Source organism: Equus caballus, chromosome 1, assembly GCF_041296265.1.
Source record: "Equus caballus isolate H_3958 breed thoroughbred chromosome 1, TB-T2T, whole genome shotgun sequence".
Taxonomy (NCBI): Eukaryota; Metazoa; Chordata; class Mammalia; order Perissodactyla; family Equidae; genus Equus; species Equus caballus.
In genome coordinates this window covers 194,184,650-194,328,828 of record NC_091684.1, presented here as the reverse complement: position 1 = coordinate 194,328,828, position 144,179 = coordinate 194,184,650, and the positions used below count along the sequence as shown (strand labels likewise).

The 144,179-nt window shown below is 38.3% G+C and overlaps 1 non-coding gene across 1 annotated transcript; it reads left to right on the top strand.

Annotated features, from left to right (window-relative positions):
* Window positions 1-73,525: 73,525 nt before the first annotated feature.
* Window positions 73,526-73,628, top strand: LOC111769669 (U6 spliceosomal RNA). Its single transcript, XR_002802448.2, has one exon. It is a non-coding gene; the product is annotated as a U6 spliceosomal RNA (small nuclear RNA).
* Window positions 73,629-144,179: the final 70,551 nt, after the last annotated feature.

Below are 144,179 nucleotides of genomic sequence, written 5' to 3'. Positions count from 1 at the left end.
TAGATTTGTGAGTTGTTAGGAAGGTAAATTACAACCTACTAAAGACATTTCAAAGTGAAGGATGTTTTTCCCATTAACCTTCAAAGTAACTTAGGCATGACATGAGATCAATACGTAATGACTAGAGAAGAGATTAGAAGAAAGAAGCGAGCATGAGATAGAAGTCCACAATGTCCAAGCCTCGCCAGATATGTACTGCAACAAGAACACCATTTGAAAAAGAGTGAAGAAATATCATGACTCAAGAGTACAAGTCAGGAGTCTGCAGCATCATGTATAAATCAAATGACAGCCACACCTATACAGAGGATAGGTTGCTTCAGAATATATTGCTTAAAGTATAAATAGCATAAAGACCTGGGAAACAAAGGGTGATCTGCAAGTCCTGCTATTGCCACTGTGCAGAGAGTTAATGTCAGCTTAGAAAGGCCTGCTTGCAAGGTTGGCCCTTGGCTGACATCTGGGAACTTGGATTTAAAGAGGAAATTTTTCCACCGTTCCTAGAACCAGTAAGAGTCACTCACTGTGCCTAAACTCTGAAAAAACAATGTGGTTTATGCTAAATACCTACTTTCCTTCTGGGAGTCTACAAATTTGGTACAATCTAGGCAGAGCGTGCCAAAATGACCAACCCCAATAAAAACTTGGGACGTTGAGTCTTTAATGAGTTTCCCTGGTAAATAACCTTTCACATACGCCATCACAACTTATCACTGGGGAATGAAATGCATCCTCTGTAACTCCACTAGGAGAGGACTCTTTAGAAGTCTATACCTGGTTTCACTGGGACTTTGACCTATGCACTTTCCCCTTTGCTGATTTCGTTTTGAATACTTTTACTGTAACAAAACATAGCTGTGAGTATGACAATATATTGATTTCCGTGAGTCCTCCTAGAGAATCACCAAACCAGGCAAGAGCCTTGGGGACCCTTGACGTGCCATTCACAGTCATAAAGAATAAAATAACTATTGAGAAAAGCCAGGCACTGATTTGGGTTCAGGCAAATATCCGTCAACTTTGCAGCCCAATAGCACAAGTAGCCATCTATGTTTAACACTCTTAGAGTTTCTTGACAGTGTTCACTTTTCTCACTAAAAATCTCTGCCCTATTTTCAAACCCTACACTTCAACTACTGCCTACCTTTTTACCATCTTACATCATGGACCCCATTTTTAATTCACTCAAATCTCATTCCTTAAATCTCACCTAGTTAAGCTCTTTTACTGTCTGTTAGTTCTATCCTCATTGGATACTAACGTACCCAGATTTGTTCTTTCTTTAAATAAATCCTTATTAGAAACACATTACATACTAATAGGATAAAGACTGAAATCTTAACATGATCTAAAAAGTCCTGAATTGCCTAGTCCTTGCCTACTGTTCCAACTCACTCATTTCATTTCCTTCTCTGAGCTCCAGCTATGTTGGCCCTCTTTCCAGTGCTCAGATGCATCTAATTGCTCCTGTCACAAGATCAATGCGTCTTCTCTGTGCCTAAAATGTCTTCTCTCCCTTTTCCTGTTTAAATCTAACTCTCCCTCCATATCTCAGCTCAATAGGAAACCTCACTTTTCACATGTTCTCATAGCACTATGGGTACTCTATGACATGGAGCCGTTAGACTTGTGGTTGGCATTAATTTGTGTTATTGTCAGATAAATACATTTATGGGGGTGACACACTCTACAAAGTCAGGGATTATGTATTTTTTTTCTTGGCATTTATCTCTATGGTGCTTGAATAGCAACTGAAACATATTAAGAGCTCCATAAGTATTAGTGAATGAACAAATGGACAAATAAATGAATGAATGTGTCACGGTTCTAGATAATGTAGCAATAAGAAGATAAATAAAATACAAAGTCTTTCCATAAGGTAATTTTACCTTATGGTAAAATAAGAAAATATACGCCCCTGAAACACAAAGCAGAGAGTATTTGTAAGTGGAGATAGAAGAAAATAGAAAAACAGAAAACTTTTACTAAGATGACCAAGAGAGGGAAATGGTGCAATTTAACTGGTCCCTTGTCCTAGTTCTTTGCCCAGCAACCACTCTATCCAAAGCTACAAGTATTTCTAGCCTGGATTCAAGCATCTTAACTAACCTTCTACCTCCCATTCTTGCCTCCTGCCCCTTCAAAATTTTCCCCAAAGTTCAGTAATAGAGATTTTAATAAAATGTGATTCTAACATTACCTTCCTACTTAAAACAAGTAACAGCTTTGTAGACTCTTAGGTGAATAAGTTTGTCAAGTAAGTACAAATTAAAACAAAGATTAACAGAGTCCCACGCGCTTACATTGTTACATACTCATCTCCACAAATGCTGGCATTCTGTCAATTATAAGGAAAAGAGAAATATGAGCAGAATTTATGACCCCTTTCCAAGTTTCTTATACCTTTAGAGTTCCTGTACTCCAACAAGCTTTACCTAGCTCTTAAGTAAACTAAATGTTGTAGAGGGAAATGCCTACTTTACCCCCATGGAAAAGACAACTCCAACACAAAGTAAATTTTTATGAGGAAGAATATAATGTAATATAGACTAAAGAACAATGCAGTAAACAAAAGCTGAGCTCCCAAGCAGTGAGAAGTGATGTGGACAAAGAATAGATCAATGCCTTGGTGGGTCTAGACCATAGTACCATGCCACATAGTCCCAAAAGGACAGCTGCTACCGTGTCTAAGAAATTGAGTTACCTGCCCCTAAATGGCACATCTGTCTTTACTGCAACGTGCCACCTCCAGGAGTAACTGTTTGAAGAGTTGAAAGAGGGGTTGTCTAACAATCCTAGTGCCTGCTAGCAAGTTGGGTGACAGCTTTGAGGTGAGCCACTGGTTTCTCTTTGCTCTTGGGATAAGATCCAAAAGTGTCATTATAATTGACAGGGCCTGTATCACCTGACTGTATCGTAATTTACCAGTCCCATCACTCACCACTCACTGGTCACTATACTCTAGGCTCACTGGCTGCTTTCATTTCCTCCAGAACTATGTTCCTTCCTTCTTGAAGCTTTCTCTCATGCTGTTCCTTCTGCCTGGAAAGCTGTCCTCCACCTGTATTCCATCCAGCTAACTTCTCCTACTGCTTAAGTACACAAATCTAATTCCCCAGGGAAATGCAGTCTAAAGTCTAGGATAGGGCTAGATGGTAAATACACTTAAGACACAGTGTGCTTCTCTGCTGTAGCTCCTATCCCAACCAAGTTTGGCGTGGGAGCCTGAAGATGAGAAAGGAATCAAAGAAGATTTTAAGGTTTCAAGATTTAATGAATTGAGGGATTTTTGCTTCTGACTTTGATGGAATAACTATTACCAAACAAGCCCTCCTCCTGTAAACTACCATAAAATTTAAAAAATACATACAACAACTCTTTTCACGCACTGGACAATAATCAGTGCAATCCTATGATCCCTGAGAGATGGGAAACTCATTAAGCAAGCCCTGCAATTACCCTTTCCCTGTGTCTGGGGACAAGTTCCCAATCACAACGCAACAAGACTAAGCAGAGTACAACAAACCCGTTAAGCTAAGGAAGCAAAGATCAGAAAAAGCCATCTGGGGAGTGGCTCGAATTTGCAGGACAGGGCACCTGAAAGGAGGGACCTGTGCATAGAATGAGACACAGAATTTCATGTGAAGCTCCTACATAGTCCTTGGCTGAGGACTGGGTTGCACATACACACAGAAAGACCAAAGTTCCTCAGAGGGCATCTACTATCAGTTAAAATTGAAGAGACATATGAGAGATCAAGCAGTGCAAGGGGACATTGGAGTTTAAGCCAGCCATAATAGACAGACCAGGTTAATATTTCACTAACACCTTGAACATGCATATGAGACATCAGAAAGCTTGTGCCTCAAGAGTCAGAACCATGCCATAACAAATCTTAAAACCAAGCCATGAAAGATCTGCAGGAAAAAGAGTTTAGAAGTCAGTTCTGCCAAGATCTAGAGACTTAGGAAACACCTTGGGCTTTTCATAAACCTTAACTATCAAAGTATAAAATAAATCCTACACAAGTTTAAAGTGATTATACAGGAATTAAATTGCATAATAGAAAAAAAAATCAACACTTTTTAGAGGAAGATAAGTGAAGAATCTCCAATGTGTCATTCACAATATCAAGTATAAAACAAAAGTCTCTACACATGTAGGGAAACAGGAAATGTGCCCCAGAGTAAATAGGAAAAAAACAACATTGAATAGAAACCAAACATGTCATGGTCCAGGTGTTGGGTTTAGTACTCAAGGATTTTAAACAGCTATTAAAGTTATGTTCAAAGAACTAAAGGAAAATCAGATCTTAATGAATAAGCAGACAAGGACTCTCAGCAGAGAAGAGGAAATTATTTAAAAACACAAAATAAAAATCATATAACTGAAAATTATAACAAATTAAAAATTCACTGAATGGGCTTGAACAACCAAAAGAAATAAGAGTCAGTAAACTTAAATATAGATCAATATAAATTGTCCAATCTGGAGAACAGAGTGAAAACAGAATGAATGATAAAAACAGCTGAATAAATTTAAATGGGAAGATGGCAAACTTTGGCAAAAACAATGTCAAAAGGAGTGGATAACAGTTTTGAGAGATAACTAAGTTAAATTTACAGACAGGAAAATATAACAGTATGTTGGAAAGATACAGAGGTCAGCATGTTGATGGGAAGTGAGAGGAATATCTAAAGGATTTCTACATTAAGGCAATTCTTTAAACTATACCACTAAATGAGTTCCCAGAAAGAGAAAAGAAAATGATGGGAAGAGAGAACAGGACCTTGGGGAATTCTCTTTATAAAAACATCTAGAGAGAGAGAAGAGATAAAAGAATCAAGCAAAGAAACAGGAGGCAAATCAGATAAAACAAACCACCAAGTAAGCAGTGGAAGGAGAGGGTGTCAAGAAAAAGGAAGTTCTTGACATATCAGGAAAAAAAGAGGGTTACTAATGATAAAAATTAATATTAGTTCTAGAAATAAGGAAGTCATCAATGACATCTCAGTGGGTAGAACAAAGGAGAAAAAGGTAAAAAGTGGGAGTATTTTAAGGGAGTGAAACAGTAAGAGAGTAGAGGCGGCAAGTAGAGTATGAAGTCTCTAGATGAAAACAGGGGAGACATAGATAATTTAAGGTCACAAGGAAGACAGAAAATTTGAGTATTTGTTGGTTATAAGAGTACTGAGCACACTAGTTGGCCATGAAGAAATAATGAGTTTATGAGAATGACTGAAAATTTAAAAGAAAAAGGATTCTTAGTAAAACAATATTTGGTATTAGATGAGAAGTGACTGGATGATTGAAAGCACAAGCAGAGGCAGACAACCGTTTTACAGAGGAAGAGAGCAGCTTCTTTGAAATACAAGTAGAGATTGAGTAAAGAAAGAAAATTTGAGATGTAAAGAATGGAATTTGAGAACTTTTGCATCAAGTGGCATAAATATTCTCAAAAAAAAGTCAAATATAAAGGCCTCTCCTGGATCCCTCTTACTGAGAGTGAAAAGGCTTTGAAACTGTTGATATTATGAGTCAATAGGAGATGAATAAAATGAGGAAAGGAAACAAGTTGACATTAGAAAGCATGACTTGGCAGTAAGCAAAAAGCAGCACAATTACACAGCTTCCTTCAGTAATGTCTATATAACATAGGCGAAAGAGTGGGAATTATCCAGAATAGCATGTTAGCGCAGCACTGAGTAGTGTTGTGAGTACCAATGGAGATACCTACTAGAAATCCAGGTCAGGTAGAAAACAACAACAACAACAAAAAAAACAGGAGGAGGATGATCCACACACAAATACACTGCAACTGAGTGAATAGAGGGGATACAAAAAAGAAAAGTTTCTGTAAGTGGAATCAAGAGTATGAAGACATTGGGAAGTAAGAAGGCTATGATCACAGAGAGCCATGTCAAGTCTAAGATCTCAGAAGGGAAGTTATTCAAGTAATGAAGGCTGAAGACTACAGATGAAGGAAATATCTGACATGATCGATCAACTGTTAGATATTAGATGGGTCCGTGAGTTCAGCAATAAACTTTTTCCCTATTTACTTACTATGCACCAGATTAAAATGTACGAGACACATTTCTTCCCCAATTATCATTAATATTTCAGATATTGAGGGCACATAACAGGAAATTATGTTAAAAGAAATACTATGAGTCATCCCAGTTCCCTAAGACTTATAGTTTCTGGCCCACAATAGAGCCTCAATGAATCTTGAAGGAATTAAATAGTACAAGATATTGTGCTAGGCACAGGAAATGCCAAATAAATTGTCATGGTCTTATGCACAGGAAAGAGACTGTACAAGTCCAAGAAGAGAGCTTTTCAGCACGAGCGAAAAGATCAGCACTCTCATGCTCAATCTCTGTAACATTTCCTACCACTGGCCAATCCTTTTGAAGCTAACTTCATGGATTCCAGGACACTACACTCGTAAGCGTTCCATTCTTCAGTCTCAGACGTGGCTTCTCTGTCATGTTATCTTATTCTGTTACCTTTTCCTTCACTCTGAAAGTATGTGCCCCCCAATGTTTAATCTTAAACTCTATTCCTTAACTTTACAATTTTAAAAATTCTCTCTGGTTGTTATTTCAAGTATCATATGTCTACAGTTATTTCTAGGTGGTTGACACCCAAACCTGCCTGCCTGTCTAGCTATGAGCTCCAGATTAATACCTTCCAATATCTCCAGAGAGACAGCTCATTAACACTTAAGTCTTAACTAAAACCAAAATTTAACTTATCAACAAAACATGTTGTTCTTCTTGTATTCCTTTAATTGATTAATATCAGGTTAATTGGTCCACAGTCAACTTAAGCTGTACGTGAAAATTACAAGGCAGAGGTGAATTTTACATCATTCTTTTGTCCATCATGACTTTGCCAAGGATAAGTAAGACCATCATTTTTCAAGTATTTTAATACTCTATTAGGCTAATCAACTGTTCTCCTTTTAATATAATAATATTGATTTTTATTAAAAGGCTAATCACACCATATGATCCATTTCTATAGCTGTGTTTCTCAAGTTTTAGTGTGTGCAAGAATTTCAATAATAATGATGATTAACATTTGTTGAATGCTTACCATAAGCTAGGCACTATTATAAGAACTTTTTATAGTTATTTCATTTAAGCATCACAAAGATGAAATTATTCTCATGTAAGCATGTTAAAAATGGAGATTTTGATATAGTAAAGTCTGGTTTGAGGCCCAAGAATCTATATTTTTAACAAATACTTAAATGTTTCTGACGCACATAGGCATTAGATTCTCTGTTTTACAGAATCTCTCTTTAAATGCCACTAACTTTTAATTTCTGGGATCACTATGGTAATTCAAGACAGTTTTCTCTCTCTCTCTATATATATATAAATATATATATAAATACATATATATTTCTATTTTTCTTTACAACTGCAATCCTTCCCCACTGTTAAAATCCTGTGCTTTCTAATGAGCAAGGTTTTTCAGCTCCTTCAGCTCACTAGAATAGAATTGCTTTGGTAACACATGGTCATACTACCTCCCATCCAGTGGAGCTCTGTTACGATAGATAATGCAACACTGTCCATATATTCCTACATGTTTAAAAACTCTGGGCTTTTAGCTCAAAATATAGATTGTAAGTGATATTGGTTATATTTTAAACTATAAGATATTCTCAATTCTGAGAAAATCTCTTCTAGTCATTCTGAACATAGAGGCAACCCATTTTAAATAAGCAGTGATTCACTAGGTTAAACAAAACTAAAATAAACGCCAAAATATCAATAGCTTAATATATTAATGGTCTATTTCTCCTCATGCCATAGTCAATACACATAACTCGTCAGATGTCATGTCACATGTCATAGTTACCAGCACGGTGGGGGAGAGGAGCCATGCTGATCTGCTTCACACAGTCATTTAGGGGACCTGGAGCCTTCTATCTAGTAGTTTAACCATCTTCTAGGAGTCTCTTTTCATAAAAGCAGTATATGTATTAAATTTTTTTAAATGATTCCCTGAAGCCTTCAGACTCTCATTCCACACCACATAAAGCATCAAGATTACATTTTTCTAAAAAAGAAAATCACTGAATCTAAATAAACTGGAAAAACTTCAATAGGAAACCTCTTTATAGAGTAATTTCCCAGCATGCAAATATGGTAAACATAGGTGTAAAGGTATAAAACTATAGTCTAAATTTTGATGGTAATGCACCTTAAAGGGTAAAAGACAGAGGGCTACAATCTATAGCTCAAAAACTTGCATACCCTGCAGGAAAGAAATAACGCTTTATTTCCCCATATTATAGAGGCTAAAAATAATTAACTATATAAAATATAATCACAGTTATTAATGCCTCAAATGTCCTAGCTTTGTAAATCCCACAAAGTTAGTAAAGTCAGATACGCTAACATGAATGTCCAGATAGCACAGCAATACTATAACTCACACGGCCCATTTAATGTGAGCTATGATGCTTGGGTACAGAAGGCCAATTAAAGATGAGTTAGGAAGTATTTTTCCAGCCTCATGAATTAGTACAGACCCAGTGCACTCTACAGCCATTTGGTTCCTCAAGCTTATCTAAATCATCTGATCTACTGGAGACCTTATAAAATAAATGCAACTTTTGTGACTCAATTCATGGAAAACTATTCCTATAGGAGAACTCGACATTTCCCACCACTTTCATCTTTTTATAGGAGTTATTTCAAGCAGCTTTGTCCTTGCTCTAGTAAGTAATCCAAAATCTATGAGAAACTGCATTTGACCAGCTAAGCCACAGTTTTCTAATTAAGCAGAAGAGGGTTGGTCGTAATAAAATGGGATGATTCCAAATACTGTATCTGAATTTCTTTCACCTGCCTGTTAGTATCTCTGGCTCTTGAAGGAGAGATTAAGAGGAGATGCTCTAGGCAAATGCACATGTAACAGGATGCTAATACGAGACTTTCTGCTTCAATTCCAACTAAGACAAAAAATATGATACACATCAAACATAGAAATGAGTGCAAGACAGATGACCATATGCAAAATTTACAAAGAAAACGTCAATAGCAACAGTTCTTGGACTCTTCAAGCAAATCAGAAATAATAAACTGGGTCAAGGTATGGAGAAAGTGGATTTCTGAAAAGACTTATTGGTGGAAATCCCCACCCTCTCCAAAGAGGGATGGCATAAGTGTGGGAGGAGCTACTTTACTGTGGGAATTGGGTCAAGCTCCTGGAGGTAAATCTCACGATTTGTGGGCCCCCCGCCATGCTGGGGCCCCCTAGAGTTTTTAACTCAGAGTTGTCCTCCCTGAGCCTCCAGAATTTCTTCACTCACCCTTCAGATTTCCCACTCTGGCACACGCTCCATGGTGGTTTCTGCTCCTGAATCTCTCTACTTCCAGAAGCTCTCTCACTGTATTTCGCCTGACTCTTCAATCTTGGGGGCAGTGGTTTGCCCTGTGTCTCCCCTCTCATACAGATCCAAGAAAAGTTGTTGATTTTTCAGTCTGTTCAGGTGTTTACTTGTTAGGACACAGTGATGACTTCCAAGTTCCTTATACGTGAACCAGAGATCAGAAGCCTTAAAATAGATTTTAATCTCTTCCAGCATTATACCAAAAACGTAACTCCTAATACTGTTAATCAACAGTATCCCTGACTTTGACCCATGAGTACTCCCCTCAAAGGTTACAGTGAGAGTGAAGCATGATGAATGCCCCTAAAATGTATTTAAAAGACGTCTTCTAAACCACAGCTCAGTGGGAGATAAGGGCTTGCAACAAAGCCACATATTGCAGCTTTCTCCGTTTTACTAAACTGATTACACAGCAACAAATTAGGTTTTATTTGCTATAATCAGGTTCAGGGTATGAGTTCAAAAGTGCTCAAAAACTGAAATGAAAATTGAGCATGTTGATCTTTATCACTTATAACTTTCCACCCAAGGCTTCTTTTTTTTTTTTTTTTTTTTTTTAAAGATTTTATTTTTTCCTTTTTCTCCCCAAAGCCCCCCGGTACATAGTTGTGTATTCTTCGTTGTGGGTTCTTCTAGTTGTGGCATGTGGGACGCTGCCTCAGCGTGGTCTGATGAGCAGTGCCATGTCCGCGCCCAGGATTCAAACCAACGAAACACTGGGCCGCCTGCAGCGGAGCGCGCGAACTTAACCACTTGGCCACGGGGCCAGCCCCTCCACCCAAGGCTTCTATCTTCACCATATATGCAAATGTAAATCCTTATTTCAAGAGTACAAGGAGCTGACAATTTTAGTTATTTATTTTCTACTCCGTGGTCCAACATGCAAAAAGCAATCTGCTTAGGAAACTATGGTTTTGAACCCAAAGTCTCCGTTACCACGGTCAACGTCCCAATATTCTTAAATTCTGAGGACATGTACCTAATCATTCTGAAAAGAGAGGCAGCCAGCTCCAGACCAGCAGAGATTCACTAACTAAAGCATGTAAGGAGAACAGATAACTGTACTGTCATTGTGGTGACTGTAGAGGTTTCTTAGAACCAGAAATTCACCGTGACACAATGTCAAATGAGTTTGGAGTTCTCCTCACCCGACAAATTAGGAAGTTAGCATAATGTCCACTAACAAGGGACTATCAGACACAAGGAGAATAATAGTACATTCGATGTGTGGTGGATCATTACAGGTAACCCAGTGCCTGAGACGAAAAATAAATACGGGCCATGGCCACCAAGGAATTTCATAGCAATGTGAAATATCATTGTTAGCTTAGTTGCTGCCACCCTTTAGACTGAAGAGACAGTGTCCTCTCATTAGTTTTGGGCTCATAAATAGCCTATCAGGATTTCTGGTCTACAAATATCTTTATTCACCTGCTAACTCTTTAGAATTAGACCCTTAAGAATCCATGGTTTTTGCCTTAAGACAGGGATACTTAGGGAAGTCTGCACATTAGAGTCACCTGGAGAGCTTTTAAACCTCAATACTCTCAAGCAACATTCTCAGAGTTTCTGATTTAATTGGTTTGGGGTAAGTCCAAACAAGATTTTTTGTGTGTGTGACAAAAAAAGATTTGAAATGGGGCTGATTTGGGTGCACACAGTCCTTATGTAGGCAGGTGAAATTGTACGTTACAGTAAAAAGGCAAAACTCAAGGCACATGGTAGAGGTATGAGGAGGAACAAGGCACAAAAGGACAAGGCAGACCTTTAAACTGTTTGCTGCGATATTTTGACCAGAACCAACTCTGACTCATCATCATGGCTTAATGAGAGTGCCAACGCCTGATGGAGAGACATGGACCTGGAAAGCTCAGCATAAGGTGACTTTCAGAAAACTTGTCTATTTATCACAGTTGACTTCTTTCTGAGAAGCAGCCCAAAAATGTTTGACAAGCATTGTCTTCACCATAGTTCTTAGCTCTGCAGGTATCTCTCTACTTCAGGTGGAGGGAATTTTCATGGAGACAGGAAGTAACCCTACAAAGGTCGCCCAGCACTCTCTGTCACTCCAACTGGGAAAGTAGTAACAAGTTAAACCTAAGGAATGCTTTCTTTCAAAGAGAACTAACATACATTTCCAGGTGGAGGAAGGTGGTAAAAGTCTCCACTGTCTCCTTGGTCAATATTGCCACTCAGACACACAGATTTAACAAAATGCAAAAGAGTTTATGGCGGACCCCGCTTCTACACCACAATTTCAAATGCCATGGCACTAGTAAATAAGATTTTAAACCTTTTCAGAGTGCTATAAATGCTTGTAAAGATTTATTTGAAAAATATGGCAACACCAACTGCTTCCACAAGAACAAAAACATACCGGCTTTCTAAAATATTGTAACCAGTTTTGTTCAAAAATAGGACCACTTTAAGAGACGTTTGAAAATAAAAGGGTTTTTTTTTTAATCCAAAAGCAAAACTTTACTCCTCTGTAACTTATTTTATTGAGATGCCAGTAAAATATAATGTGTTCTCTGTAATTTGCAAGCAGGAATTCTTCACTTACCAGAGCTCGTGTTGTCTGAGTGCCTCAGACAAAGCAGTCAGGTGTTTTACGGCATTACTCCAAAGCCAGGAAATCATGATGGCAACATGTTACAAATTAAATAGCTCTGCTATAAACATTTCATTTTATTTTTATTTTTTAACAGAAATTAGATTTTGGAGTTAGATTATTTAGCAACCAAATGGAAAATAAGCAAAAATATAAGATCAACTTACCCCGTAACCCCTAGATGATGTTGTTAGCAAGCAAAACTAAAGGCTGGGACATAAAATTACTGCCTCGGGGTGAGCTGCCAGTCCAACTGCTCCTCACTGTTTGGTGTCGTGAGGGGATTCTAACTGTTCATGAACCTGAAAACTTGTGCTGTGAACTTTTCACCCGACGTCCTTCTGAAGAGTCCAAGTTCTTAAGGAGCCCTCAGAGCCACGTATATATGACCAATTGCCATTTCAGTGGCAACCTGCTGTCCTGCAGAACAGAACCTCAGACTGTGTGTTCAGTTCTTGGGGAGGAAACTTTCTTCTTTACTTTTTATGGCGAATGCACACAAACACATCTCCTGGACTGTTTTCAGTCATTTGGTTTGCTTCTCCCGTAAACTTTAGGCCACTGGATGATCAGACCCAGTTGGAGGGCAAATCCGACTCCTGCCTGATGTGCAGCCAGTGCTGGGAGTGGTCTATTTTAGCATGCAGAGCCCAGGCTCCAGAGTCAAACTTTCTTGCTGCTGCTTCTGGCTTCACAAATTAGAAAAGTGGCTCCCAGCCTTGGCCGCATGTTGGAATCACCTGGGGGCTTTAAAAACTGCTGCTGTCTGAGCCCCACCCCCAGAGATTTTGATTTAATTAGTCTGGGGTGAAGCTTGGGCACTGGAGGTTTTTAAGCCCCCCCAGCTGATTCTAATGTGCAGCCAAGGCTGAGAAGAGCTGACTAAAAAGGAGGCTCTAATTAGATCTGGTTATGGCTTCCGAAGACACTATTAAGACTAGCTCCTCAGGCCCTGGTTGCCTTCAGAAAACACGAGAAGTCTGACTCTAAGCCCCTCGGAACTGTGATCCCTGTGCTACGTTTCCATACAAACCCTCGTCTATCACACTCTCCCATTCTCTCACCTCCACTTCCTCTTCGGCTTTGCCCTGGGAAACTCAGTCTGTCATCAGCAAAATTACCTGACTCAGTAACTACACCATTCCAGTCTCAGTTTCTAATATCCCATTCTCCACAACGAAGATATTGTTGGATCCTCTTTATCCCAACTCCAACCATCCTTTCCCTCCCTGGGACCTCCAATCTATTGACATCTTTTTTTTTTTTTTTTTTTTTGCTCCATCATCTCCTTCATAATTTTTTTCATCCTTAGCCTATTCCATGATCCATCATGACACTGTCTTCTTTCTCCATCTCTCCTCCAGTATACTAACTTGGCAAAATCCCAATTCTAGTTAACGTCTAGTATCCCCTACTTCCTGCCCTTACCTGAGCACCTGAACATTGCTAAAGAAAATCTCAGAGCCATGCTGGTCTCATTTGAAATATGTGACCACAGACCTCAAGGGCAGAGGTAATGCTGCTTGAAATTCCATGAAAGCGCCATAGTAAAATTATTCTCCCACTCTACTACATGACAGTTTCTCACTTTTCTCTGATAACATTCAAAATCCCATCTTTCCTCCTAACTCTAACCTAATTTCTTTCCTCTTAATTCTACAGGGAAAACAGGAACACCAAATGACCTCCACATTGCAAATCCAGATGTCAATGCTTGGTTTTCTCCAAACCTTCACTTTCAGGGCCAGCCCAGTGGCGCAGCAGTTAAGTTCACACGCTCTGCTTCAGTGACCCAGGGTTCACCAGTTCAGATCCTGCGTGTGGACGTACACACCACTTGTCAAACCATGCTGTGGCAGGCATCTCACATATGAAGTAGAGGAAGATGGACACAGATGATAGTTCAGAGCCAGTCTTCCTCAGCAAAGAGGAGGATTGGTGGCAGATGTTAGCTCAGGGCTAATCTTCCTCAAAAAAACAAAGAAAATTAAAAAATAAAAAAATCTCACTTTCAACAATGGATAGATATTCCAGACATAAAATCAATAAGGAAACATTGCAGTAGAACTATACAGACACTCCTTGACTTACCATGGTTCCACTTATGGCTTTTCAGCTTTACAATGGTGCGAAAGCAAAAGCTAAATGTATTCAGTATAAACTGTACTCCAAATTTTGAATTTTGACCTTTTCCCAGGCTAGCAATATGCAATACAATACTCTCTTGTGATGCCAGGCAACAGCAACAAGCCACAGCCTCAGTCAGCCACACTATCATGAGGGTAAACAACCAATACACTTAGAACCCTTTTGTACCCAGACAGCCATTCTGTTCTTCACTTTCAGTACAGTATTCAACAAATTGCATGACATATTCAACACTTTAATATATAATAGGCTTTGTGTTAGATGATTTTGCCCAACTGTAGGCCAATGTAAGTGTTCTGAGCATGTTTAATGTGGGCTAGGCCAAGCTATGGTATTCAGTAGATTAGGTGTATTAAATGCATTTTTGACTTACCATATTTTCAACTTATAATCAGTTTATTGGGACATAATCCCATCATAAGTCTAGGAAGATCTGTCCTCTAGACTAATTGGACCCAACAGACAGATCTATCTGTAGCAGAACACACATTCTTCTCAAGCACACATGGGAACATTCTCCAGAATAGTCCATATAGGAGGTCACAAAACAAGTCTTAGAAAATTTAAGAAGATTCAAATCATACCAAGTACCTTTTTTGACCACAATGGTATGAAACTAGAAATCAATAGCAGGAAGAAAACTGGATAATTCACAAATATATGGTAATTAAACAACACTCCTGAACAACCAATAGGTCAAGGAAGAAATAAAAAGAGAGATGAAAAAATATCTTGAGTCAAACCAGAGTGGGAAACTCAAAACTTATGAGATGCAACAGAAACAGTTCTAAGAGGAAAGTTTATAGCAATAAACATCTACGTTAAGAAAAAAGAAAGACCTCAAGCAAATAACCCAACCTTATACCTCAAGGAACTAGAAAAGGAAGAACAAGTGAAGCCCAATCTTAGCAGAAGGAAGGAAATAACAAAGATCAGAGGAGAAATAAATTAGACACCGGAAAATTAATAGAAAACATCAATGAAACAAAGAGCTGGTTTTATTTATGAAAAAAAAAATAAACAAAATTGACAAAGCTTTAGTCAGCCTAACTAAGAGAAAAAGAGAAAAGGCTCAAATAAAATCAGAAATGAAAGAGGAGACATTACAAATAATACCACATAAATAAAAAAATCATAAGACTGCTAGGAACAATTATACACCAACAGATAGAATAAAATAGAAAAAATGGATAAATTCCCAGAAACATGGAGCCTATTAAGACTGTGTCATGAGGAAACAGAAAATCTGAACAGATCAATTAATTTTAAGGAGATTGAATTAGTATTCAAAACCTCCCAACAAAGAAAAGCCCACGACCAGATGGTTTCCTTGGTGAATTCTACCAAACATTTAAAGAAGAATTAATACCAATTCTCGTCAAACTCTTCCAAAACTTGAAGAGGAGGAAACACTCACGAAGTCATTTTACAAGGCCAGCATTACCCTAATACCAGAGCCAGATAAAGACACTACAAGAAAAGAAAGTTATAGGCCAATATCCTTGATGAGTATTTACAAAAATTATTCTCAAAAAAATAAAACAAAAACAATTAGCTAACTGAATTTAAGAGTACATTACAAGGATCAAGGGGGATTTATCCCTGAGATACAAGGATGGATCAATTTACATAAATCATGAAATGTAATACAGCATATTAAGCAAATGAAAGATAAAAATCATATAAGAATCTCAATAGGTGCATAAAAAGCATTTGACAAAATTCAACATCTACTCATGATAAGAACTCTCAGCACACTGGGTATGGAAGGAATACTTCATCATAATAAATTCCATATATGGCAAGCCCATGCTAAGATCATTCTATGGTGAAAGGTTGAAAGCTTTTCCTCCTAGATCAGGAACAAAACAGGGTTCCCACTTTCTCCACACCTATTCAACATAGTACTGGAAGTCCTAGCCAGAGCAATCAGACAAGAAAAAGAAATAAACAACATCTAAATCATAAAGGAAGAAGTAAGACAGTTTCTGCTGCAGGTGACATATATAGAAAATCCTAAAGACTTAATCAAAACACTGTTAGGAATTAACAAATGAATTCAGTGAAGTTGTAGGATACAAAATCAATATACAAAAATTAGTTATGTTTCTACATACTAAGATGAAATATCCAAAAAAGAAATAAAGAAAACAATCCCATTTACAATAGCCTCAGAAACAATAAAATATTTAGGAATAAATTTAGCTAAGTAGGTGAAAGACTAAAAGACTGAAAACTATAAGACTTTGATGACAGGAATAAAAGCTGACACAAATAAATGGAAAGATAGCCTGAGTTCATAGAATGGAAGAAGTAATATTGTTTAAAATGTCCATATACCCAAAGCTAGCTGTATATTCAGTGAAGTCTCTATCAAAATTCCAATGGTATCTTTCACAGAAATCGAGAAAACAATCCTAAATGCATATAGAACCACAGAAGACCCCAAATAGCCAAAGCAATCCTGAAAAAATAGAGCTAAACTGGAAGTTTCACATTCCTATAGTAATTACAAAGCTACAGTAATCAAAACAGTATGGTACTGGCATAAAAATAGACATAAACCAATGAAACAGAATCAAGAGCTCACAAATAAACCATTGCATATATGATCAACTAATATTTGAGAAGGGAGCAAGCATACTCAATGGGAGAAGTCTGTCTCTTCAATAAATGGTGTTGGGAAAACTGGATAATCACATGCAAAAGAATGAAATTGCTCCCTATCTTACACTATACACAAAGACTAACTTGAAATGGATTATTAAAGATTTGAACATAAGACCTGAAACTATAAAACTTCTAGAAGAAAACATGGAGACAAACCCTTTGATATTGATCTTGGCAACAATTTATTGGAAACAACACGAAAAGCACAAGCAACAAAATTAGAAATAAACAAGTAGGACTACAACAAACTGAAAAGGGAAAGGAAAAGCAAAGGAAACCATCAACAAAATGAAAGTGCAACCTATGCAGTGGGGGAAAATATTTGCAAATCATACATCCAATAAGGAGTTAATATCTAAAATATGTAAGTAAATCCTATAACTCAATAGCAAAAAACAAACAATCCAATTAAAAATAAGCAGAGAACCTGAATAGCTATTTTTCCAAGAAGACATAGAGATGGCCAACAGGTACCTGAAAAGATATTCAACATCACTAATCAGGGAAACGCAAAGTGAAACTACAGGGAGATATCACCTCACACCTGCTAGAATGGATATCGTCAAAAAGACAAGTGATAACAAGTGTTGGTGACGATGTGGAGATAAGGGAACCCTTGTGCACAGTTGGTGGGAAGGTAAATTGGTGCCGCCACTATGGAAAACAGTATGGAGATTCCTCAAAAAATTAAAGAAAGAACAACCATATGATCCAGCTATCCCACTTGCTGGACCCAAAGGTATGTATCCAAAGGAAATAAAGTCAGGATCGCAAAGAGATATCCACACTCTCTTGTGCACTGCAGTGTTATTCACAATAGCCGAGATACGGAAGGCGAGCCCTGGTGGTCTAGTGGTTAAGATTCAGCACTCTCACCACTGCAGCTCAGGTTGCTTTCCTGGTCAGGGAACCACACTACTCATCTGTTGGTTGTCATACTGTGGTGGTTGCGTGTTACTGTGATGCTGAAAGCTATGCCACCAGGATTTCAAGTACCAGCAGGGTTGCCCATGGTGGACAGGTTTCAGCAGAGCTTCTAGACTAAGACAGACTAGAAAGAAGGACCTGGCCACCAAATTCCAAAAGAGTTGGCCATGAAAACCCTATGAATAGCAGCAGAGAACTGTCTGACATACACCAGAAGGTGAGAGGATGGTAAAAAAAAAAAAAAAAAGACTGGGCAGTGTTCTACTGTGTCATACACAGGGATGCTGGGAGTAAGAATCCACTTGACAGCACTAACAACAAAAGATATGGAAACAACCTAAGTGTTCATCTATGGATGAGTGGATAAAGAAGATGTGATATGTATACATATATACATTGGAATACTATTCAGCCATGAGAAAGAAGGAAATCCTACCATTCGCAACAACATGGATGGACCTTGAGAGCATTACGCTAGGTGAAATAAGTCAGACAGAGAAAGAGAGATATTGCATGATCACACTTATATGTGGAATCTGAAAACATTTAACTCATAGAAACAGAGAGTAGAATGGTGGTTGCCAGGGGCGAGGGGGTGGGAGTGATGGGGAGATATTGATCAAAAGGTACAAACTTCCAGTTAGAAGGAAAGTAAGTCCTGGGGATGTAATGCACACATGGTGAATACAGTTAACAGTACTCTATTGCACACTCGAAAGTTGCTAAGAGTATATCTTAAATTTTCTCCCACACACACACACAAAAGATAACTATGTGAGGTATTGGAGGTGTTGTGGTAACCGTATTGTGGTAATCATTTCACAATATACACACGTATCAAATCATCACATTGTACACCTTAAACTTACACACTGTTCACATCAACTATATATCAGTAAAGCCGGGAAAAAATAGCAAATACTTAGAATATACCTGGGTCTCACAATTATAAGCATAACACAAGAGGCTTTAAATATTACAAATACTTAAATATTATATCTAAAATTCAAAGACCACAATTTAAAGAGTTTAAGAAAATAAAAGCCTTTCCTTTTATATTAACACCAAGCAAGGAAAAATATTTTGTAGACAAATTTTACACTATGCATTTAAAATTTAATGTTGAAGATCCTTATTGTTCTCATAGCCATAAGCAAAGGTCACATTTTGCACAATTTTGTACAAAACAATTAATCAATTCAAAGCTGAGAAAATCTTATGAAAATACATTTTCCTCTTCATATTAAAAAAATTTATCTATGGATTAAATGTTTCATTTTTAAGTTGTTGTCTACAATTAAATCGGTAATCCAGACTGTAAGATAAATTGCTTTTAAATTGAACAGAGTTTACGTGTATGTTTGTAATCAAGGGCTTTAACAGAGAGGTTTTAAATCTGATAAAAGCTGTCTACCCTCTCCAGAAAAAAGCACATACGATATCGTATAGAATTTGGGGAGTTCTGTAAATGGAGAAACTCTATTATCCTCCTGATACCCATGGACCCCAAGCTAAAGAGAAAGAAGACATACAAACATCTGTATAAAATACCATGTACTGAAGCTGCGAAAAATACCAGGTAAGGTCCTAGGCACTTTCTATATTTTTTGAAATCTCACAATAACCCCTGTAAATTATACAGTATCACCACTTTACAGATAACAAAAACAAAGTTGAGAGAGTAAACCACACAGGCAGCATCACATACCCTGAAAAGATAAAATTCAATGTTCTTTCCATCATACTGTTCTGCTACACTTTTTCTAAGATCACGTAAAGCACTATAATCTGAACACAAATCCCCTTGCTTTTTTGACTTTACCTGAATTATGCAATAGCACCAAGTTTTTCTACAAGGCTCCTCCATTCCCATGAAATAGATACATTGGAACTCACAACGGGTCCAATTTTCTATCCCTACTCCCAAGAGAGTATTTAAAGGATATTCACTAGGTTACTGTGTTTTTCAGATGTTTCCCCACTATTCTCAAAATCCTCAGAGAAAATATGAATCATAGAGACATTAAAAATGTATTTGAGGGGCTGGCCCCGTGGCCTAGTGGTTAAGTTTATCATGCTCTACTTACGCAGCCCAGGTTCCCAGGTGCAGACCTGCACCACTCGGCAGCCATACTGTAGCGGGAACCCATATACAAAATAGAGGAAGATTGGCAACAGATGTTAGCTCAGGGCAAATCTTCCTCAGCAGAAAAAAAAAGCATTTGAGGCCATCTTAAGTTCACTGTAAAAATTCAGCAGTTACTCAACAAGGTGTTACTCTGTTTTGTTTTCTATTTTAAACAATGAGCTACTCATTTTCACTCCCAGAGTCTTTAAAAATAAACAACACAGAATTGTTCAGCACTGTGCATAGAGTTCACACCTTTTAAGCTCTTTTTCTGTGAACAACCTCTTACATGTATAAACTCAATACTCAGAACCAGCTAATCTTCAGGCAATAAATATCTAGACCTTCACGAAAAATGAAATTAGCTAGCCAGCCAGCTCCTAGCATTCACCTATTAAAATGTACTATAATCGGGTCTTTAACTTTTTGATAAAGCTAGTAGCAACCTGGATTGCAAACTTTTCCCATCCTCCAGCTGAACACTGATGATTACATGCTGAATGATAACAGCATTTATAGCTTAAGGGAAGCAACACGCACTTCTCTCCAGCCCTAGGACGTGTTGCTGGGTTGGAAGCTCCCTGTTGCCTTGTAATTTTAACTCATTCATCATGTTGTAATTTCAGATATAAATCATAAACCTGAACTAAAACAATCTACATTTTCATTAAGATCAACCATGAATGAAAATTTGTCACCTTGTATATTGCAATCCAAATGAGCACAACAAACTCTTGAACCTGAAAAAGAGTCCTGTTCAGGATGATTTAAAACTATCCCTAACACTATAATGCAAAACTAATTTATGCAACTAACATAACATTCGAGGATTATTTTTCTTGATGTACAGAAAATGCATACCAATCTGTGAGAAAAATACTGAAGCTTCAATAAGAAAACAAGAGCCATGACAGTCAGCAGACCCTGCCCGCACCTACAGGTATAAAAGAGTAAATGTGCAATGTTAAGAACTTGAAACATCCATATGTGTATGCAAAGAAAAAATTACAATAACTTATAACTTAAGAACCCCCCAAAAGCATCGTGATATATTTCCTAAAATTCATTTTTATGTATTTGTTTAGTTAATCTAATTACAGAATGGAAACAATACCGTATTTACATTTTTTTCCATTTTCCATTCACATCATGATCATTTTCTCATGTCATTAAACATTCCGTGAGACATCCTGTAGACAAACAAGTCCTTTAGGGAATATTTGGGAAGCATTATAAAGCAATATTCAAATGACTTTCTATCACGCACAGATTTTAGAGCATAAGGGATTCCCTGGAGGGAGTAGGGACAAAGACTTTGTCCTCTAAAATACTTCCCCAGTCCCCAATCTTGCCAACTGATAACTGTTTTTCTCAACTTTTGTCCCAGATTTATTTTTTTCTGAGTCAATGTCACATTACCTTATGCAGAATTCGGTTATTTATCGTTACTGTCTCCAGAGAGTTCCCTCTTTGTGATTCCAGAAAAATAAGAATTTCATAAACTAAATACAGTCAATTACCAGGGTTTTCTAAAGTTAACCCGAATCTTTAAAGTCCTTTATTGATTATCCAGATCTTGGCTGAAACCTCCAGTTCATTTTTACTTTTCGAGCTCTGGCCACAGTGTGCTTGCTATTGTTTAAATATATATATTCACGTGGACAAGAAGACAAATTCCCATTCTTAATATAGAGGCCATCTCAGGATTATATTTTCTAGCTCTGAATTCAACAATCTTCGATTATTCTGGAAAACTGCATTTTTTAATCCAACTTATAAACAGTCTAAAATTCTAATTTTAGCACATAGGTCTCTAAAAGAGAAAAAAACTATATGACTTAGGTAAAAGCTATACATTACCTAGGAAGTTTTATAAAATGTTAGACTAAGAAGAAAATCCAGTAACATGGTATCCAAACTTGGAATTTCTTGTCCTTCCCTAAATTTTTGTTTGGATCAGGGTAAATACAAATGTGGATTTATTTAAAGTTATTTTCACACATGTTACAGGAAAAAAATCCTCAGGTCTGTAACTGTCCTGAACTCACGAGCCGTAATGACTTCCAACTGCATATGGATAGAGTCCCGACTCCTTTCTGGCAGGTCAGGTGTCCTCAGGCCCCAGGTCATCTGCTGAAGCTTCTGTCCCCTCTGCCTTCTCTCCCGCCTGGCTGACCTCTTCAGTTTCTTCCAGTAACCACACTTGTTCTGTCCTCACAGTTTCTCTTATGCTTTTATGGACTCTTTGCCCTTTTCTACTCTGTCAAGTTCTAGAGAAAAGCCAGGCCTTCAAGATGTGTTCTCAGGTTCACTTCCTCCATTAACACTTCGCTCAATACAGAGCTTTTATTGTCCTTGCCGTATCTGTTGGTGCTGGTTGTATTGAACTGCTCATTCTCCTGGACTATATTCTAATTGTATCACCCCATGTGCAGCACCCTGAGAGGCGGTCTAGTGAGAACTCAATACGTACTTGGTTATTTGAACTTTTCTTCCTAGACTATCAGGGCAGTCTACTATTCCAAATGCTACCACAGCTGTGGAACCTGACACTATCGATGTGACCAGAAATGGAAGTGGAAAGCTTTCAAAATAGTTTCATTGACCGAAACATAAACACAGTCAAAATGCTTGTAAGAAAATTTCATCAAGTTCCTGCATTTCAAGGAAGTTACGTAAATAAAATAACTAACAAGCAAACCATCAGTAAGAGTTTAATAGATCTAACAGCCCAGCCACCCTCACGGTAAACATGGTATAAATATGCTTAAAAATTAAAACACAAAAATATTTATCTAAATCCAAGTCATTTAGGATTTAATATTCACGATGTGAAAAAAAATGGGCCCCAAATAGTAGATTTCGGGTAATGTTATAAAAATGTGCCTAGTCCGTAGGAAATCTCCCAATTTGATCCTGCAATGTTTATGCAGCCTCCTTCTTTCTTTTGAGTCTTGTTTTCAACCAGTCCAGTATTTCCTGGGTATATCTGACAGCACAATTTGTCCAAATTTTGGTATAATTTTCTCTCTCAGTTAACGTAAAATATTCACAAAATAGGCAAGTTGGTATCACTTTAGGAGAGTCAGAGCAACAAAAACACTGGCAGATTCTGAGAGGCTGCCCGACAAACTCACTTAGCTGGGTGATTCTCTTCAGCTGCTAGTGTTACAGGGAAACTGACTCAAATTTCTTTCAGTAAAAATATTAAGAATTTTCCACGTCACTAGCAAACAATTGAAAGCATGAATCTTAAATACGTAAATGTCTAGAATCGACTGTATTTATTATTTTGTTATGCAGAGAAGGCTATCATCGTTATACACACTTCAACTATTTTATAAATGAATCCTTTGCCTAAGATCACGTAAAAATGCTGTCTAAAGCTTTGCCTCCCAAGAAACAGCAAGACAAATGAAAGTATACAGTCATAGGAAGCACTACCCAGCAGTAGATTTTCTCAGCAGCCTGTAGTCCACGTGATGATTTCATGTTGAGTGGCCAGTCTCCAAACATCGCAGGTGTTTATCAGTGTCTTGAATCCCTATTTTGATATGCATATGTGCATGTTTACTTAGATTTTTCCATGGGTAGTCACCCTGCCTTCAATTAGCACCAGTTCTTTAAGAGTACGGTCTTCAATTTCTTTAGTTATTCAAGTAGCCAATTCTGCAAATTCTTTAAAAGCAAGAGATCTTGCAGAATACAAACTGGGGAAAAAAATTGATATATTTACATTCGCCCATGGTAGATTTACAAAGCGGGAAATCTGGTAGAGGTCATTGAAGAAAAGTTTGCTGAAGCCAAACATCACTTGAAATAGTCACTAATAATTTCTACAGGCGGAGAACTCTGTCTGTTTTGTTCCTTCATGCATCTCCAGTGCCTGGCACGTTGTAACTGCACAAATATTTGCTGAGTGAATGAACTAATAGTTTTGTTAGAATTAATAGGGACACCTTAATAATGTGATTTATATTGCAGACACCATGTACAAATGTTTGTTTAATTAAAACTCTGTTGTATGAAAATCTCTTACCTGTTCTTGACCTCATTGAATTTCTCATCCATGGTAACAGGAAATGGGAAGAGTTTTGCTATCTTAAATTTATAAACATCTTCTACATCGTTTAAACTTCTCCCACATTCATTCTTTGGTGCAGAGTGGCTAATTTACAGTAAAAAGCTCAAAAATTGGGCTGAAAGACTCCATTAGTGAAATACTCAACCCTGAAAAGTAAAGAGTTGTATGTATCTTTTATCTGAAATCTAACTGCCAGCCAAATACCAACAGACGACTATTTTTTAAATCCTTTAATCCAAATCTACTGAGGTTATTTAGGAAAAACTTTCCATTGTCTTCCACAGCATCAGTTGTTTGGAGTGTCAGAGAAATGCGTTCTTGCCCTGAAGAATTCACCAAGATGTGTGCACATAAAGCAGTTAGGAAACAAGACACAGCAGCGCAGACATTGTGAAACCGAGGGCTAATGACTGTAAAACTATCGCTTAGTCTTTGGACTTGAAGAGTAAGGAATATTTGGATTGGTAATAATCCATCTTGTTTGTTCATAAGAAGTACAGGACTCGTGATTTTAAAACTCCAAATGCATTTTTGTTTTTAATAGTCGCTAGGTAATAATTAAGGTACAAAATTAGAATTAAAGATTAAAGTTTATAATTGAGGTACAACAAATGGCTGTGACCAAGTATTACCTGAATTTGCTAATTGCTCTCATCTACAACTGCTGTATTCTTTAAAATTCAAAACTTGTATGCATTTAAAGAGAACATGTTGATTCAAGAAACCATCGATAAAGAACTTAATTCCTAATAGTATACTTCCTCTCTAGAAATAGAGTTTGGCAGCACAGGACTTGTTTTCCGTAGAAATAAATGCTTTCAGTCCTTCCAAATGTTTTGAGCATCTCTATGTGTGAGACACTGCTGTAGGGACTGGAGACAATCAGTGAAGCAGAGAGACAAGTCCTTCCTTCACAGGTCCTTTTCTGTAACTCATTCTCTAGGAAGGGATGACCAAGATAAAAAAGTAAACAAAGAATCTAAGTGCTAAGTGACATAATGAGGATACAGAGTGACTGGAACACTACCGAGGGGAATAACAGCCCCATAGGCACGTCTGAGGAAATGCACTGATAGTGGGCATCACTGAAAATGCTCCATGTGCAAATGCACGTGAGCTAGCCACTCACTAACCTCGTTGAAGAGTTTTTGTAGGTAAAAAAGAAAACAAGTGGAGACATCCCTGGAGGGAGGATGCTTAGCATCATTCAGTTACAGCAAGAAGCCCAGGGTGGCTGAGGAGCATGTAATACGGGGAAAGAGTCATGCAAGAGGCACTAAGACAAGTGGAGTCCAGACTCTGTAAGGCATTGCGGGCCCTCGTGAGTGAAAAGGGCCAGCTCTGAGTCTAAGTGCAATGAAGAGCAATTAGAGAGTTCCAAACAGAGGAGTAATGCTAGCCAATTTATTTTTTAAAAAATAATCAACTACTAGTTAATGTGTGTTTACTATGGCTAGGCAATTTGCTAAATGCTTTACAAATGTTATTTAACCACACATCAACCCTCTAAAGGCAATATTGTTATCCCAATTTTACAGAATAGAAAACTGAGGTAAAGGGGGATTATGGGACTTGCTCAAATCACAAAACTGCCAAATGCTAGGAGAGATATTCATTCCCCATTCCAGAGCCTGGGCTCACACCTGTCCTACACTCCTCAGTGGTGCTGCACCAAAGGAGGAAGGGGGAATTCTCACTCAGGTCACAGAAGAAATAGCAGGCGTAGCTAGAATAAAATATTCCTCGAAACTAGAACTGTGAGCTATTTTAGTTCTCATCATGTCATCAATTTTGTTTAATTTTTTGATAAGCTTCCTCAAAGATGTCAGCAATTGTTACTTTCCACTACTGTTTTCTCCTTAAGAGCATAATAACTACCTCAAACATCTTTGAATTCTCTACACTTCCTAGCCCCATGCCATGCAGAAAGTGGGAGCTTTAAAGTACTTGTGGAACAAATGAAATATTACAAAATAACAAAAACGCTTCTTCATACCTGGCACCATGGGAAACCTTAGACCTAACAATCTACTGGTGCTGGTTGATGCTGATGCTCATTCTTAGTGAAACCAGTTTTCAATGAGTTCACATTGAACTTGAAGATGTGCTTTGAGAAATCTTGAAAGTGTCTTTAAAAGTTTTGAAAATCTGGCCCTAGACATTTTTCAATTCACGCCTTTTTAGATGTGTTTCCCTGATATTGGAAACATCAGATACCCAGTAGATATATTAAAGCCCCTGCGTTGGTTTGCATTAACGAGAAAATCTCACAGACCTGTTGTCAATTAGATAAATGTATCTCCTCCTCTGAACATCTCCTAGTCCCTTCTGGAATGCTTAGGAGGATCTGTAACAGTAACCCCTTTCCGTTAAGTTCTGATCCTTCCCGGTAATTTCTTGTTTCTTTCAGGATAAAATGTAATGGCGACAGCTTTGATGTCTTTATCTTGCTTTATCCTTTCTTCTTTAAGAAGCAGTTCCCGTTCATTCCTGGCTCACAGGACGTGCTTTATGTAACATCAGCATGAAGGGAATTGGAATGGAAATGTAGATCCCTCTTTGGAACTGCGTCTATTTACCTAAGATAAAAGATACGGCAGTTTTTCAAAAGTAACGCAGAACAATGCTGTACTCTTCCCAATTTCGCTGTAACATCAGAGCCGTAACCAAACTACTTGACAAGAATGAATATTAAATCAGGACGTGGGGAAGAAAGATAATGTAGACCTTTCTTATTGAAACAACAAATTAATGATAGATGCATTTAAAGATAAAAATTGAGGGGCTGGCCCCGTGGCCGAGTGGTTAAGTTCGCGCGCTCCGCTGCAGGCGGCCCAGTGTTTCGTTGGTTCGAATCCTGGGCGCGGACATGGCACTGCTCATCAAACCACGCTGAGGCAGCGTCCCACGTGCCACAACTAGAAGGACCCACAACGAAGAATATAGAACTGTGCACCGGGGGGCTTTGGGGGGAAAAAATAAAATCTTTAAAAAGAAAAAGACAAAAATTGATAAATAATTAAAATATGGCTTGAAAGAGGAGGCATAAAGTACCAGAAGATAATTCTGAAATGGTTTGATTTTCCAATTTTTATATGAATGACTTCATTTTTCTCAATGGCAATGACACATATATTCATGTTACCCATCCAGTTCTTTTTTTTTTTTTTTTGCTTTGTTCTCTTCCCAATGTGTCAGGAACCATAAACAATCAAGTAATATTTATGGGATATCTCCTATGGGTCCAGAATTATGCTAGGAAAAATTATCAATAACACCAAACCTGCCCTCAAAAGACATCTTGTTGTTGAAACAAGTAACATAACAGATGGAGTAAAAAACATCTTAAGGGATAGATCATATGCTATGATGAAAAGTGTAATAAAATTTCCAAGAGAGGAGATATCCATAGGAACTGGAATAGTCTGGGGTAGAATTTTGGAAGGTGAGGTATCTGGAGCTAAATATTTAAATATAAAGACAATTCACAACTTAACTCCCTCCTTCCCTAGGCTTAGGGGCCATATGTCACCTGGCTCCCTCCCGCCTCTCAATCCTCACACCCTGCTGTGCTCCCTGCTCCAGTGACGGCTGCCTTCTTGCTATTCCTTAATGGACTCACTCACAAGGCTCAGGCCTCTGTACCTGGAAAAGTTCAAAAAACAAGTCTGAATCCCACTTACGAACTATGGCTCTAAATAACCTTTTATTGCTGTCTATAAAAACCCTGGATCGTAGCCTTGGGAATAAATTAAGCATGACAACTCTATGCCAACTTTATAATTAAAACCCAAAATAAGGGCAAAAATGATTTCACAGAAATTGAATGAGATAGTACAGAAAGTAGTCTCTCAGATCACTGTCTTTCCAAAGGATCATATCGGCATATTTTCAAATATCCCTGTCTTATATCAAAATATTCTGATTCAGAAAATCTGCAGCCATGGAACATAACAAATGTAAACCAAATGCTTGTGGAGGTTTGAAGCATAGCCTCCCTCAACAGATTTCTAGACATGTCTATCTTACTGTATCCACTGGCCTAGCACAGTGACCTGTACTTATTAATTATTTAGTAAATATCTGTTAAGTAAATTGATGCATTAATGAAGAAATGAATTACATCATTTGGGTTTTAACCAGGTTGAGCTGTGACATCTTGGGAAAATGACCTAGCCCTGCACATTCACACTACTACGGTTGTAACAGGTGTAACTATTTTTTGCCAAAAGAGGTTCAAAATTCGGGCCTTGTAATATTTCTAATGTTCCTTATAGTTCGATGGCCCTAATATCACACTGAATTTAGGTTTTAGGGAATGTATTATTGTTGCTCACTTCTGATTCTTCACCTGAGGAAATCTCTCTCATTCTTCGAAACCCAGCTCAAAAATGAAGCTCTCTGTCAAATCTTATCTAGATACAGCAATTCCACTTTTTGAACTTATCCCAAGGAAATAATTGGTCAAATGTGTAGAGATGTACAAGGATGTTTATCACAGCATTGTCTATAATAGGAAAAAAAAGATGTTACCTGAGTCAAACAGAATTATAATGTTAAATAAATTATGACTTATTCATTCATGACCACTGTGTAGTCAGTAAAACTAATGATTAATATCTATTGGAAAAATAGTCACAAAATATTGGTAAGAAAAAGATTCTGGGGAATATGATTCCATTTTTAATATGTATGTATATAAACGGACGTTTGGAAAATTAAATGTTTTCCCACAATGAATCATATTGAAATGTTAAAAGTGATTAGTTCTGGGTGGTGGAATTATATATGATTCAAAAAGAATTATCCATTTTTTAATTTTTCTGTAATAATCGTATGTTACTTGTGTTATTTCAGAAAGGGACAAATAAAAATAAAAGAACTGTCATGAATCCTTAGCTTACCATGATTCTCTACTTTGATTTGCCTTCTAAGGAGCACAGAATCAAATTTAAAGCCTGTCACTAGCAATATATCAGATCCTATGGCATATATTTTGTGTACTAACCTTGTATTTGGCTTCATTCTATCATTACATTTTATTTCATCTTTGTCCTGATTCCTTCACTCATTTTTGTGTTCTTATCTTTTCTATGCTTTTATAAGTGCTGTGGTTTTAAATATCACAAGCATTTCACCAACAGTGTAACAGAGGAAAGGCTGGATACCAGCTCCAACAGGGTACCACTAGGTCAGCATTTATCTTGGTGCATCCGACACAGTTTAGTCTGATACTCAGCTTTGCAGGTTCATAAAGCTGATTTTTATCAGTCTCTCTAGGACCAGTTCCCAGAGGCCAATGTAAAGCAGAATGGCAGCAGTTCACAGTGAGAAATAAATCTGTCATTTACACCAAATGTCCATATTGACGTGACCAGCCGACCTCCTTCCTGTGGGAAAATTACAGAGGGAGCCAAGTTATCAGAAGGTTACTTGGTGGTCATGGAATCAGACAAAGGGTACTTTTACTATTAAGGAATGACTCTCAGTTAAGATATCTTTAGGCACTCTGATACTGCAACAAATAGATGGCCTTGCCAATGATCTCACAATTTTCCAGAAATAGCGAGGCAAAGTGAAGTGGTTCAGAGCATGGTGTCCAGAGAATGGCAGAGTGATTTCAGGTCCCAGTTCCACCATGTTCTCTCTATGTGAACTTGAACTCTCTAAGCCTCAGTTTTCTGTAAGTTGAGTATTTAAGTAATAGCTAAGGTGGCTTAAATTTAAACCACTTAAGTCGAGGATTTTCTATACCATGTGTAATTGTTTCAGTAGGGAGTGTTAACTCACTAGGCTGTAAAAATAAAATGGTTTTTCTTTTTAATAACTGCAGCCACCTATGATCTGTCAGATCCCCTCTTTCCCATTGGATATCAGGCTCTCTTAGTGACATCTCAAATAACTTTCAGTCAATTTTAGTTATTTAACCCATTTCATTTTCATATAAAGACTTCATGCTGTTCATTTTGAAGTTTCATATGCATAGTTCTTTGAAGGCTTTCTGCATGCCCGTCATAGTTTACTAGTGATTCCAGAACAGACACCCCAACGCGATCCATGTCCTGGTGCCGCTCTGCTCACTGATTGATCCTGCACTGCAACACCATAAGGGGCTTGCACCAGAATGAAAATCAACTCCATTACTAAGCACAAGGTGTAGTTCAAATGAAAGAAGAAACAGAAAAATTCAAAATTACAGTTAAAATTTCAACACTCTTCTCTCAGTAATTAAGAAAAGTAGAACAGAAAACCAATGAAGACATAGAAGACTTGAAAAATGCTATTACACAAATTGGCCTAATTGATGTTTACAGGACACACCATTCAACAAAAGCAAAATGCAAATTCTTCCCCGTGTGCATGGAACATATTTTCTACTAAATGAAAATGTAGACACAACATGTCAAAATTTATGAGATGCAACTAAGGTTGTATTTAGAGATGAATTTATAGCTATAATTGCTTATATAGTGAAAAATGAAGATCTAAAATCTATTAGCTAAACTTCTACTTTAAAAAAAATTTTAAGAGAAAATTAAACCCAAAGGAAGTAGAAGGAGGAAAATAGTAAAGATAAGATGAAAAAGAAATTAATTAAATAGAAAATAAAAAATAGACAAATACAATAAATTCCAAAGCTTCTTCTCTGAAAATAATCGAGACATCATAAAGCTCTAGCTAGAATGATAAGAACAAAAGGGGAAGACACAAATTTATCAACATCAAGAAATAAATAGAACACATCACTACAGAACCCAAAGACTGATAAAAGGTAATAAGGGGATATTATGAACAACTTTGTACCATTAAAAGATGTTCAACATCATTATCCATCAGGGAAAAGTAAGTCAAAATGACAGTGAGATACCTCTTCACACCCACAAGAATGTCTATGATCAAAAAGGCAGACAACAGCAAGCGTTAACAAGGATGCAGAGAAACTGGAGCCCTTGAGAATGGCAGGTGGGAATGTAAAGTCGCACAGCCACTGTAGAGAATAGTATGGCAGTATCTTAAGGAGCTGAAAATATGCTTACCACATGGCCCATGACACTCCTAGGAATCTACTCAGAAGAATGTCACAAAAACGTGCATGCAAATACTCATAGCAGCATTATTCATAACAGCCAAAAACTGGAAACAACCCTAATGTCTATGAACAGGTGCATAGACAAAATATGGTAGCTCTACACCACGGAATACTATTCAGCAGTAAAGAGGAGTGAACGACTGACACATGCAGAACAGGGGTGGAACTCAAGAACATGTGCTCCTATAACTAGTGTTCAGATGGTGAACATGATGTAATGTATACGGAATTCAAAATATGATGTACATCCGAAAAAAATTAAAATTAAAAAAGAAAGAAAGAAAGAAAGAAAGAAAATAAAGTTCAAAGAAAATATCTAAGAGTAAAGGTTATGAGCTCTGGCTACCACTGCAGCCTTTAATTGATGCCTTAAACAAGCTGGACCTTTTCATCGTTCCTGATATAAAATCCTCTGCTGAATTCTGGTTTCTCTAACTGGATCTCGATTGTCTCTTGCTCCTGATTGATTATCAATGGCCTGGCCTAATATTCTAGATTTATAAAACAGGTCATTAGTTAGTTTGTTTTTGCTTATTTTTCCTTACTTGGGTCCAAGAGTATTGTTCCTGAAACCTTGCCCCATACCGAAAGATTTATATAATACTGAATATCTGCATTTGAATTGTGTTTTAAGAAATGTGTTTTATTTACGGACACATGGTAGACACTCCGTAAGTATTTAGCCAATGAATAAAGAACATATTTTAACATAAAAAAAAAAGAACATGTGCTCAGTGAAAGAAGTCAGGCATGAAGACTACGTGGTGATGCCATTCACATGAAATGTCCATAAAAGGAAACTTTATAGAGACAAAAGGTGGAACGAGAGTGGGACTAGGGGTCCCCTGCTTGAGGGAACTTCTAGGAGCGATCAAAACGCCCTAAAACTGAATTGTGATATGGTCACAGAACTCTATAAATTGACCAAAATTCATTGAATTGTATACTAATAATAGATGGATTTTATAGTGTGAAAATTATACCTCAACAAAGCTTTGAAGAAAACCAAGGGAACAAAACGGTTGAAAGTAAAATCTTACGGGAAAATATACCGGGAAAAGCCTACACCAAAAGAAGAGTGGATCACAACATTCTACCCAAACAAATAAACACAGTGTGTGTAAATTGGTGACAATTTTTCTAATAATTTTCCCCAAAAGCATTAAAACTTTTATGTGCTGTATTTAAAACTATGTTAGAGTATATTCTCCTGGATGGTCATTGTTCATTGAAATTACTCCTAAAATATTGGTTCTAAGCTCCAAAAACCATTTGCTCAATTTTATTCATGTCTTCCTCTATCATAGTTTTACCTCATTAGTCTTCACAAAGTCTAATGATAGAGAAAGAGTTCTAGCATTTTTGTTTTAGAAAAAGGAAACTAAAGCTCGGAGAAGTGGAACAAATTTTCCAAACATGACTCTGGTGGATTTCTTAATTAAGAACATCAAACCCAATATCCCTTGGGTACATTGCATTTCTGCCGCTAAATTAGATAAATTTTCATTCCAGATACAAATTATATAATGCAAACATTGTCCATTCTCTTTCCCTCTTAGTGAAAAAAACAGAATATACCCAAATATATGAAAAGAAAATTAAATCACATTCTATCCTGATAGCTGTGTTACCCTCAGTTTTTTCCTCATGTGTGTATTTGTGTGTGTTGATTTATTTTAAAGTTTCAGCCGTCCATTCTGTGATGCCAGAGTAAAGAGATTAGACACACAGTCAAATGCTCTCTGGTCCAGGGCTATAAGCAGAAGATGACACCAAGGGGAGCCAACCTGCCTAAGATAACAATTCAGTAGGGCAGCGTTATGTCAAGTCATAATTGTGAATATCTTTATGGTCCTGCTTGCCACTTCAGTAACTCTCCTAATCAGTCTCAAAAGTCAGCCATGGGATCTGAACAAAGCAGCAGAGGAAACAGCATGAACACTTTATGACGGCTGCTTTCTTCCAGAATGCACAAAGTTTAGCTTCCCACTCCCCGGTCAACTGAAAGATGGACTGAAAGAGTGATCAACCACTGAGAGTCATAGCTGCATACATTTTATATAAGTTAAGTATCCATGGATTTTGTGGGGAAAGAATTTTAGTCCCTGTGTGCCATTTGAAAACAATAATCAAACACATCTTCCTGATATCCTAAAAAGACAGCACAAGAGATTACATTGGAGAGAGAGAGAGAGCATGCATTAACAGAGAAGGAAAAGAAACGCCAATTTCTAAATTATTATTCCCTTGGTCTTGCTGCTTGCATTGAAATAATGTATCTTTTTGAACAGAATAAACTCCTTAACAAAAAGGAGAAGAAGGGTAGTGTAAAGCTTCTATGAATAATCAATAGTTGCTATAAATACTTGAACCACTATTATTTTAATGGGGTTTTTTTGTTTCGTGAAAGGTATATAATAGCACTATGGATTTGCATACAGTAAAATGCAGAAGAATTGGAGAGAAAGTCTCAAAGGATTAAAATTATATGTACTTATAGTAAAAAAAAGAAGAGAAAAATAGACTATGACTGAACATATCAGGCTAACAAACACTGGATGGGGTGGGGAGACAAGTTTTTATTTAATCCCGCTTTACTCCTGTTCAAACATATACATTGACCTGGATCACTATGAACTGGATGAAAGAAATGAACTCATAATCCCACTAGGTCAGATGGGTACCTTGGCTGACTGAGCATCAAGAAAGAGAAACTGACTGAAAAGCGTTTCCTCTATTAGTAAAGCTATATAAATCACATTTCAGGAAAGCACTCAAAATATCATGGAGAGAAAACACGTTAGGTGAAGTTCTTTCTTAGTAAATCATACTTAGAAATGTTGGATAACTTATGAAGAAAATTTCTCCCTCCCTCAATGAAATAACCAAAATTGTAGCAGGGAGCTTTGAGAGGTTAATCAGTGATCATGTCACAAAAATATCTTGGTGGCCCAGCACGACTCAGAGAGCTGCAGGAAGGGATAGCCCAAATCTGAAAATAAAAGAGAAAAGAAAAGCTGCCAACATTGCATTTTCTCGGAGTGGTGGGTATCTTAAAACTAATTAGGCAAATTAAAGGAGTACTATAAGTTGAAAGAAAAGCTTAGCTTAAAAAAAGTAATTTGTCACATGAGGTACTGTTGCCTTAATAGGGCAAAAAATTCACTAAGTAACATTATTAAAATCTTAGCCACTGTGAGATATGCTAAGAGAATTTTAGAATCTATGTGTCATACTAGCAAAAATCCTCTCATCTAGATTTTTCAGATGCCATTAGATTAGTTTTGACAGTTATAATTTCTAGACAAGGAAAAGAATGTCCAACCAGACATTTTGAAAAATGCAACAGCTTCAGCATGGCTTATTATTATATTCACATCCCTATTCCACCTCAAACTCTGCCCCAAACTAGCCAAAGCCAGTGCCTTCTTAGCGCAATTCTAGTATTGTTGAAGGACAAGTGCCTGAGAATTTTCATTCCAGAACATCTTGTTATCAACAGTTTTATATACACAGAAAACACCAACTGAAATTTACACACCAAATGTTCAAACATAAACACTAACAAAAATTATTTAAAAAGAATTCACCAACTCTCCCTACAATCAGGTCCTTCCCCAACCTTCCAATTACCATCAGCAGCAGACTCCCCTCCCCTCCCCTCCCAGCTTGATTGCCCGTCAGAGTTAAACACCTGTCTGTTCCTCCTCAGAGAGAAACTGTGGTCCGCGAATGACCTGCATCAGAATCATCTTGAGGGACTGGCCCCGTGGCCGAGTGGTTAAGTTTGCGCGCTCTGCTGCAGGCGGCCCAGTGTTTTGTTGGTTCGAATCCTGGGCGTGGACATGGCACTGTTCATCAAACCACGCTGAGGCAGCGTCCCACATGCCACAACGAAGAATATACAACTATGTACCGGGGGGCTTTGGGGAGAAAAAAGGAATAAAAAAAAAAATAAAATCTTTAAAAAAAAAAAAAAAAAGAATCATCTTGAGCCCTGTTTAAAATACGTATCGCTGTGCCCCACTCCAGATCCATCAAGTCTGAACATCTGGGAACAGACCCCTGGAATTTGCATTTTAGAACACTCCACCAGGTAGTCTTCTGTACCTCAATTTCAAAATCATCCATCTGACTCTTGCTTTTCAATTCCTCCTGCTACTTCTCTGGTCTGGATTCTTATCGCTACACATCAAGAAGCTGATAACGCTCTGGCAGTTTCTCTCTGCCTCTAGTCCCTTCTCCAGTTCCCCTGCGTGCCACTGTGTAAAAGTCTCAACATCCTTTTCATCACAAATCCCTTCTGCTCAAAATTCTTAATTTGTTTTTTATCATATTTCAGGACAAAGGCAAACTTCCCAGCAGAACATTTAAGGATTTCTATGAAAGGACCCCAGGGTGTCAGGTCCACTGACATTTCTCTTGGTTCCACTCTGCAGTCCCTCTGATCAGTTCTGATCAGACTAGACTCCAACCTTATTTCTCACATATTCTCCTCTTTTCCATCTCCATATCATCCATCTTTCTCTTCATGTGCCCTAAGGCCCTTCCTAGTTTTCCAATCTCTGACTCTTCTTCCAAGAAGGAAATTCAGAATCACTTTCTTTGAAGTGGCAGGGAAGATGCTGAAACGCTGTGATTTCCTAGACAGATTCAGAAAAATCCTAGCAGCACCACTCACTACTATGTGAGTTGGAGCAAATTTATCTGATAAATGTGAAATAATGTACCAGATACCTAGTACATGACAGGAACTCAATAAAGACTAATTTATTTTCTTCACTCTATCATTTGTTGTAAAGTGTGGTAGTTATGGTCTTTGTCTCCATTTTATTTTTTTACATAACCTATTTGTGCTGCAAGTAGGCTCTCATTTCCACAGGAAATCCATTCCATGTGGCCTAAAATTAAACCAACTAAGAGGAAATTGGGATTCAAGCGGGGAAAGGTGATGTCCTGGTAGCATCATCTTTATCCCGAAATCCATCGTGCCTGAGATCCAACTATATCAACTTCATTTACAGCAGTCACTGAATTTCCTTTGGGTTAACATAGTTTCCACTATTTTTCTGTCACTTTTATACAAGAAAAACCTTACTGATACAGAAAGTTGGATTTTGCAAGTAACAGAATTTAAATATGAAAGGATTGCGTTAACCCAGCTGAGGACGTGGAAAGTGAAGGTAGGACCTCAGTGAGACCTTGGCTAGCCTCTGTTTGCTTTGGGGTTGAGTGCATTATTGGTTGTAAGTCTAATGCTTCCGTGGTCAGGCAGAGGCATTTTGAAATGATGCGTACAAGAAGAAAGTTTTTGCTGAGCAGCCAAGAAATAAATGGTGGCGGACTGTGACAATCATGATTTTGGTCTGTTCACCCAGCCTTTTCTCATCCTCTTCCTGTTATACAACCTGTCTTTTTCATAGAAACCCCACTTTATGACCCCTTACACCCCATCCTCACTTTCCACAGGGATGAGCACATGACCCAATACCTGGTCACAAGGATATTCAGGAATGGCACATGATCTAGTTCAGACCAATGACAAGCTTCCTTGGGACTTTAGTTGCAAGTAACAGAAAAGAAGCATATTCTTTAGATTAGAACTACTAGCTATAAAGAAAATATGAGTTTCTAACTTTCCTCCAATAGTCATGTCTACCACCGATCAGGCAGAGTAAAGCCATTACAGAAGACAGAAGAGGTGATGGATGGAGAGAGAGTCAGTGACCTAATGGCATCCATTTAGCCAAAAGGTAGCTCTATCTCCTATACTTCTCAGTTACGTGGACCCGTAAATCCATATTCCCTAACCTAATTAGGCTAGGGTTGGTTTCTGTCATTTGAAACTAAGAGTCCTGAGTACACATTTGGTCAGTGCTGCATGTCACCTTACAAATGTTCTCTAGTTTTTTCATACATACATTCCTTCTGACTAAACAGCAATACCTTTGAGGAAAAGATATTGTGTCATTGACTTCTTTTTAATTCCTATCGTTCTGATAGAACATTACCACTCATGAAAGGGAAATTTGGAGGGAAAGTCAACGAATTAATTCACAAGTATAACAAAAACCCAGAGTCATCTATTTCCTTCAGTTTTATGGCCATATTTGGTTAGTGTCCTCCAAAGTACTTAAGGGTACACTATCCCAGGCAAAATGTCATACATAGAACTAGACAGATCTGGCTTCCAGTCCCTTAGTAGCTTTTCAGAGGTTTTCAGCTTTTATGTTCAAATATTACAATTCTTCTTGACACATGTGAAGTGTTTCAAACTCACAAAACGAATCTATCCAGCAGTAAGTACAGCACAATCACCAGTGTCACGCGACAACCTTCTTCCGTGTCTTTAAAGGCACGTATCCAACAACTGGATTTATAGTTCCCCTCTCATCTCTGTGTCATGATTTGAGAAGTATTTACTTCTGTGACTCTGCTCTGATATTTTTGTTGCTGTTGTGCCTGTCCAGTGGATTCTGACTCCTAGTAACGCTGAGGAAAGCAGAGCAGAATGCTGCCCAGACTTTTTCACCATCCTCTCACATTCCTGTACTCTATCAAACGGTGCTCTGCTACTATTCACAGGGTTTTCACTTTTTTGGAAGTGGATGACCAGGTCCTTCTTCCAAGTCTGTCTAGTCCACAAGATCCACTGAAACCTGTCCACCATGGGTGACCCTGCTAATATTTGAAATCCCAGTGGCACAGCTTTCAGCATCATGGCAATACGCAGCTGCCATAGTGTGACAACCGAAAAATAGGAGGTGTGGGCCCCTAATCAGGAAATGAACCCGGGTCACAGTGAGAGCACTGGATCTTTACCACTAGACCCACAGGGCTGGCCGAACTCTTGATTTAATAATGATTATTAATAATAAAAGGTCCAATCCTAAATATTTGTGAACTCCGTGGGAGCAAAAACATTCCAGTTTTGTTTCCCAGCCCCTTCACTGTGGAACACACCACATTAAGGCAGAATGGCTTAAGAAGACCTCACATCTACCCAATTCCTCTTTTTTTTCATTTTCTAGTTACTCAGTTGAATCAAGCATAGATTTCCACTGGGCCAGCCCAGTGGCGCAGCATTAAGTTCGCATGTTCCACTTCGGCAACCCGGGGTTTGTCAGTTCAGATCCCGGGTACGGACATGGCACTGCTTGTCAAGCCATGCTGTGGTAGGCATCCCACATATAAAGTAGAGGAAGATGGGCATGGATGCTAGCTCCAGGCAAGTCTTCCTCAGAAAGGAGAGGAGGATTGGCAGCAGATGTTAGCTCAGGGTTAATCTTCCTCAAAAGAAAAATAAGTAGACTTCCACGATACAGGCTCCTATAAACAAGGGTATAATTAAAACGTAGAAAAATTCCTGTTTTCTCTTCATATAGAAACTAAAGAATAAAAGACCTTCGAGGTTTGGTATCGTATCAGTCAGGTCCCCGGCAGGAAACAGAATTCACTCCCAAGTGATTCAAATAAAGAGACTTTGGTGAAGAGACTCCTTAAAAAGGTGAAAGCGTGGGCAGAGATAAGAGAATAAACAAGGCATAGAAAGGCATGCAGAGGGCAGCCTCAGTGGAAAGTCATCACTACCACAGGGCTGAAGGGACCAAAGGAAAAGCATCACCTGAACCCATGAGAGCTGGAACCATGGAGGAGGGGCCACCTGGGGAAGCACTGGGAGGGACATGTAGCAATTGCCAGAGTTGGTCGGGGAGGAGGAGGGAAGAAGTGTGCTAGCCTCTCGCCCTGCTCTCCAGCCTCCTGCCAATGCCTCTTGTTGGTGAAACACAACTGGAAGCAGCCAACAAGGAAACCCAGGAAGGGAAGCAGTCCTCACAGAGGTCATGCTTGTAGGGCATAAAGCTGGAGGGAAAAGTGAAATGGAGCAAGGGGGTGGGGATGGACAAGGCGAGAATAACCAGATATTGAGTAAGGTCTTGACTCATTGGAATATCCAAGAAGAGAGAGTTGAGGTTTCAAATTTTTCCCATTGGGCCAGCCCCAGGTGCCTAGTGGTTAAGTTCAGCACACTCCACTTTGGCATCCTGGTTCGGTTCCCCGGTTAAGACCTACAGCACTCATCTGTCAGTGGCCATGCTGTCGCGCCAGCTCACATACAAAAAGAGGAAGATTGGCAATAGATGTTACGTCACGGCAAATATTCCTCATCAAAAAAACCCAAAAACAAAAATTTTCCCAGAGGTTTCAGTTCACTGCACCCTTTTCCATCATAGGGATGTGACTAGAGGTGTTAGGAGCAGGATGGAGCCTGTGTGAGAACCATGACTCTGGAGCTTATAAATTGTGGAAACTTCCTCCAGCTTAGCCTGGCACTGGGATGTGGCCTGACTCCCACTCATGGGATGCAACGGACTTCCAGTAAAGGCTCTCAAGATTCTTCCAGTCAAAGAGCCACAGCAGCTTAGCAGTCAGGGTTCAGGACAGGGCTGTGGTCTTTTGTTGCCACATGTCTCCTTTAAGCCCTTCTTTCTGGTCAATCACTGCCAGCTGTGCGTTCGTGCTCCGCACTGCACCACATGGCTCACCTCACTTGTCTCGCCCAAGGTCCAGCTGACAGATACTGCCCAGAGAGAACTCACTCCCAGTTGTTCCAAAAATCCGATCTTGGGGCCGGCTCTGTGGCCGAGTGGTTAAGTTCGCGCGCTGTGCTGCGGCGGCCCAGGGTTCGGATCCTGGGTGCAGACATGGCACCGCTCATCAGGCCACGTTGAGGTGGGTCCCATATCCCACAACTAGAAGGACCAGCAACTAAGATATACAACTGTGTACGGGGGGGGGGGGGGGGGGGGGGAGGGGGGGAGGGGGGGAGGGGGGGAGGGGGAGGGGGAAATGAAGCAGAAAAAAAAAATCCGATCTTACCTGTTGGCTGATATTTGGCGGTATTATTGCTCCCTTTTCCTTATGGCAGTGTGGAGCGATTGGAAAATCTAGGTTTTTCTGTGTCCTTTAGGCCACTTCTTTCCCTTCTCACTTATATTTGGAAAGACGATTCTGACTTCTTATTTCCATTATTTCATCTCTCAAAATTTGCTGCTTTGCTTTATGTCTTAGAATACTTTGTAAAGTAGAATATTCGCATTCTTCAAATCAATACAGTGGCTATTTGCCTCCTCTCATCCCCAATAAAATAAAGAGGACCCCACCCTGAGGTGGGGAATGTGGACAGAGCGTTTGTGGTGGGGAACTGATGGAGGACTCCACGGCTCAGCGGTCTGTGCCCAGAGACCTTTACAGATTTCTTCACTCGGGTGAAGTCATTGAACATTTACTCAACATACTGAACAGACTCAGAATGTGGCCCTTAAATCACACAGGCTTTTGAAGAACGAACAAGTGTTCCTTAGCAGAATAACAGTGTGGAGTGATCGTCACTCGGAGTATAGAAGTAAAATTCAGCCGATAGGTTGCTAGAGAAATGACTGAAGGAAAAGAGGAAAAAAGGACAAGCTTAGCCAATGAAATTTCATTTCTATGGAATTTTCCTTAAATTCCAGCGTTGTCCTCGTTTGCTGCGTTACGTTGCCTCGGCATTTTGATATTCCCCACATCATATCCCTGGGCCTTCTACGGCAAACAAAATAATTCTTCTGACATAACAAGGCAGATAAAAAATGTGATGAAATAGGAAGGACAGACACTAAGATGTGAAATAGCAATGCCGGTGGCCCAAAGTTTGACAGATTGCTTCCCAGAGTTTGCATCACAGCAATTTTCACCACTTTGAAGGTTTCTCAAGGGTAAAGAATGTTTTCTTGTCCAAGCAAACAATTCCACTTGCAGCAGGAGGAAGGTGCACTGTGGATATCCAGACACCAGAGCTCATAAAGCAAACCTGGTAAGAGGAGGCTTGGAATTGAACTCTTCCAAATGATCTTGTTCTCCCCGCTGGGGAAGAGGTGCTTAATGTACTTGTCACACATTAGCAGACTACGCATGCAGAACTCATCAGTAAAGAAAAGATGGCTTTAAATGAAAATCAGAAATCTGAGATTAAAAAAGAAACACTGATAAAGGTCCTGGATTCTTTCTTCACTCACTTGAACATTATTACAGAAAATGTTTGACTTGCCCTTGCCTGTTCATTTCAAATTTTAGGAGCCCAGCTCCATAAACTAGGATAATGAAGACACCCACCAGTTAATGCCACAGAAACACTGTGAGGAGTTTATTGAAAGACCATTCTGAAGTGAACATTACTGTTATTTGGGCAATGGCCCATGTCACTCTCTAACATTATCCACAGAGAACTCCCTCATAAAGATGGTCAAGTTAAAGTGGACTCCCCACTTCAGCAAACATCGAAAATGAAGTTGGTCCAAGTTTCACGTATGCTGGGAAACACAGCTATGGCAAAGTGAAAATGGTCAGATCACTAGCAATATCACAAGCCAAGCATATTTCTGCCACAGTACCCCCACTAGCAAAACAGAATAGAACGGAAAATCCAAAATTAGGCCAATTTTGCATAAGGATATAAAGCATAGATTATGAATCCCTTTTATTTTAGGTGTCATATATTAGGCCACTACCAAATGATATAATTTTAAATTTTTTCTTCTTCTCATTGTAAAATAACACACAGAAACTTGCTTAGCGTGGACTCACTGCTTCTGCTATGGAGGAGTTGATAATGGCATTTCTTGAAAAAAGAACGTGATGATAAGCTATGGCATGATATTGCCTGCTACAAATGGCCAATTACCATAAGAAAATATTTTCAGATTCACTGTTAACCAATGAAACACAAACTAAGACATTCATTAGATGCTATTTTCACCCAAAGGATTGGGAAACATTTAAAAGATCAATAATATCTAGTGTTGGTGAGGATGTGAGGAGAAAAGTATTCTCATATCCTCTACCTGCCCTGGGAAGGGGGTACATGAATGGGAAATACACGTCAAAACCCTTGAAAATATGTGCACCCTGCCTCAAGAATTTCATTTCTAGGATATTAGCTAGAGGAAATGATCATTCACATGTCCAAATGTCCAAGTTATAAGATTGTTTGTAATAGACAAAAAATCAGAAACTACGTAAATGCCCAGTATGAAAACAGGAGCTTCTTTTTATTCTTAGTATTTATTTTTGAAACTAGTGTGTGTTCTTTTCCTACCCAGAAAAAATAAATAAATGTTGATTTCTTTGGAAAAGTATGAGGGAAATTGGTAGTAATGCAAAAATTATAACAAAAGAAAACAGAATGAAAGCAAGAAAGGAAGGAAGGAAGGAAAGAAGAAAGAAAGATAGAAAGAAAGAAAAAGAGAAAGAGACAGAGAGGGAGGGAGGCAGGAAGGGAGGGAGGAAGGAAGAAAAAACCATGCTGCACAAGTTCTTCAAATCTTAGATTTGTTACCAAGGCATAATATTTGTAAATGTGCCTTCAAAACTGTCTAGCCCTTCTTCAGTTGGAATCATATGACATTAGATCACGTGAACCAAACAGCTCATGTCACAGCAGAAAGAGACAGAGACTTACGACAGGTTACAAGGTTCAAAACCTGGGTCTCCCTCTTCTCAGGGAAAGACTTGCCCACTCTGTACCACACAGACTCTGCTTCACCACTCTCCTGTCCTACCTTCCCGGTTCCTGTTCTTTCTAACTCATCTCACCTATCATCTGTCTATCTATCACATGTTTATCTATCATCTAAATACCTACTTATCTACTCAGTTACTATCTACCTGGCTTTTTATCTATATGCCAACTATGTACGTTTCCCATCCATCTTCATTGCCTCCGGCCCTCTTCCATCCTCCTACCCTCCACAAAGTAGGACTTTAAGATTTGGTGAAACGGAGTTATACTTTTTGCAAACAATTAGAAGCACAATACGAAGCCAGTGCAGATATCTGGCAGGGGACCATCGTGATAAAAACTAGTATGAGAGCAGTATATGGGCTAGAATGAGGACGGGAGTGAGAGCGGGAGGGACCAAAAGAACCGTCATGAGGTTACTGCAATCAGTGAAGCATAAGGTCGGACGAAGAATGCATGACATGCAAGAGTTCAAAGTCTGTGTGTGGCCCACATACATAAGAATATGAGGAATGCCACAAGGAGTCACACACACACTTAAGGAGGTGAGCACTACCGCACAGTCTGTATTGTGTCCACCCCACTGCCAATCTGCCTCTAATAAAATGGTAATAAAAAAATAACCACTTTCTTGTGTCTACTATGTCCCACAGCATGTAGCTAGACATGCCACAATAACCTTAAATGCTAGGTATATTATCTCCAATTCACAGAGGAAAACGCTGAAGCTCCTAGAGGTTATTTGCTCAAGATCACACAACTAACAAATGGCAGAGTTGGATTAAAATCCTGGCTTAAACCCAAATCCTTTGCATTGTGCAACATTTCCTTCCTGTGACCCCTCCAAAGGCTGAGAGATATTGATCACCTGACTTCCTTTGATAATCTCCCTCTCATGAATTAATGTAACAAGTCTGGAACCGTTTTTTATTTTATATTTTCGTTAATGTATTCATGTTAAAGAAATATTGAAGCACATACAATGCTCACGTTCCCTAGGATGCTCAAATTCACTTTCTGCTGGTAAAAATCCCCCGGCTCCAACCAGTTCTGCACACACAGTGAGAAAGAAATGGCACGTGCTCGTCGGTTGGGGAGCACTTCCTTGCATTTACCTTAAAAACACCTATCCAAGATTCAGACCAAATCCTAGTTTTGCCTTTTCTTCCTATCTTCAAGCTTACAGTTGCCAAAAACAGGGTCTACTCACCTTTCCAGACTGAGGAGTCCTAGATTTTCAATGCAGCCTTATCTGAAACTGCTCTATTATCCTGATTCTTTTCAGTACATTTTCCATCATGAGCTTTGCTTGCCTTTCATTATACTCTGGGACCTGAACTGCACACAGTATTCTGTCACATTTTATATGACAAACCTCAAAGAAGGCAGGTATAAGAAAATTCATAAAGCCATTTTGAGTAAATATTTGTGACAGAATATAATTCAGCATCCCAAGTGTTAAATTTTATCCAGAAAATGATATAATTAATCCTAAAAATCCAGTTATTATCTTTATTACCATAATTTGCATTGTAAAAAATACGCCTAACTCCGTTGTAGCTAGTGATCCACATATGACTTCATTTTTTCCAATTAGACGTACTTGTGAACAATTTGACTTCTGAACTGAGTAAACTGGGGAAAGGCAGGCACGACACGCTCATTTGCTGGGGCAGATTGTAGCACAGGTGCCATTGTTCTGAAGCCCGTAGCTGCTGCAGAAACTTCCCTTGTGGTAATGTGCTAGCAAGTCAGCTCTGGGACCTGGTGACCCTATAAATATGAGTAATTCCACAACGTCCCGTCCTCAACAGCCCTACTCAGCTCCTGTAGATTCACGCCTACAGCTTCCTTCGCGGGAGTCAATCCATCTCAGATTTGGTCTTCTTCTTTTCCTGCTGCCTTCTACTTTTCCCAGTATTATTGTCTTTTCCAAAGAATCCTACCTTCTCATCATGTGCCCAAACTAGGACAGGCTCACTTTTATCATTTTTGCCTCCAGTGACAGTTCAGGCTTAATTCGCTCTAGGACCCACTGGTCGATCTTTCTGGCAGTCCAGGGCATCCACAGAGCTCTCCTCCAACACCATTTTTCAAATGAATCCATTTGTTTCCTATCAGCCTTCTTCACTGTCCAGCTTTCCCACCCATACATAGTAACTGGCAGGATGAGGGTGTGGATAATCCTGACCCCGTCTCTAACAACACTTCCTTATACTTGATGATCTTTCTAATTCTCTTATTGCTGCAACTTCCTTATTCAACAGGGACCTGAAGAGGCAGAAGCGGCAGCAACAGTGCGGTGAGACTTTGGGAGTCTATTCCTCCAATGCTTTTTCAAGCTACTTGATACTATTCAGTAACAGATCCCTTTGCATTTAAACCAGCCAGAATGGATTCAGTTCTCTGCAACTGAATATGCTTACATATATGCATCATTAGAGTAGGATATAAAGATATAAAGATCATCTCTGAAATATTTTTAAATGTGGTTAATTTTCTATGTTGCCAGCTGTTTTTCCAAACCGCAAAATAGAAAAAAAACTGACAGAAATCTTCTACATTCAGGAGTGGTTTTTTCTTCCCAGAAGACATTCATTTCCTACTGAGAATTCTCCCTTATAAACAGAATCACCTTGAATTTCTTTCAAGTGCTTGTTGAGATGGAACAGCAGAGGTGCCGGTCAGTCTGCACACCTGAGGTGGGAAAGTAGAATGCAGAAGAATCTTGTATCCTGTCAAGGTGGTGTCTGGCATTATGAGTATACCATTAGGCAGATTTCAAAGCTGCTATTTGTTATTGCTACTGAGGTGCCCTTTTCAGTGGCTACGCCCTCCATGTAGTCACTGGGGAGCCAAAACAATCTGGTTTGCAGAATCTTAAAAAATATTGTCCTCATGGTGCCCATAAGCATTTTGGGAGCAGTTTGTGCAATAACTCAAATAAATAAACTTCCCCCCAAGTGTATATCAGTTATAAACACAAGCCTTGGCCTAACCACCAACACAATCACTTCCCAAGGTCAGATACCCCCACCTAACACCATAAAAACCAAATCCCGTAATTAATAGTTGCAACTTAATCAGATAAGATAAGTTCTTCATTGTCAGTTTAGAGACGCTTGCCATCAGGAATTCAATAGTTTTTTTTCTTCTCATGAGTTTTGCCATCTTTGTAACATAAACAATCTCCCATCAGCACCAGGTAAATTGCAGGTAGATTCAGGCAGAATTGTAATCTTAGCACCAAGATTATCACTTAGATAAAATAATTTTAAAAATTTCATGTAACCTACTTAACAAATGAAGAAACTGTCCAGCTGTCTAATTTAGCTAACAAACACTTGAATTTAGAAAGTTGACTTCAAAAAAAAGCCATTTATCCCCAGATGACCCTATCCATAGATAAAGAAACGGGACACATTAGAGCATATCAAAGCCGCATCCATGAAGACAACAGGAAAACAAGTTAAACTCAGGCAAAATTTGAAATAGGTGCTAACTTCAAACTTCTATACCTCTTAGGCTGTTACTCAGAGGAGCTCACTCCAGTCTGGTTCCAGGACCCCCTCTCCTTTCTTGGGCTACGGAAATATTAACGACTACTTAGAGACTTCTCTTTGGTGAGTCACTAAGAGGTGCAATAACACCACTAGCATAAAAAAAGAAAGAAGGAAGAAAAGAACAGGAGTTCCCTTCCCCAAGGATTCCAACCACAAGCCTGTATCACCCAGAGCATATGAAACCTTATGGAGCAAAACCTAATAGTTTAAATATTTATAGGCACAAGCCTGGTGATGGACAGCACTGGCTGCTCCTCACTGCCTGCAGAACCACACTGCCGTGTAGCCAGAACCTCTGAAATACCAGGCGTGGAGTTCCATCTGCTAAAGCCTGCATCCCAGCTCATCTCTGACCCTCATGAACAAAATAAAGGAAACACACAGATGAGGCAGTACATTCCCAGGGGATTACGAATGACCTCAAACGAGAGTTATAAAGCCAGAAAGTGGTTCTCTACCTGAGAAGTATTGTAAACCCCACACAATCCACTGTTTCATTACGTCAATTTAGTAGAATCTGTAAATAACAAGAGGAAGAATCGGAGCCCGCTCCATGTGTTATTTCCATCTCTAACAGGATTTGTACTTAATCTAGTTACAAGATTTAAAATAATTCTAGCTACCTATGCAGGCACATACTCTAAAATGCTCTGAGATTCTGCCATCTTGTGGGAATTTGGAAATATAACAAATGATCTGGCTCCAAGTTTCATGTTTTACATAATTTAAAATGCTCATGCAATTATAGGCATGAATGGACACAGTGTCTATAACAGCATCTAACATGCCAAAGACAATTTTATTTTCCTTTTATTCCATATTTTTATAAAAATAAATGCAAGTAACCCTTAACCTCATTGATCTGGACCAAGCAAATCCGTAATTTGAAATAATTTGGACCTGGTAGAAACTTGAAATAAGTTGTAACATTTTCTTTCTATTTTTTTCATACATAGAATAAAAATTCTAATCAGATTTTTTTAGTTTTCATATAGTACTAAACTCAAAAGTAATACTACCTTTTTTTATGTCACATAGTTATTTGAATATTTTATTCTTTTTCATTCTGTTCCTCTCTTTATACTTTAATGGATTTAAGTGATCATCATCCTATTATTCTTATCTTCTTACCCAGGTATTGCACTTTATAGAAATCTATTTTTTTCTAGCTGAGTATTATTTTTGAGCCATATCACATGTTTGGGGACAGAAAACAGTGAAAATGAAAATCTGCTTATCGTGACCATAACGAAGTCACTCAGGGTGTTTCTCCAGGGGCTGCGCCCGAGAGCAGACATGGAGCACGAGCTGCCGTCGCCTGTTTACGTCGCTTCCGGGAAGCAGAGCATGAAGTGCGAACCCTGAAAATTCAGCTCACCTTCCAGGACAGGATGATGCTCCAAAGGCTATGTGAGAAGAAGAATTTGATGAGCCTCCTCAAATTAAAGTACGGCTGTTTGTGGTCTCCTGTACAGGCAGTTTTCAGTGCAGGGTCTCCTTGAAACGAGGTCTTGGATAACATCACCTTCGAGTCTGATTCAGTTGTAAGGGCGGCAGCTCAAAGGGAGACAGACTGCCCACCGAGGGCATGAAGGTGATGACGGCTGGAACACAGCTCCTTAAAGAGAGACCTTTAAAAGCGGCTGAACAACAGAATTTTTAAAGGGGATTAGTGATGAGGAGAACTGCCTATACCCTCCTCCAGATTCTAGAATGGTGTTTTCTTCACATTAGCTGCCAAAAAGAAAGTTTAAAAATTAAAAAATATATATGTTTGCTGAACATAGCGTCTTTGTTTCCTTCATTTTCGGGCTGTAGTCAATTGTCCTGCTTCTTAAAGCAAACTTTGCACAGTGCTAAAGTCAGCTCATGTTTGCCTTTGGACTCTATTTTCATTAATGAGATAAAATTTCAAAGTGTACATCAATTAAACTAGTAATCATATTAGCCCATGTGACCTCAACCTAAATAGGAGTCCCAATGTGGAAGAATAGAGAAACTTGAGCAAGATTTGAAATTAGCTACCAAAGATCCAGGCACTTAAGACAATGATTGACTGCTGTGATAAACTAGGACCTTGTTCTCAAAGCAAAATCGACGCACATCCAGACGGAGGGCTCGCACTTCACCGGCAGTGAATTCGCAAGTCTGGATCCCTCCACCAAAAAAGGTAAAGTGGGTCACTGAGCTTTCACTCTAAGAAATATCAAAAAGCACGCAGCTTGACTTCTTCTTGCTTCTCCTGATGGCTGTCTTCTACAAGCACCCACGCATGAGGGCTGAGGACAGGGCCTGGCACAGAGTAAGTGCCCAACAAGTCATGTTTATTACTATTATTTCTTTAGAGTGCACGTGAACCAAAAATTCAGATTCTGTAAATGCACAGGAATTGAGGGGGGCAGAGAGAGAAAGGGATGGGAGAGCATTGAACACTGTAATCGTTTGCATACTGGCACCAAAAGGTGGAAGAGAATCCTTTAGGTAGCTTGATACACAGAAACCCAACATTTGATAGTTCCTGTTTTCTTCTCCAACTACAGTTATTTAAATAAATGAAAGAAAATAACTATCATCCTAGACAACTAACAAGTTTGTGTATTTTTGTTGTTGTTAATGAGAAAAACTTCCTTCGGGATAAACGATTATTTTAAAAGAGAAAGAACTTGAATTCCGCCACAGGTGGACTTTGGGAGCTGAACAATATTTGCACAATGCATGTAGGTTGCTGAGATGGAAGCAGCAGACGATTAAATTCCCCACCGCATTCGTATTTGCTTGGTTAGTTCCCAGTCTGTAAAATCCATGCTAATTACCCACCTACCTCACAGGGACACAGCCAAGAGTAAACAGCAAGGAAGCAGCTGGAAACCCCTGAGTGTCGTATATTCATGGGGACAGCAGACTGTCCCACTTGATCTGGCAGGGCTGAGGCAAAGCCCTGCACCCAAACCCTGCATCCTCAAGAGATGGCCAACAGGAGCCCCAAGCACACTGCAGAGCAGTGTGTCCGGGACAAGAGCTGTCTGGGAGCAAAGTGCACAGTGGGAAACAATAGGATGCAGCCTACCGGGGAGTTTCACTTATCCAGGATGGTTCTGCAGAAGGCTAAGGGGTCACAAACTTCTTATGAAAACAGGTAATTCAGCCACAGATTTTTGTCATTTGTGGTATTCTTTGCCCTTTTTTCCTCAGTGTTGACAATCACAGCTCACATATTGAATGCTTGTCATGTAATAGTCATCTTACATTCTCTGTCTGGTTTCATTCTCATAACAATTCTGTGAGATGGCTATTTTTATTATTCATTGTTTATGGATGAAGTAACTGAGACTGGAGAGATTAAGTAACTTGTCCAAGGACTTGCAAGGCAGAAAGGAAGAGACAGAGCCAGAATTAGAATCTCGCATCTCTAGAACTTGCCTTCAAAATCATGATGGCTCCTAGATTTTTCTGTGACCTCCTTTTCATTTCCAAGTATTTAATTATTGTCTTCCTGTCCTTCTCTTTAGGCCACTATGTGCTCTCAGACTGCTGCAAGGGTAGAACAACACACACACACACACACAGACACACACACACGCCATGCAACTATTAACCAGTTCCCAACCTTGGGCTCTGTTGATAGCGGGCAAACACCCTGGAGGGAAATAATTTCCTATTTCGGAACTTGGAAAGATGTGAGCCACGGATCTCTCTGTTTAAACATAACCTAAAGGGAAACTTCAAGATATGCCCACTGGAGAAGAGTCATTTTGCGTTTTCTCTGAAAGACTAGGCAAAAATCCAAATACTTGAATTTATTTTATGTTTCTGTTCTGAGACTGTGAAATGCTTTCAAGTGTCCACTGAACGTTGCTCTGGTGCAGAACAGCACGAAGGTGCTCCACCTCCTGGGAGACACTTGAAAGCTGAAGGGAAGCTGTTTATCCTCAAAGTGAGCTTAAGGAACAAGCCTGAAAAGTGTCACAAGTCCAGCCTGTCTCCCTTCAGAGGAGTTGGCAGGCCATGCACTGTGCTGACGGAGAACACAGCAGCCCACACAACTTTACAGCAGCTTCTCAAGCGAATTTCACGTCTACCCTGTGACCAGAGGGAAAGAGGAAAGGCGAAAAGAATTAAATGTCCTTTACCAGGCTTCTCGCATTTCCTTTTAGCATGAATATTCATAAGCTTGTTTAGATTTCTAAGCACACGGTGTGTGCTGGGTTTTATTTTAAAGGATGAAACAAAAATAATATGTTTGCAGGGAAAAAAATCTTCCAGCAAATATATCTCCCCTCATTGCTTTTAACTCTGTAGAAATGCTAGAGTCTATATAGGATCATCAAAGAATCATGAAGTGAGAATGTATATTCACATGAACAAGGATTTCCATTCATCTCTATCGCTCTTTTTTTTTTTCTTTTATATAGGGACTTCTAATAGTTCTCGGTCGACTCCTACAATGTTTGATCACAACTTGGGCCAATATGTGTGTATGTGTGTGTGTGTTTGTGTGTGTGTGTCTCGCTGAATGAAGTCTTCCTCCTGCTGCAAATTGAGCCCCTGCTTCTCTTTCAATCCTCAGTAGAGGTGGAAGATAATTGAACACAGTCCTCTTCCTAATTCTCTTTCAAATACTTGAAAACAGTTATGAATCTCTCCACCCTAATTTTAAAAACCCTCAATATATTGGCTTTCAGAATATCTTTTCAAAATGTGCATTACTATATTTCATCTTCTTGACTTTCCCCCACTTCTCCAGAAATTTACTAAAATCCAAAGATCAAAATTAGAGCAGCTCCCTACTGAAAGTTTAAATAACAATAAATTTCCTAGACTAGTTACTTCTAGCTCTCTAATATCAACTATTTCTGATAGTTTTCAAAAATCAATACTGTTAATTACTCATTTTGAACTTACGATTCTGGTTACGTGACTTACCCATTCTATCTAGTTTTATGTTTTTGACATTTTGTATCAGCATAAATTACAAATATCTCTAATACATTAAATCATACTGCTCCTTTAAAAATTAATTTAAATTTGGTGAAACATTTCTTTGATTTATCATGTGACACATGGAATTCTATACCTCTTTTCTAAGGTATTAGAAACCTAATCAAAATAGCGCCACCTATAACTTAATGGAAACAGTATCAGTTATATCCTCTGTCAAACTGTAAAAGCCAAGGCATGAAATAGACCTTTAGAGGCAACCAGATCTAAACCACTCCCTCTGGAAATGAATAGGAGGACAGGAGATGAAATGTCTTGCCCAAGTCTCAGTAATCCAGGCCTGATCTCAAGGCTCAGTTCTTCCCACATAAAGTCCCTTCCACTCTGCTACACAGCCAGGCGCGTTCAGAACACCATGAAAAATACTCTATACATGGCCTGTTCTACATCCCTCCCACGCTATCTCAGATGCAGACACACACTTCCCTTTGCCCTGCCTCTCTTTCTTCATGTAGGTGACCTCTGTCCACAAATTAATTCAGCAACTATTCATTGTTACTCGATGAATGCCAAGAGTATTGTCAAGTCAAAGAGTAATAGAGAAGTCAATACTGCTGTAATTATATGCTAAGGAGTTCTTAGACTCTTTCACCCTCTCAACAAAGGGCTACGTGCATGGCCCTGATGATCAAGATATCCAAGATACTGACGGGTGGAGCAAGAGGAGAGTACAGACACTACCTGAGGAAGATGGGCCTACTCCTAAAAATGAGTGGACCCAAGAAGCCTGGAGGGGCATGTCAAAGGACAGGAGAGAACTGTAGAGCTTGGTAATAAGGCATCAAAGAGAAGTCTGGTCCATTTAATAGTTCCTTATTTTTTCTGGATTAAAAAAAATTTTTTCAATCTCCTTCCTACTATTTATATCACATCATGGACTAATTAATACAAAAAATACATGCATATAGTAATATACATACGAAACAGAAGCATGTCACACCTAAGAACTCTAAGATACATAAGCTTTGATCCACCACAGAATTGCTCATTTAATAAACATATATTTAGTGTCTATGTCCTATGCTAATTTTTGTTTCATTCTAATACCAAATGCGATCACGATGATGATTCAGTGCTTTTATTACATTCACCAGACACATGTGATATTATCTGACACTGGAGTTCTTTCTATGTGTGTGATTTACTCATATCCACTAACAACTTTGCTAATAACAATAGTCATTGAAGGAAAACATTGATTGCCCTTAATAATATGTATACATATATCTAGAAATACATCAGACATCTACCAACATCTGAATAACACTCACAGGGTCATAAAAAACTCAATAAGGTCATTGATTTCTGTTTCTAATGCTACATGAATGAGTTCTATTTCTAATTGCTGTCACTACTTGGACTAGTTCTAATGTACTTTCTATTTTTCAAATGTTATCACATAGTCTATCAATCATTATCCAATAAAGGATAAAACAGAGGGTATCCCATCACTTTTATAGGTCACTGAGATTTTTCCCTGGTTGCAAACAAGCATGCTAAAAGAAAAAGAAGTCCATGTAAGAGACTTGCACTTTTCATTTACCTATCTTCAAATAACTTGTCTGTGTTCTCCATTTAAATCATGTCAAAAACTAGCTGGAATAAACACAGACAGAGTACATTATGGAGCCCTCATTTTGTCTCTCTCTGTTACCACTGCCCGATTCAGTGTAGACTGTCCTACAAATAAAACCCTAGAATTATAGATGCGGCCAATCCCCAAATCACTGTGTCATTGCCCAGAACCACCACCCAGGTACCAGAATGGGAAACGTGCAGTACAGATCCCTGATGGGTGGTTAACGATCAGGATGCCACTGGCTCCCCCTCACTATGCAATGGCCACCAACTGCATCTCATGGGCTGTGAAAGGGGCCCTGCAGATACGCATTACCTCAGTTCATCCTTTCACAAACCCTGAAGAGCAAACACAAAATGAGATTGCTCCACACCTGTTGTAGTGATCTCAACACCACCCAGAGACACAGGACAGTCTGGAAAAACATCCAAGCTGACCTCAGGCCCGGCGTCTGGCAACCTTGGGTGCAGTGAATTAACAGAAGCTCTCCAAAATTTCATTCTTTAGAGAAATAACTTTCACTGCATATGTGTCTGTCACTATGCTAAGTATAACACACACAATTTTTACTCAGTCTTTACAACGACCCCATTAAGACATGAATTATTATCCACATTTGACAGATAAGGAAACCAAAGCCAAAAAGTAAAATGACTTTAATAAGGTCAAGTGGCAGAGCCAGGATTCAAGCGCTGGCCTGTTTGGATTTTTCCATGATACCACACTGCTCCAAATAAAAGGTGTGATGCTATAAGATAGTAGTACTTATTTTCAAAGTCACAAGATGGAAAAATAAATAAATGTTTTCATTTTTTTGCAAAGTCAGATAACAGCAGTAATTTTTAAAATGATATGTGTACCCAAAACATTTTCTTTTTCACAGCTTGCCACTCAAATTAAAAACTATTCCATCTCCGCTGACTTACGTGGCAAGAATTAAAAATACGCATTCCAATGACATGCAGAAAAGGAGATGAAAGTAGTGTTTTAATTTATGAAGATATGATGACTAACTGCTTAGCTCTTAACCAAAAAAGTACTGGAAAACAGAACATATGAAGTTTTGTTTTCTCTTAATAAAAATGAGTCAAATAAATAGATTTAATATGGAGAAGGAGTTAGTATCCTTCCCACACCCTCCCCGTAGAATTACATACATTAAAATATCTTTACCCATTGTGAACTCTTTTCAAAGATGAAAAAGGCACAAAAATCTGACCAAAGAGGCAGGTGTGCACCGAGATTAGTGTCAGGTCGCACTGCTCTGCGACCATTAGAAACACTAGCCTAAGAGAATGGCATATAAAATAGTGATCGTTCCACTGAAATAATCTTAATATTTATGATCGATATATATTAAGAACATAGTAATTCATATAAAACCAAAGTTTAGAAGAACGAGAGGCTGCTCACTTGATCATGGAATTATTTTCCCTGAGTATATACACGGTATCCACAATAAAGCAAGCTCCAAAACCACAGAGAAGGAAGAGGGCCTGAGTCTCCAAGGCATTTGCAACCTGATCTCGAGCTTCTCACACAAGGACATCAAAACTCATGATCACAAATTAATTTAATCCAGTCAACCCTCCCACTTGGGGGCTGTATTGTCTGCTCGGGCTTTCATAACAGAATACCACAGACTGGGCAGCTTAAACAACAGACACTTACTTTCTCGCAGTGTTGGAGGCTGGAGGTCCAAGATCAAGGTGCCTTCAGGGATGGTTTCTGGTGAGACCTCTGTTCCTGGCTTGTAGGTGGTCGCCTTCTCATTGTGTCCTCACCTGGCCCTTCTCTATGTGCATGCAGAGAGAAAGAGAGAGATTTGCAGAGTCTCTTTCTTTTCTTATAAGGACCCTAGTCTTATGGGATTAGGGTGCTACCCTCATGACCTCATTTAACCTTAATTACTTGCCTAAAGGTCCTTCTCCAAATACAGTCACATGGTGGGGAGAGGCCGGTGAGAAGAGATTGTCACATATTGAGGTAAATGGGGTAACTATTCGAGTTCAAAACTGATTCAGCTTGAACTAAAAAGCCTGACTGACGGCCTATCAAGCATACATTGTACATCTGCTTAACCATCAAAGTAAAGGAGGCACTCTCTTAAGATAAGAATGCACGCTTCCCCTCCTTGTCCTTTTGGTAATGCCCAGATTAGTCCCTTTCCTGACACCAGGGTCATGTTGACCTGCAATTTGCAACTGAATATCTCTTTGAAATTTTGATGAAAATGTATGCTGGGTGTGTTTAATGTACATTCTTTGTTCTAAAAAGACAGAAGACTGTGCTGAAACCTATGCCTCTCTGGAACACCTTCTGAGGCCTTCCTAGGTTATAATCCTCACTCTGGCTCATAATAAACTCACCCCGATTGTGACTGATAGGTTGGTTATGGATTATTTGCCTCAACAACAGGTACCCAATTCCACATGAACAAGGAATTTCAGTTGCATGAAAATAATATCCTAAATGTCACTATCTGGCAAACAAGGAGCCAGGGGGCCTTTGAGGGGCATCTAAAAACACTAACTCAGCACACTGGCCTTCTGTGTAACGAACTGGTGAGCCGAATGCGAACTTTTAGTTGACAACATAAGTTGAATTAGTCAAGGAAATGTCAGTATCAATTGCCTTGAAATATAATACAATATACTAAAATAATTGTTCCTAAGAGTCATTTTGAAACACAGCTACTCCCTTCAGGACAGAATAGTTACTAAACACTCTAAGAATTACTTTTGGTCAAATCTATCAGTCCTGCTCCTTCACAGACAACAACTTTCCATCTCTCTGCACCCTGCACCGGCTAAGGTTCCAGCTCACCCCAAGTTGTGTGTTCCAGCATTCCTTGACGGTTAGGAAACCATGTGCATATATCAAGCCCAAGCTATCAGCTAGGTGGCTTTAAGCCTGCTGTGGTCCTCACCACATAGAAACGCCGGAAGAATAGGTTCTGACTGTTGTATCTTCACTTCACTTCTTTAAGATATTTTTTCCATCACAATAACCCTACTGTGAAAACAGCCACACCATATAGTAAAAGATGTGTTTCCTCATGTATTAAGAACAACCAAATCCATACATAGACAAATAGCCCATCAGAACTCTTACAAATGCTAATAACTCTGGTAAATAACCCCAAAGAGAAAAAGAAAAAGGTTAACTTCATGTTGCTTTTCCAAAAAGTGTTGAAGAGAATTATTTGTGCTCAAGACCACTTGAGCCTTGCAAATGCTTTAAGCATATCTTTGCATTTCACTTGAATATTTGGAATATTCAAAACACCGTTGGGATTAGTTTTCAAAATGAAACCATGAATTAATTCGAAATTTAATCATTGTTATTTCAAGATAGAATAGATTTTTTTCCCCTTTTAGGTAACTACTTATAATTAGCATTTTTCCTGAGTCTCTTTCATAAAATATTTTATAAGTTATCAGTACCTTTAAAAAGCTTACTTCTTTTCTAATTTTACTATACTAAACTAATTACAAAATGAATTTTTTATTTCATAATTCTTTACCATTTTTATTCACCCTCTGGGTACTGAATTATAATTAATTCTGCTTTTCTTTCTCTAATAGATTTATGTGTATTATCATATATATTAAATTTTCAGTTCTGTAACTTTTTCCATTTTATTGCTCTGCACGCTGACAATGTGCACTTCATTAAAAACATGTAATCCCTTAGCTGCGATCAAGGCATAATTGCAAATCTTTATAATATAATGACATGCATGTTCTTCCTATTTTATTACAAGAACTCCCATTCCACTTGAAAATTCTGGAGTTCCTATCCTCTTAAAATGCAATATGAGAATAAGATTTAAGAATTTCAAGTTCTTACGACAAAACCTCTAATAGGCACATCTGTCAGTTTTTTTGCCTCCTTCCACTCTAAGTTAAAATGTATTTACTCATCTGTTTATTGATGTCAATGTGATATTTAGATTAATTTAGACAATTAACACAACACACAAAAGGACTGGTGCTTTTTATCTGACAGTGAAGAACATCTTGTGATAAGATGAAGCAATAGCACTCTGCTGGTAAACTAGATTCTTTGACCCAATCCACATTTTCCAGAAGCAGATGTCTTAGTACAAACAAGTCAAGTCAGAAGTGCACATTTGAAAGACATACAAAGTACAAGTGTGGTGTAGCGGGAGAGGGAACGGCGGACTGAAAAGAGGGGGTCTCTTCCAAGGCTGCACTTCACGGATGCTGTTATGCTCTCCTTCATCCCACACGAGTTTTGGCAACATTCTCCTAACTTGCCCAGAATTCACGAGAAGTCGCTTTGGGAGTTCACAGGATAGTGGTACCTTCCAAACCTGCCAGTCTTTTAAGGAGGGGGAGGGATGGAGGGGGCCCTGGGGGACAATGGAAAGCACTCTGCAAAAGGTGGCAGGAGCTGCAGGGGTGTGATCCTTGCAGTCGAGTCATAAACTGCTTAGCACCATAGCCCAAAAAAATAAGACTGGACTAAGGAACCAGCTTTATAAATCAGTCCTTTCTCCCAAGTAAGTGATAACTAGGTTCAGTAAAAATTATTTTCTCCTGCCTAGAGCCCTTTCTACTCAGCTTGTCTGAACACAGTAACTACTTCACCGGAAACTAAGTCCATCTTGAAAGGTCAACTAAAGGATAAAAACACTCAAAATGATTAACAACCAAACATTTTCCCTGAGATTTAAAAACATCACCCCTACAAGGTAAACTTCCTCAAGTCTAGAGGAAGTTTGCTTTCTTCAGTGTTCTTGTAATCTAAAATAAGGCTCCTAAGTGGGCACTTCTGAACACCCCCTTACATTCTTGACTGTCAACCCTCTTAACTACCTCAGTTCTTTCCCACTCTCTGTCCTTACACGTCCTACCTTTGATGTATAAAGGTTCTCACTCCTGCTAAGTTTATTAGATGAGGACACTAAACTCCCTGGGTCTTGGATTATCCATTTCTTTTGAGCTCCATGAAGGCAGAAGTCTCGTCTGTTTCTTGTACCACCATTATCTCCAGAATGTAGAAGTAAAATAGACAGAAATGTAATGGTCCTATAACCTCTGCAATTCCACACATGGTTGTTTTTCTTTGCAAAGGATTTGTAACAGCTTAGATGTCATCCTCTCTGGGACATCCTGCCTAAAATTTCAAGACTGTGCTCAGTGCTCCTATGAGATCTCACGGCATCCTGCACTCACCCCTATGACATTATGTAATTGTCTTTTACTCCACTATAAGGTCCTTGAGAACAGACCTCAGTCTTTCACTTTTATTTCCTCAATACCCAGCACAGTGTCTAGAACACAACAGAAATTCTATATTTGTAAAATTCATGAAAAAAAAATAGCAGTAGCTCCTACGGTGTGGTGACGAGGCCCCCAGACGAACAGTATAGGAACTATGCTGCAGAAATGAGATTGTACCTGGACCTGGGTCTGTATCCCAGCTTTGCCAGAGAACTCAAGGTTAGAGCCTATGACAGGGAGACTAATGGTCCCTAAAGATGTTCACACCTAATCCCCTGGAGTTTTGAATATGCTACTTTACATGGCAAAGAGGGCTTTAGAGATGTAATTAAGTTTAAGGACCCTGAGAATGGAATTTTAGCCTGGATTATCCAGATTGGCCCAATCTAATTACATAACCTTTAAAAGAAGAAAATCTTTCCTGTCACAAGGAGATGCTGACAACGGAAGCAGGATCTCAGAGACACTACACTCGTGGCTTTAAAGATGCAGGAAAGGGTTCCAAGCTAAGGAATTTGGGGAGCCTTAAGAAGCTGGAATAGACCGGGAAATGGATTCTCACCTAGAGCCTTAAGCAAGGAATGCAGCCCCACAGACACCTAGATCTTAGCCCAGTGAGACCAGTGTAGGACTTTTATAGAACTGTAAGAAAATAGATCTGTGTTGTTTTAAGCATCTAGATTTGAAATAATTTGTTACAGCAGCAACAAGAAACATACAGAGCCTGAGGCTGCCTTCTCAGAGGCTGCATCCTAGACAGACCTGCTGTTGTTCAGAATAAAATGACTCCCAACATTTTTTAATAAATCAATCAAAATAAGCAAATCCATATAGGTATGATTCTTTATTTTGGTAAACATCTTGCTATAGTAAAGAATAAATTCAAATAACGACTGAAGACTTTCCTTCAAAATAAGATATCTTTACTTATATCTGCTCATCCGACTTACTTTAGAGGGAAATATATTCAGTCTGAAAAAATAATTAAATTATTTAAGCTTCATTCAGAAATTTGGCAGAATACAAAGTATATTGATCCATCTTTCTTCTTTTATAAACTACATTGTATTTCTGTTGTGTTTATTGTGTATGATACGTATTACTAATATGCATAAAGAAATATATAACTTCTCCATCACCCTGGTTCCAATGAGAATTTCCCAGTTTCTCCTTACCTCCCCTGCTGGATGTGTGCTCATTTAGACACAGTGTCGGCGTGGTGTGCAATCTCACTGCACTCTTATGAAAACTCTGTTCTGCTATGTCAGCTTCACGATTAGCCTATAAAAGTGATTGTTCCATTGTCCTAGCAATACCAAGTTCCCAAACAATATTCTCATATTCTGTTTCATGAGAATAATATACCATAAAAATTCTGCCTAGTAATTACCTTCTTCTAATAACTGTCACCATAAGAAAAACCTGAGCAATATATTTCAAGTTCAATAGGAAAGTGTCATGCATTATACAATTTTCTACCCAAATCAAAGAACATTTCTGCTGAAGAAGGAGTTACATGGACAACGAAGACACTCGAATACTGGCTATTATCATTAAGCAAAAGTATTTCTTTAATATTTTCATTCAGTGAATTCAGTGGCTGATGTTAATAAGCCTGTCACTAATACATGACGAAGGTTACACTTTAGCCAAAAAAGCTTTTTTCATTTTTGTTTGGATGTTTGTCCATATTTGTTACATCATGTAAAACAATTCACAAGTTCTTAAGTCCACAAAACGTGATTCTTTAGAGAAATTTGAGGGAAAACTCTTTATCTCACTCCACTTGAAGGGTCATGGAGCCAGAGGGTAACACAGAAGGTGAGGACGAGGTTCAAGGGGAAAAGGTCAAAGTTCCAGAACCCTGCGTCCTCCCACACAGCCCAGCAGCCTCTCCACAGTGAGAACGCCCAACTCCATCCCAGGGTTGGCTGGCTGACCCCGGATAAACTGAGCTGAGAAGATCTAAACTTGGGACCTCGAGAGTGTGTGGTTTGCGAGAGAGGTTAATACTCAAGACTGGAAATCTGGGGATTAAAGAGAAATCTGCCCTCTGAATGCTGGAACCCTAGCCCCCTCCTCCTTGTCCAACTTCAAGAAGGCTGGTACACATTACCCTTTGTAGGCAAGGGCCCAGATGACCTCAGGAGGGCAACATTCTCCATATGTTAATACTGGACATCGCCACAGTGGAAATTCCAGCTTACCAGACGCAATCACCGCATGGTTAAACTCACTTGTCAAAAGGACCTGTTTCCCCACACAGAGATCCCAAGCAACATTTTAGTGACACTCTTACAGATTAACAAAGAACAAGGGTCACTAGACCTTTGTGAAAATCTTCCAAAAAAAAAAAAAATTAGTTGTAGCTAACTGCAAAGAATCAGGAGGATAAAGGATACTCACCTTGTCCTCGGATATGCAATTCTGTATCTCTGGATACGGTTTCAATAAGTATATGTTCATTTAGTTTAAAACTTAAGATGCATATAATTGCCTAAAAGAAATCTACTTCTGCTTTCTTGCCTGGGTAGCAATGGCAGAGAGGCAGGTCAAGCTTCAGGAAAGAAGTTCTCCCCATATTTCTAGGGCCAGACACTGTGTACTATCCAGTCAGAATTTGAGACCTCACAGAAACCCACTGACTCCAAAACCACCAGCATTCAGGCCCTTGGCTATTTCATAACATACCAATTAGTACACCATATTCTCTTTCTTTGTGCAGCAGATGGTGTCAGAGACGGTTTGCAAGACTTCTGCCTTCCAGAAAGATTTGATTCAGCTTGATTGGCTTCATGAATTGATTATCAGGGGACGAAATGAAGACAAAAAGGATATCATGACTAGACTTTCCAGTTGGTGAACACACAGTAATCAAATTATTCCAACCAAACATATAATATTTTCCTACATGCACATGGAACGTTCTACAGTAGAATAGCCAGATTAACCATCCCTGTGAGAACAAGCAGCCCAGGCCCCATTTATTATGACTTTCAGTTGATTTTCACTAACTAACAACATTAGCGTTATAAAACAAATCCTGAAATATTGGATTATTATACATGATTTGATTCAGTAAGCCTTTAACATAATTTGTAATTGTAACGTTAAATTCTGTCTGTATTAGTTAAAAATAAGCATCTACACTTCCTAATTTATATATTCTGAGTACTAACAATTTGAATTTTAGATTCCTGTATTAGTTTGGGTTGGCTAATTACTATAATAAACAAATACAAAAATGTTTAATGGCTCAAGCACAAAATAAACTTTTTCTTGCTCCAAGTCCAAAGCGGGCAATGGACAGCTCTGTCCTGAATGGTGGCTCTCAAGGATCCAGGATGCTTCCCTCTTGTGGCTACACAATCAGTAATGTGTGGTTTCCAGAGTCACAGGACTTGTCTGCAATGAGCTGTGGAAGAGGAAAGGTCCCAGAGTGTCACGCGTGGCTACAGCGTCTATAAAATTTTTTGAAACTGGATACTGACCAGGCCTGGGAGTGGTGTACTTCACTCCCGCTCACATCCCAGTGCATCACATGACCATTCCCAGCTGCCTGGCCGACTAAGGAGCATGGGCTCGGCATGTCCCCAGGAAGGAGGGGTGGAGGTTTGATCCAAGCTAGTCAGCCAGCCTGTCTTTGCTATTCTTATTTTTGCCTCACTTAAGCTCCATAACAAATATTCTACCAAAAAAGATTTATTCATTTCCTAATATTGATGCAAAATCCCTGTTCTTACGGAGCTTATATTCTAGTGTGGGAAATAGTGCCAAACAAATAAGCCAAAAGACAAGAGTAATATGTCCCATGAGCCATAGATCCCATGAGGTAAAAAGTGAGTCAGGATGAGGGTGAAAAGTAAGTTGGATCCTTTTAGATGGAACAGTCTGGAGAGCCTCAGTGGGATATGGAACAGAAACTTGAACAAAGCCCAAGCGGGAGCTGCCTGAGACATGGAGGAAAAGCTCTCCAAGCAGAAGGAATGAAGATAAGATGTTTTTATAAATCAGTCAAAAGTGTTTTCCCTTGTGTTTTAGGCCAGTCTAATAAATAGTGAATCATGACTATCGCTACCTACTATGACATATTTTCAAGAAATCTTTAAAATAAAATAACTCAGTTTTCAGCCTCTCTGAGAAATTATAAGTGAAATTTTTCATACAATTAATGTTTCCCTCTTTAAGCACAAAATTATTTTGTTTTAAACCTTTATAGTAGAAGCTCATTACAATAGAGAACACATTTTTTTCTGGATCTCTAAAATAAATAACTGATGGCATTTTATACTCTCTTTATTACTTTCAGTTGTTAGTAACAGGAATTCAACGCAAATTAGTTCATACAAATGAGGGAGCCGTATTGGCTCACTGGACTAGACAAAATCTTGATTTGGGAAATTTTTCTCTCTATTATCAAGATTTTTTTCTTCACTCCTCATTTAGTTTCTCTCTGCATTGTATTTATTTCTCTTATTTCAGCTGACTTTCTCCAAGTCTGTGAAGGCAGCATGACACGGCTTACATTATCAGTTATTCTGTCATTATTTGGCTTCCAGCTTATGTGATCCTACTACAGCAATCCTAAAGCATCTAGACAATGTCTCATTCCCTTGGACATAACACAAGGAAGTGTTCTGAGCTGCCTTACTCGAGTCACATGCCCACCCCGTGAACTAGTCCCTTTGGCAGGGTGGCCGAGAACTAGTTTCCCAACGGAAGAGAAGTGCTTGTAACCCAAGAAGGGGGAAAGTATTTCTGGACAGACCAAGACAAGAGATGTCCACTCAGCATCACTACCAATGCTTAAGTACTATGTACTATGTGGCACAGACATCACAGTCAGGTGCACAAACCCTGGTTCCACAGATTATTAGCTGTGTGACTTTGAGCGTGTTGGTAAATTCTTTAAGCTTAGTTCCTTCATCTATTAAGTTCTGATAATAAAGTAACTGTCTCACAGTTATTGGTACAAATTAAGGGAGCACTGAGTTATCACCCAACAAATGTTTACTGTCATTTTAATTTCATGTTTTTTAATGAACTCTCACAACAGTCCTTTGAAATAGGTGTTAATAGCTCTAAATATAGATAAAGAAATTAAAACTCAAAGAGGTTCTGTGACTTTGCCCAAAGTCACACAGCTTGCAAGTGGCAGAGCTGGGACTGGGTTCAAATTTCATGTCTGCAGGATTTCAAAGCCTATCCTCTTTCCATCACACTACATTGCCTTAATTATGGCTCAAGTCCTTGTAATAGTCTTCAGAGGCTACTGAAGTACAGTGAGTTATTTTCCCTAAATTAAATGACATCCCCCTTGTCCTCCTTACATTGGATTTTCATGTCTTCAGCCTGGTAACCTGTCAGTTCCTGTTACTGTCCATGAGCTGTGACCATGGAGAGAATGAAATGGTTAAACAGAGGAAGCCAATGCACTGTAGAAAACAGGTGACACCAGAAATTCTACAATCAGAGACTCATTTAATTAAGCTTTTTATCTCTGCAAACATGTCACATTCTCATAAGACATCTACTACCATGGAAAGTCAGAGTTTAGAGAGCTGAACTCAAAGCCCAGTTTTAGTATCCGTGTCTTGGTTTCATCATTCATGAAGTTGAGGTGCTGTCTACTTTACAGAGTTGAAGTGGATATTAAAGGATACAGCGTCTGTGAAAGTGTTTTGTACGGTATAAAATTCTAAATAAATAGCAGGCATATTAATGATAATAAGGTTAAGAATAAAACATTTTTATCATTCTTTAAATCTTAGTACAATCAGGTTTCAGATCCTATACTAAGAATAGCTCTTGAAAGAAGAGCGAGCCTAGGCCCTGAACACTTAAGGGTGGGAAAAAGAGAGTAAGCTCTGCAGTAAAGAAAATGCAAGGAAAGGGGAGTCCAAAGACACCAGAAGACAAGCAATGCTTCATAATTCTGCCCATGGCCCTGGCAGTGCCTATTTTCCAATATATTAAACTCAAATGCACGATCATGAAGGGTTAAGTGGGAAGGGTCCTCTCCACCACTCTCACAGAAATTTAACTAGACTACAGTTAATTTCTAAAAATGTGCAAGTTCAGAAACAATTTATAGTATATATTAAAACATCCATTTCAACAAGTGAACTTTGTGCATTTGCAAATGAAGAAATTAACACCAATAAATTGCTTTGGATACAGTATTGTCACTTGTGTGCTATATTAATTTACTGCACTAATTAACTTACTGTCTCACACCAAATCAGCATAACCTCTCTGGGATGAACTCATATTAATATGGACTATATAGGACCCGCCTTAGCTCTCTATAAATGTTCCTCAATATACAAACAGATATTTCCAGGAATTTGTCTATGGTGCAAAATTTCTGTTATATGAACTATTATTCCAGTGTGTATGATATCACTTTGTTTTAATTCCAGCATGTCTAATTTAAGTGTGATCAATCCAATATTCAGAACTTCTCTTTTTTTACTTATGGTATTTTTTTGGTTGCATGAAACAAAGGCATATTGAACCTACTACACAGATCAGGGATGATTACAGAAAAACAGATCTCACAGAGCTGAAGAGTAAGACGTACTGTAGCCAGGCCTCATGGGAATAGAAAAGGGACTAGAGAGAGGATACTTTTTCTATCTCTTAGAAACCACAGGGTTTCTTTGATCTCTGCTTCTCTTTTTCATTGCTTCTCCACTTTGCTCTACACTTACTCTCCATTCTTCCCTTCTTTCAACTTACTTATCTGAGTTAAATTTCAGTATGGCTACCTCAGCTGAATCTCTGTGACCTTTCACCTCAAGTGCCCGTGATAAACTAATTGCAAAGTCTTAGTTCAAATTATTGGGAAATCTGATTGGCTCAACCCATTATAATTGACCAGCCGGCCTTGGGAAAGTTATTTGTTCCAGATCCAACCAGTTATGGGAAAAGGAAGCATGTGGTACAAACACAACCACCTGGCTTTTCCCTCTATCGAAGGTTATAAACAGAGCCAGTTCATTCATAAGAAAGAATGAGATCCTTCCAATTTCAAAAGGCAGAGTAAATTTAGAACTTCTCTCTTTACCTCTTAGAAGTCACTTAAAAGAAACAAGAACAATAAGAAATAGAAATGAATATCCATATTCAACAAAAGTTATAGACAACTAAAATCACAGATCAAAAAATAGACGAAATTTATTAAAGGCATTAAAGATCAAATAGAAGTTCATAAAAATGTAAAGAAAGAGTACTTGGTGCTATTGATCTCAGAAAAGCAAACTACCCAAGATTAAAGGCCTCTCTTTTCAGTTAAAAACTAAAATCCCTTATTTCCAACAATGGAAAGGGCTGAACAGACCAGCAGTATGAGCTTTCAAGGAAGCAATTTGGTTTTGAGAACAAGAAGAGACAGTTGTAAGAGAGTAATCACATAGATAAGGCACATTTGCAGGAATTTGTCTATCAGTGAGCAGCAAGGGAAAAGAGAAAGAGCATTAACAGCCCCACAGCTTCAACTCTCTTTTAGTTGGGAAGAAGTTAAGGCTAAAGAAACCCACATACAAATCTCTAGGCAACAAAGAAAATTCCTGCTAGCCTGCAACCCGGCTCTGGCATGTTCCCTAAAGAAAAATCCTGCAAATAGCTGGTCCAGGAAGAACTCCCTTCATTTAAAGATGTGTAGTCAAAAAGGACACAGCACAGTATATTTACAAATACAGGACACGAGAAAAAGAATGGGGAGGGGAAAGGAAGCAGAACAAAAACCTCATGAGAAAAATGTTTCCATGGAGCAAATAAAAATTATGACCAAACATGGCACTAAGATACCATAACAACAAAAAGGAAGGAAATATTGTTGACAATGTTTAAGAAAGAAAAAGGAAAAAAATTAAAGGATCACACAAATGAACGTGAAATTGCAAGTAACGCACATATACAAACAGAAACCAGTGATGTGTTGAAATAACAATAAGGGAAATAGAGCACAAGTATAAGACAAATATGTCAGGAAGAAAGGAAAATAAAGAAAAATACTGTTCACGCCATTTATTTCTAGGATGAAATGTACAATTTAAAGCTGATAAATTAAGTTTAACAGTTATAAACATAAACAAATATGGTGACAGAGAAAGAAAGGAAGGGGATGGAAAAAAGGACATTAATCCTCTCATTGATCAAGTTAGAAATCAATAGAAACTGTCTAAACCCAGAAGATTGAAAGAATCATATCAAAGTATGGTTTTAAAGACAACCACTAAAACAAAAATATACATCTTTCAAATTAACAAAATAAATACACCCCCAAGATAATGAAAATGCAGATCACATAGTGAAAGATCTCAAAAGTTAAGGCTAAAATATATAAAATATAATAAAATAAAAGACATAATGCCAAACATATTTTCCATAATTATAAATGTCAAAGGCTACATTTATCTATTAAAAAAAAAAGTCCTTTCAGAAAGGATCAGGAAAAATATTTGTGCTATATATAAGACATATTTTAAAAGCAGTAATTCAGAATGGCTGAAAATAAAAGGCTGGGCAAAGGTAAATACAAATATTTTATTATTAAACAAAGTTAATTCAGAGCAAAAAAACTAATAAATGAAATTTAAAAGGTAGTTTTATTCTTATAGAGCACAGTTTGCAATGTATATAACAGTTATGAACATCTGTGCATCAAATAAAATAGCATCAACATACATAAACAAAAGCTCCAAATATACAAGAAAAAAATAGAGAGCAATAGAATAGCATCAATTCATCTTTCTCAGCCCATGCTGATCAAATGGACACTCTTTAATAAATCAAAATAATAATGAATAAAAATAATAATGAATGAAGTAGATTTAAATAATAGATAACCTCTGTATTCTGAAAACAGAATTTACATATTATGAGGTCAATATTACCCTGATACCAAAACCAGACAAAGACACCCTAAGAAAGGAAAACTACAAGCCAATAACCCTGATGAACATAGATGCAAAAATCCTCAATAAAATATTAGCAAAAACAATTCAACAATACATTAGAAGAATCATACATCATGATCAAGCGGGATTTATTAGAGGATGCAAAGATAGTTCAACATCCACAAGCCCATCAATGTAATATACCATATTAACAAAATGAAGGATAAAAATCATATGATCATCTCAATAGATGCAGAAAAGGCATTTGACAAAATTCAACATGCATTTATGATAAAAAAAAAAAACTCTCAACAAAGTGGATATGAAGAGAATATGCTACAACATAATAAAGGCCATATATGATCAATTCACTGCTAACATTATACTCAACAGTGAAAAGCTGAAAGCTTTTCCTCAAAATCAGAGACAAGACTAGGATGCTCACTCTTGCCACTTTTATTCAACATAGTATTGGAAGTCCCAGCTAGAGCAATTAGGCAATAACAAGAAATAAAAGGTATCTAAATCAGAAACAAAGAAGTAAACTGTCACTATTTGGAGATAACAGGATACTATACATAAAAAATCCTAAAGACTCCCTCAAAATACTGTTAGAACAAAAAATGAATTCAGTAAAGTTGCAGAATACAAAATCAATATACGAAAATTGGTTGCGTTTCTATACACTACGAATCAACTATGAGAAAGAGAAATTAAGAAAACAATCTCATTTACAAGTAAATCAAAAAGAATAAAACACCTAGGAATAAATTTAACCCAGGAGGTAAAAGACCTGTATATTGAAAACTATAGGACATTAATGAAAGAAATTGAAGATGTAACAAATAAATGGAAAGATAATTCATATTCATGGATTGGAAGAATTAATATTGTTAAAATGTCCATATTACCCAAAGCAATCTACAGATTCAATGCAATCCCTATCAAAATTCCAATCGCATTTTTCACAAAAATAGAACAAATAATCCTAAAATTTGTATGGAACCACAAAAGACCCCAACAGCCAAAGCAATCTTGAGAAAGAACAAAGCTGGAGGCATCACACTCCCTGATTTCAAACAATATTACAAAGCCGTAGTAGTCAAAACAGAATGGTATTGGCATAAAAACAGACACATAGACCAATAGAACCGAATAGAGAGCCCAGAAATAAAGCCACACACATTTGGTCAATTAACTTACAACAAAGGAGCCAAGTATATACAATGGAGAAAGGACAGTCTGTTCAATGAATGATGCTGGGAAAACTGGACAGCCACATGCAAAAGAATGAAACTAGACCACTGTCTTACACCATTCACAAAAATTAACTCAAAAGGGATTAAATACCTGAATGTAAGACCTGAAACCATAAAACTCCTAGAAGAAAACACAGGCAGTAAGCTCCTTGACATCAGTATTGGTGATGATTTTTTGGTTTTGACACCAAAAGCAAGGACAACAAAAGCAAAAATAAACAAATGGAACTACATCAACAAAAAGGCTACTGTGCAGCAAGGGACACTATCAACTAAATTAAAAGGCAAGCTACTGAATGAGAGAAAATGTTTGCAAATCATACACCTGATAAGGGGTGATATCTAAAACACATAAAGAACTCATACAACTCAATAGCAGAAATCAAACAATCTGATTAAAAAATTGGTAGAGAGGATCTGGCCCAGTGACGCAGTGGTTACGTTTGGTGAGCTCCACTTCGGCAGCCCAAGGTTCACAGGTTCAGGCCCCGGGCACAGACCTACACCACTCATCAAGCCATCCTGTGGTGGCGTCCCACAAACAAAATAGAGAAAGATAAGCACAAATGTAAGCTCAGTGACAATCTTCCTGGGGCAAAAAAGAGGAAGACTGGCAACAGGTGTTAGCTCAGGGCCAATCTTCCTCACCAAAAGAAAAACGAAAAAAATGGGCAGAGGATCTAAGCAGATCTTTTTCCAAAGAAGAAATACAGATAGCCAACAGTTACATGAAAATGTGCTCAATATCACCAATCATCAGGGAATTGCCAATCAAAACCACAATGAGACATCTATCACCTCACACCTGTAGGAATGGATATTATCAAAAAGATAAGAAATAACAAGTGTTGGCAAGGATGTGGAGAGAAGGGAACCCTTGTGTATGACTGGTGGGAATGTAAATTGGCATAGTCACTATGGAAAACAGTATGGAGCTTCCTCAAAAAATTAAAAATAGGACTGCCACATGATCCAGGAATTCCACTGATGGGTATTAATCCAAAGGAAAAGGAATCACCATGTCAAAAAGATGTCTGCACCTCCATGTTTACTGCAGCAGTATTTGCATACCTAAGACATGGAAGCAACCTAAGCATCCATCTACAAATGAACAGATAAAGAAAATATGGCATATGTAGAATATTATTCAGCCATAAAAAAGAAAGAAATCCTGCCATTTGTGACAACATGGATGGACCTTGAAGGCATTATATGCTAAGTGAAATGTCAGACAGAGAAATACAAATACTGTATGATCCAACTTATATGTGGAATCTAAAACAAAAACAAAAACCAAAATCATAGATACAGAGAACAGGTTGGTGGTTGCCAGAGGAATGAAATAAGGGGGTGGACAAAATGGACGAAGGTAGTCAAAAAATACAAATTTCCAGTTATAAAATAAATGTCTTGGGGATGTAATGTACAACATGGTGAGTAGAGTTATGATACTGTATTGTATATTTGAAAGTTGATAAGAGGGAAAAATCTTAAAAGTTCTCATCACAAGAAAAAAATTTGTAATCATGTGTGGTGATGGGTTATAATTAGACTTATCATGGTGATCATTTCATAAAATATACAAATATCAAATCTAAAATTACACATATAATATATAACATAAAATTTGTACTATAAATTTATATTTATAATAGGTATACATTAAGCTTTAATACTTTCTTTCCATGCTGGTGGATGATCTGGTATACTCCTCGGGTGCAAAGACCCAACTTTGGAGGCCCCTCCTGCCATGGCAACCACACAGGATTTAGAAGACCTGAGCTCCAATGTTGGATCTACAATTACTGACATAGTCATCCAACGACATTTACTTAACTGTACACTTTCCTCCTTTGTAGTGAGGGTTAAATGAAATGATATATTTAAACTTTCTAGTATATTATTTGATGTACAATATTTTCAACAAATTTTCATAGAATCTGAATGACATCTCATAGTTTTCTTCTCAAGAGCTATGATCAAGGAAGACATTTAGATATGAATGCTAATGAAGAGTGAAGGACTTTTATTCTGATCATTTATATTATTAGATGAGGGGAGCAAAAGTTTACCCAATGGAAAAAATTGTCTGAAAATTTCAGTATGTTCTCATTTTACCTGATCACGTTTATGATTTTTCAGCAATAAGTCAAATCCACTTCCTGCATTAATAAATTAAACACTTACTGAATGCTTGCCATGAGCCAGGCTCTGTGCAAGTGGACAGAATGGTTGAAAAGACAGGAATATAGTTTACTATTTGCTTGAGATTATGCATGCTTTGTTTTTATTTGATTGATTTTCCTCAACTGAGTTTAATATTTAAGTTATACAAACCATGAATTTGATGTGGCTTACAGTTAAGTTAAATATACAGCTTCAAATTCCATCTCTCTGATTTGTAAACTACGCAACCTCAGGCAATATTCCTGAACTCTACCTCTCACATCTGTAAAATGAAGATAATTACCTTCATCGTTGGATTGTTGTTAAGGATTAAATGGTACTGTTTGTGAAGCACTTGCACAATTCTAGGCAAGTAATGTTATGTTCAACAAATACGTTATATTTATAAAACATTTTGAAAGGACCTTGTTAACCATAAAAATAAGTGTCTACATCCCAGTTCTAGAAGAGTTATTTAATTCATGCCCTTGCCCTCAGATCAGAGCTACATTCACATTAACATGGCCATATCTAATGCCCACTGCAACTCCTTCTGAGTTTTAATCCCATATTGAGTTTTAATCTTCTACCATTTCTCACATATCACGTGAACCTTTACATTTTAGAAAAGAGTTTGTTGATTTTATTAATTTTTTTAGGACACATACGATGCCCATAAGGGATGACATAATTTAGCTATTTCCAGAGCAATGAGGGCTGCACTTGCGTGTTCAGCTTTCTGCCTATGAAGGTTTCAGGAGGAAACCCAACACTACATCTAACAAAATATTATATATATATTTTTAATTGCAACTTAGAGCTACTTCACAGGACTTCTAAATGCACTTTGGGGGTTACATTTTTTGTTCCAAAGGAATTATAACTATAAAGCAAATTCTTATGTATTCAGTAGGACTCTGCTTGATATCAGAAACCAGCATAAGGAAACCAGTGGAAAATGGAGCTTTATTATTGGAATGCCAAGGTGCCGATTACAGCGAAAAGGCAGGAAGGCTGTAAAGGGCGTGGGCCAGGTGACGCGAATCATCAGCACACTCTCGGATGCTGGCCTCTACCTCACCAGATCCTTTGCCTTACTGTTTTCTTTCTACAGACTGGCTTTCTCTCCTATACAATCTATATAGTGCACTCAAAGTAGCTGCCACACAGTTTCATGTTTGTATATCACACATCCAGCCAGACAAGGGACTAACTTACTATCTTTCCATCTCAATTCTACATTCCTTAGGGAGAGAGCTGGATTGCTCCCTGGGTTCCTTCTCTACCATACAACTAGTCACCTGTGGACCCGTGGAGAGATTCACACAGCAGAAATGACTCTGCCAGGTCCTCATGGCTCTGGAATGACCGTGGTGAGACAGGATGTGGGGAAGAGAGCAACTCTCAGAGCAGCAGTTCTCTAAGTGTGGTCTCGAGGCCCACAGTGTCCCTAGGACCACTTCGGGTAGTCTGTCAGGTCAAAACTATTTTCATGATACTACTGGGATGCTATTTTTCTTTTTCACTTTTTCTCCCATGGATATACAGAGGAGCTTTCCTGAGGTCATTTGACACGTGACAGATTGAATGCAGAAGCAGATAAGAGGTTCCCACTGTTTTGTCAGACATTAAAGAAATTTTGCAAAAATGTACAACAATGCCACTGTTCTCAGTAAATTGGTTTTTTGGGCAGGGAAATAAGTCACTGTTTTTCTTTAATTTTATTAATGTTAACATGTAATGACTTTATTATTATTTTATTTTATTTTTTATTGAGACATAATTGACATTATATTAGTCACAGGTATCATTTTTGTTTTATGACAAATTTTATTAGTATAGTAGAACAAGTATGTAACATATACATAAATATATATTTATTGAGAGCACGTAAGCAAAAATATATTGTTGGTGGGCGTCACGGTCAAAAAACTACACTATACCACACTGCCTTTTCATGACGTGTCATCTTCCCAAAACACACAACACACACACAGAATTAAAGGAAGAAACCTTCTAAGATCTTGGTCTACAGTCAATGGATGCTAAAATTTGACATAGACTGACCTTGTTCTGCCCTCTCATCAGTATAAACTAGGAAATCCTCCCCCTGGAGGCCCTAACTCTAGGCCTTCCTTCTGGGAGCTTTCAATCATAAACAGCTATTGTCCAGGCCTGCCACACCTTCATCAATTTAGGTTTCTAGTTTCTCCCTTAACAAAGTCAGAGATAATCCAAAAAGGGCTGGCTGGGATTCCAATATACATGACATATGATAGGAATAAAAGAAAGTTTAAAGAAATAAGGAACACTCACTTCAGGTATTTTAGAAATCTCTGCTATCAAAATAATTTGAACCAAATTCCAAAATTAAAAAAAAAAGTATTGAGAATCAATAAAAGATTTTCAAAATAGATTCATCAAAACCTTTCAACAATATTCCAGCATACACATAGAGCTGAGCAAACCCAGTTCCTTAAGCCCTATTTTTTAAAAACAGAAACAGCCAAATAGAAAGGAGAACCCAAGTAAATGGCAAAAAGTCAGTCTATAGAAATTAAAACAGGGGCCAGCCCCATGGCCGAGTGGTTAAGTTCACCTGCTCCACTTCGGCAGCCCAGGGTTTCGTTGGTTTGGATCCTGGGTGTGGACATGGCACCGCTTGTCAGGCCACCCTGAGGTGGCGTCCCACATGCCACAACTAGAAGGACCCACAACTAAAATATACAACTACGTACTGGGGGGATTTGAGGAGAAGAAAAAGAAAGAAAAAGAAGATTGGCAACAGATGTTAGTGCAGGTGCCAATCTTAAAAAAAAAGAAAAAAGAAATTAAAACAATGAGAAGAATATCGTCAGAATAAAATTAAAAGAATAAGAAGGAAAAGGTAAAAATCTTATGTCAGTTCAAATCAAATAGCCTATTCACGATAGCAAACTCTCCTAAGGCTAAGAAGGGAAGAACTGTGCAGGGGAAGTCTATCAATTTAAAGCATCCTCAACTATGAACCATAACTCATGCTGATAGTGTAAACAAGTAAGACATGGAAAAAGCCAAGAATAAAGCCCAGCAGGACAATTTGGAGATCCAACAATAACAAACTTGCAAAAATCTAACTATCACTTTATTACATCTACTGCTATCACAAGGCAATAAAAAGAAGACAATAGTCGTTGGTCAGCACATATACTAAAACTGAAGTTTTACAGGAAAGATTTCTGCAACCCCTGTGCAAGGATGACATTCAAATTCTTAAAGTGTTTCCTATTTTTTTTCAAAAAGAAATGCAGAAAGGATGCATCAGAAACCAATGAAATTAGTAACATTTAGGAGCTAAATGGGAACAGAGTGGAAGGGACTGTGCAGTTGGCCGTGACTCTTCTGATTATACATTTAGATCTAGTTTTAACAGTGACTTTTTGAATCAGCTTGTTTCATGTGCTCAAAAAATAAAATTAAAACACTAAGAGAATAAAAGCTCAAATAATAGAAATGATATGACCTAACTACAGCCCAAATTTTAAAAAACAAACATAATCATACCGCACGGGAAAAATAGAACTAACCTGAGTAACTTTGGAACATGATGCTTTGACTCTATACCCTCGGTCTAAATCCAAAAGGAACTGTAAATAAATATGGAAATCTAGTTAGAGGGTCTGTTTTTGATAGCAGTGTGAGTTAGCAATTCTGAAACTACCTTCTGTGTATTGTAGGACTGAGCAAATGATTAAGTGTGTAGAGGGTTAAAGAAAGCCAGATCTCTCACTATTGGAGAAGGCAGTTACAAATATGGAAAGGGGAAGGCTAAAATGAACCCTGTGCTGCTGAACTGGAATGAAACTCAGTATAACTCATAGATTTTAATAGATAGATGGATGGATAGATAGGTAGATAAAGAGAAAGAAAGAAAGAAATTGTTGTAGATATATTTATATTTCTTAGCTTTCCCTGTTGAAAGGGCCTAGAAGCAAAGACACCCCAGCAGCAATGAGCACACCCTAAATCCTGATCTTGGTTTCTAAACACCATCCCTCATTAAAAGGAGCTGACCTCCTTGTAAATATAGTTGACTCTTAGTATTGAGGCAGGGAAAGTAAAAGGTGAGCCTGGAACATGTTGGAGTACAGAAAGTAAAACAGTGCACAAAAAAATAATGGAGGCATGCCAAAAGTACACAGGAGCCAGTTTGAAGGGTTTCCATTGGCTAAATATGAAACAAGTTGAACAGTAAAATAAAATAATGATACCCACAGAATATTCATGTGATAAACAGAAATCCATGGGTCTGTACTTGCATTTTAAAAAATGAATAGGTAATTTAATGAGAGAAGGAAAAATGTTTCCTTCTATTACAACTAGGAAATGGAGAGAGAACAATGAAGTCACAAAATTATGATGTGGCCAATACATTCTGTCTAAATTTAGCCACTTGTCCTTCTGAAAGCTCAATGAGGACAGAGGTCAAATTAGTGGCACCCTTATGATAGGATAACAAGACCCACTTGTTTAGCAAATAAATTAGCAAGAGCATTGCCTTTGGCTTCTGTAGTTATCTCAGAAATACAGGCTTATACTTTAACAACTGATATTTCCTGGGTATTTAATAAATTCTAATATGTCATTGATCACTATCATTTTTCTATCAGGTTACCTGAATATGTCTCAAATCCCCTTTGCTTCCATAGCACCCCAAAATCATGAAACATGTGTCTACTATACGTTAAATGTTTACTATTTGCCTTTTTCTAGAACGCAGGCTCAATTCAAAGCTGTTAGTTTAGCCACTTGGGAAAAACAGAACTTTAGGCAATGGAGTTGATTTGATGGGTGCATATTCCATGATGACTGCATCTTGGTCCCGCACAGGAAATATCTTTTTCATTTTAAAGACAAGGTCATCTATAAACAAAAATTGAATCAGAATTCATGAAAGGAGTATCTGTGAGAGCAATCCTGGACATATCTCTTCAGTTACAGCTGAAAAGTTATGTCATTTCCCTTTATCTGGAAGGAATAAGATCTGAACAGTGTTGAATTGTGATACGAGAAGCAAAAAGTAGGACAACTGCAAGCAGTAGAATGAATGCAGAGAAACGTTGAAGGTTCGCCTAGAAGTAAGAGATCGCACAGTCCCAGGGCAGAAATTACAAAGGAGACTGTAAATGCCAAATGGGCCTAGCCAAAGGGTCGTTTGCTACCATGGTAATGGAGATCACTAAACTTTAAAGCATTTACTGGCCTCACAAGGGGGTATCTGTTCTCTGGCTAATTCTTTCTGTTGTTTCTGGTTAGTGCTTCAGGGCAAATAGGAAAAAAAAGATCTCTTGAAAAAACCCGATTGGGTCTCAAAGAATAGACAAATTAACTCTTGGGATTTATCCCCTTAGCTTTGGCTAAGTCAAATAGGAAGCTAGTTTACATGAAATTTGCCAAACTATAATAATGGAATTTTTTTTCTGTAATAATTATCTTTGCTCCTAGTTAAGGCATTTGCAGGTGCTCTCATGCTATCATGCAGCTGCTATGTAAAAAGTGATGAGGATTTTTAGGCTGCTTAATTTTAAAATGGCTTATGATGAGGATTTTTAGACTGGTTAGTTTTAAAACTACAGATGAGATTCAGGCTCCAAGGAGTGGAATTTGTTTGCCCCTTTGTTGGGAAACATTTACATTTCTAAGGGAAACCTCTATCTGTGAAGATGCCTCCCTCTCTGTGCCAGGAAGAGAGGGGGATGGTCTTATCTCTAGAGGCTCTTGGTCAATGCCAGAGGCAAGAACTTAAGTTGGTTGCTGTCTGGCAATCTCATGTAACTGGTTTAGGGTGGTGGTGTCTAACCTTTCTAACCTTTGCTTAATCCGATTTGATTCTTGTCTAAAAGTCATGGGATCACCCAATGACCAGACCCCACCCGCACTGATACCATTTTAACTTTTTTTCATGTTCTTTCCTTTGTCTTGTAAAGAGATGAATCATATACCTATGCCTTATAAAATTAGCCCTAACCCTCAACTCGGGGCAGCAGCAGAAGCTCTGACTGCCCGTGGGTCCTGTCCCCACGCACCAGCTCTGCCTGCCCATGGCTCCTGTCCCCATGCCAGCAGGGGCAGCAGCGGCTCTGCCAGCCCATGGGCTCTGTCCCCATGCCAGCGGGGGCAGCAGAAGCGGTGGCAGCAGAAACTCTGACTGCCCATGGGTCCTGTCCCCATGCTATTCTACTCTCTAAATAAAAGAGCACTACTGCCAGATCTTGAGAGTCTAAGAAATCTTTCTTTCGACTCCTCGGCTCACCGACCCCGCATCAAAAGGGACATTCAAGTGATGATTCTGTGCCAGAAGGAGACAGAACACCGCAGGGCCAGCCCGTCTCTGGATAAGCGGGATGATTAAAGGGAGGGATGACAAATCTCGAAGGGACCACCCAGCCCACTGACAGCAGTAGAGACCCACTGTTATTAAAATGACGACTGGAGGCGCTGTGATCCTGAAATGGGCACCTCGTTTATGCAGCGAACAGCAAAGCACCGTAGTCTGCAAGTGGGTACTTCCTGTACACGCCAACAGCAAATTGCTTCCTAGAAAATCCAAAAGCAGGCAGCTCAACACTTACCTGGTGCCTACCTGGTTTGATTAGTCCAGACAGCCCCAGCCAATCGGCGGCATCGGAAATTCTGACTTCCAGCCATGGGGCGGGGACTGCACCCCTCCCCAAGCCCCAACCCTAGGGCTGAGCCTTTGTGTTGGATTAGATTCTCTGCTTAACTCTCCTTTTTTGGTCCAAGAATTTTCCATTTTTTCTTTAACATAAGAAAGGAAATATCTTCCGGGAAGCTAAAATCAAACTGAAAGAAACATTTGTGATATATATCAGCTTTTACAAATCTGCAATTTGTTATGATTTGTTTTTTGTAAATAAATATATACTTTTGTACCCAATGTTATATTCACAATTTCAAATTATTTTTGTTAGGGAAGCCCCTAAAACTGAATAAACTTCAGGTTTCACAAAACTTGGAGCAATTGGCTGTGATTCTGGGACATTTGAAAGTGACAGTTTGACTTTGGTTTCCTATGGATTCGAATATGGAGGGGATATCTGGATTGAGATGTCACTTTACCTGTGAGATCTTCCTCCAAGGACAGCTGCTTGGAACTGAACCAACAGTATCTAGTCAAACTCATTTCTTGCCTCCACCTTACAGTCCTAGGGAACTTGTCTACACAAATGAATTTATTTGCCTTCTTTTTTCAAAACAATGTACCTTAATGTGCATCCCCTTTTCACCTTGGCTTTCAGACTTTCTTATAAATATAAGTCCAATTAGTTTACCTCAAACATCTGTTCATATTAATTCCTTTTATGCTACATCTGTTTTGGTTTTTTAACCTGAATTATGCCATTTTATTTATTTATGCCATTGTATGATATTACAACCTATCAACTCATCTTCCTGAACTGTCTGCAAAATAATAAATAAATTATTCATAATAAATAAACATTCTTCCAAACCCAAAATAGTCAAAGAAAGGAGTCACTAACTGATCAGTCTTTATTCACAGGTCAATATCAAAGAGTTACCTTGATAATCACCAAGCATTCATCCAGCCATCCATCTTTGATAAATACATTTTAATGCCTACTATATAACAACTACCAGCAGGTGAAAAGAACATAGTCCTAGTATTAGTCAAAAGATCACGAGTGGCTTTATAAAGATGTCCCTTATAAAATCCTTATCATCTATAGAACACAACACTGAGATTTGAACATAGTTACTACTCAATAAATATCTGTGGGTTTACTATAATTTAATATTTCAGCAAAGGAAAAACATAATCTTGGATCCAGAAATCCTTTATCTGAATCCTAGATCTGCTGCTTTCTAGTTATGTGACTTTAGGGAAGCCATTTAATAGCTGTGTGTCTCTAGTTCTCCAATTGTAAAATAGGTTAACAGTTCCCCTCCACCTACCTAACAAGATATTTGTGAAACTGTGAGGCTGAGATACATGAGCAAGTGCTGGGGCAAGGGTGTGGTAGAGGTGACAGTACCCGGTCCATCCTTATAGTCTAGTGGGAAAGACAGAAATGCTTCATCATGATCGCCATGGTGGAGGACTCTGCAGAGCACAATGGAACAAAGTGCCTCCTTCTGCCTTTGGAGTCTGTGAGGGTTAAGAGAAGAAGCACCTTTGAAGTGAGACTTGTAGTAAGAACATGGTACATCCAAAGGAAAGGGAGGGCATTCCAGGCAGAGGGAATCACTCCTGGCAAACACAGGGGCATGGGAATCTGTGACATATTTGAGAAACTACATGCAGTTCATCATTTAAGAAAGCATGAGCGGGGAAAAGGTGAGGTAGAGCACAAATTAAGAGAAAAGAAGTGGAAGATGACAGGAGTGGGTGGACAGACAAGGGGAGATCATGAAGAACGAGCATCACGCACTGTGCATGACTTTGGATTCCACCAGTCGAGCTGCAAGACACCACTGAAAGATTTGGAGGAAGAGAGGAATACAGATCTGCTTATTATCCAGACCATCTGACCCAAGAGAGGAGAACAAATTGCAGGAGGCAAGACTCGTATTAGGAAATGCAATCATTCTTCCAGATCTCCTGGCAGGTCTGGTGACCATCTGATCCTCTCTCCATGTTTCCAGCAAAGTTTACTGTCAGATTCGGCCCCACTCCTGGCCCCCAAGACCAATACCTGCCCATTATCCTTCCAGTGCTGTATACCTTCCATTACACTTATCATCCCTCTGAAATTATCAGATTGTAAAACAAACTAAACAAGTTGGAGATTAGGAAAAGTACATTGGTGTGATAAAATCACAGATAACAATGATGGTATTAATAGCCAACATCTACTGAGTGTGCCTAAGTGCCGCGTACTATGCTAAGCATTTCACATACGTTATTTCATTTAACCCACACAATAACTGTACAGTTATAGTGATGATTATTGTCACCATTTTACAAAGGAGGGAAAAAGTTTAGGGAAGTTTCATAACCTGCCCAAGCTCACACACCAAGTAAATAGCTGAGTTCAGCCTCAAACCCAGGGCTATCTGACATCAATACTCCTACCCACCATCCTATATGGGGCACCAGAAATGACAAGATGGACATTGCCTCAAGTATTTTCGTATTAAAGAAAATGGGGCCACATCTGTTTTGTGGCTGATAAAACCTGAGATGTCAAGGTGATATGCATTTTCTAAATTTTCCACAATTAATTGTGTAATTAAAAAACAATTAGCAAAAAGTTGCTTATTTACTAACTCTGTTTATTCATAACAAACAAACCAGTAAGCTGTATAGTGATAAAATCTCAAAAATGTCCTCTTTTGCTATTACAGAACTGACCACTGGATCACACTACCACAAAAAGTCTATCCACAAAAGAGACACTGGCTTTAGCCTGCATAATGAATGAGAGGAAACGTCAGCCAGGTCGTCTAAAATAGTGAACATTCAAATATTATGTTAATTTAAGAGGAGAGTAAATTTTCCTTAGTGTTTCTTTATGCCTCACTGGTTCTAAAATCAAGATTTTGAGCTGTTAACAAAATTTTATGCAACAAGATAAAATCAATAAATGAGGAAAATGGGACAAAGGGAACAGCATTTTTTTTCTCAGCAGATTTGGATCCCAAGTTAGCCCCTGTTTAGTTTAATATGAAAATGAATTTGCAGTATCTAAGAATATGCAAAGTGTGGTAGGCAGGATTCCAAGATGCTCGCTCAGGATCCCCACCCCAGGTGTACATACCCTAGATAATCCTCCCCACTGAGTGTGGGCCCTACTGTGAATCTGATGGACTTTACTCCCTTGGGTAAGTGACCCATTATGATAAAGATGAAGGGATTTCACAGATGTAATTAAGATCACAAATTAGTTGCTTTGGGGTTAAATAAAAGGGAGATTATCCTGCATGGGCCTGACCCAATCAAGTGAGCCCCTTTAAGGGACTGAGGCCTTCCAGAAGGAAGAGATTTAAAGCATGAGAAAGGGTCCTGCTGGCTTTGAAGTGGTAAGCATCAGGTTGTGAGAGAGCCACACGTGTAGGACGTACCAGCACCCCTGAAGTACTGAGAATTCTTGGTCCCTGGCCAACAGCTAGCAAGAAAGTGGGGACCTCAGTCCCACAGCTGCAAAGGAACTGAATTCAGCCCAAAACCATGTGATCCTGGAAGGGACAAGGGCCTCAGATAAGAACACAGCCCAACACCTTGACTGTAGACTTTTGAGATCCTGAGCAGAAATCCCAGCCGCACTGTGCCCAGCCTTCTGACTTCCAGAACTGTAAGATAACACACAGGTACAAATTATTTTAAGCCACTATGTTTGTGGGGATTTGTTATACAACAATAGAAAACTAGGACACTGAGGCACGGATGTGGCCCACTGCATGCTGAACACATGAAAAGCACCGGCCTCTGACACCAGCGCCTCACAAACACAGAACTAATTGCCCTCCAGAGCAAACCACGCACAGAGAAAAGCAAACATCTCTAAACCAATCTTACATACTCTGAGATTTTTATTGTTTTGCATTTTTCACCAATGCAATAGAAAGACAATGCCTCAAGATTGAAACGATCTGAGGAAATAGCAGAGGTCAAAATATGAATAACTTCAACAGCTCTTATAGCAAATCTACATTCTGCCACCATACCTATTACTCTTGTTTCTTTCTCGAGACCGTGAACCCCAGGTTTCTAAAGGATGAAGTCTCTGTCTCAAGAACTGCATAAAGACTAGAACTCAAGCCGGCCTATTCTTTCCCCTTTAGTACTGAGACTTCATTCACTCTGACTTGTCACAAGTTTGCAAGGACCTATTTTCTCTGCTTTTTTCATATTGCAATGTCTCAGGATTGGCGATGGGGAAATTGCATGGTGATGGGCTAATATAGCCAGAAAAATTAGATCCTATTCAGCTTTATATCCCTGGAGCCCGTATCTCCCTACCAACCATGTTTTTAGTGTTAAAAATATGAGAGGTGTTGAGAAATAGCACGTTTTGTTCCACCCTCATTCTTTCTCTCCCCCAACCCCACCCTTCATACACACATTCTTATTTAGGTGATAATTTTAAAAAATAGGGCTGAAGAAAGGAAGGCATTATTTTCTAATAGTATGAGAAATAGACTTAAAGTCTGAATTCTGGCCAATACGAAAATGTTCTATAACTAAAAATTTCAAAGAAGGTAGCCCTTCGGCTACAAGCAATTTATTTGCCATTTCAGAAGCTGAAATAGGGAAACTCAGCAAATGGATTACAGATGTGAATTGCTGCTGGGAGCACAGATAGCAAAGGCATTTTGAAGCTATTTCATTCACTGAGTAAGATCGATGCTGACCTCACTGAAAACCAGGATTGCTAACAGGTCTAGGTTCCAGAGGATAATTCATTAGAAAACACGAAAACTGTTTCTAAAATTAAAGGAGTTCTCTAATTGTGAATTTTTTCATTAACAGATTGCTATACATCTACGAAAGGGTGATTGGAATCTGCATTTCAGGACAATCTGAAATTATACTAGTACCACAAAGATGAAAGTGTGCAACCAAAAAAACAAATCCTTTGGCACATGGCAAAAACATACACATATGCATATACTTAAATATAAACAGGAGGTCATATATATTTCTTTCCCATAGAAAACACCATTTCCAACAATGTAGTGACATGAAAAACAAACCCAAATTATATATAAACTCAAGATTTTAAACCAGGAAAACCAAAAAGTGGCTAAAAGCACTGTTTTACTTTATTACGAGAGTATTAATTTTGGGATGCCTAGCAGGGAAGATGAAAGGAAGAGAGAAAGGGAAGGAGGGAGGGAGAGATTGGGAGAGGGAGGAAGAGAGGGAGAAAGAGAGAGAAAGCGAGAAAGAAAGAAAAAAGGGGAGAGAGACAGAGGAGGGAGTTGGAGAAAGGAAGGAAGGAAAAGAAGGAATGAAGAAATAAAGAAAAGAAGGAAAGAAGAAATAAAGGAAGGAAAGAGAGAAAGGGAAGAGCTGTCAGACGGAATCAGTTTGCATCCCAAATCTCCTTTACTCACTCAACAAAGATACATTATGAGCTACGTATTTGTGCTTGTCACTAAAGATACAAAGCAGCTTAGGACAAAATCCAGTGAGAATAAAAATACACAAATAAACAATTACAATGCAGTATGAAAAGGGTTATAATACAGGTTTGAGCACAACTATTAACTCTGCCTGAAGGCTTCAGTTCACTTTCCAGAGATGACATTTTAATCGGCCCTCAAAGGGCTAACTAAAACAGCTTTTGCTAAGATGGGGTGAGGAAGTCTAGATATAAGCTTAATACCTAAGAGAAATTCCAACTATCTCAATGCTTTCCCTCTTAACATCCCCACCAACTCCACACTCACCTCTCAAACTCAGGTATCGTATCTTGCTCCTGCTAGTTGCCCCAGATGAATGACACATCCTTCTGGAAAGTAACTCCTTGGAAGATGCTGCGAGACAAGGAAGTCTGCTGATCTGTATCACACTAGAAGATAAAGAGGCTTTGAGCCTCTTTGAGCAAGACACAAAAATTTGTTGTTTCATGACAGTTGGAACTAACTGAAGGAAGATATCAGGAGACCCAAAAAGGTATAAGACCACGAGGTTAATTGGGAATCTTCTGAGAATGGTGTTTGGTGATGGCACCACACAGCTAGTGCCACACACACACAAGCTATACATGAATGATTTTCTTTAATTCAAGGAGCTGAACAGAATATTAGAGATGGCAGAAAAAAAAAGAATTCATGAATTGGACTATAGATAAATAGAAATTATCCCAACCAAATCATACTGAAAAAAAATAAGACTGATGAAAAATAAACAGAGTCTCTGAAACCGTAATTGGGTTACATATGTAAAGATGCCCACTCAGCATTTCCATTCAACACGGGGGATCAGAATTGGCCACCCAAAAATGTGTCTCTTTGCCTTGCTTTGATTATTTTTAAGAACAAAGACTCTAAAAGAAACTTTGACCTCCTCCTCTGACTGCCTAAAAGACATATAAGATAAAAGGCCTGTCCCCATGACAGGCCATCACAATAGATGACTCTGGGTAGCAGTAGATGTGGGAAGATCCTTGCTAAGCCCGCTGCCCCCAACACCCTTCTTTGTTTTTAGCTGAAGATAGTATTTAAAGTAACAGCTTCCACAATTTTGGTGAGTTACTCGGCTTTCCTGGGTTTCTCCCATGTCTACCTGTTATAAATCTTTGTTTGATTTTCTCCTGTTATTCTGTCTCAAATCAATTTAATTTGTAGACCAGCCAGAAGGACCTAAAGTGGGTAGAGGATTTGTCTTCCTCCCCTACATCAACATGATACAGGAAGTCTGAGCCAGCACAGTAAGATGAGGGGAAGAAAGATATACACACTGCACAGGATTAAACACAACTCTTCATTTACAGATAACTTGATTATGTACACAGAATGTTCATTTATATATCTTCTATGGCTCTTTTAGTTGAGTAGTTATGACAGAGACTAAATAGCCTGTAAATTCTAAGATATTTACTCTTTGGCTCTTTACAGCAAAAACAATTTCTGCCTCTGAAAGAAAACCTTGAGAAATCTACAAATAAGCTATTACAATTAATAAGCAAATAAAGCAAGACAGCCTGATGAGAGAGCAGTAGAAAAATGTCTATTTTCTTTCTACATACTACTAACAATATGAAAGTGAAATTTAAAATTTTCTTTTATAATAGAATAAAAAATATAATTTGGAGTAAATTTAAGGGATGTGGAATATCTGTACACTGAAAACCACAAAACGTTACTGAGAAATACTGAAGATGTCAATAAATGGAGATACAAAACATCTTAATATGAAAAAGATGTCAGATGTCTCCAAATTGATCAATAGGTTCAAGGCAATCTTGGTCAAAATCTGAACAGGATTTTTTATAAAAATTGATGAGATAATTTTAAAATATGGAAAAGCAAAGAACCTAGAAGACCAAAAATAATTTTTAAAAGAAGAACAAAGAAGACTTACACGACCTGATGTTGAGTTCCTGTACAGCCTGTAAGTCTATAAGGATTTATACAAGACTTACTATAAAGCTAGTAAATCAAGACAGTGAGGTATTGGCATAAGGAAGACATAAATATCAATGGAACAGAATAGAGACTCCAGGAATAGACCCACACTGATATGGCCAATTGATGTCTGACAGTGTTACAGTAACTCAGTGTGGAAAGATCACCTTTTCAACAAATGATACCAGAATAACTGAATACCTGTACAGAAAAAAAAATAACCTCAACGCTTATCTCATACCATTCAAAAAACAATCAAACTGGATGGTAAACGTCAATGTAGAAACTAAACCATTAAACTTCTAGAAGAAAATAGAGAGTCTTTTTGAGCTCAGGTTAGGCAAAAATTTCTTAGATAGGGCAAAAAAACACGAGAAAAATGGTCTATTTGACTTCATCAAAATTAAAAACTTTTGAAGACACTGTTTTGAAAATGAAAAGACAAGCCATAGACTGGGAGAAAATACTTGCAAACTATATACCAGGAAAAAAAAAAAACACTCGTATGTACCATAAAGAATTGAAACTCTAAGACAAGACAATCTAATTAAAAATGGACAAAAGAAAATATACAAAAAGTCAACAAGCACAAGATGCTCAACATCATCGGTCATTAGAGAAATGCAAATTGAAACTACAATGAGATACCATTACACACAGAATGACTAAAATTTTTAAAAATTGATCATTCCAAGAGTTGATGAGAACGTGGAGTATATTAGTTTGCCGGGGCTGCCATAACAAAGTGCCACACAAACTGGGTAGCTTAAACAACAGAAATTTATCGTCTCAGAGCTCTGGAGGCTGACTAGAGGCCTGAGATCAAAGCGTCAGGGGGGTTCGTTGCTTCTGAGGGCTGAGAGAGAATCTGCTCCATGCCTCTCCCCTGGCTTCTGATGGTTCTGGCAATCTTTGGCCTTCCTTGTCTCGTACATGAATCACCCTGGAAACAATCCAAATGTCCATCGACAGGTAAATTATAAACAAAATGTGGTATATTGACCACAAAATACTACTCAGCAATAAAAAGGAGTAAACTGATGATACACAAACAACTTAGATGAATCTTTAAAAAGTGCTAAGCAAAAGAAGCCAAAAATAAAAGACTACATATTTTATGATGCCATTTACTTGAAGTTCTAGAAAAGGCAAAACCATAGTGACAGAAAGTAGGTCAATGGTGGCATGGGGAATGACTGCAAAGGGGCATAGGGAAACTTTCTGGGGTGATGGAGGTTCTAAATCTTGCTTGGGGTGGCAGCTGCAATACTGTACACATTTACCAAAACCCAGAGAACTTAAAATGGGGTACATTCTATTGTACATAAATTATACTTCAATAAATCTGCTTAAAAAAATAGTGCCACATTCTAAAATACTCAGAATTAGGTAAAAGATGCTTTTATTCTCCAGTAAACATGGCAACACTAATACAAACATACATAAAACACGTATCAAGCAGAGTGCTGCAGTGAAACAAGAACAGGTTTTTTAACCCAGACACATCTGGAAACAAAACTCAGTTTTACTCTATTGTTGATCAGACTACTGCCTTGTGAGTCTTATGGGAAGCACTATTACAAAACACTTGACGTTACCCCTATGTGGTCACATAATTACCTGAGGTTTCTTAGAAATACCCATATTGAAACAATATCTTGCACACTCACCTTATTAGGAAAAGATACAATTTCTGGATAGCTATTCTTCAGAGATGCTATCGGAATCCTGAATCGTTCTTCAGTAATCATTTAGTTTATCTCTGTGTCAAAATTAAAGGTAAATTTGCAACTGCATCATTAGGATTCCATTTGACCACGAAAGAAATCTTCTCTGGCTAATAGCCTTCGGCACATACAAGTACTTAAGAAGATAGAATCTGGGGCCGCCTGGTGGCACAGTGCTTAAGTTCGCACGTTCTGCTTCGGCAGCCCAGGGTTCACCCGTTCAGATGCCGGTGCGGACATGGCACTGCTTGGCACGCCATGCTGTGGTAAGCGTCCCACGTATAAAGTAGAGGAAGACAGGCATGAATGTTAGCTCAGGACCAGTCTTCCTCAGCAAAAAGAGGAGGATTGGCAGCAGATGTTAGCTCAGGGCTAATCTTCCTCAAAAAAAAAAGAAGATAGAATCTGATTACCTCCACCTACTAGATAAAGCCAATATTATTAATGATGTGTTTCAATTGTATTTACTTATCTGGAGATAAGTAAATGGAGACTTATGGAGACAGCTAAAAATAATCATATAATATTGTCATCTAACCAACCATTGATTGCATTACCAGCCCCAGTTCTTCACCCCTCCCTACATTCACAGCCTGTGTCATAGGACTTTTGACCTCCTCCTATCAAAAGGTGTATTTTCCCACCCTTTGATTCTGAGCATGATCATATGACTTCCTTTGATAAAAGGAGATTCTAGAAGATGTTATGTAAATGAGGCTTATAAAAGCACTTACTTGTTCGTGCCTCTGCTATAGTCCTAAAAATATGCCTCAGTCATTTCACCTACAGATGAATGAGAAACACATGATAAGAATTGATTTGCACCTGTTGTCCCAGCCAGGCCAGTCTAGATCAACCAAAGGCAGCTGACACTCCAGCGTGGAAGCCCCACCAAGACCAACAAAGCTGCCTGGCCAACCACCCCACACACTGTGAGAGCAGCAAAAGGTTGTTGTGTGCCACTGAGGTTTCATGAGTGTTTGTCACCTAAAATGACTGCAGGGCCAGATAATCTGTCAACACATTCAACTTGAAGTTTCTTCTGAAAACACTCTTTCATCTGTAAAGCGTATCCCATTTTAATTTTGTTTTGAGAAAAGAAAGGCACTCTTTGTTTTTTAATAAGGAAAAACGGCCCATATATGTTAATAAACAGAGACATGAAATAAACACTAAAGAAGAATAAAATTAATATGCCATTCATAACAGAATAAATTATTACCTTTCTGTTCTTTAGGCATTTTTGTAGCACTTTTTGTTTCAAAATTGTTTTCTTCTTTCTTTAACATTGTCAAGTTGCTCGGTATACTTCAGACAGATTTCAGAGCCACAATTATATTCTGATATTTATTCTTCCTGTATATCTTGGATTTTGGAGTTTGTTCAGTTTTAAGACAGCTTTGAGATTTTCGGTCTGTAGCAAATGAAGGTGGATCATGGCCTGAATACTGTGCTAATGAAACGCTAATCGTGGCTCACGGCAGATCCCTTGTTCCGAGACGCACAGACTCCCGTAGGAAGGCATTGATATGCCCACACTCGCTCTTGCGGTTCACTTCCCAGACCTCCGCCTTCTCCGTCACACACTCTTACAAAGGTCGACCTGTCTCCATTCTTTCAAGGAAATACGTTGCAGAGTTTTGTCACATCCAGAATATTCAAACCCAAATTACACAGATGTTTGGGAGACAACAGGCATGAGAACCTAGAGTTGGCTTTAAAAGGCTTACACTGCCACGCACAAGTCATTGAACCTCTCTAAGGCATAAAGCAATAATCTGAGAAAAGGGTGTATAATCATAAAATCATATCCTCAGCCTCATCAGGTTGCTGGGGGATTAACATTATGCAAAGTGCTGAGGACAGTGACCCGCTCATCAGAAACTGGTGACAGATGTCAGCTCCCACTCTGCTGACTCCACAGGGCTCTACCAAAGCCTTTGCTCTCTTTATCTTCTAGTAGCACATGGCCAGACAGGGCCATTCACTCCTCTTTGCAGTACAGCAATTAGGTAACATACAGAAAAAATTTAAAGTGCATATATTATATATAAAATATATAATATATATTTCATACACATATATACTTCATACACAAACACAAAATGTTCATCCTACAGTAGTGAAAAATAGTCAATACCCTAAAAGAACACCAATAAGTCTTGTTTAAATTACTGTATGTCTATTCAATGGAATAATGTGCACCCACTAAAAATTAAATTGTTAAAGGTTATTTATTTTAGAGACTATCCACATTATGTTTTTAAGTGATGACTCATGCTATCCAATAGTAGGAAGAGAACAATTCCATTTAAAAACATATGTAGGAAAACAACTAGAAAGGCAAATAATGGTTACCAAGTGGTGAGATCTTCCTTGTGCCTTCTATATTTTCCAAGTTTTCAATAATGAACATGGATTATTTTTATAATCTTACTATTTATTTACCCACTTACATTTTAAATTTCATTCAAAAGATTTCCTCTACAATTTCCCTATACTTCATATAAACCCAATTACATTCAATGTATCTTTCTAGTGTACATATTTGCTTTGCCTACTTTCCCAAAAAAGTTCTCAGATCATCATTTTTTAAGTACTTTTATCAATAAAATCAAGTTAGTAAAAGATTCATACATTTTGATGACTACTTCATTTATGAATTTCCAGCACAGAGACTTAATCCCCCAAACTTTCAGGGAGTTAGAAACGTGGTGGGAACATGAGGGCCTATTTTTAAAATGTGGAAAAGAGTTGACCAGAGTTCTTTTACTTTATTCTTAGTGCAGAGATCAGCAATAAATTTTTGTCATCACGTCAGCCATGTTCTTTTCTCCAACTTATACATTTGTCAAGTCTTTTTATAGACATAAAAAAACTATAGTAATTATAAAATTGATCATTATACATAATGACCAAGCCTTTAGGTTAAAGAGGATCAGTAAGAAATTTGACTGGAAAAATGTAGAGTCCTGAGAAGACGAGGGAAGGTTGGGGGAGGGTCTGGTTATGTTACAACGCGACTGTTATGTTATTAATCTGCCATCCCACTCTCCCGAGTTGATTTAAGACCGGAAGTAACTGAACACAACTACAATGCTCTTCTCATGTATTTTCTGTTTGAACAGAAGTCCTGGCAGACTCCTGAGAGGGCCCAGGTATTCAAGATTTATAACTCAATTCCTCGAACTGGGAAGTTCAAGGAAATAGCCAAACTCCTACTTGTTTCTTTGAGACTTTATAATGGAGAAGTGTACTCTACCGCCTCAGATCAAGCATAGCAGTAAGCCAATTAAATGATAACATCACGGACAATTTTCTCAAGCTCCTGCCCTATTCAAATAGCCATAAATCAAGGTTCGTACCTGATTTCAAAAAGTGCCTGACCGCAGTGAATGCTGTGCGTGAACAGAAAAGAGCCAGGCGAGCTTGAAAAATTCTGAGTTTATCATCTTGTAGTAATTAATGATAAGCAACAGGGGATAAAGCCTCCCTTAGAAAGGAAACTAAAAAAACTTCTGCTGGTTGTTTACTGATCGTATTTTTATTTTGTTCATTCTTTTTCAGTTGCTTTGATTACTGCCGGAGTGGCTGCTCCTCGGGAAGGTACTATGTATTGTAGTTTGTTCCTTCTCTGCACATGCACCTCACTGACAGCTTCCTAAATCCTCAGGGATAGAGTGAGGTAAATGGTACAAGTAATTTTTTCCTAATTTACAGCTTTCAGCTACTGAGGCTGAGCTCCATCAATCTTCCTTAATCGCTTGGGAAGAACGCTCAATAAAGGCTTACCCTCCTCTTTACTTAAATAATATCAATTGGTTTAATTAGCAAACATTGTGAATACTCTTCTATTTATTTGCCAGATACTCATAACCTCTCTGATTCCCACCACTTTGGCATTAATGAGTAACCTATGTGATGTTGAATGATCTTAGTTACCCCAGTAGAAAGGGTCAAATATAAGCTCTTCTGCATCTTAACGATATTTTGTTAAACTGGATCTTGTTCTAAGAAATACAATTATGGACATTCTGTACCCTAAGTCCCGAACCCACGCTGAAAATGCCAACTATTACAGAGATTCCATATCGCTCCTTTCAAGAAATCGTGTTTGTTTGTTTTTAAGGCAAAAAAACAATGAGCCACTTTAAAAATATTCTGCTCCAATGAGATGCATGATGCTTGCAAGGCTAGTCTGGTATGGTGGAAAAAACGCTACCTCAGTCTTCAACTACTCGCAGTCTGTGTGACAACGTGCAAGTCATTTGACTTTGCTGGGTTTCAATCTCTGCATTTAATTAATACCATCGATACCATCGAATAAATGGTATCTTGAGTTCCCGTCAAACTTTAGAAGTCCTGTGTGCAAGCTCTGAGATTGTAATTCAAGACCAAGAGAGTAATAAAGTGCCTGTGGATTTGTAGAGTCATTTCCACAGAAGCACCATTTTACCCTTACCTCATTTGAGCCTTGCAACCTCCTGTGTGGCAAATAGGCTTGCACTATTAGCTACTTCTGCCAGATAAAGAAATTGAGCCTCAGAGACATTAATGCCTTCCCCAAGATCACAGGCCTAATAATTGAGCCAATACAATCAACTCCTGGGTCTTCTGACTCCAAGCCTAATGCTCTTTCCACAGTATTGCATTTTTTCTCACACAGGTCTGGGATCCAAATTTCGGAAACTGCATTTTCAAATGCGTTCTGTTAGTCTTCACATATCTCAGAAGATAATCCACAAACCCAGACGGCCCTCAGCGTGGATGATTGAAAGCCAGCTGCATACGGTTAAAGCATGAAGTCGCAGCTTAGAGAGCCTCCTCTCTCGCTCCCTTTGCTCTCTGTCACCTGGAGAGATGCTTCAGGGACATGGCAATAGTATGACAATAGTCAACTGGGAGATTTCAAACCAATTAAGACATTTGGTGATAAAGGAAGAACTAACCCAAAAAATAACTAACCAGAATAAATATGCAGGAAAATGGTATAAAATGTGGATAAGAAGCTATCAAATTTTAAATATCCAGTTCAAGTCTTATGTCCTTCTTTCAGACTCCCCTGGCTACTCAAGCTTTCACGAATCTCCTTCTCCTTGGACTTTCCATAGAGTGCACTGTCACTTCCACACAGGTTCAGACCTTATTCCCCTCGAATTGCCCTAATGTGAACACCTGGCTTTGGAAACCACCTCCACATCCAAATGGTCATGCCTCCTAGTTTCACGGTGCTCATCTATCCCCCGGAGACATATCCCAGCCCCTCTGCTAGAGGAGGAAGATGTGTTTCTACTATCCTGGTTAAAATGTAGGATTATCTTCTCCTAGGAGCATTTAAGTTCTAAGCACCATCGATCTAATTAATTATAAGCATAACTAGCTTTCTAGATTGGTTTATGACAGCCACACAATATTCTTTTCTGTGAGGAAAAAGTATTCTGATTTCTAAGTGACTATCTCCCAACTAATCTTGAAACATAGCCTATTCATAAACTGGGAGTGGTCCGCATTCCGACTCATTCTCTAAGATCACCTCTTCCCTAAGTTCACTGCAACCATCCACCTGGGTATGAGAGCTGCTGGCTTATCCTACTAACTTTCCACAATGTTTAGCAAAGTCCTAAGTCTACAGCATTGCTTAAAGCATTGCTGTTGATTGATCAAAAAGCAAATAAGTTCTGTGAATAGAAATAAGGTCATAGGAAAACCTATAAATTACAGCTGTCCAAAATCAGCAATTATTCCAGCATATGTTGAAATCCAAGCTATGCAAATATTTCAGAGTACTCTCTTTATATGTTGAGGCCTTGGGCTTACTGTTTTAGAAGAGTGAGCAGAAAGAAAAAATGGCATCAAACATAGGAAGAAGGAGAGGGAGATGAGAGAGAGAAAGACAAAGGAGACAGAGAGAGAATGGCATATGTGGGGAAGAGAGAATGAGGAAGAAAGAGAGGAACGTGATGGGAGACCCAGGGACAAAGAGAGAAGCAGTGGGAGACTGACATCAAAATAAAGTTGAAGCGTTATGAATAAAAATTACCCAAAGGGCTGGCTCAGTGGCATAGTTGTTAAATTCATGTTCCACTTTGGCAGCACGGGGTTTGCAGGTTCGGATCCCGGGCATCGACCTATACATGGATCATCAAGCCATGCTGTGGTGGTGTCCCACATACAAAATAGAGGAAGATTGGCACAGATGTTAGCTCAGGGAAAATCTTCCTCACCAATAAAAAAAAATTTACCCAAAGATAGGCCATTATTGATTACCTAAGGGAAAATAATCAATAATTTTTCCAAGTTTTCTGTTTCTAGACTCTTCTCGTTTTACTTTGCCCATTAAAGAGAAAGGAAATGGGAATAAAAAACATAAAACTGAGAAAATCTATTTAAAGTAGATTCCTGAATGATATTTCTCTGGGAAAACTGTGAAATAGATTAAGTTGGGGTCTATTTCGCCAATCTTTCAGTTAAAGATCCTTTCCACCTGCTTAGAGTCTGTGCCTCCTCCTGATCTGATTTTTGGATTAAAAAAAATCTACTTTTGGGAAAGGTTCTAAATTGCATTCACACTGAGGTATAAAAGACTGAGTGTAATGTTCAAGGCAAATGATTAGCAATAGTGTGTCCAAATAATTTGTCAAAATGAGAACACTTCTGAGAGTGAAAGGAGGTCGTATCAATAACCATGCCAGGGAAACAGACATAAAGCAGTACTGCTCTGCAGGAAAAGGGATGTGTGATTATTCCTGAGTAGGAGAGAGAGATTTAGAGCAAAGACTGCTTCCCTTAGTCTCTAAAACAAGACAGGTTCTTGCTTCATGCCTTGTAGTAAAGTCAACTCTACACCAGGGTCTCATCTGGATCAAATTACTACATTGAACTATTTTGTCTATTTTCAGGATGTTATGGAACAACAAGACATATATCACTTCAAATTATGATGCTATCACAGAGTTATTCTAATATGTTCTGCCTTCCTGAATACATAACGCAATAATTTACAAGCTTGTTGGCTGGTAGAGCTCAAATATCTGCCAATTAATTAGCAGTGCAAATGGAAATGCTAACAATTGCCTAATTTGCATTCATATGTGATTTTAGATAATCTAGGTCAAGACCTCTCCTATTTTTCCCAATTATAGAAAATTCGTGTTAGAACTCAAAACATATATTCTTAAAATAAGCAAGAGATATTTCTGGCAAATAAAATTTATACAGTAATATATATATACCTACACTTCATTAAGTCTTTGAATGTTAGGACCATAAACAAACCACATAATCAGCTGCCAGGAAATTTAGTCTGTTGATACTGAAAACTGGCAAAAATATCCATTAGAGTTAACAATATAATTTTACCACAAATCCAAGCTTTATAAAATGTCCTTTCCATTCAGTGTAACTTTTTCTAAAATTGCCCCACGACCACTTCTTTGGCCTCTTTCTGAGCAGAAGCACCCACAGAGAAAAGATGAGTGGTCGGATGAGAGCAGGGTGATAAACCCCCTCTGGTTTCTAGTCACCCATACCTGGTCTCTTCTTAATTTATGGCACAGACTGCAAGCTTACCAGAAGCTTTCTCTAAATAAGGAAACACACAAGCAAGGAACTCAAAATTCACTAGACATCCTAAGGTTAATTGCCTATTGTTCTGTGGATCTCCCAGCTAGTCCTGGTTTAGATGTGAAAAATCAGCACATTTTATATTTAATAAAAATTTAACGGTATTGTAATTAAAAACTATCCATTCGCCATTTACTCAAAATATATATATTGAAAATATACTCAATGTAGTGACACTGTCACAGGATCCGGGCTTATTAGCATGAACCAGACAACTAGATCCTTGTCCCAGTAGAGATTACACTGCAATGGGGAAGAGTCAGAAATTAAGGTCAGCGTTGGACTGTTCACATCTCTCTGTCGTGCCAAATAGAGGAGAATGTAAGCCATTCTTAGTCCATTTAAACTAAGTGATATAAACTGCCTAGCATGCAATAATACACGCTTATATGTGTAAGTGCAGGTCGGTAACTGCTGTGTTACTGAGACTACAAAGCCACCTGCTTAGATTCACAAGTGTTAAGGGGGCTCTTCTTCATCAGGTAGGTGACAGACAAACCTAGCCTTTTAACAATACACTATGATGCAGTTAAAAATATAATACTTCTGCTAGGCCCTTCACAACCAAGCAAAGCGTAAGTATTATTTATGAAGCTATAGAGCGCAAGTATTATTTATCAAATAGCATGATGATGATACATGTACTGCACACCTGTCGCTCACTGAGAAACACTGAGATCGTTTAATGCTCTTCACGCCCCCACAATTTCCATTCACACCTATGCCAGAGAGCTCGTGAAGTAGCACGACGCTCTCTCAAGACATCAAGCTCTCTTGAGCATTACGTGAGAGAACTTCCATATTGAGATGAGTCCTGAGACATGTCATCAGCAGAGTGGGTTTTTAAATGGAGAATCTTTCTGGAAATAGGATCAGCAGTCTCTTTAAGGTTAAAAACTAAGTGGATATCATTATACAGTCACAAATTAAATTAAACTTCATATCATCTTCAGATGCCAGGGCTACAGTTGTCCATTTTACCTGAAGCACAAAGGGATATGGCAGAGGGTGTGAATGAGCCGGAATCCAATCCACACTCTCTGCTCACTAAACCCTAGGCCCTGGTGTAGGGCTGCATTAGCCTCTAGGAAAAGGGTCCCTTGTTCTAATTGTTCTTCCTAGAAAAGCTTGCTTTCTGTAATTCTCCCAAAGATTCTGTGCAGACTAGCAGAACTTGGACAAGTGCTACCAGCCCTACAGTCTCATACAACCAAAGTCAGCAACGACTACACAAAGAAGGGTCCACAGACCAAGCCTTTTCCTGTGTAGGGGAGGAAGACATTTCCTCTACCTGCTTTGGGTTCTTCTGGCCAGAGAATGAATTAAATTCACATAAGACAGAATAACAGGAGCAAATTAAACAAAGCTTTATAACATGTATACGTGGGAGAGGCTCAGGCAACCTGAGCAACTCGCCAAAATGGCCAAAGCCACCACCTTAAATATTATCTTCAGCTAAAGACAAAGGAGGATGTTGGGGGTGGGGGAAGTCAGTTACGGGAGATTACCCGACAAGTACAGTAAACAAGGGTCAGGTTATTATGCAGATTTAAGTCCTTGCCTTCTGCATTGATAAGAGTTTCTAGAGATAAGGTCATTCGTCCTTCTTGGTGAAGAGAGGGAGACACCTTTACAGATGGAGATTTCCTTTAAAATGTAAATGTCTCTTAACAAAGGGTAAATAAACTCTGCTCTTCAGAGTTTCTTTCCTGTCTGCAGTTGTGTAAAAGTAACCAGCCCAAAATATTCCTCATGCCAAAGAGACATATCTTGGGGTGGCCAATTCTAGTTCCCCACACCTGTCAAGCATCCAGGTTAATTTTGAAAATAAGATTTGAAATTCAAAGAGTTAGTTCCCATAACTGTACGCCTAAAAGAAAAAGAAGAAAAGCCTTAGAGGTGGAATGTTCTTTGTCAAGGAGATGCTGCTCCTGACCACTTTGGTCACGTGTTTTAGAGGCGTTTTGCCCATAGCAGTAAAGACTGGACACAGATTCACACAGAGTCCATCACGGAGTCCCACTGTGCCCAGCAACATAGGCCTGAGAGAAGAGTTAGACCAATTATCTTGACCTCAGCAACACTGTGATCTAAACTTTGAACTAATCTAGCACCTATTCCAGCTAAACATCCCTGAAGATATCCTGTTGGGAGCCCGTTGAGGGCCTGGGCTCTTAATGAGCTCTGTCCCCAGCTCCCAGCACAATATCGGGCATGTGGATTCAATAAATGTTAGTTGAACAAATAAGAGACATTTAGAAATAGCCATTTAGTGGTTCTTAATATCCATGTGCTAAGCTCAACAGTGAAGGTAGTTAAAATCCTGTCTGCTGTGGAATTTCCTCTTATTAAGCTCTGCATTCAATTCTATAAATATTCATTGAATACCTGTTATGTGCAAGGCACTTTACACTTAAAACTGTGAGGAATACAATGATAAATTCATACAGAGTTGCTGCTTGTAAGGTGATTATTGTTTCATGAAGGTGACAGAGGTACAAAGGCAGAACATATCAACAAGCATGTTGTCATTCTCAACTAATAATAAGTCAAGAAACCTATGGCAACAGAGTTCGCTTCAGAGTCATCTTAGGAATTTGAGCTGAGCTGCCATAGCATTGAACCAAAGGGAACAGCAAGACCTTTGACATTAGCAAGGCGATTTTGTTGAACACTTTCATCCTAGATTTCCCAAAATCTCAAAATTCAGTTATTCTCCCAGGGAAGACAGTTTAATTGTTGTCATGGTACCCAGGAAGGGAGTGATGATCAAGAATGGAATTATAAGAATGAAATTATAAGAATGGAAGATCTTACAGCAGGACACTGAAAAATGAAAAAATGGTCAGGGAGCCCAGCCTACTGCCCCAGAGAAGAGGAAGTACATTACATGCTTCCCACACCTTGATTCCTTCCTGTGCCCTGGGGCTACCACCACCCCATGAGAATTTACAAACATCACATGCCCAGTAATTGACACTTAACATTCTAAAACTCAGAGTATGATCCTTGTGTATCTTATGCCTTTTGTATCCATATTTAATGGGAAAATTGCATTGTGAGATTGATGTTGCATTTGAATTATAGATTCTTAGTGTTCTGCATTTGGGTTATCTAATTCTTTGAACCATAGGTCAGAATGCTACGTAGTCAAACTGAATGAGACAGTTGGCCTCCCATACAGTGTAGACAAAAAAAAAACTACAAAATGTTACCGCACTCAGCCATCACTCATAAAATGTAGGCATTTCACAGAGAATGTAATGAAAAAGAAAATGTCACATGATTAATCATTTCTCCTGACAAAAAGTTTAATAGGAAAGGGAGAATGTTGCATTACCAATGTAAATCAGTCATTATGGCCTTAATACTATATTTCCACGGTGATCCCGCACGGCTCTGTTCAAGATATCTTGAATCTCCCTTCTCCATAGGCATCTGCTGGTTTGAGATAGCCTCAAGAACGTGACAAAGCTCAAGTTTTGTTGATTTCGAAGAATGACTAGGGCAAAAAACAACTTGCTCTTAATGATATGTTCTTTTGTGGAAACAACTCTTAATAAATTGAAACACTGATGCAAAAACTAACTTTCCAAATATGAAGGACAGAATAATATAAAATATTTTTTTTAAGATTTTTTTTTCCTTTTTCTCCCCACAGCCCCCCGGTACATAGTTGTGTATTCTTCGTTGTGGGTCCTTCTAGTTGTGGCATGTGGGACGCTGCCTCAGCGTGGTTGGATGAGCAGTGCCATGTCCTCGCCCAGGATTCGAACCAACAAAACATTGGGCCGCCTGCAGCGGAGCACGCAAACTTAACTATTCGGCCACGGGGCCAGCCCCAATATAAAATATTTTATATTTTACAAAAACATTTTATTTTCTCCTTTAAAATATGCAATTCTTAGGATTACGCCAAGGAAAAGCAAACAGAATTAGAGGCAATGGGAAGAAAAAATGGTTCATTATTAAGTGAAATGGCCTGACTACAGGATATGCTCTAAATTCAGCAGGAAAAACATAGTTCTCACTAATAGGAAGAAAGAAATTTCCTCTTGAAAGAAAGAGATCAGAAAGCTTTGTCAGTTTCAGACTCCAAAGCTAAAATATCTAGTTCGCATCTAACTGGAAGCAGGAGGGAGGAAAAATAGCGAGCAACCAGAAAAATAAATAAAATAGCAGAAAAGATAAAAAATCCAAAAGAAGTATTGGGCTGTATTTCAGGATGGAAATAAAATTGATTTAAAAATGAAATAAAATGCTAAAAATATATTCCTAAATGTAGTACTGTAAATTATTCGGGGATTTCAAAACTAAAAATAACATAATGCGTTTCAGTTCCTTTAATAGAGGCCCTATCCTAGGAGGCATTAAGCTAACATGCAGGCAGCCTGTTTGAAAATGCACATGAAGCACTGAAAAAGTAAAGTGTCATTAATTTGACTTTCTTCCATTGCACAAATCCAAGTGTGAACATATGCCTAAGAAACACAAAGACAAAAGACAGCTGCTATTCCCAGAGAGATTCATCCTTGATTTGAAGAAATACCTGTCAAGGCAGAGAAGGCGGCAGATCTGGCACACAGGTGGGTGATAATGAACAGCCATGGGAGAAACAGCCATAAAAAATACTCTCAGAAATTTCCAATTGTTTTGACTCCTGAACCAACCACTTGATTATAACAGGAAAAAAAAAGATGATAATCCATATGTCTCGGGCTGGAAAGTAAGAATATTATAGAAAATGTAAATCTATATCTTCAAAGAAGGAAAGTATTGAAGGATTTTAATGACATAAAACTTAACATGATTTGGGCTCAGTTAAATAACTGGAAATACTAAAACCATAGAAACAAAATATCGTAAACTGTGGGGAGAGAAGAGAACAGAAAGTTCCCAGCCAGGGATTTGTGGCAGCCGAGAGCTTTGTGCTGTGATGTGCGGCCGAGCCCTGGGATTAGACAGAGCTCCTGGAGGGCTGCGTGAATTATAAAGCAGCATATGTGCAAGGGGAAGAAGCAGCCCATTAGTAAACCTTTCAAATATAGATGGGCTCCCAAGGGGTTCGCGTGTACATGATTCACAGGAATAACTTTGCGCAAAGATTTGTGAAGCATTTCAATTGCCCTGAGATAACTAAGAATTTCTTCAGTGAACAAAAATGGAAACCTTAAACTCACAGTGCCTGAACAAATTATTCCAAAATAGCATCATTTATTTGACAGTAAAGTAAGTTTGGACAAAAATTAACAAAAGATTCAGTGGTGGTCACTTCAACTGTCAGAAGAAATACAAAACAAAGCACAGAGGGCCATTGAGGAGGCATGCTCCCTTCAGAGAAGGGTAGAGAGCCTCCATTGAGAATCACAACTCAACACGTACCATATCTGATGAAATTCAATGCATTTCTGTGCCTGTAACTTAGAAAACTTCTCATAATAGATCCCCTGTAGCCATAGCATTGGTATCGTCTACTAAAATGTTCAAGAAGGCAGTTGCATTGGGGTTATACGCAGCATACACTTTTCATTTGTGCTCTGTGATCGAGTGGCTAACTCTAGAGAAAATTCTTCTGGTTAAATGTGGCTTTGAATAATAAACTCACTGTCCTTTAAAAGAAGAGTGCTTGGATGTATGAAATGAAGAACGGCTTTCACTAAACCTCATCCCGTTAATGCATCCTAAGTGTATTGTCCCTGTGCCCTCTGCTTGTGAGGAAATAGTCTCGATGCAGCAGTGGAGAGAAGCTACTTTCATCATACATTTAAAGGAGACACATCAGACTCACACAAGCCGGGTTTCTATTATGCAAAAGCACAGCTATAAATACAGATGACAGAAAAAAAGGAACTTAAAGATGGAGGACAAGCACCCAACAGAAAGTTAAATGGGTCATGAACGTCAGGGAGCAAAAGGTCAGCAGAGAGGTATTCATGTTTTCACTTTCTAACCACTTTCTTACTTTTTTCCCCAACCCCTTTCTCATTTTTGAATTTTCCTTCTCGGAGAAGAGGTTTTTGATAACGAATATACTAACACTATTCCTGACCAAGCCCATCCTTATATCGCGATTCCTGTTCACACGAGCAGGTCAACTTTCCTTCCTCACAGGCTTTTTTGCCTAACCATGCTACATTTGAGGAGCCAAAGAAGATGTCCGTGGGGAAAATTCCTGGAGTCAGAGAGTTCAGATCATCATTCTTCCTCTGACTTCTTTCAGTGCCAAGAGTGAATTCTTAATCACTCATAGAACCAACATAAGAAACGAGAACAGCACTGGAGCTCGATGTCTAAGCCTAGAAATTTATCTGCTGCCCATTCGCTGAGTGTAATAACAAATCATCCATGGTACGGATTTTTCAAAGAGCAACTGGATTGCATTTCAAAAATTCCCAAAAGTCGCTTACTCACTCAGCTCTAAGGCTACGAGTCATTTTGCTAGGATAGTAGGTTACAAGTCTAGCAGACCCTACCAAACTCATTAGGGCTTACATTTCAAAATCTCAGTATGTGATTAATAAGTTCTGTCACGTATCCCAATGTAGAAGGAAAATACTTGACCATATTCTGGGATTTTTCTACAGATTACAGTCTTAATGATGAACAGGTCCACTTTCTCTACTTCCTTTCAGTTTACGATGCCTAAATATTCTATTCTAAATGGGGATATGGCTTAGACCAGCTCAAGGAGGCCCACATTTATTTCTTATAGCTACAAACATTGTCTCTATTCTTATTCCTCAAAAATATGTCTATTTATAGTAACCAACCCTGACCACTCACCTATAATCAAGTCCTGTATTTCCAATTGCTAGTTGGACATCACCACTGACTGTTCCATCTCCTCCAACTTTAGATTCTATTTCCAAACATATTACTTTCTCTTTTTGAATTGACTCTACTTCTAAATTAAATCATAAAGCGAGTAGCACAGTTCCTGATTAGCCAGTGCTTCCTAAGGGTTAGCTGCTTTTCTCAAACTTACAGTTTCTATTAGTCCCCTACAACTCTGTTAGTCCCCAAGCCTATTATTTCATATCTTAGACCATTCCCTCTGCTCTATGGTCTTTATCAAGTCACTTCCCTATTTCTCCTGCTCCCATTCTAGGCCAGATTTCTTCATACCTGGATCACTGCATTAGCATTCTACAATTTACCTCTGTCTAAATTCATTTATTGCCATCCTGTTCCCCACCACCTGCAACTTGACGTTTCTCAGTTCTCAGATTAATCTTGGTAAAGGCCTAGCTTTGGCATATTGTTCCTCTTCACAAAACCTACAGCAGACTTGTATCACGTAGAAGCCTGAATGTGCAAATAAGAGACAGGATACATAAACTGAGAGGCACTAGTATTTCCATGCTGGAATTCCTTCCCGATATTTCTTGGGAAACTTATGTTTTGCCAAATCCCAAATCCCAATAAAAATCAGTCAAGAAATCAAAGACATGGAAAAAGCATTATAATCCTTCTGTGAAAATTAACTTCCAACAATCAATATAGAGGTATTACTGGTGAGAGGGAATCACTCATGTCAAATTGAAAGCAAGACAGAAAATGTGACACAAGGGGTTGAAGTTTAAGGTCTACATCTCCTGGAACCGGGACAAGATCAAATAGGAGAGAAGCGTTTATGATCTGTTCAGTGGGTCTTGCTTGTAGCCGCTGCCTTCTTACAAGTGTGCATTCGTGCCCTGTCTACTGCTAATGACATGAGTGCTATAGACATTCTTCCAAATAAAATAAACATTAATATGTTTATATACATAGTATACTGTAAACAAATCCTATGAGTAAAATTCCAAGAAAGAACAAGTAATGGAAGCAAAATAAGTCCTTAAATTGGCAATTTCCACAGGTGATTCTCTGCAGTGCTGTTAATATTGATAGGAGATCCAAATGTTACACTATTTCAACACTACCCGATAATGCTGGCTTGTGTTTTTCAGTGTTCGAGTATTTACCATAACTATTCTCCTTGTAAATACTACTAAATTAATATTTCCTATTTACTGCACAACTTTTTGAGAAATCCATAATAATATAACAAGTGTGAAGTACTTTAAGAATAACAGGAATTCAGGAATTCCCGAGAATTCCTGGGAATTCCAATTCCTATTCCTGAATTTCAAGGATTAATATCTTTCAGGAATTTGGAAACACTAAGAAATACACAAACACAATTCTAGTATGTTCAGAGGAAGAAAAAGTAACAAAGAAAAGACCAGGAAGGTGACCTTAGAGATCGGATATAAACGCTAAATTGTGAAGTGTTCTATAAACACAGGGGAATGAGCTAGATGCAGAAAGAAGAGCACATACACCCCCGCAAAGTGTGAAGCCACAGCTCACTTGGAGAGCAATGACTCATCTGTTTGGTCACTGTAGGGAGTACAACAAGAGACTTGGGTAGAGAAGATGAGGGTAGAAAAAGTGTTGAGGCTACATTTTGAAAGGTGTTGAACACTTAAAAGCCAAGCGTACTTATCTGAAATTGGCTCAACAAACAGTTGTTGAATGTTTCCTATTTTGTCCATGAAGCCTTTCCCAGTGATTTTCACACCTCCTTCTTGGAAATTCTATAGAATTTAACATTTTTACCAGACAAGCCTGTGAGCTTGTGAGACCCCCAGAGACAGGTGTCAGTGCTACTTGACAGTATGACCGCTTGGGACCATGAACTGCCTGCATTCTGTCATGTCAAACACTTTCTTCCCTGGGGGGGTCCCTGGGGAAGCCCTATGCACTAAGGAAAACAGCAGAATGGAAATCAAAGTACCACTGTATTTATAGCTGAGCAAGTAGCAGAAAGCGCTCATGCTTAATTGAAACTAACCTATATCATGGGGCCTGGGGCACGTTCAGGATCATCTAAAAAGAGAGAACATGAGTGAGCAAGAAATTCAGAAGAGATCCTAGAGAAAGAAAAGAAGAAAAAGAAAGAGAGATGGTTAAATTTATCCCTAAGGACATAGGTCCTGCCTAGATCTGTTTAGTCTTGTGACAAAAAACACAAGGCAGCACAGAGAATAGAGTAACGCCCTAAAAGTATAAAAGTTTGCTCACTGCGATGATTCAAAATTCAATCTCCAACGACTCTTGTGCGCTCTGACCAACTTTGACTTTTCTTTTGTGGGGGCCAGGGAACATCCAGCGGAAGAGGGCAGATGGAGGGTGTATCAATTAGCTGTCAGTGAAAATGGGATTTCTTTACAGCAGCACTGTTGACATTTTGGGGCCAGACAATTCTTTGTGGTCAGGAACTGTCCTATGCATTATAGGATATTTATCAACATCTCTGGTTTCCACCCACTAGATGCCAGTAGCATTCCCCAACTTGTGACAACCAAAAACATTTCCAGACACTGCCAGACGTCCCTGGAAGGGCAAAATTTCACCTGATTTGGAACCATTACCTTAAAACAGCCACAATTCATTTTCACGCACATGACTGCTGGTCACGTGTTACGAAGTCAGCTGACCCCAGCTGGGTGACTCTGCTTCAACCTGCAGATTCCGCTGGGCTTGTCCATTCTCTGTAGATTGGGCTCAGATCTGCACCAAGTACAGGCATACCTTGGAAGTATTGTGGGTTTGGTTCCAGACCACCGCAGTAAAGTGAATGTCACAATAAAGCAAGTCACATGAATTTTTCGGTTTCTTGGTGCAATATAAAAGTTATGTTTAGACTATACTATAGTCAATTGTGTGCAATACTGTTATGTCTAAAAAACTATGTACATACCTTAATTTAAAAATAATTTATTGCTAAAAAATGCTAACTCTCATTGAGCTTTCAGCAGGTTTTAATCTTTTTGCTGGTGGAGGGCTGAGCCTCGATGTTGATGGCTGCTAGATGCACAAGGTGGTGCTTGCTGAAGGCTGGTGCAGCTGTGGCAATTTCTTAAAAGAAGACAACAATAGGGCTGGCCCCGTGGCCGAGTGGTTAAGTTCGCGCGCTCCGCTGCAGGCGGCCCAGTGTTTCGTTGGTTCGAATCCTGGGCACGGACATGGCACTGCTCATCAAACCACACTGAGGCAGCGTCCCACATACCACAACTAGAAGAATCCACAATGAAGAATATACAACTATGTACCGGGGGGCTTTGGGGAGAAAAAGGAAATAATAAAATCTTAAAAAAAAAAAAAAAAAAAAAAAGAAGACAACAATGAAGTTTGCCACATCGATTGACACTTCCTTTCATGAATAATTTCCCTGTAGCATGCAATGCTGTTTGATAGCATTTCACCCATAGAACTTCTCTCAAAATTGGAATCAATCCTTTCAAACCCTACCAGTGCTTTATCGACTAAGTTTATGTAATATTCTAAATTCTTTGTTGTCATTTCAACAATCTTCACAACATCTTCATCAGGAGTTGATTCCACCTCAAGAAACCATCACTCATCCATAAGAAGTAAGTCCTTGTTCATTAAAGTTTTATCATGAGATTGCAGCAATTCCGTCACATTTTAACTCCTGTTAATGTTGATATTTTGACCTCTTCCCATGAATCACGAATGTTCTTAATGGCATCAAGAATGGTGAGTCCTGGGGCCGGCCTGGTGGTGCAGTGGTTAAGTTCGCACGTTCTGCTTTGGCGGCCCAGGGTTTTCCGGTTCGGATCCCAGGTATAGACATGGCACCACTTGGCAAGACATGCTGGGTAGGCATCCCACATATAAAGTGGAGGAATATGGGGCACGGATGTTAGCTCAGGGCCAGTCTTCCTCAACAAAAAGAGGAGGATTGGCAGTAGATGTTAGTTCAGGGCTAATCTGCCTCAAAAAAAAAAAGGAAAAAGAATGGTGAGTTCTTTACAGAAATCCCTACTTTGCCCAAATCCATCAGAGGAATCACTATCTATGACAGCTATAGGGCATACAAAATGTATTTCATAAATAATAAGACTTGAAAGTCAAAATTACTTCTTGATTCGTGGGATGCAGAATGGATGTAGTGTTAGCAGGCACTATAACAGCATTAATCTTGTGATATATCTCCATCCGAGCTCTTGGGTGACCTAGTACATTGTCAATGAGCAGCAATATTTTGAAAGGAATCTTTTTTTCTGAGTCATAGTTCTCATCAGAAAACTTAAAATATTCAGTAAACCATGTTGTAAACAGATGTGCTGTCTCCAGGCTTTGTTGTGCCACTTCTGGAGCACAGATGGAGTGGATTTAGCATTATCCTTAAGGGCCCTAGGATTTGGGGGATGTTAAGTGAGCATTAACTTCAACTTAGAGTCGCCAGCAGCATTAGCCCCAACAAAAGAGCCAGCCTGTCCTTTGAAGCTTTGAAGCCAGGCGCTGACTTCTCCTCTCTAGCTATGAAAGTCCTAGATGGCATCTTCTTCCTGTAGAACGCTGTTTCATCTACATTGAAAATCTGTTCTTTAGTGTAGGCTCCCTCATTAATGATCTTAGCTGGATCTTCTGGATAACTTGCTGCAGTTTCTCCATCAGCACTTGCCGCTTCACCTTGTGCTTTTATGTTATGGAGATGGCTTCTTTCCTTAAACCTCATGAACCGACCTCCACTAGCTTCAAACTTTTCTTCTGCAGCTTCCTCACCTCTCTCAGCCTTCACACAATTGAAGAGAGTTAGGGCCTTGCTCTGGATCAGGCTTTGGCTTAAGGGAGTGTTGTAGCTGGTTTGATCTATCCAGACCACTAAAACTTTCTCCATATCGGCAGTAAATCTGTTTGACTTTCTTATCAAGTGTGTATTCACTGGAGTAGAACTTTTAATTTCCTTAAAGAACTTTGCCTTTGCATTCACAGCTTGGCTAACAGGCACAAGAGGCCTAGCTTTCAGCCTATTTCAGCTTTCGACTTGCCTTCCTCACTAAGCTTTATCATTTCTATTTCTAGCTTTTTTTTTTTTTTTTCAGAAAGATTAGCCCTGAGCTAACATCTGTGCCCAACTTCCTCTACTTTACATGTAGGCCGCCTGCCACAGCATGGCTTGACAAGTGGTGCATAGGTTTGCACCCAGGATCTGAACCAGCGAACCCCAGGCCGCCAAAGTGGAGTGTGTGAACTTAACTGCTGCACCACTGGGCCGGCCCCTAATCATTTCCAGCTTTTGAATTAAAGTGAAAGACATGTCACTATTCCTTTCACTTGAACATTTAGAGGCCATTGTAGGGTTATTAATTGGCCTAATTTCAATATTGTTGTGTCTCAGGGAAAGCCTGAGGAGACAGAGAGAGATGGGGGAAGAGCCAGTCAGTGGAGCATTCAGAACACACACAACATCTGTCTGTTGTTTGCCATCTTATATGGGCACAATTCACGGTGCCTGAAAACAATGACAATAGTAACATCAAAAATCGCTGATCACAGATCACCATAACAAATATAATAATAATGAGGAAGTCTGAAATGTTGCAAGAATTACCAAAATGTGACACAGAGACACAAAGTGAGGAAGTGCTATTGGAAAAATGGTGCCAGGAGACTTGCTCGATGCGTGGTTGCCACAAACCGTCAATTTGTGAAAAAAAAAACCTGTGAAGCACAAGAAAGCAAACTGAAATTAAAGTATGCCTGTTCATTCAGTATTATTGGTCTTTGTGACTTCCTGCTTCCTTTGCTAGGGTACTATGATTACCTTGTAGAAGAAAAAGGGAAGAAATAGATGACAAAAACATTCACTGAATTTCTCTCTCCCCAGGCTATCATCTTGGGTCTCCGACTCTCTCAACCTTTTGGTAAAACTATTAATATTATTGCTGTGTTGACCTTTGCTGTTGTTTGCCATTTTGAAATTTACAGATCAGCAAGCACCAGTAAATCTTGTCAGAATTAATACAAATGTAAGACACAGTCATTACCAGCTCCTCACAGTAAAAAATAGCTTGCTACAATGTTATTACAGAGACACAATTTATCCTGATTGCCAGAAAGATGAGATACCCTGAATGTAAGCAGGAAACTCGCTCTGAGAGATAAATTTCACTGGCGTTGCCCACACAGAAGTTTGCTCAGAGGATGAACCCTATCAGTGCAGCGAGGGCCCAGTGATTCACTCACTCCTGAGCGCCTCCCGTGTCCCCCTGCAGGAAAATGAAAGTTAATTTGCTCTCATTCAGTCTCTTCACCACACTAGACATGTTTAGGGATTGAACTCAGAAAATGAAGATAGGTAAATAACGGTCTAGATAACTCCTTTTTTTTCCCCTGGGCGCTGAATTTCTCCTGCACATTTCTCTCATAGGGCTCGCTAGGGTTAATATACCAATGAATTCCAAGCCCAACAGAAAGCATTATTTGCTCTGTTGGATGTACTTATGTTTCCAACATATAAAGAAGTGGTTCCATAAAAGAGTTGACAATATATAGGCAGCAGAATCCCTGTTCATGACAATTCTATCTCCTCAGTGCTTTTTAAAATCTCAATGAAGAATTCTTCTGATGATGTTTATTGGACTCGGAATTTTAATGTTCTTAGAAGAACAGTGGCAACAAATGAGTAAACCTAGAAGAAAAAGCTAAGGAAAATACATTTTTTATGTTTCCATGAAATATTAGCTGAAATGTGGGTGTTTATCAATTCTTGGGGAAAAGAGGAACATTCAAAAGAAATTGATTCTAAATCCATAGAAAGAAACTTGGATATTTGTGAAAAAGGGAATGTGGGCATGAAATGGACTCCTCTTTTTTGACTTCCAGTCTCAACTGAGTACCTCAGACGTCAAAGAACATGAGAAGTCACAACCGGAAATGACACCAAGAGATGCTCTCAAGACAACTGTCAAAGGAAAAAGAAAATGTCAAGATTAAGACAATGAGAGCATATTTACAACAGAAGCATTCAAAATACAAAAGAAAAAAGTAAAAGAAGCAGAATCAAAATTATTTGAGAAGTTAGAGCATATTAAATTACCCATTTTAAAATCATTTCATAATTCTTCAAAAAAAGTTAGAAATTAGAAATCTCTTAAAATATCATCTCCAAATCTGAATTTAACTTGAAGAATAAGAATATTAAATAAAACAATAAAGAGTCTAAATCCTATATAGGTTTTATTACTCACATGAGTAGATCCACTGAATAATCTAAATGATAGTAAACTTCATACTATATAGCCATATGTATAAAGACAAGCCCCTCAGAGAATAAGTTTTATAATAAAGGACTGGCATATGATTTAGAAACTTTAAGACCAATAATTTGATGCTTTAAATATTTGCTGAGTACCTACCATGTATCAAACAGCATTTGAAGTGCAGAAGAGAAAAAGAACCTCCCTTTAAGGAGCTTATGATCCAAGAAGAGAATCAAATAATACTGTTCTTGGGGTCAGCCCCATGGCTGAGTGGTTCAGTTCACATGCTCAACTTTGGTGGCCTGGAGTTTCGCTGGTTCGTATCCTGGCCATGGACCTACCACCACTCATCAAGCCATGCTGAGGTGGCATCCCACATAGCACAACCAGAAAGACCTACAACTAGAATATACAACTATGTCCTGAGGGGCTTTGGGGAGAAAAAGAAGATATGCAAGGAATGTTAGCTCAGGGCCAATTTTTAGGAAAAATATAGGGTTCTTAATTTGTGATGATCTATCTACGGTAGAGAGATTGAATGAATCTTCTTTTTTTTACAAATAAAAGAAGTCCAGAAAAATGGAAGGTAAAAATAGTTTCACTTTTCTGATAAGAAGGTAACTGATCCATAAGAAAATTGTTTTTATCAAATCCTTTCAGCTATCAGGAAAACTAAAAATCAAATATGAATTGCCAATGTTAATAATAGCTGATCAGCCAAAATGACCCATTTACTCTGAAGCAAACCTTTCTAAAATTAACTTTAAAAAAATCAAATGCAGAATTTTATTGCTCTTGACCAATGAAGATCATGACTTAAGTGTAGATTCAAAGATAATGAGATTTTAAGAAGTCGCATCGCCAAGATGGGAACAGAAGTTGTTCCCAACTTCACTTCCCACACAAGAACAACCATTCATGGATAGACCCCACTGAGAAAATGAAGGAGATGAGACTGAGGCATCCCCTTGCCCCACAGAGACTGAGACAGACCACATTAGAAGGGTAGGCGGAGTGGCTACACACTGCCTCCATGGCCTGGAGCAGCACTCCACCCAGAGGTCTCCCCTGAGCCTACAGTTCCTCCAGCAGGAAAGGAGAGCTCAGGATGGATAGCCAGTCCCCCCACTTTTGTGGGTCAGTTCTTAGGAGACCCCACTTCAGTCTCACCTTACAGGGATCCTGAGGGAATCTGTGGGGACTGACCACTGGGAATTTGATTGTGATGAGGAAATGGGGAGGGGCTTGCAACAACCAGCACTAGGATCTTGGCAGACCAAGTTCCTACCTGCAGCACCTAAGTAGTCCCAACCAGAGGCTTTACTTATCTGCAGACGGAGGACAGTGGCACAGTGTGAATAGGGAACTCAGCAGGGCTCAGGTCTGCCTGATTTGGGTCCTCAAATGAAGAGCTTTGTCATCTCTGCAGCCTTATCTGCATTCCCCAAACCCCCGCCCAGGCACGGGAGCTGAGTCATAGCCTGAGTGTCGATCCCAGCCCCACCAAATCAGAAAGTCTGGCAGGAACACCTGGAAGCTGCATAGCCCAGCAATACTTGAGGCAGAGAGTACAGCAGGCAGAGCTGATCATCCACAGAGCAAAGCCAGTAGCACCATTCAGCTGGGAACTTTGGGTGCACATCAGCTTGACAACCACAAGCAAAGAGCCAAGCCAGTTCTCCCATTGTGCCTGGGCAGGGAAACTAATTCATAGCCCTGCCCATTGCTGAACACTGCCCTCCAATCAGGTGGCTATCCAATCAGGCACCTAACCAGAGCACATGGGAAAGTGTGTAGTCCATCCAACAGCCCTGCTTATAGTAGCACCTAAACAGAGAGCAGTGCCCATGACTTTCCCCACCTTCAGAGCAAAACCAGTGGCCCTGTCTGGCCAGGGAACTCATGGCACTGTCTTCCCTGATTCAGGTCCTAAAGAATGAGCCATGGAGGCTTTGCAGCCCATTCTACTGCCCCACCAGGGCGGGGAAGTTAACTCATAGCCCCACCTCATGTTGAATATGGTACCCAGTCCTCAATGTCTAGGAAGTCTGACCAGAGAACCCAGACAAACACAGAGTCTATCCTACAGCTTCATTTGGGCAGGAAATCAAGGCAGCTGGCCTATCCAACTATTCTCAGCAAGCAGCACCCCCTCCAACCTCAAAGCTTGGGCAGTGGCCTTGCCCAAAAATAGGCCGTGATAGCAAGCCCTATCAGCCTAAGGATGTTACCAGTGGACACATTCAGAAACCAAAACTGAGCTAACTGGTGAACGGTCTCCCCCAAAGCGAAGCTGTAAAGTCTACAAGAAGAGACCACTTACTCAAATGTGTAGACACCAACATTGGTAATCAAGGAACATGAAAAACTAGATAAATGTGACACCACCAAAGGAAACTAATAAAGCTCCAATAACCGTTAGTTAAAGAAATGGAAATCTATTGACACAAAGAATTCAGAATAATCCTCTCAAATAATCCTCTTACAAGAACACACAAATAACTAAATAAAACTAGGAAAACAATCCATGAGCAAAATGAGAAGTCCAACAAAGAAATAGAAATCTTCAAAAACAAACAAACAAATCCTAGAACTGAAAAATACAGTGATTGAACTGAAGAAGTCAATAAAGAGTCTCAAAAGCAGACTCAACCATGCAGCATAAAGAATCAGTAACCTAGAAGACAGGACATTTAAAATTATCCAGTCAGAGGAACAAATAAAAAATGAATGAAAAAGAGAAAGCCTACAGAACTTATGGGACACAATCAAAAAAACAATATTCAAATTATGAGAATTCCAGAAGGAGAAGAGAAAGAAAAAGAGATAGAAAGTATACTCAAAGAAATCATGGTTGAAAACTTCCCCAAATCTAGGAAGATAAATGGACATTGAAATCCATGAAGCCCAAAGGACCTCAATTGAATTGAACCTGAATAAGGCTTCATTGAGACACGTTATAATCAAACTGTCAAAAGTCAAAGACAAAGAAAGAATTCTGAAAGCACAAGAGAAAAGAGATAAGTTATATGCAAGGGAATAACAATAGGACTATGGGCAAGTTTCTCAACAGAAACTTTTCAGTCCAGGAGAGATTGGGATGATATATTCAAAATTATGGAAAGAAAAAAACTGTCAACCAAGAATTCTATACCTAGAAAAGCTGTTCTTCAGAAGTGGAGACATAAATACTTTCTCAAACAAACAAGAGCTGAAGGAGTTAATCACCACTAGACCTGCGTAACAAGAAATACTAAAGGGATTTCTTTGAGTAGAAGTAAAAGGACACTAATTAACATCATAAAAATATAAGAAAGGTAGGATCACACTCAATGGTAATGGTAAATATATAGTCAAAGTTAGATTCTGTAATATGGTAATCGTAGCGCATAATGCACTCACAATGCTAGTTTAAATGTTTTTAAAAAGTAGTAAAAATTACCAAAACCACAACAATCTGTTATTGGATCACAAGATAAAAAATATGTAAATGTCACATCCATAACCTAAAATGTGAAGAGGAAGAAATGTAAAAGTGTAGAGTTTAGGAATGCTATTGAAGTTAAGTTGTTAGTTTAAAATAGGGCATTATAATTTTAAGATATTTTATGTAAGCCTCATGGTAACTACAAGGGAATAACCTGTAGTGATTACACAAAAGAACATGATAAGTCAAAGCATACTGATACATAAAGATATGAAAACACAAAAAAAAAAGACAGCAAGAGGGGCTGGCCCAGTGATGCAACAGTTAAGTGTGCACGTTCCACTTCTCGGCGGCCCAGCGTTTGCTGGTTCAGATCCTACATCAGACATGGCACTGCCTGGCAAAAGCCATGCTGTGGTAGGCATCCCACATACAAAGTAGAGGAAGATGGGCATGGATGTTAGCTCAGGGCCAGTCTTCCTCAGCAAAAAGAGGAGGATTGGCAATAGTTAGCTCAGGGCTAATCTTCCTCAAAAAAAAAAAAAAGACAGCAAGAAGCAAGGAACAGTGGATCTACAAAATACCAGAAAACAATTAACAAAATGACAACATAAGTTTTTACCTATCAATAATTACTTTAAATGAAAATTGATTAAATTCTCCAGTCAAAAGACAGAATGACTGAACAAATGAAAAAACAAGATTTAGCAAAATAGTGCCTATAAGAAACTCACTTTAACCACAAAGATACATAGATTGAGAATGAAGTGATGGAAAAAAATATTTTAAGCAAATGGTAATGAAAAAAAGGCAGGACTAGTTATACTTCTATCAGACAAAATACACAAACTAAAAATGGTAAAAAGAGACAAAGAAGGTCATTATGTAATGATAAAGGGGTCAATCCATCAAGAAGATATAATGGTTGTAAATAGTGATGCATCCAACATTGGATCACATAAATATATAAAGCAAAAGCTAACAGAGCTAAAAGGAGAAATAAACAGCAATATGATAATAGTTGCAGACTTTAATACCCACTCTCAACAATCGATAGAGAGTCAATACAGAAACAGCAGATTTTAACTGCTAACAGACATATACAGAACTTCTCTATCCAACAACAGCAGAATACACATTCTTCTCAAATGCACGTGGAATATTTTCTAGGCTAGACCATATGTTAGGCCACAAAATAAGTCTTAGCAAATTCAAGAAAATGAAATCATACCAACTATCTTCTCTGACCACAATAGTATAAAACTAGAAATCAACAATAGAAGGAAGACTAGAAAACTCACGAACACGTAGAAATTAAACAATACTCCTGAACAACAAAAGGATAAAGAAGAAATTAAAGATGGAATAAAAGAGTATCTTGAGACAAATAAAAATGGAAATACAATATACCAAAATTTATGGGATGTAGCAAAAGCAGCTCTAAGAGGAAAGTTCATGGCAATAAATACCTACGTTAAGAAACAACAAAGGGGCTGGCCTGGTGGCGTAGTGGTTAAGTTCGCACACTCTGCTTCAGCAGCCTGCAGTTCACAGGTTAGGATCCCAGGTGCAGACCTGGCACCACTCATCAAGCCACACTGTAGCAGCATCCCACATCAAATAGAGGAAGATGGGCGCTGATGTTAGCTGAGTGACAATCTTCCTCAAGCAAAAAGAGGAAGATTGGCAACAGATGTTAGCTCAGGGCCAATCTTCCTCACACACACACAAAAAAGAAACAACAAAGATCTGAAATAAACAACCTCATCTACACCTTAAGAAACTAGAAAAAGAAGAACAAACTGAGACCAAAGTTAGCAGAAGGAAGGAAATAATAAAGATTAGAGCAAAAATAAATGAAATAGAGAAAAAGAAAACAATAGAGAAAAATATTAAAACTAAGAGTTGGTTCTTTGAAAAGATAAACAAAATTGACAAACCTTTACCTAGACTAACCAAGGAAAAAAAGAAAAAGGACCCAAATCAACAAAATTATAAATTAAAGAAGAGACATTACAACTGATACCACAGAAATACAGGGGATCAAAAGAAGCTACTATGAACAACTATAAGTCAACAAACTGGACAACCTAGAATAAATCAAAAAATTCTTAGAAACATAGAACCTACCAAGACTGAATCAAGAAGAAATAGAAAATCTGAGCAGACCGGCTACTAGTAAGACTTTTGAATCAGTAATCAAAACTCTCCCAGCAAAGAAAAGCCCAGGACAAGATGGCTCCATTGGTCAATTTTATCAAACATTTGAAGAAGAAGGACACTGAGGAAAAAAAAAAAAAGAAACCTACAGGCCAATACCCATGATGAATATAGATGCAAAAATTCTCATTAAAATACTAGCAAAGTGAATTACAGCACATGAAAAGGATCGTTCACCACGATCAAGTGAGGTTTATCCCTGGGATGCAAGGATGCTTCAACTCACACAATCAATAAATGCGTTACATCACATTAATAGAAAGAAAAAATCATACAATCATCTCAACAGATGCAAAGAAAGTATTGACAAAATTCAATATCTGTTCATAATAATAAAAAAAAAAAAACTTGACAAATTAGGTATAGAAGGATTGTACCACAACATAGCAAAGACCGCATCAGACAAGCCCACGGCTAACATCATATGTAGTGGTGAAAGATCAAAAACAAGATCTGATCTTTCCTCTAAGATCTTCCTCTAAGATCAGAAACAAGACAAAAATGCCCACTTTCACCACTCCTATGCAAAATAGTACTGGAATCCTAGCCAGAGAAATCAAGCAAGAAAAAGAAATAAAAGCCATCAGAATTGGAAAAGAAGAAATAAAACTGTCTCTGTTTGCAGATACATGATTTTATATATAGAAAATCCTAGACTACACCAAAAAAGATCTAATCAACAAATTCAGCAAAGTTGCAGGATACAAAATTAACATACAAAAATCAGTAGAATTTCTATACACTAACAACAAATTATCTGAAAAAGAAAGAAAACAATCCCATTTACAATAGCAGCATAAACATTAAAGTATTTAGGAATGAATTTAACCAAGGAGGTGAAAGATCTCCACACTGAAAACTACAAGACACTGATGAAAGAAATTAAAGAAGATACAAATAAATGGGATGGTATCCCATGTTCTTGGATTGGAAGAATTAATATTGTTAAAATGTCTATACTATCCAAAGTCATCTATATTCAATGAAATCCATATCAAGATCCCAATGACACTTTTTAAAGTACAAAAAAAATCCTAAAATTTATATTAAACCAAAAAAGCCAAAGCAAGCTGAGAAATAAGAAAAAAGTGGAAGGCATTATACTTCCTGGCTTCAAGCTGTATTGAAAAGCATAGTAATCAAAACAGTATGGTACTAGAATAAAAAAAACACACAGACCAACAGAACAGAATCAAGAGCCCAAAAATAAACCCATGTATATGCAGTCAACCAATATTCTACAAGGGAACCAAGAACACTCGTTGGAGAAAAGACAGTCTCTTCAATAAAAGGTGCTGGGAAAAGTGGATATTCACATGTAAAAGAATGAAACTAGACCCCTATCTTACACCACTCACAAAAATTAACTCAAAATGGATTAAAGACTTACACGTAAGACCAGAAATCATAAAACTCCTAGAAGAAAGCAAAGAAAAAAGCTCCTTGACATGGGTCTCAGCAAGGATTTTTTTGAATATGACACCTGAAGCACAAGCAACAAAAGCAAAAATAAACAAGTGGGACTACATCAAACTAAAAAGCTTCTGCACAGCAAGAGAAATTATTAGAAAAATGAAAAGAAAACCTATGAGAATGGGGAGAAAATATTTGCAAATCATTTATTTGGCAAAGGGTTAATATCCAAAATATATTAAAAACTCATACAACTCAACAGTAAAAAAAAAATAATCCAGTCAAAAATGGGCAAAGGACCTGAATAGACATTTTCCAAAGAAGATATACGAAAGGCCAACAGGTCCATGAAAAGATGATCAGCATCACGTATCACAAAGAAAATGCAAATCAAAACCACAACGAGATATTACCTCATGCCTGTTAGAATGGCTGTCATCAAAAAGACAAGAGATAACAAATGCTGACAAGGATGTGACAAAAAGGGCACTGTTGGTGGGATTGTAAGTTGGTGTAGCCACTATGGAAAAACAGCATAAAAGTTCCTCAAAGAATTAAAAAATGACCTACCTACTGACCCAGCAATTCCACTGCTGGGAACATATCCAAAGGAAACAAAAACACTATGCTGAAGAGATATGTGGACTCTCATGTTCGTTGTGGCATTATTCACAATAGCCAAGACACGGAAACAACCTAAGCGTCCACTGACAAATGAATGGATTAAAAAAATGTGATATATAGATAAATAGATAGATATACACAATGGCATATTATTCAGCTATTAAAAGAAAATCTTGTTATTTGTGACAACAAGGATGGATCGCCAGGGCATTATACTAAGTGAAATAAGTCAGACAGAAAAAGACAAATGCTGTATGATCTCATTTACATGTGGAATTAAAAGGAAGGGAAGAAAGAACGAAGAAAAAAACCAAATTCATAGAAAAGAGATCAGACTTTTGGGGGAGAGTAAGCATGGGGGAATAGGAGGAAGGTGCTCAAAAGGTACAGACTTCCAATTATAAGATAAATAAGTTCTGGGGATGTAATGTACAACATGATGACTATATTAATACCGCTCTCTGATATATAGGAGAGAGTAGATCCTAAGAGTTCTCACCACAAGGAGAAAACATGTTTTGTGGTTTTTTTTTGGTATCTAGACGAGATGATGGATGTTAAATAAACTTATTGTGGTAATCGTTTCAGAAGATGTGTAAATCAAGTCATTACTCTCTATACCTTAAACTTGTACAGTACTGTATGTCTGTTATATTTCAAGAACACTGGGGGGAAAAGAAGATAATATTTCAAAAGTAACTTTCATTTTGATAAAGCACTAGCTTAAGAATAAATTACAAAGATAAGAGCAGGAAAATGCTATTGTCTGTCTGCTCATAAAGACAGGTAACATTTCAGAACTTGTTTTATAAATGAAAAAGCAATTTAACCAATATATCATTATGCTGTTTTAACTGCAACAAGAAATAGAACTTTAAATCAGATTTTGGGAGCAGGCAGGCAAAACAGCTACCGAAGTTATGTACTTTTAATGTCAGCAACAAATAAACGATCCACAAACCAGGCACAGGGCTCCAGGGTGTGTATGTCTCGCAGTAAAATAACCAGCATCCAAGTCGTTACATTGTGAGTTCTTCTGTCTACCTGGACAAATAATAACTACGCTTGCTACTCTTCTAAAATACAGGATGATGCCTATTCTGTTTCCTAGGGAGCATAAATTTCAAGGCTTTATAAAGAGGTAAAATTACTGAATGCCTTTCTTTTTTATTTCATTTTACTAGTTTTTTTGTTTTTGTAATATACCTCAAGGATGTTAGGGAATGACGCAGGCATGGCCAAATAATAACTAAACATAAATAACAGGCACAGATCTTTAAGACTGCTTCTAATTTTTCCCATGTTAAAGGAAAAGAATCCTGGGGCCATCCTGGTGGTGTAGCAGGTAAGTTCGCATGCTCCACTTTGGTGGCCTGGGGTTCGCCGGTCTGGATCCCAGGCGGAGACATATGCACCACTTATCAAACCATGCTGTGGCAGGCATCCCACATAGAAAACAGAGGAAGATGGTCACGGATGTTAGCTCAAAAAAAAAAATCCTACTGACTACACATTCCTACCAGGTACTGTCCCATTACTTTTCTTTCTTTCTTTCTTTCTTTTTTTTGGTGAGAAAGATTAGCCCTGAGCTAACATCTGTTGCCAATCTTCATCCATTTTTTTTTTTTGGCTTGAGGAAGAATGTCACTGATCTAACATCTGTGCCAATCTTCCTCTATTTTGTATGTGGGATGCCTCCACAGCATGGCTTGATGAGCAATGTGTAGGTCTGTGCCTGGAATCTGAACTCGTGACCCTAGGCTGCCAAAGTGAAGCTCGCGAACTCAACCACTATGCCACTAAGCTGTCCCCAGTACTGTCCCATTTCTTAATTTTCCTTTGCAGCAAAACCCTCCTCATCAGATTTCCCACCCCGTCCCCACCACACATGGCACCAAAAGCTGCTGTTGCCCAACAGGCACGTGGCCTCCAGTCAGCCTTTACTAGCAGCCTTTACTAGCACCGACAGCAGTCTCTCTTTTTTGATGTTCTTTCTTTACTGGTTTCCAGGATATCTCCCCGTTTTGGTTTTCTTCCTACTTTTCCTGTCACTCCCCTTCAGTGTGCTCTGCTAGCTTCCCCTCTTATCTCAGACTCCTTAAACTTGAAATTCCCCAAGAATTCATCCTTAGTCCTCTGCCCTCCTGCATCTAAACACAGTATATATGCTTAAAACATCCAACTTTATATCCCTGGTGCAGACCTTTCAGTCAAACTCCAGATTCACATATTCAAGAGGCTACTTGATGTCCAGGCATGATTTCAAACTCAGCATCTCCAAGCGTGGACGTCTGATCTTCCCTACCTCCCTCCAAAGGACACACACGCTTCGCTATTGCGCTGGATGCTCATTATGTTCTTCCTGTTTCTCAGATTAACCAACTTCCAAAATCCTTGAATCGCGTCCCTTTTTCACACTCCATCTGCAATTAATCAGCAAATGCTGTCGGTGGTATATTCAGAATACATTCAGTGTCTGACCATTACCCGTCACCTCTCTCCAATCATCCCAGCCTGAACAAAATGAAGTTTTCCACAGCATTGCTGCAATTGCCTCCAACACATCTTTCTGTTCGACCTTTGTCCTCCTGTAGTCTATTATCAACATACCTGCAATGATCCTTTTAAAATGAAAGTCAAATTGTGACAATTCTCTGCATAAAAGCCTTTTTACCCGGAATTTTTTAAAAGTCGTTAAAATGGCCCAAACAGGCCTCTGCAACCTGGCCCCTCCCAGACCTCAGCTCTTACTGGTCTCTTGCTGGTCACCCTTGATCTAGCAACAGTGCCCTTCCTGTTCTCCACATATGCCAGGCGTGCTCTTGCCGTAGGACCTTTGCAATGACTGTCCTCTCTTCCTGAAAGTCTCTTTCCCCAGATATCCAATTGGCTAATTTCGATTCCCTTCAAGTCTGTGCTACATGCCAATTTGCCAGTGGTACTCTCAAACCCAACGCCCTGATCACTGTCACCTTCCTCTATGATTCCCATAGCATTAATGACTTTCTAACATACTACGTAATTTATTTATGTGTTAGATTTACTGTTTCCCCACGATGAGAATGAAAGCTCTAAAAGTGCACTGCTTGTATTCATGTTTCGTGAATGTATCTATCCAAGCATCCATAAGAGTACCTGGAAATAGTTGAAGATCAACACGTATTTTTGGAACTAATGAAATATTGCTCTAAAATGAAACTTCAGGTGAAAGGAAAACAGAGGGAAAATATAAGTTATTGGTTAGATTCCCTGACCCATACCTCCCCCAAAAGAAAAGCTCACTGAAAATGAAAAGCCACCAATTCAAGGAATAATAGCACTAGGAAGGATTTGGTGTCACAGCTAGGACAATAACCCAAACTTCTGATTTTCAAGCCAATGTCTCTTGAATTAGAGTACGGTGCATGCCATGTACTATGTTCCCTGTGGGAAAGGAAAGGGCTAGCCTTATGAATAGGTGGACATAAAACTTTATCAAAAACCAAGTAAAACAAAATTAAACAGGAATATAAATCTATTATAATCATATTTTATTTTTCTCATAAGCCCTGATAAAAAGCACAACTAAAAAGGCTAGCTTCAAGGATACGGAATAAGATAAAAAAAATGACTAGTAAGGATAGAGAAGATGGGAACAACACTACCAACCCATTTGGCCTAATTGACATTTATAGAAAATTATATGCAATGCCTGCAGAATGCGTTCTCTTCAATATAATGGTCACCATGATAGACTACATAGTGTATCACAAATTCTTAATGAATTTTAAATATTGAAATCACACACAATATATTGTCTGACCTCAAGGTAACTAATTTTAAATCAATAAAAATATCAATCAAATCTCCAAATATTCATAAATCAAGCAATATCTTGCAATTAACAGGTCAAAAAAGAAATCACTAGGAAAATTAGAAACATTTTTAACTGAATGATAAAAGTACAATGTACAAAAATTTATGAGTTGCAGCTAAACTGATGTTTTAAAGGTAAATTTATAGCTTTGAATGCTTATACTTGAAAGAAGGAAAGCTTAAAATCAATGATCTAAGTTTCCACTTTAAGAAGCTAGAAAAATACAAGCATATTAAACTTTAAGTAAATAGAAAATGAAAAAATATTAAGATATAGGCAAAAGTTGAAGAAATAAGAAACAGACAATAAAGAAAATTAACAGTCAAAAGTCAATTCTCTGAACAGATTTATAAAATTAATACATTCCATGATGTACATCTGAAAAAAATAAAAATTAAAAAAAATAAAAAATAAAAAAATAAAATTAATACGTTCCTAGAATAAATGAGAAAAAAAGGAGAAAACATTAATTGTCAATATTAGGAATGAAAGAAGCACCATAATTAGAGATCCTACAGACAATAAAAGAAAAATAAGCAGGTAAGGGAAAAAATAGAAAAAAATAAACAAACAAGACTACATCAAACTAAAAATCTTCTGCGCAGCAAAGGAAACTATCAACAAAAGGAAGACAACCAAAAAATTGAAAGAAGGTATTTGCAAACCATATATCTGATAAGGGATTAATATCCAAAATATATATATAAAGAACTCACACATCTCAACAGCAAAAAATCTAACAACCCAAGTAAAAAATGGGCTAAAGATCTGAACAGACATTTCTCTAAAAAGGATACACAGATGGTCAACAGGCATATGAAAAGATGCTCAACATCATTAGCTATCAGGGAAATGCAAATGAAAACTACAATGAGATATCACCTCTCTCTGGTCAGAATGGCTGTAATTAACAAGACAGGAAACAAGTGTTGGAGAGGGTGTGGAGAGAAGGGAACCCTTGTACACTGCTGGTGGGAATGCAAACAGGTGCAGCCACTATGGAAAACAGTATGGAAATCCTCAAAAAATTAAAAATAGAACTACCGTGCAATCCAGCTATTCCACTGCTGAGTATTTATCCAAAGAACATGAAAACATGAATGGGTAAAGATACATGCACCCCTATGTTCATTGCAGCATTATTCACAACAGCCAAGATGTGGAAGCAACTGAGGTACCCATGAAGGGATGAGTGGTTAAAGAAGAAGTGGTGTATATATACACAATGGAATACTACTCAGTCATAAAAAAGGATGAAATCTGGCCATTTGTGACAACATGGATGGACGTTCAGGGTATTACACTAAGTGAAATAAGTCAGATGGAGAAAGTCAAATACCATATGATCTCGCTCATAAATAGAAGATAAAAACAACAACAAACAAACATATAGAGACAGAGACTGGGTTGGTGGTTACCAGAGGGGAAGTCGGGGGTGAGGAGGGCAAAAGGGATGATTAGGCACACGTGTGTGGTGATGGATTGTAATTAGTCTTTGAGTGGTGAACACGATGTAATCTGTACGTGAATTGAAATATAATGATGTACACCCAAAATTTATATAATGTTATAAACCTATGTTACTGCAATAAGAAAAGAGAATATAAATATTATGGAACAGCTTTATGCCAATAAATTGGATAAAATAGATGAAAAGAACAAATTGCTTCAAAGATACAACTTAAACTGATAAATAATGAATAGGAAATTTGAATAGTCACATATATCTTAAAGAAATTAAATTCATAATTATCTTCCCACAAAGAAAAGTAAAGGCCCAAATTATTTCATTGATAAAGTCTATCAAACATTTTAAGGAAGAAAAAGAAGAATCTCATTAAAACTCTTACAGCAGATAGAGGAGAAGAGAACACAATTTATTTTAAGAGACCAGCCTAACTCTGCTACCAAAATGTCACACACATTTGAAAACAGCGTAAGGAAAAAAATCTCATAGACCAATACCCGTCATGAATGCAGATACAAAACTTATTAACTTATATTTTATAAGTAAATCAAATCCAGAAATATACAAAGCAGGGAATATATCATAACCAAGTAAGGTTGACATTAAAAAATAAATCAGGGCCCAGCCTGCTGGGCAGTTTCTAAATAAAATTGAACACATACATACCCTATCACTCCTGGGTATTTACTCAGGAAAAATGAAAACATATATCCACACAAAGACCTGTGCAAAACGTTTATAACAGCTTTCTTCATAGTAGCCAAAAACTAGGAACAGGTCAATATCCCTCAATAGGAGAGCAGATAAATATTTTGGTACTAAAATAGGGACCAAAAAGGGGGGACAAACTACTGATAAAATCAATAGGACAAATTTTTCAAACATATGCCTACGAAAGAAGCCAAACCCAAACAGTACATATTATCATTATTGCTTTATCTACATAAAGTCTGAGTACAATCCAAACTAGTCGATAGCGATAGAAATCAGAACAGTGGTCTCCTGAGGGGTGGTGCGTGCAGGGAACTTTCTGCAGAGATTGAAATGTTCTGTATTTGGATTCAGATGTTGTTTACATGTGTGTATACATTTGTGAAAAACCATCAAATTATACATTTAAGATCTATGCATTTTACTATAGGCAAATTTTGTCTTAAAGTATTTTAAAATATAAAATATCCTAGCTCATTAGTCAAAAGTCATTGCTGAAATGACATGATATGATGACAGCTAGGGATGTATGTGTTCTCAAAAATAGAATACTGTTGAGGAATTCTGCAATATTTGAAAGCCTAGGGCATATTATTTGATGGCAGGACATAGCACAACCTTGACCGATGCTTGAAAAATGAAACGTCGTGTTCTTACATGTTTTGTTATGGACATCAGTACGTGGGTGCTGCAAAAGGACACTCCACCGTTGCCCACATTACATTAGCAAATTATTTGGGATTAGAGGTATAGGTCTGGAATCCAAGTTGTTGGGCTAGCATGAAGCATGGAGAAGTGAGCACAGAAATCACCGAACATGTGGTCCATACGCTTTGTATTTTCTGGTAAGTCAGTCTGAATTTTCTGGGAATTACAAAACAAATTTCAATTTTCTGACTTTTATGTGTCTACAAATAATATCCATTTTTTTAGCTTTTCCATTAAGTAAATGGCAATATATGCTTGAATTTGTTTCACAGGTAGAAACATTAATGCAAAGGGAAATTAAATTCATAGTTACTTGATACCAGTGTGACTAGTTTAAAGGGGAACATTTCTAACAGGCAGTCACCGCGTTGTCTCAATTGTTCAAAACCAGACAACTAATAAAACTTATTTTTAATTAATAGACCATTTTTAGAATAAGCATCACAATCTGCTCTCTAACATTAAATGATCAAGCAATGGAAGAAAAAAATTTTAAACCAACCTCTCAACTTCTGAAGTATTTCTTCCAGTAAATGGTAGCTCCTTATAAACACAGAGGGCAAAACAAAAGTGAGTTAACTATAAAAGCACAGGTTAGTTCTCTGAAAGAACGAATAGATGAATAGTGTATCTGGATTCTCCTTATCTCTAGGCAATTAGAAGAGTAGTCTCAATTTATTGTTGGGATATGCCACTCTCTCTTACAAAAGCTTTCCTTACTTGCTGACTTAGAATTTTTCATCTTTTTAAAATGTTCATTCTAGAGAAATTCAGACTATACTCACTCGTTTCAGATTCATCTCTTTCCCTCATATACTAGTTCCCAATCTTTTATGATCATACTTTTGTTAATTGGGTTAACACTGCTATGGATTTTCTCTTCAGAAAAATGAACACTTGCTTATACACATAAAACTTTGCAAGTAATTTCCAGGGGTCCATGAACTTGTCATTAATAAACCCTCCTCTGAAGGAATCATACTTGAAGCTCCTAGTGATTCTTTCAATGACTGATTTAATCCTAACAATGAAACCAGTACATTCGATAGGGAAGTGCTTCACAACTAGGAGTATGAGAAATTCCTATTTAGGTTTACAAGGAAAATAGTCATTTGATACAATTGATACTTTGAGGACTTGTTAAAAAAGTGCATAATACAAAAAATCTGCCATGATGTCATTTCAATTTTAGATAAATTTAATCACAGTTTCTGCTACATAAAAAAATAATGGTCCGCGAACGTGAAAAACCAGTTACTCAGTCTAGCAACAACATTTGGTATACCGGTGGATTTGCAGGCCCTCAGGAATGACTCCAAGATACGCCCCACCACTCCCACCACATCCAAAGGCTTAAAGCTAACTGAGTGGGGAAAACAAATAGATAAAAATTTCCTAAGAGAAAGTATTTTTAATTTAAATACGGAGAGTATGATCTGACACAGAGAGAGACTATCAAGAAAAAAGAAATTTATTATAATACAACCCCTCTAATTAATATTGCACTGCTCTTTTAAAATAGTCTTAGTTTGTTTCAATATGTTAGTTGCATTTTGTTTCAGAACGATTTCTTAACAGCAAATTGTTTCCATTTTCGTTTATAACCTGTGGTGACACAAAGTGATCCAGGTTCTAAAGTTACCATGGAAAGTGGTGAGCTGACAATTTGGCAGAACAAAGGCCCGAGGATACGACCAGCAAGAGGGGATGTGGAGTCTGCAGTCACAGACGAAAATTGAAGAAGAAAACCATTTGAACTGTAAACACTGTATTAAAAGTGGACACTGCTCGTGACGGTTCTACGCAACAGTTTTGCAGGCCTGAGGCGAGAAATAAAACATTGGCACTCTGTTTAGTACCCTGGAGCAGCTGGACTACTTCTGTGTCCTCAAGTTCACTAAAGAAGCTAGTTCCTCACTAGAAGTATACATTCAGGGCGTTTACCCTTGACTGCTTTGGGCTAGGAAATATTTTCAAGGTGCTTTAAAGCTTTACTTTGGTCAGAGTCATAATCAGATAGCTTAATAAAGCCACTTTGTGTGGGACTGTGACTAAGTTTTACTGTGTTTACGTTTTGTCACAGCATCAAAGTTAACTTTTTTTTAAATTCCCTTTGCCACAGAGGGACCTGGACACGCTCTATTTGCGAAACGACTGCATGAAATGAAAAGCACAGTAGTAATTCTGAAGCTGTTGGCTTGGATAAAGTGAGAAGGCAATTAAAAAGAAAAAGGTTAGGAGAAGAACATGCTGGGAATTGAAAAGAAAAATCTTCATGATATCCCAGCCAGCCCACAGGTCCTTTTCCCAGAGCGGGAGGCTGTCTCAAGTGCTCTGTTTCTCCCAGAGTCCATGCTCCTTCCTTGCCACTGCCTATTGTCATGTCCTCTCTTTTTAACAATCTGTGCAAATAATCAAAATTATTTACATTCGGAATATTTGCTGTATTGCTCTGATGCTAAGAATTACCTGAAATTATTTTTTCACTTGCAGATTGGAGAGCATAAATGATGTTTAGAGCTCTATTATATCTTCCCTGTAATTCAAAACTCCTTGTCACTAGCTCCCCTCCCAACACCATGCTTTTTCCACCAGGAACATTACCAATATCTTCAGAGAAACTCCAGCCCCATATTTTAAGCTAAATTCATTCATAGGCGTACAAATACAGTAAAAAGAAAGAAAGCCTTTTTCACTTTGTTTCTCCATATACCAACAGTACACAAAACAGGAGCTTTCAAACACATTTCGCACAGATCGTTGACTTACGACAGGAGACCTGGCGGGTCATCCAGTGCAACACTCTTGTTTTCCACATAAGGACACTATGGCCCATATGATTTACCGAGGGTGATCCAGTTAGCGGCAGAGCTGGTGCCAGATAGTTCTCAGGTCCATAAACCAAAAGCCCTGGTGATGCTAAATGTGTGTGATGTGGTTGAAATCCTCCCAGCTGACAGGAGTCACTTCATTCTTCCATTTTCTGTTTCCACTACGACTGCCCTGGTTTAGGTTTTAATCTCTATTTTGGATGACTTCAGACTCTCATTTTTCTGAGTGAATTATCTCATACTCCAATGCACCATGTATCTTCCTGAGATTCTCCTTTGGTCTACTTGACAAAGCCAGCCCGACTTTATTCAAGGCCTCTTGAGAAAAGGATTGCCACCAAAATTCACATTCAATCTAAGTTTGGGATCCAGGAAAACTTTTCCCCATTGGGATGAGATAAAGCAGCTTCAGTGACCAAGCAGAGGAAGACACAAGAAGGAAAGCAGATTCCACAGGGAAGAAAAGACAGCTGATTTCTGACGCACTTTGTCGTGACAATCAAACTTTCAGAATTAGGAGAGACCTGGACATTAGCTATCCCGACATTTCCCAGAGAGTTCTCCTTGGGACTCTAGAGGCACGGGATAGTGGTGTTAATGATTTTGTGGCCAGGCAGGTTTAGGAAACAGCACAGTTATACCAAATTAAATAGATTTCTTTCACATAAAATTCTCAGAGCCTTTTATGCTAACAGGCCTAGAGACACTCGAAGACAGGAAAATTATAGGCAATATGTCCCAAATTTATTTGAGTGAGATACCCCTCTATAGAGAATCTCATAGAATTACTGTTTTGAGGGGTAGTATTGGGGAAAACACGGATCTAGACCAATTCGACAAACTGTCACTTAGTGCCAGAGTCAGCACAAGAACCAAACGGCTTTAGTTTCCATCTAGTATTTATTCGCAGGAACATATCTGTTTGAGCCCTTTTCAGTTGGAGAAAACTCCTTCAGGCTGCATTAAATAAGAAGAAAGTGGCGAGGGGGCAGAGACGAGCAGGGAGCCTCCCCGGAGGGAGCGGACCACAGGGCGGCCCCGAGAAGCATGATAGCCGGCTCCTGCCCAAAACGCAAACTCAAAGGTGTAACTCTTAGCTGAATAAAAATAAGTGCCGAAGAAGTCATTGAACGTATAAAGATAAAGCACTAAAATTATTTAAATTAAACTTCAAATAAAATCACACATGGAAACTCTCATGACATATCTGAAGGGAACTTTTTAAAAACGTGTTTAAAATGTTATACCTACACTCCCGCTAGCCAGAGATGGAACATTGTGAGCAACAATAAGAATAGTAATTGCAACTGATTGAAACCTTGTATTATGTTTAACTCAATGAGTTCAATAAATATACATATATAATTACCAGGACACTTTTAGGGAATACTGGGTGAAAGAATCATGTTTATAATATTTTCCTGTACAAACTATACTTGAGGTAACCAAATAGTTGATGATGGGACGCTTCTCTTTATAGGAGTTTTTCAGCTAATAAATGAAGGAGGAATGATGGAATTACAATGTCCCCCCAGTGAAACCCTGGGTCTAGGCAATGACCATCAAGGCCCCCAAATCACAAAGGGAGAGACATGCAGCGTATTCACCTGCCTCCTGATGCATCCTCCTTGGAGGTATTCTTGTCCTAAAATCAAACATGAATTTGATCAACCCTCTATTTCCAAATATTTTATAGTAAATACAGGAGACAGAAGAGTACTTTGAATGACACCAGTGTGGTGCAATCAGCAAAAATTAATAATGTGGGAAACTCCACGGGGCAAATACCTTGGTTTCTTCAACAAATATTGCATGGGGGGGAAGAGGGACAGGGGAATTTTAGATTTAAGAGACATGGAAATAATTTCAAGTGCATGTTGTTGGCAGTATTTGGATCCTGACTTCATGTTACGTTTTAGGTGTGATGATGTTCCTTTTTTTTTTTTTTTTCGCTGATTTACCTGAGCTACCATCTATTGCCAGTCTTCCTCCTTTTTTTTTTTGTATGTGAGTTGCCACCACAGCATGGCCATTGACAGACGAGAGGTGTAGGACTGTGCCCAGGAACCAAATTCAGGCCACCAAAGTGGAACATGCTGAGCTTAACCACCAGGCCACTGGGGCTGGCCCAATAATGTTCCTCTTTCTTTGAGTAGTTACCTTTTAGAAATACATACAGGCACTATTTACAGGCATTTGGTTTAAAATAATCCAGTATTTAGTGGTCCTTTTTAAAAATGAAACAAGGTTGGCCGTCAGATTATTGTTGATGCTGGGTGACGGTTGCATAAAGGGCTCATCTTACTCTTTTACCTTTGCATATGTTTGAAACTATCCTTAATGAAAAGGATTTTTAGTGTTTCTTGCTAAATCACAGTGCAGATTTTTTTTACCACATCAGATTAAGTTTAAGCCAAAAGAAGATAATCAAAACTTGATTATAAGATGATTGAAATTTGATATCCATGTATCTATCTATATATATCTAACTAGAAAATTAGTCAGTCGTTTAGTCTTCAAATATTCTTTTTATACCTACAGAATTTTTAATCCTTCTGTTTTTCCCTGAAAAATATCATATAGTAATGACCACTACCATTTATTGGATATCATTTATTCAGAAATGAGTACAAAGGCCAAGATATAAAACTGATTTATTCTGAATAGTTTATCTAGAATAGAAACATTTTGTTTCACATGTCATTTTAAAACTTGTGACAAAATTTAAAATCACATATCACAAAATTTAGAAGAAAAATACTACTCTTTAACTCTTCCCCAGGTTAACTGCACTTTTGTGGTGCTTTCCCTGTTGCTGTATTCACTGTGCATGTGTGTACAAAATCTGGAGCTCAATGTCATGGACTTACTCTATATCTCACCAACTATTTCATGAATGTGCTCATTCCCTAATCTATTATATTGTAAGTAATCCAAAGACAAGGTCCTTATAAATTACTGGGAAAATCCCCTGCGTCTAAATAAATCCTATTGAATAAATAAAAGAAAAAAATTATTGTATATTTAAAAAATACAGGTTTTTCTTCCAACGTGAACATTCTTTAATTTTTTTTTCATTAAATAAAGGTTGAAGCATTGGTCCTGTTGAGAAGATATGTGAAACCCAAGCTCTGCTACTAATATTGTGATCTTAGGCAAATCATTTACTAACATAGAAGAAGCTTAAATCCTTAGGAAAGTATAACGTAAATCATAAAATAGATAAATGACATTCCCTACAGAGAATGGTTTAGACCAGAGGTCAGCAAGCTTCTTCTGTAAAGGGCTGGATAGTAAATATTTTGGCTTTGCAGACCATCCCACCTCTATTGACAATCCTGAGCTCTGCTGGTGTAGCGTAGGAGCAACCACAGGCAATGCGTAAGCACTGAGAGCAGTGTATCCCAAGAAAACTTTATGACACTGAAATTTGAGTTTTATATCATTTTCATGTGTCATGAAATATTATTCTTCTTTTGATGTTTTTTCAACCATTTAGAAATGCAAAAACCATTCCTAGGTCTCAAGCTCTGTGGAAACTGACAGTGGCCTCATTTGGCCCACGGGCTCTAGTTTGCCAGCCCTACTTTATCCATACCCTTTCCCAAGTCTGGTCAATACTGGAATTGGTTTTCTTATTAACTTTATTCTGTGTCTTAGACCACTGCAGAAACAGGCATCTTTATTTACATGTTTAGTTCTTAGTAGAAACACGTTACATGATTGCAACATCAGAAACAAACAACTTTCATGTGAAGGACCCGCGGTATATTTCTGTCTGAAGTTTTTGTTTAATGTGTTTTACATATTGAGATGAAAAGAAACCTGGCACCTTTAAAAGACAGGATCCAAACTGTAAAATAGAAGAAATACAGGTTGTTAAAAAGCTAATCTCAAGCGACCTTGTGCTATTACTATTTACAACAATGCAGGTGACAATGGCCAGGGGAGAATGAGTTTAACTTAAGGACTCTAGAAGCAAAGGAGGGCTTCGTTGAAAAGAGACTACGAGGGAGAGAAGCTGTAGTGTACCGTGTGAGTGGGGAGGGGAGGAGCACGTACGTGTTCGTACTGGGTTCTGGGGCAGAGGATGAAGAAAAAGAAGTCAGCAACCTTTCGTGCAATCGCTGCAACAGTGCAGAGAAAACAACACGCAGTTCCTCCCGGTAAAAAGCGGATACGAGGGTCGGAGCGGGGTTGGGGGGCGATGAGGAGATGACCTCGGAGATAATGAGCGCTCAAATGCAACTTCATGCCTTCTCTCTGAAACTCGCATGCAAATAATCTGAAAAGAGTAAAACCACCTCTCCCAAATGCGGGAACCCTCAAGTACCTGAGCCAAGAATGGAAATGTCTATGAACTTTAGATGACTCCAATTCTAAGAAAGATTCAAAGTGGCAATATTTTACTAATCACTGCCTGAATAACAAAATAGCTATTATTTATCACTTGCCTACCAGGTGCCTGGTAATGTCTCAGATAACACAGCCAGTGTACGAAATTCCCATCTTTACAGTGCGGGTTGAAGAAACAAGTAACCTTCCTGGGGTCACACAACTAGAAAGAGGCCAGGCAGAAATCTGAACCCAACTTTGGCTCCAAGCTTCAAGCTCTTTCCCACTATTTCCCACTTTGCCCATGGGGTAAGACTGACTTTGTATCCCACAGCTGCCCTTCCATGCTCCTTAACATGCAAAATGACAGTGCACGGTGAACAAGCCAGCAGTGCTGTAGCAGCATACAGACTAAGGAGTGTGGCCCGAGTCGGCCCCTCCCTGCGGCTGATGCCCCTTTCAAGCTGCAGTGTTTGCAGCGATAATAAAGGAGAGGGCACACAAAGGGCAGTTGAAAACGCAGGTGAAAGTTGGACTCCTGACTATGGTGGATTTCACCACTTTGAGTCTCCATTTCCCAGAGCTATAGTTAAGAGTAGAGGGGGAGACAGCTCGATCTAATTTGACATCTATGATTTTTATTTATAATTAGAGATTTGATTGCAAAGATTTAATTTTCTTAACGAAAAGAGTTCAAATCTAATTCACAAAGGAAAAGCTTGAACTGGATCCTTGACTTCCAAAAACATGACGAAGAAAACTCTTTCCTCAGGACAGCTACAAGCGATTCTCCAAGCACATTTCAAACTCTTCATTTAATTAACGGGAATGATTTCTTCCCAGTGAAGACACGGGAATGCTGCCCTCTCCCCCGTCTCTCTTTGTCTGCACAACTGGTTACCCCAGGGCTGCAGCTCAGGGCTTTGAAAATAGGCTGCTGTTAATAACCTCCTCGGCCTGCCAGGTTGATCAACAGGAGAAACACGGTTCCAAGAACATCTCCAAATGTCCAAGCCAGGTGAGCAGCTCTAACACCACAGGCAAATTCTTCTGCCAGAAAATGACTCATCATATTAATGAATGGTGGAAAACTGCCACGGAAGCTTTACTCAATGTGAAGATAAATGGGATATTCGTTCACCTACCTTCTCCATTTCTTTTTCAGTATTTCTATCTCTCTTTCTTTAATTAATCCTATTCCTGCATCTTCTTACTAGTTCTTTTACAAGACTATAGGAATTTCCTTTAACTTCCCATTCTTGGTCCACAGATCCTGACTTTTACTACCTCTTTGCTAGACAACCTGTTTGTGCATTGTTTTTTATTTTTCTGAATCTTCTCTTCTGTCTTCCTTGCCTGCAATAATGGTAATTAGGGACTAAATAGACATGGAAAAACTATGCCCCCTGGGATAAAAGATTACCAGACAGGCCCTCTCTCTCCCACCTCCCCCACCCTCACCCCACCCCGGCAGGGCGATTTCTGTTCCAAGTTCTTCCTGAAGCTCTCCCAGGCACTTTGAAGCCAGAACCACATGGGGCACACCAGCATTAGAACACATCGCAACAAAGGCGTCTGGGCAGGCTGGTGTGCCTGGAGATGTGGCGACAGTTGGTGCACTGAAGATCTGGACCTCCCGGGACTCCTGCGCAAAGCTTGACCGGGTAGCTGGGTCACACCAGAGTGTACTGAGCACAGGCTCTGTTCCCTGTTAGTCCTCCTCTGGCCAAATTCACTGCCCTAGTCTTTATTCAAAGGTTATTACTCTAAGTGGATGAGCTAAGTCACATTTTACACAAATCTTTATATTATTTCATTAATATGAAGTTCTTTGGTTGTTTGAGAACACACACACACACACACACACACACACACACACACATACCGAAGAATACCAGAAAAGAACTGTCAGTGAACTCGTGTGTGTTTGTTGGATTCCCTGGGCTTTGTCTAACTTGTAGATGAATGGGACACTAATTCAGCAACTTTTTTAAAAAAAATCTAGCTTTATATTTACCATCTTCTGGAACTTAAATGAAATTCTGGGGAAATTGGAAGCATTAGAGAGTACACATGAGACTTCAATAGAAAGAAGTATTCCATTTTTTGACAAAACACCAAGTTTCCAAAACTGAATAATCTACATCTAATACATGATAAGGGGAGGGAAGGGCATCTCTTTAAGATATTTTCTGAGAAAGTTTCATTCTGGGTCATCCTCTCTCTCCTTTTCTGGTGTGATTGCTTTCAAGCATACGGGGAGGCCCACCTCATCACCACCTCCTTGCACTGAGTGTGAGATTTGGGGAAGTAGAAATACGAGCGTGGACTAACACCTGTGCTCCCATTGGATTCTAATGCACTTTGAATCTCTTTGGTACAGTTTTATGTAGTTGAAACTTTTTGTTGTTGTTTTAATATAGTTGAAACTGAATTTTTTATTCATCAATTTGTGAGGTAGGTTAACATGTTAGTCATGCAACACCCTCGGTTATCAAAAAGAAGTTAGTATAGCTCTTCAGAGAGACTCCCTCCAGTTTCACAGTTTCAGTATTGAACTTCTGAAATTCATATCAAAACTGGATTGGGCCACATGCTATAAAGTGAATGACACAACTATACCAACGTCGATTAGATAAACTACAGCGCTACTGAGATTTCCACCTCCCTGACTCTCACATATAATTTCTGACACAGACTCTGATAATCCTAAGTATGTCCACGACTTTAAAATATCTATTATATTTTTAAAAGTCAGTTCAAATTCCAGATATATTATATCATATGTATTTATATTACTTCAGAATTCCCTTTAGATTGCAAAAGTTGTGCAAATTACACATCAATTCATTCTATAAAGTAATAAAGATCATATCCCTTTTAAGAAAAAGTCCTTTCCCTACTAAAAACAATTGTATACTTATGTTTTTCTATTTTTGTTGCCTCTGTCTAGATTTTACTACTAATTTTTAAAGAGTAATTAAAATTACAAATACAGGCCATGTATTCAGACAAAAAGTGACCCAAAAAGAAAAATGGGCCATTGCAATAGTTTGATTTGCAACGTGGGTTAATACATGATCAAAAACCACTATTCACTACCAGGCTATTTTCCAAGGAATCACAAAAATTGTGAACCTTTTTCATTTTCAGAGATTTGATAAGAAGAAATTGATTTTTCTAAGAATCATCATTTCCTTTCACCTAAATATATCTCCTCCCCACAAAAGGCAAAGCAGCAGGTTAACCCATTGTTGCACATCAGGTTTTGCTGTAAAAGTGAAAATAATTTTAATTAGAAAATGTCATGTTCTAAAGAATTAATTTATTTTCTACTGTGAAAGCAAATTGGAAAGGGGGACTTAACCCCATGTGTTCTTATACAATATTTCACTTCCCATTTCACTCAGAAGAAAACCCCAAAACATTACCATGACCTATAAGGCCTTCTGTGATCTGCCCTCACTCCCTCCCAATACTCAACCTTGTCTCCAATGACTCTCCTCCCGTTCCCTCTTCTCCTGCCCATTGTCCTCCATGTTATTCCTTCCATACCAAAGCATATCCCTGCCTCAGGGCCTTTGCACTTACTGTAGCCCTATGCCTGAAATGCTCTTCTCCCAGAGAGCCACATCGCTCAATGCATCAGTCCATTCAGCTCTCTGCTCAACATTACTTCAGAGAAGTCAATCGTCCTACCTAAAATCGCTCCTCTTTTACCCCATTACTCTCTATTCTCTTCCCCTGTACATAGGAGGTGCTCAAATATTTGACGTCTGAGTGAGTGATGCAATAAAACACTGGTGGCAAAGATTAAACAAATCTTCCCAAGTAGCAGAAACATCTTCATGGCAACCCTTAACCTGTGTCTAGAAGAATGAATAGAAACCCACTAGGCACAAAACAGCATGCACTTGTGCAAAATGGCCAGTGGCTCAGGAAACAGAGATCCAGAGTAAAAGAGGGTGAGCTGTTGGAAATGTGACTGCCTTGCAAAGGCAATTAGTCACTGGGGAGCAATTGGGGGTTTTCAAAAGCTCACATGGAACAAGATCGAGTCTTTTGGGAAGACCTCACAGATAAGAGTATGGAAGACAGATTTGGAGCAGATAGAGGGAGTCCAAGAGACAACTTAGTAGGCTGGCCTAATAGTCTAAGTGAGACATAATGGGAGTTTGAGGTCAGACTGCATAATATGGGGTGTGAAGAAGAGGATGGCTTTTGTTCACAAAAAATTCAGTAGTGATGACTAGTCTATATAAATAGCAGTTGTAGTTAAAATATCATTTTAGAATAATTTTCTTTCTTTATATTAGTATAATTTGTTGAGCAGATGCAATACAGAAAAAACAGAAACAAATACAGAAAAATATCTAGTTTATTAGACAATTTACTGCTTCCCTAAGAGACAGTAGATGAATTGTGATGGTCTCACCAGGTACTACTGCACCTTTAAATTGCAACCACTGAAATATGCACTAAAAATCGTTTCTAGAGCTTTTGGATTCCCATGAGACAAATGCATTGGAAAAAGTTTGCGGGTTATACATGGAAAATAATTGTAAGCAGTATATAGGGAATCTGATGAGTAGGAACAGCTGTTCACAGCAGACCAATACACAGCATTAAACTTAAACCAATAAGATTCTCTCTGGGCTCAAGCACTGTCTAGTCTTCTCTTAGCTGGTAAAACTGAATGACGAAACAAACCATTCCATCACTTTGCCAGATACTCGAACAGAATTATAGCCTAAAGATGGAATTTTTAAAATATCAGAAACTTTTCTCATGCTCAAAATAGCTTTAGATCAAATAAGACTGTACTCAAACACACTATTTTACATAGAGAAAAGCAAAAAGATCCTTTTTTTGCCTTATTTTTGATTATATCAAAACTCTTCTGTTTATGGATTTAAAGAATACACTGACAACATTTGCAGGTACTAACATGTTGCCTCCCAATTCCAAACCCACCTTGTTTTCCCTGCACAGACTGGACTTCTCCTTTGCCAGTTGGCTCACTGTTAGGCACAGCCGTTCAAGAGTCCTGGAGGGACACTGCCAGGCTAGAGGAAGAAGAAGGTACTTGCAGGGGTCCCAGCAGCCAGAAGCACTCCTGGAAGTTCACCAATGGGTGCCCATTAGCAAGAGTCACCTCGAGATGGTCCAGCGGCAACCACACCCTCTCCTCAGGGGTCTGACACTCAGCTTTGCGGAACCTCCCTCTCAGGTCCTTCCCTGTTGACTTTCCCCTCAGCCCTCAGGGGAGTAGCCACTCTCTACAGATGCTACCTCTAGAGTTTGGTGTTCTCTTTTATCCTTTTTAGTAGTTAACCACCTTTTATCTCATAAAAAATCCTTTGTATCAAATTTTCCCTGCTCCAATGATGGTGTGGTTTCTGCCTCCTGACTAGACCCTCTCTGATATCCTATGTGTTTGGAAATATGCCACACAGATATTTACCATCTCCTTCAACATTACTGAGAGTTAGGAAACTAAAACTCACATTCAGCTAAAAGGTGTCTGAGAAATTTGAATATGCATACTCACTAATCCAATAATCCATTTACAGGAAATTATCTTACAAAAATAATTGGATAAGTATCCAAAAGTTAATACATAAGAATGTTTTCATCAAAGTTGAGCAGAACAGAAACAGACTGAAATTAGTTCAAATAAAAAGGGAGACTCACTGAAAGATACCTACATGTCACAAGCACTATAAACGAGCACAGCTGGGCAGGATTCATGGGAACTGCGGCTACTAACTGGAAAGCTGCCAGATCTGAGGCAGGGGCTTCTACTTCTGTCTCACAAGACCATCATTATCCCCCCCACACCCTGTGCTCCCACTGCTTCTTCTGCTCTTCTTTTCCTTCTTCCCACAGCACTCTCATATGTTGTGCTGCTCATCTAAGACGTTGATTGTTTACCCTCCCTCTCCTCTAGGACGTGCACTCCATGAAAGCAGAGATCTTTGTTTTACTCACTGAAGTGTCCCAAGCAGCTAGAAGAGTGAGCGGCACATGGTAGGTGCTCCGTATGTCTGCTCCACTCTCTCTTTCCACAGACCGCTGTCTCTTCTTAATCCTCAGCTTGCACATGGTTTTGACCATATTTGTATAGCTGCTACAGCCCTCAACTTACACTATCAGTGACCAGCACAGTTTATGGGTTCACAATTACAAATCATTAAGCAAGGAATCTGATTGTTACTATTCATCTCATCGCTTTGAGTTAAGCCACAGTTGCAGAACCCTAGATTAACCCCCGCATTGTGGGTGGAGGGGGTGGATGCAATGTCTTGTATTCCACTGCCCATTCAGAAATTTCTAAGGAGATATAGTTGGGAAATGGCCTGCATCTCTAATACAAAAGTAATTATTTATTATAGCTTTATTTTTACTAATTATTCAGTAGCATCATTTTTGGTGGAAAAAGAGAAACTATCTAAATATCCATTAATTTATATCCATACATTAAGAGTGATGATACAATGTATATTTATTCACATGGAAATGTATTCATCAGATATGGATTTTTAAAGGATATCATAACATAGAACAAAGAGTAAGATTTTATTTCTATATATTATGCATAGAAAACTCTGGAAGTATATTTAACAAAATTTTGCATTGGCTAGTTTGGGGTGCTGTGATTATAAATTGGTTTATTTTCTTTTTTAATGCTTTTTGTATTTTCTGATTTTTTACAATAAACAATATTTTATTTATTATTTTATTTACAATTTATTACAACAATAGAATCAAGCCATATGCCTTCTGTAGGAGGAAATAAAAGAGGAAAGAAGAATGAAATCTATCAAAAAACGATTGTTTTGGGGGCCACCCCGGTGGCGCAGTGGTTAAGTGGGCACGTTCCTCTTCGGCGGCCTGGGGTTTGCGAGTTTGGATCTCGGGTGTGGGCATGGCACCGCTTGGCAAGCCATGCTGTGGCAGGTGTCCCACATATAAAGTAGACGAAGATGGGCACGGATGTTAGCTCAGGCCCAGTCTTCCTAGGCAAAAAAGAGGAGAATTGGCAGATGTTAGCTCAGGGCTAATCTTCCTCAAAAAAAAAATGATTGTTATCAAAGAAGCCATCTCTAGCTAGTAAACAATAACTATCCAGTAACACAAGGATTAAATAAAAGTTAATCACATAGTATGTGATCTTCAACAATGATACAAATTTCCATGAATTGAAATCTATCAAGTATGCTCAAATTCAAGAGTTTGTAATAATACTGTAGACATTGGTCACCAGATGATGATAGGGAACTAACTGATTATCTTGAAAACCAGTGTGTAAAGGCACAGAGCAAGCATTTATCTGGCTTTTTCTATATGAACTGGACCACTAGGATAATCAAATTAAGACGAGGAGAAATGTCTCTTTATAAAACTATTCCAATTAGTGTGTGAAAAAAGAAATGTTAGAATTAGGAAACACCATTTTATAACTGCCAGTGAATGATTGATACAGGCATTAAACATCAATGGTTGCCAAAATCACAAAAAGAGAGAAAACTAGGCATGTCCTTCCTATAATTACACAAAATACCATATATGGTCTTGTCAAAGGAATCAAGCCTGAGGCAGAGCCACCCTCCGGATTTAGTAGCCAACGTACAAGAAACATCGACGACAAAGAAATATTTTGGACTGTACGAAAAGGACAGCATCATCAAAATCCAGATGGTGGGAAATTCTGCAAATCCAATTTCCCAGGTTTTTGAATAGATACATTGTAAGGAAATTAAAGGGATGGAAGAGGAACATAGAAATTTTTTAAAGACTTAAAAGCACGTCAAATTTTTAAAAATGTAAACTAGAGTGTCTAGCAATACATTTTTGAGTGATACAACTATGAAAAGAAAACTGCAAGGAAGTCATTATTGTAAAAGTCAGGGTAATGGCAGAAGGGAGAGGGTTATTATTGGGATGGGGCAAATAGGAGGGGCAGTTCTATTTCTTGACCTTGGTGATGCTTACCTTCTAATAATTTGATTTCAGTGATTTTTTGTATCTGTGTTTTATTTTACAATAATGTGGTTTATTTTATAATATCGTGGCTTAAAATGTAAAAAGAGTTGACATAAGCAGGATTCAATAAAGCTTAACCTCCCTTTTTTAGGAGAGGAAGCTCCATTAGGGTAAAAGTGAAAGGCAAGAAACTATCTGAGATAACAAGATACTTTCGGGAGAGTAGAAAGTGAAGCAAAATGCTACAAAGGGGAATTAAATGTGGTGAGAATGAGAAACTTCTCCAATCTCACAGTTTGCTTTGCCCAACTCACACTTCTTTTCAGAACCTGTTGTGCCACCCATGGGGCACAGCACGTGGGAGCCCAAGAGTGAAATGATCCTTCCCAGCCTGATTCTAGAAGATGGTCTCTCAGACTCTTATATTTTCTAGATATCGGATGTAATCATGCATAAGTGAAAGTTAAAATGCCAGTAATATTGGAGATACATGTTAACTGGATCATCACTCATTGGTTTCCAAGGCAGCAAAATAATCCATTATTTCTAACAAAGGAAATCAGCCTAGTTCATACACTAAACTAGACGAAACCATCTTGAGAACCTTAAAACAATATTTCCAAGTTGCAACAGGACACAAACTAACCTAAATTTTAAATCATTTGTCCTGAGTGTCTAAGAATCCAAATTTATCTGTTTTAATTGTTTCATCTTCTCTTTGCCCATCTCAGGTTTTTCTTTTTTCCTTGACACACTCTTTTCTATCTCCGTCAGAATACGCCAACCAGAAAAGAGACTGAAATGGTGGAGGGAGGGCAGAGGAGGAGCACATGGCCAGTCCATGAGCAGAAGTGTGGCACAAATGCAAGTACATCTAGAAATATTATGTCTCTAAGGTTGTGCAGGATGCACTGGGGACAGAAGGAGGCAAGGAGGCAGCTGCGTGGGGAGACCGATGTAGAGGACAGTGCGAATTGGGCCAACGACCTGATTTCTTAAAACTGGACATGATCAAGATGGACTCAGCTACTATCAAGACCTATGTGCTAAAATATTATGACACAGATGAAGCCATTAGAAGGAGAGGAAAGATATTCCCTTTCAATGCAGCCTGTGCTAACAGAAGGGGTGTTTAACCAGCCCTGCCCAGCTTTCCCAGGCATAAGCAAATTTGAAAGGCGTCTCTGTGAATGATACATTGTACCCTGAAAGGAGACAGAATGTTAAACACTTAACACTAAAACTAATCTAATCATAATGTTTCTTTAATGGTTCAGAGGTTTTTCAATATGTAGCAATAACCAAAACTCATCATTATAAAAATCAATTATCACTGCATGTGTGATTTGCAAAAATGCTATTTGAGTCTCTGGTAGAGAGAATTCTGAATAAACAGCTGTACACCAGAAACGCTTTAGTGGGGCTCCTATTTTCATCTTTCCTCCTTTTTCTCGAGTCAAAATTAAAATACTTACTGAGTATATAAGTCTTCCAAAGCAAGTAAAATGACACTAACAAAAAGCCTAATAACATTTTCCATATCTAGGACACATGCTGTTTTTAAAATATATTTGGTCACAAATAAATATATTGAGCACATTAATAAATGCCCCTTTCGAAAGCTCTTCACAGACAAGGACTTTAGATCACTATTCAGAAAATAAAGAGCTGTTGGGAATTTGAAAAGTAAGCATAATTCAGTCCTCTCCAAGTTATTGTGCATTTTTTCAAGGTTAGTTGTTCTTATAAAGCATATATAAATATGCATATCTTGTCTCTGAGTCAGGCTCATTTCAATGTCCTGAAGCAAAAGGAAATAGAAAAGTTGTAAGAGACTTTCAGATACCAGAGCCCGAATAAAACTTGAGCACCATCTATAAGCTTGGCCATTAAGTGTTTTAATACTTTTTTAATGCATGGGCTGCATTTATCTCTGGCTGCAAGGCATTTATATGGGCTGCAAAGCTTGACAGCAGCCTGAGCAAGCTCTCTTCAGCGGGCATTGTGGTTAATCCATCTCTATGCAAAAACTGAATCTCATTGGCTCTACGGTGCTTGAAGAAACAAAGTCTTTTTATATGGAAGACCAAACAAATATAATCCTTTCTTCCCACTGTACTAATAGGACAGAATTCAATTGGCTGACTGTTATCTGGAACAGATTTTTCTTTACAAATCTACTTTTGAGTTCATGACAATATTCAGTCCCCACAACAAAAGTATAGCATGGAAATAAAGGACCAAAAGTTACTTTTTTGAAGTTGAAAAACCCTTTCACAACCAGTTACCATATTTAGAGGGCTCATCCTCTTCAGAAAGAAGTAGCCTCACAATTTGAACAACTTTCTCCTCTAATTTCAGTGTTTTTGTATCATTGATTTAGAGATCATTGAGATTAAAATGGAAAAGTTCCCTTTCCCCATATTTTAATAAACCAAATCATTTTGCTATTTATTATTTTTAAGCCAAGTTTCCTAAACTACTGAGAAAGAAAAAACAGAGAGAGAATGAGGGAGAGAGAGAGAAAGTACTATGAAAAACCTTCTTACAGTGACATGGAAGATACACCAAATTTGAAAGCCTTATCAAATAAGATAAAGCAAAGACATTATTTGCCACACTGAGTATTGTAAGTGCTCAGACACCAAGTCCTATCTTTGTTTAAAGTAGTGCTATTTAGTCTTCTCCCATCCCACTTTGAAAGTTGCTATAATATCCAAGAGATCCATGTTATACACAGGCTAGCAAACAGGATACAAGCAGAATAATTATCCAACTGCATGTAAGTCATTTCTGCTGCAATTTCCAAGTCAATGAACACAGTAAAACTAGGCTCTGGTGATTTGATACATTATCAAACTATTCCCTGGACTTGTCCTTATACTACTATAACTGAAACACCAGCGCAGCCCAGAACATCATACGTCCAAAACAAGCGTTGCTTCCTTCTTGCATAAAATGCTAGGTGATCTCCCATATTGTACCAAGAAGTACTATAGGACGATAAGAGGCTAAATGGCAGCTTTGAAATTTTGCTGGAATAGCCAAGTATGATGATCCAAAGTGAGCCCATTGTTCTCCTCTAAATGTATCTGTTATCAAAAAGAGTAACGAAAGTTTTAGCTGAACATGATTCGTTCACACTAATTCAATTCAACGTTTATTCTATACACAGGGCCCTTTGCTAGACACTACGAGATGTTAAAAATAAAACACAATTTTTAAAAGCCAGAGTGAAAGGCCAGAGTGTACTCAACCAGACGGCAAATGATAAAGGATTCAGCTTAAATTCTTTTTGGTGAACAATGACGTAGCAAATCAAAGAATTCATAATATGATGAGTTCTAAAATCTCATCACTTCTTTATTATATTTTCCACTTATAAATAAGAAAATATTCTCTGAATGAAAGTGGAGAAAAGTAGTTACTGTACTTGCTAAATTGGATAAATTCTTCAAACCACTGTTATTTAGAAGTGCAATAAAAGACTCACATCATGAGATGTCTAAACCAGTTCTTAAGTCACTGGGTCCATTTTAAGTCCAAACAAAATGCTTCTAGAATCTTTGTCTTAAGATTCAACAATATATTTGAACCATAGTACATGTGCAGTGGATTCTTTTAATCAGAAATTATTGTCACAGCTAAAATATCTGTATCAAATAGGAATATTAAGTGTGACTTTATCCCATAGAGCCTGGAAATTATTGGGAATAAGAATTTGGCAAGATCCAAAGGATACAAATTAGGGGCAAAGGTCTGTCCAACTCTCTGCATCATGATTTCCTCAACCTAGCAGGGAATGTTACACATGTTGGTCTTGTGCACTTCCGCTGAACAATCTTTGTATTCAGTGGAATGCTGATACAGACAAGAAAGCTACACCTTTGAATTTAAATCAATCAGGAGAAAATAATGCACCCTCAAAATTTACTTTTCCCGTCGAGTTCTGTCAAAAATACTCAGGCATATTCAGCTATATTTAGCTATTTCCTTTGCCAGTAACAGTATATACTAATGACCGATATTGCTTGAAACTCATAAAATATTTGTCTACCAGAGCTTAGCCATATAGAACAGGACTGTTTCTCCTGTGTAATTTTCCATCAATACCAGGTATACTGTATGGTTGAAATTCTAAGAATGCCAGTGTTTCCACAGGTAGATCATTAAGATAGCCTCCAGGTAACTGAATCACTCAAGAGTATTAATAGAATAAGAAAATTCAGCGAACAAAAAAATATTATTCTTTATCTATGGACTGGGTACGTGCCTAGATCTTAACCATGCCTGTGCATGCTTAATTTTTAAATTTAAGTCATTTCTAATAAATTTTAAGCACTCTAGTTTCAGCATAGGAAGAAAAAGGGGCTACGGATAGCTTTGGGTACGTAGCTTACCAACTACATTCGCTAAACCTGAGCTCTTGTCCATCCTTAGAAACAAACCTGAAGTTTGGCAAGAAAAAGAAACATAGGGGCTGACTCCATGGCCAGTGGTTAAGTTTGCGCGCTCCGCTGCAGCGTCCCAGGGTTCGGATCCTGGGCGTGGACACGGCACCACTCATCAGGCCACGTTGAGGCGGTGTCCCATATCCCACAACTAGAAGGACCTGCAACTAAGATATACAACTGTGTACGGGGGGGGTTTGGGGAGATAAAGCAGGAAAAAAAAAAAAAAAAGATTGGCAACAGTTGTTAGCCCAGGTGCCAATCTTTAAAAACAAAAAAAGAAACATAACCTAGGAACCCAATCATGATGAGTTGCTTCCATTCTTTAGGCAAGAGTATGAATTGTGGAAGATTACATTGACTCCCCTTGTCTTGAAGAAGAACTTCCATTTTATTTTTGTCAAAGATCATTTCATCTGAGGGGACAAAACAGTTATTTTTTTACACTTTTATTAAAGAGGCATCCAACTGACCTCCCCCAAGATGGATACTATAGACTGGTGAGTCTATTTCGTAGTGTAGACAAGTACATTAGGCGTAAAATTATTTTTCCTGTAAATTCAGGGCTTATGTACTCCTGCTCAGTCCTCCCGTCGAGACGGTCTGGGTGCACTTTGCGTTACTTACCTCAGTAATAGTTATTTGGGTAGAGCCAACCTTTTGTAAAGACTTTATCAGGCTTAATATTTACAATGAACAATTCATGAAAAATTTTGTGTTTCAACATGATGCTGAAGTGACATTTGAATGATTGAAGAATTTCTTCACTAAACCAAAGAAAGGAAAATGTAGATAAGAAGTAAAGGTTCTTATTTCAAGTTTAAACCAAATATTGCGAAATCTAACCTAACTAGTAAATAGAGTAACAAAAGAGAAACACTACTTGAGTAACCAAGTGAAGGCTAAAAAAAAGACTAAATAAAAATTTAATAAATTTATTAATATTATAAAAGAAAACTCTCATTTTAGCAATAAAAGCCACAAAAAAGTCTATTAAAATCCTACAAACTTACAATTGCCTTTTTGAGTTTGGAGGAAGTTTAAATTTAAGAGCCTATTGACACACAAACAGCATCCTTTCCCCACTATGAATAGAACAAATAAAACAATTTTCTGCACGTTATTTCACAATTAATATAAATGAACAGAAAATAATTAAGGCAGATTGATTTCAGAAACTGAGAATTAGAAACACACTGACATTTTATTTTCATTCAAAAAAATTTGCTTAAAAAAACAGATTTCGTTGTAAATAAAATTCATTTAATCTAGTATTTTCACAATCGTTTTAAAATTAAGAAACTAAACTCACATAAACAGTAAATATAATCTGGACTTGAAAAGAAGTTTACCATTAACCACAGAAGTTAACCCAGCTTTGACAATTCCAATCACTTGTGGCTTTTTCTTTTTTGATTGACAGAGTTTATTTAGATAATGACAAATCTGGTTCTAATTTGGAGTGGTTTTTCACATCATGTTAGATTTAAAAGATTAGTATCATTAGGGAGAAGATTTTTTAAGAAAAATTTCCTTCTGAAATCTGATGACTGTTAACATTATGTTGAACTTAAAATATACAATTCTCCGCTAAAACTCTCCCTGCCTCTCTCTCACATACACACTCTCTAACACACACACACACACCCTACCTGCATCCTTCAGGAAATTCGAATTTATTCTCTGAGCGCTATTTTTTTTGTTGTTGAGTTGTGTGAGTTCTTGATATGTTTTGGAAATTAACCCCTTGTCAGATATACGATTTGCAAATATTTTCTCCCAGTTGGTGGGTTGTCTTTTAGTTTTGTTCATGATTTCCTTTGCCTTGAAGAAGATTTTTAGCATGATGTAGTCCCATTTGTTTGTTTTTTCTTTTGTTTCCCTTGCCCAAGAAGACATGGTATTCAAAAGGACGCTGCTAAGACTGGTGTCAAAGAGTGTATTGCCTATGTTTTCTTCTAGGAGTTTTGTGGTTTCAGGTCTTACATTCAAGTCTTTAATCCATTTAGAGTTAATTCTTGTGTATGGTGTAAGATAATGGTATACTTTCACTCTTTTGCATAATGGCTGTCTAGTTTTCCCAACACCATTTATGGCAGAGACTTTCCTTTCTCCACTGCATGTTCTTGGCTCCTTTGTCAAAAATTATCTGTCCATATATGTGTGGTGTTATTTCTGGGCTTTCAATTCTGTTCCATTGATCTGAGTGTCTTTCTTTGTGCCTGTACCATGCTGTTTGGATTGTCATAGCTTTGTAGTATATTTTGAAGTCAGGAATTGTGTTGCCTCCAG